Source organism: Indicator indicator, chromosome 11 (assembly GCF_027791375.1).
Source record: "Indicator indicator isolate 239-I01 chromosome 11, UM_Iind_1.1, whole genome shotgun sequence".
Lineage (NCBI taxonomy): Eukaryota > Metazoa > Chordata > Aves > Piciformes > Indicatoridae > Indicator > Indicator indicator.
This window is the reverse complement of record NC_072020.1, coordinates 31,604,686-31,748,864: the sequence shown is the minus strand read 5'-3', so window position 1 is coordinate 31,748,864 and position 144,179 is coordinate 31,604,686. Positions and strand designations below refer to the sequence as shown.

The 144,179-nt window shown below is 44.8% G+C and overlaps 2 protein-coding genes across 2 annotated transcripts; one reads left to right on the top strand and one right to left on the bottom strand.

Annotated features, from left to right (window-relative positions):
• Positions 1–73,200: 73,200 nt before the first annotated feature.
• SGO1 (shugoshin 1) lies at positions 73,201–78,641 on the top strand. The gene is made up of 8 exons (XM_054384843.1): positions 73,201–73,336; positions 73,420–73,613; positions 73,972–74,076; positions 74,547–74,611; positions 74,775–74,911; positions 76,107–76,964; positions 77,614–77,785; positions 78,500–78,641. Exons 1-8 carry the CDS (start codon positions 73,201–73,203, stop codon positions 78,639–78,641), a joined length of 1,809 nt encoding a protein of 602 aa, XP_054240818.1.
• A 3,573-nt stretch (positions 78,642–82,214) lies between these two features.
• KAT2B (lysine acetyltransferase 2B) lies at positions 82,215–140,995 on the bottom strand. The gene is made up of 18 exons (XM_054385187.1): positions 140,780–140,995; positions 128,979–129,105; positions 121,146–121,291; positions 119,528–119,617; positions 118,181–118,362; positions 113,716–113,907; positions 111,176–111,282; positions 108,524–108,649; positions 104,108–104,244; positions 102,465–102,673; positions 100,496–100,622; positions 92,847–92,957; positions 90,459–90,602; positions 87,729–87,843; positions 86,459–86,495; positions 86,049–86,112; positions 85,871–85,955; positions 82,215–83,055 (listed from the first exon to the last, which is right to left on the bottom strand). The coding sequence occupies exons 1-18, from the start codon at positions 140,993–140,995 to the stop codon at positions 82,862–82,864; spliced, it is 2,409 nt and encodes an 802-aa protein (XP_054241162.1). The 3' UTR covers positions 82,215–82,861.
• Positions 140,996–144,179: the final 3,184 nt, after the last annotated feature.

Here is a 144,179-nt window from a genome sequence, read left to right as displayed (position 1 = left end):
AGCAGAGGTGTTTTCCAGGTCAAGATCCAGCCAGGGAACACCCACTCCTCCCGCTCGGACTGACTTTTGCTCGAAGGCAGTTCAGAGTGGGAAGATTCTTATGTCATCCATAATTCACTTCAGACTTAGCTCACCTCAACTGAAGGCAGCACAAGAGGCCACGATGCAGTCAGAACAGGGGACTAAGAATCCTGCAGCTTCCAGTCTCCCTTAGTGACACATACAAATATTTTTTTAACATTTCTGGAAAGCTCAAGTCTTGCATTTCTTTCTAAAACACACATCTGCAGATTTGACAGCCTGGAATGATTTGTCTGGGCAACCTGAAATCCAGGAAGCTAAGCACGATGCACTTGGCCACACCAGAGGTCCAGCTGGCCCAGTAAATTGTGTCCAGCTGACTAGCAGCAACGTCAAGGGAGAAGGATAAGAACAGTCCTCCAGATTGCTCCCTCAGCCTCCAGTGCTTTGTAGGTCAGGGACCTCAAAAACCAAAGGCAGCAGAACTGTGTATAAGGAGAACTATTTTTTGGGTTTTTTTACTCCCAGGAATGTGGTCATTTACTTCAGGGACCCATATTAGTTTTCAGTTTATGCAACACCCTGTGGCAAGGAGTTCCACTATTTTATCCTCTGTTTTCCTTTGTGACACTCACAGTTTCATACATCTGTATCTTCTCCATTAGCAGTCATCACTTTGTTTCAGACTGAAGTCTTCCCTTTTCATATTTTCATCATTTTCAAGGTTGAAGGCAGGGTTAAGGAAAAATAAGATCAAAACAAAAAAAACCCAAACCCCAAACAAAACCATAAAATTTAAAAATAAAATAAAATAAAAATAAAATATAAAATTAAATTAAATTAAAATAAAATAAAAATAATAAAATAAAGATAAAATAAAATAGAAATAATAAAATACAATAAAAAATAAAATAAAATAATAAAATAAAAACACAAAACAAAACTTTCCAAGGGAACTGTGGTTTAAGCATAGCAGTGCTAAATAACTATAAATTGCAGGCATTGGTTTCTTCCTTGAGCAAATTAGTCATGAGAATTAAACATCTTTATTACAAAGAGGTTCCCTTGGTCCTGGAAGTTAAATTAAAAATATTAGAAAAGAAAGAGGGCACTTAATGACAAATACTTGGTTAAAGGCAGGGCTAAAGGAAAAAAAAAAAAAAAAAAGAAAAGAAAACCAAACAAAAGAAAACCCAAAACAAAATAAAAAAAAACCAAAAACCTTTCCAAGGGAACTGTGGTTTAAGAATAGCAGTGTTAAATGACTATAGATTACAGGCATTGGTTTCTTCTGTGAGCAAATTAGTCATGAGAATTAAACATCTTTATTACAAAGAGGTTCCCCTGGTCCTGGAAGTTAAATTTAAAAATATTAGAAAAAAATATTAGAAATATTCTAATATTAGAAATATTAGAAGTTAAATTTAAAAGATTAGAAAAGACAGAAGGCAGTTAATGACTGGGGGCAGGTTTGAGGTAACCTGCCTTTTAAGCAGTCAGTTTGTTCTCAGCCTGCTATTACAAGGTTTTGTGCTTCAATAGGAGCAATAAATAGGCTTTATCGGGGGCACTTGTCATCCCCTGCTCTCACATCAGACAAATTATGTCCTCAGGGAAGTATTATTCTTCTATCATCACTTTAGGCATTAACAATTTCATTTTCTTCAGGATCAGATGTTAAAGCTAGCTCCACTATGCATGCAGTCCTCCAGTGCATCATGCCCTGCAGAAATGCTGGTCCTCGCCTTTAGCAGTGCCGTGATGAAGATGGCAGGGATGGATAATCCCTGCTTGGGTGGCCCATACAGCAGGATGTCTAGATGAGGGGGAGCACCACCAACTCCTGCTGAAGCCAGTCAGGTGCTGTCACAGATATCCTTAAGGACAGTGGGAGAAACACCCCTTGGAGATGGTGAGGATGCTCAAAAAGAGCAGTACTAGCGCCAGTTTCGCTGAGTGCTGTAAGGTCCAAGCTTTTCTTCTGACTCTAGCCATATATGAGCACTCTGCCTGCTCCTTGGGGAAGAACTGTATGTCCAGTGATTAGGAAAAGCAAACCTAATGGCACATATGTAGGCTATGTGCATCTCTGTATTAAGTTTGTACTATGGCATAGTGAAAAAAAATCACAAAAATGTAACCTCACACTCACCTTGGAAAGCATTGGGACAAGTTGAGACTGCAGAAAGCCTCTCTCACTGTAGCCTTTGCTCTCTTGCTGATAGAAGCCTTCAAATGATAGACTGGAGATGCATAGAACTTTCTTTTCAATAACTCGGGTGACTAATTTAGTAATGAGAATAACACACAGTCAGGCCCACTTAACTGAATTTTCTCTATTTATTCTACATCTTCTGGTAGATATCACTTTCATCTTGTTCTGTGCTATTAAAGTACCTTCACCATTGCCCTCCAGGCAAGCAGAAGGTATAAAACTATACAAGTTTGGTTGTGGGTGGGGTTTTTTTGGAGAAGGCAGCACTATGTAACAAAAAAACTCTTGCATATTAATATTGTCAGACTGAAGCAGGGACAGGCTTGTCCGATATTTGGACAGGAATATTACTAGGTAAAATTTACTACCAAGCATCTAACCTATCTCTGTCTCTATCTCTATCATCTCTATCTCTATCTCTATCTCTATCTCTATCTCTATCACTATCTCTCTATCATCTCTCTGTCTTTGTCTCTATCTCTATCTCTGGTCAGTGGTGTTCCCCAGGGATCAGTACTGGCTCCAGTTTTCTTTAATATCTTTATCAATGACCTGGCTGAGGGTATTGAGAGTACCCTCAGCAAGTTCCTGATGATACAAAACTGGGGGGGAAGGAGGGGTGCTGACACCTGTCAGGCTGTGCTGTCATCTAATGAGAGCTGGGTGTAGGCAAACCTCATGGAGTTCAATAAGGACAAGTGCAGGGTCCTGCATCTGGGGAGGAATAACAGCAGGCACCAGGACAGGTTAGGGCTGCCCTGCTGGAAAGCAGCTCCACAGAGAAAGACCTTGGAGTGCTGGTGGACAGCAAGTTCTCCATGGGACAGCAATGTGCCCTTGTGGCCAAGAGAGCCAATGGGATCCTGGGGTGCAGGCAAGAAAAGTGTGACCAGCAGGGCTAAGGAGGTTCTTCTCCCCCTCTACTCTGCCTTGCTGAGACCACAGCTGCAATCCTGTGTCCAGTCTGGGGCTCCCCAGTTCAAGAGAGACAGAGATGTGCTGGAGAGAGTCCAAGGGAGAGCCAGGAGGATGCTTAGGGGACTTGAGCATCTCCCCTGTGAAGAGAGACTGAGAGTCCTGGGGCAGTTTAGCCTGGAGAAGAGAGAACTGAGAGGAGATCTGATCAATGTCTATCAATATCTGAAGGGTGGGTGTCACATGGAGGGTGACAAGCTCTCTTTGGTGATGCACAATAATAAGCCAAAGAACAACAGGTACAAGCTGGAACATAGAAGATTTCAGCTCAACTTGAGGAGAAACTTCTTTACAGTGAGGGTGACAGAGGCTGCCCAGAGAGGTTGTGGAGTCTCCTTCTCTGGACACATTCCAAACTCACCTGGATGCATTCCTGTGTGGACTACCCTGGGTGATCCTGTTCTGGCAAGAAGGTTGGACTTCATCTCTGGAGGTCCCTTCCAACCCCTAATGTTCTATGATTCTGTGATTCTGTGATCTCTAGGTACCAGTTGTGGGTAGCATGAATGGTTAAGTCCGTGGCTCTGTTCACCCCGAGCCGGCACAATAACCTGCTGTGCTGTCAGAGGGGTCACCCTATGGAAGCAGCAGAAAACCAAAGCCCTGATCACTAGGTGATCTTGACATTTTATCACAGCTCTTTTCGTCAAGATACTGTTCTCCCAAAGTCCAGCCAAGCTAGACTTTTTTTTTTTTCCTCCTGTACAACTTAGCTCCACTTCTCCTTTGTCTGGAAAGAAACAGCATCTTGCTAAGTGCCTTTCTTCATGGGCTGTGCCACAGTGCTTGACTGGAAGCTGTCCCTCAGCGATCCTGAGGGTTTTGAGGGGGACTTTTTTAACCATTCCTTCAGTGAAGTTATTCCCACAGATAGTTTATATGGCTCTGTGAGATCCTAAGGGATGAAAGGTGCTATATAAATGCAAATTGTTGCTGTTGTTATGCATGAACCATAGGCAGGATTTAAACTAGACCGACTATGAAAAATGTCATTTCTCCTGACCTTTCTGGATGAGAACTGCTGTGGTTAGAAAGATCTCTAAATTGTTTGGGCATTAAGACAAACTCCAAATACTCTGGAAGGTAAAAGCAAAATTCAAAGTGAGCAGGTAAGCTCAAGGAATGCATCAAAATAAAATAGAAAAAAATACAATAAAATAAAAATAAAAAAATAATAAAATAAAATAGAATAAAATAAAATAAAATAAAATTTAAAAACAAAACAATAAAATAAAATAGAATAAAATAAAATTAAATTAAAAATAACCTAGTAAAATAAGATAAAATAAGATAAAATAAAAAATAAAACAATAAAATAGGAAAAAATACAAAATAAAATAGGATAAAATAAAATAGAATAAAATAAGATAAAATAAAAAATAGAATGAAATAAAATAAAATAAATTATGATAAAATAAAATAAATTATGATAAAATAAAATAAAAATAAAATAAAATAAGAAAAAAACAAAATAAAAAATAAAATAGGATAAAATGAATAATGAAATAAAATAGGGCAAAATAAAATATAAAAGAAAATAACAAAATAAGATAAAATAAAATATAAAACAAAATAAAATAAAAATAAAATAAATAAAATCAGAAAAATAAAATATAAAATAAGATCAAATATAAAAAATAATAAAATACAATAAAATAAAATAAAATAAAATTTTAAAATAAAATTATAAAATAAAATAGGATAAAACAAATAATAAAATAAAATGAGACTAAATACACTATAAAATAAAATAATAAAATAGAGTAATAAAATAAGATAAAAGTAAGATAAAATAAAATATAAAATAAAATAAAGTAAAACAAGTACAATAAAATAAAGCAAAATACAATAAAATAATAAAATAAAATAAATAAAAATAAAATATAAAATAAAATAAAGTAAAATAAAGTACAATAAACTAAAACAAAATAAACTAAAATAATAAAATAAAATACAGTTAAAAAATAAAATAAAAATAAATTAAATTAAATTAAACTAAATTCAATTCAATTCAATTCAATTCAATTCAATACAAACAACAACAAGCACCTCCCTGACTTAAGGCAGCATTGATAAGACACCAGGCTCTAGGCCAAGGAATTTGGGCTCATATTTTGACCCTCTACTAAACTCTAGGACAACTGTGAAGAAATCTGTTCACTCTTCTGTGTTCCCAGCTCTCCTCCTCACTCCCCCATCTGCTTTGCCTATCCATATGGTATGTGTCTATCTACACTGCAAATTGCCTCTAGCTCAGTGTTTGCACAGAGCTTACCCAAAACACATCCTCGAAGTTTCTAAGTCAATGAAGGCAGCGAAGTAGCTGCAACCCTGTGGAGTGACAAGGCAAATGTATGCAAATTGGGGGTCGCTAGGGGGAGAGGAAAAGTGAAGAGTGGAGTCATGGCCCTTCAGCCTACCAGCTTCTTCCTCCCAAATTAATATTCAGATGCTAAACAGTGCTATTTTAAGAAACATCAACTAGCTCAGTGTTAATTAGCTGGGGCACAGTGTTGCATTGATACAGCTGCATTGCCTCAGGTGTAAGCTACATGGTGCAAAACCAGCCTGGGAATCACACCATGACTGCACAGGGCTTTGAGAAATTACCCTCACTACTCACTAGGAAATAAAAAGACAGAGAACAAAGAAACCAGGGAAGAAGCTCAATATCTGTCTTCATTTGTTGTCTTGCAAGGGTTGTCTGTTCAGCCAGATTCACAGCCTTTAATATGTCCTCTCCACTGGGTGCTTATTATCCAGACAAACATGGCATAGGCTGTGGCTCTGACTGCCCTTGGAGGAATTTGAATATAGTCATCAAGGGATGAGTGCAGGGTCCTGAACCTGGGATGGAAGAATAAACTGCAGCAATGCAGACTGGGAGGTGATCTGCTGGAGAGCAGCCCTATGGAGAAGGACCTGGGAGTGCTGGTGGACAACAAGTTCTGCATGGGACAGCAATGTGCCCTGGTGGCCAAGAAGGCCAATGGGATCCTGGGATGCATTGAGAGGAGTGTGTCCAGCAGATCCAGGGAGGTTCTCCTCCCTCTCTACTCTGCACTGCTGAGACCTCACCTGGAATATTGCATTTCCGGAGGGACAGGGATCTGCTGGAGAGAGTGCAATCGAGGGCTACAAGGATGCTGAAGGGACTGGAGCACTGCCCTGTGAGGAGAGACTGAGAGCCCTGAGGGTGTTTAGTCTGCAGAAGAGAAGGCTGAGAGGGGATTTCATCAATGTTTCTAAATATCTGAGGGCTGTGGGTCAAGAGGGAGGGGACAGGCTCTGCTCAGTTGCACCCTGGGATAGGACAAGGGGCAAGGGGTGGAAACTCCAGCACAGGAGGTTCCACCTCAACATGAGGAGCAACTTCTTCACTGTGGGAGGGTCCCAGAGCACTGGAACAGGCTGCCCAGAGAGGTTGTGGAGTCTCCTTCTCTGGAGACTTTTCAGCCCCATCTGGATGCATTCCTGTGTGAACAGTGCTAAATTCTCCGGTCCTGCTCTGGCAGGGGGTTTGGACTTGATGATTTCCAGAGGTCCCTTCCAACCCTAACAACATCCTGTGATCCTGAGACACTACAGTAATTGCATCATACCATTACCTGGTCTCTCAGCCTGTCCAGTCTTCTAACAGAAATCACAGCTTTAGCCAGGCATGATAGATGTAAAGTGATGGCAGTCATAGCTGGTAACAAAAGGAACTTAGATGTCTCTTACACAGTTTCACAACCAGAAGTACTTTTCTCCTGTATTAGTGCCCAGGGTACTAACAAGTATTTTTTTGTAGACATTTTCTTTTTAAACAAGATGATGTCTGAGCAGTTAATGCCAGGAGTTAAGAAGGACTTTTACCTTTTTTTTTTTTTTATATGGGAAGTTGCAAACCTTCTAAACAAAAACCCCATAGGGGCCAGCCTCATCCCAATCTAATTTCATGGGGAGTTACACACACTATTGTAGAAGTCAGCAAAATTAACCACCAAGCAGCCACTGGTTCCCTTTTGTCCAGAGTAAGGACAGAGTTCCTATTCAACCTAACAGCCTATTCCCACGGCATCAATTCAAACTTTTCTCGACAGCTCTTCCACACGAAACTATGAAGTGTGAAATTAATCTTGGAAGGCCTGTAGATACTAGTCACTCTACACTGGCCATGAATTCCTCTCAGTCACAGATCTGCTGTTTGGCATTGGCACAAAGTCTCTCTCAGTGTCCTAGGCTTGCACATGTTGTGATCCTGTGCTGCACCCAGTTTAAAACTAGGCTGAGATTTTTGGGTGGTTGCTTATTGTTTGTTTTTTTTTTCTTCCCCTTCTTACAATTTTATGCAGTCCATAAGTGCTACCTCACATGCAGCAGTGATTACACTCTGAGGAACTGTAAGAACTGTCTGCCAGCCTGCTTCTAGCATGAAACATTGTCTTGTAAAAAAGATTTTCTCTGAAAACTGAGAGCCATCAAGAAAAACACAGCGAGAACGTGCACAACGTTTTAACCAGAAACTACATCTTTGTGGAGAGAAACACAGAAAAGATGCTTCCAGATTCCAGCCCTGCAGGCATTCACCTACACTGTCAGTCTTCCAGTGAGGATGGAAAGGAAAGGAATGGAAAGGGACAGAAAGGAAAGGAAGGAAGGAAGAAAGAAAGGAAGAAGGAAAGGAAGAAGGGAAGGAAGAAGGGGAGGAAGAAGGGGAGGAAGAAGGGAAGGAAGAAGGGAAGGAAGAAGGAAAGGGAAGGGAAGGGAAGGGAAGGGAAGGGAGGGAAGGGAAGGGAAGGGAAGGGAAGGGAAGGGAAGGGAAGGGAAGGGAAGGGAAGGGAAGGGAAGGGAAGGGAAGGGAAGGGAAGGGAAGGGAAGGGAAGGGAAGGGAAGGGAAGGGAAGGGAAGGGAAGGGAAGGGAAGGGAAGGGAAGGGAAGGGAAGGGAAGGGAAGGGAAGGGAAGGGAAGGGAAGGAGAAAGAGAGAGAAAAAAGAAAAAGAAAAGAAGACCTTGAGCCCCAGATGCTATCTGTCAAACTGGATCCACCTGACTTAAAAAGACAATATCCTTCAATCCATGCTATAAAGGTCATGGGAACATATGCTGCAAATGCAAGCAATTACTCAACGTCTGAAATGAGTGAGAAATGTGCTGGCATTTTCCTGCAGCTGATTATCTTTCTCTTTTTTAACTCATGGCTAGTGAACAGTCAGTGCAAGCTGATAAATCCGATTGCCTGAGCACTATTTATTTTCCTGAGCTGCTGTAGCTGACAAACAGCTGTCTGCAATGTGGGATTCAGAGGAAAGCTGATTCTGTGACAGAATGTAAATTGCTTGCATTTCCCTCCCCTTTCCTGAAATAACCTTTTCACTGCCACCCCGTTCACCATCCCACAAACTCTTTTAGCAAAATGCTGAAGATGTTGCAGGCCAGAACACTCCATCTTTGTGCTCCAGTGCTGGGCAGATTTGTCATCTCTTTGCAAAGTTGTGAGCCATTCACGTGTTAAGAGAAAAATAGCTCTTCCTTTCCCCTCCTTAAATATCATACTTTACAAGTTACTCAATACATCAGGTTGTGCAAATGTTATGTTATTGCCCTGAAAAGATTTATGTGCCTGTGGCAAGAAGTGTAAAAATCATCCATTTCTTCATTTTATTGCCCTGGCTGTGAAATCCCAGCTGAAAGATGCTGGCTATTACCGTAGTGTGCAAAGCCATCTATGACTGATACACCCCAGCTTGCTAAAGATTGATTGCAGATATTCAACTGCATGACCTGAGGACTCGCCTCACATCCTTTATTTAGGTCATGTAATACATGGAGTCACAGCTGGGTTTGCTGAACCACCACAATACTTAACAGTGGTTGACTATGGTGAGTTGAAATTACCCCCAAAATAAAATTGCTAGGCCAGCTCAGTTGGAAAGCAAACAAAGTTCTACTTACAAATATCTAGACTAACATTTAGAAAAATGAAATGCAATGAATATGTACAAAATCTGCAATATTTACATGTGTTTACAATTTATAAACAACACAAGGACCTCCCTGGACAAAATCAAGGGGTAACCAACAGCTTCCCTCTCTCCCCCTGTCAGACAAGGGGAAAAAAAAAAAAAGCAGAGAGTAGCTTGTTAGTACTTAGCCACAACAAACAAATGCAGCCAGGGTCAGCAAGCCAGCAGAAGCAACCAGCTGGTATCTGCTAGAGTGAAGAAGCTGAAAAGAGCAGAAGTTAGTTTATACAACTAACTTTATGTTGGTTTTCAGATCAGTGGGATTATTTAGATCTTATCATTATGTTTCTTTTGCATCCTGTGGTAATTTATTTCCATTCTACCACTTTCTAGTCAATCAGTGGAAAAAATTTCCTAGGCATCAGCCTAAAACTGCCAGGTTGACCTATTAAAAAGAAATCCCTGTGCAGAGGAATTAGGGAATAATAATAATAATAATAATAATAATAATAATAATAATAATAATAATAATAATAATAATAATAATAATAATAATAATAATAATAAAAGGTAAGTAAATGCTTGGTGAAAAATGTTACATCCAAGAGGTAAGAGGCACAAGAAATGAAGGAGATGCAAAGAAGAGAGGCAAATTTCAAAGTCAACTATATGAAACGGATAAGGATGTCGATGTCAGCCAACAGCTGCCAGCCCAAATCAAGGAGGCAGTGGTGTCTGCATTCCCAAAACCTTCTCCCTCTGCCAAGATTTGGGTTATTTTGAGCCAGAGATGAAAAGTCCTGCTAGAATGTACAATTTGGATTTCACAGCCAAAACACTTCTGAGTCCTAACTGACACCACTCTGGGCCACATCTCTCTCTAATTTGTACTTGCCCACATCCCTCTCTAATTTGTACTTATCCACATCTCTCTCTAATTTTGCCTTTAAGCATGGGGAGCCAGCCTACACTGTGCTTATTGCTAAATAAACTTAGGGATGGCAGCACAGTTACTAAAATGTCTTATTTTACTGATTTTGAGAAATCTCTCTCGCCATTCTTTTAGGAGCTGAGTCCTTAGCAGGCAGAAGAAGTATTAGAGTGAGAGCCAAGTTTTCTAAGTACTCCCTGCAGTCAGTTGGTATCTGCTGCAGGATTACTCAAAATAGTTCAAGTGCCACATTCCAGCCCTACTGTTACAGATCTTTTCACCTCCCACTAAATTTTTGATCCAATACTATGTAGCCATATTGCAGCACAAAGATCTTACTATCTAGAAAGCATTCCAGAAGTGAATTTCACTTTAAAAGAGATTCTTTTAGTTCTGTCATTTCTCGTGACCCTTCTCTGGACACCTTCCAGCACCTTCAGATCCCTCCTGTAATAGAGGCTCCAGAACTGGATGCAGTACTCCAGGTGGGGTCTCAGCAGAGTGGAGCAGAGGGGGAGAATCACCTCCCTGGCCCTGCTGGCCACACTTCTCTTGCTGCAGCCCAGGCTCTGCTTGGCTCTCTGGGCTGCAAGTGCTCACTGCTGGCTCATGTTGAGCTTCTCATCCACCAGCACCCCCAAATCCTTTTCTTCAGGGCTGCTCTCCAGCCAGTCCCTACCCAGCTTGTATTGATGCCTGGGATTGCCTCGATCCATCTGCAGGACCCTGCACTTGGTCTTGTTGAACCTCATGAGGTTGGCTTGTGCTCAGCTCTGCAGCCTGTCCAGGTCCCTCTGGATGGATCCCTTCCCTCCAGCTGTCTGCTGCACCACACAGCTTGGTGTCATCAGCAAACTTGCTGAGGGTGCACTCAATGACACTGCCCATGGCACCACCAACGATGTTGAACAAGCTTGGTCCCAGGAGTGATCCCTGAGGGACTCCACTTGTCACTAGTGTCTGCTTGGCCATGGACCCACTGACAGCCAATCTTTGGGTGCAGCTGTCAAGCCAGCCTAGTTTGGGTTTTAAGTCACAGTTTCTTTCCCTGCGTTTCAACAGAAAAGGTAGCAGTTTTGACCAGTGTCTGACTTGCCATTTTATGTCACTCATGTCAGTCACACTGTATTTCCTAACACAAAGTGACACAGGCAGCTCTAAGCGAGAGTCACCTGTCATGCTGGTGTGTCTGCAAGAACAGTTTATATCAATTAGAATTTGCTTAAATTCAGAGATGGAGGTAAGGTTGCCTTACAGTGAACTTTTCCTTGTTGTTCTGGAGAGTAGATACTATACTGGAGCACATTCTGTTCACCTGAGGTTTTACTCCCTGCCATAGGAAAGGAATTTTTTCCTATAAAGAGCTAAGGGAATACTGACTTTTCTCTCCACTTAATAGTTTTGGGTTTAGTGAACATCACAATCATTAATATTATGCTCTGTTAAAGTTAAATGAAAATATTCCATATGTTAAAACAAAGTATCAAAAAGCCAACAGCTGAGATGGGGCTGGAGCAGCACCAGTATAAATTGTCCTTCCAGTGCCTAAGAGATACGTACAGACAATCTGGAGGTGCTTTCTTTCTCCAGAAGGGAGGCACAGTGATAGAGCAAGAAGCAACATGCAGAACCTGGGGAATTCCATTGAAGTTCTTCACTGTGAGAACAATTAAACATTCCCCAGAGAAGTGGTGGGATCTCCCTTGCTGGAAATATTCAAGGCTTAGCTTGACAGGGCTTTGGTTAATCTAGTTCAATGCTTTCCACTGGCCCATGGAACAGAACACATCCAGAGGGCCTTGCTAACCTAAGGCTTTCCATCATTCAAGGGTGTTAAACATCTTTTGGGGAAAAAAATATTAAAAAAATAAATCACTGTGCTGTTTCTTGTTCAAACATAGCACAGCAATGTAGACTAGCATGTTTCAGACACCTTTAAACATGAAGTTGAAGCCTCAAAGTCACACTGTTGTTGTGATCTAAGGCAAAAACTGTCACTCACTAATTCACAGAATCACAGAATTATTGAGGTTGGAAAAGACCTCTGAGATCATCCAGTCTATCCTGTGACCTAACACCACCACATCAGCTAAACCATGCTACCAAGTGCCACATCCAATCTTTGCTTAAAGACCTCCAGTGATGGTGACTCCACCACCTCCCTGGGCAGTCCATCCCAGTGCCTGATCAGCCTTGCTGTGAGGAAGAGCTTCCTAACATCCAACCTAACCCTCCCCTGGCACAGCTTCAGGCCATGCCCTCTTGTCCTGTCACAAGTTGCCTGGGAGCAGAGCCTGACCCCCACCTGACTACAACTTCCTTTTAGGTCCCCTCTAAGTCTTTTTCAAGCTGAACACTCTGAGCTCCCTCAGCCTCTCCTCATCAGACCTTCCCTGCAGCTCCCTCCCCATTCCCATCACACAATGCTGGCCAAATGTGCATAGCTATGATGAGCACAGTAACTAAATGCTTTGCAAATCCTCCAAACCACTCAATGCACTTGGCAAGAGTACAACCATTTTTACACAACTATCTTGCACACAAACCCTTATCCTTACTTACAAACAAACAAAAAAAGTGTATCCCAATGGACTATTTAGAAACAAAGCAGAGGAAATAATGAGATATCAAAGATTCTGTTTAATTAATCAAACCTTTCCTGGTGCTTTCTGATCCACTCACTGACATTGAACTAAAAGCCCAAATATTTTCTGTTTAATTGTAAAGCCACATCATAGGAAGCTTAAAATATTTCCCTGCAATAAATAAATTAATAACTAAAATCAGGTACATCCTCTGAAATTATTGATAGAAAACTGCTCAAGGTTTTCTGGAAAGAAGGAAACTCCACAACCTCTCTGGGCAGCCTGTTCCAGTGCTCTGGGACCCTCACAATGAAGAAGTTCCTCCTCATGTTGAGGTGGAACCTCCTGTGCTGGAGTTTATATCCATTGCCCCTTGTCCTATCCCAGGGTGCAAGTGAGCACAGCCTGTCCCCTCCCTCTTGACCCCTAGCCCCCAGATAGTTAGAAACATTTATTAAATCCCCTCTCAGTCTTCTCTTCTGCAGACTAAACAGCCCCAGGGCTCTCAGCCTCTCTACATAGGACAGAGATCCAGTCCCTTCAGCATCCTTGTAGCCCTCCCTTGGACTCTCTCCAGCAGATCCCTGTCCCTCTTGAACCGGGGAGCTCAGAACTGGATGCAATCTTCCAGGTGAGGCCTCACTAGGGCAGAGTAGAGGGGGAGGAGAACCTCCCTGGCTCTGCTGGACACACTCCTCTGAATGCACCCCAGGACCCCATTGGCCTTCTTGGCCACCAGGGCACATTGCTGTCCCATGCAGAACTTGTTGTCCACCAGCACTCCCAGGTCCTTCTCCTTGGGGCTGCTCTCCAGCAGATCCCCTCCCAGCCTGTCCTGCTGCAGTTTATTCTTCCTTCCCAGGTGCAGGACTCTGCACTTATCCTTGCTAAACCTCATTAGGTTCCCCTTTGCCCAGGTCTCCACTCTGTCCAAGTCTTGCTGAAGGTGAATTTCATTTCCTTTGCATTCTTCTAGGTTTCTCACCCTAATTCTTACCTATCTTTATTCAACAGACTGTCATTATTCAATTATTATTTTCTCTCTCTGTCTTCTTTTTTTCTTTTGTTTTTTTATCCCAATTTTCTCATGGCCATGTTAATGTTTTTAGGACACTTCTGAGAAAGCCTGAAACCACAGCAAGATTTCTGTAAGGAAACTTTGCTATAGCAGTTAAGATTGGGGAGAGGAGGGTTGCAGGGTTTTGGTTTTCATCTGTGTCTCTCAGGAAATAACTAAGAACCCCATTGATGGTGCTGGATTAGTCCTTGCCTGTTTCCCTCATCCTCATTTTTTCCTCTGGACAGTGGCACTATCAAATTAACAGCTTGAATAACTGTGCTGTTCAATTTATTAGCATGTCTAATTTATTAAGCATTTTGCTACCAATGTGTATAAATAGAGCAATTCAAGTGTTCAAGATGGATGTAAAGGCAATTGCAATTACTTCTTGACATTACAGAAGGAAAAGCAGAGCTGTTTGAGTATCAGGGGTCACATTATCCTTTCTATAAGATGAACAGCCACACAGGGTTCAGAATCTAAAGAACAGCTGAGATTTAAGAACATGACAGTAAATGTCTTCAATAGGCTTGCATGGAAGATCTTAGCACTTTTAGCATCAGGATTCATGGGTAAAACTGCAAACTGTTGTGCTTAGAGATACATAAAATTAGGAGAAGAAAGAAGGCTCAAGGTTGGGGAACCCATAAAAAGTAGAAAAAAGGTCAAGCAGAGATTTTGCAGAGTGATGGCAAAGAGTTCTCAGCCTGTTCTTCTGTCCAGAGATCAGCTGTACTGGCATGGAAATCCAGAGAAAGATAGTGCTGAGCCTGCAAGCCAGCCTGCAGCTTCTGTTTTGATATGGACAGATCCCAAACTGTGCAAGATCAGATCAAGTCCAGACCTTTGTCATATTAGATAGATGCTTACAAAAGTCCTGCCGTGAAACGGTCTCCAAGCTGGTGCAGTCTGGGTTTGATGGATGAACCATTCAGTGGGTAAAGAACTGGCTTGGTGGCCACACCCAAAGAGTGGCTCTCAATGGCTCCATGGCCAAGTGGAGGCCAGTGACAAGTGGAGTCCCTTAGGGATCAGTACTGAGACCAGGGTTGTTCAACATCTTTGTTGGTGACATGGACAGAGGCATTGAGGCAATCTCAGGATGTTCACTGTCAACACCAAGCTGTGTGGTGCAGCAGACAGCTGGAGGAAAAGGATCCATCCAGAGGGACCTGGACAGGGTGCAGAGGTAGGCACAAGCCAACCTCATGAGGTTCAACAAGACCAAGTGCAGGGTCCTGCAGATGGGTCAGGGCAATCACAGGCACTGATATAGGCTGGGTAGGGACTGGCTGGAGAGCAGCCCTGAAGAAAAGGACTTGGGGGTGCTGGTGGATGAGAAGCTCAACATGAGCCAGCAGTGAGCACTTGCAGCCCAGAAAGTCAATCACAACCTGGGCTGCCTCGAGAGAAGTGTGGCCAGCAGGGCAAGGGAGGTGATTCTCCCCCTCTGCTCCACTCTGCTGAGACCCCACCTGGAGCACTGCATCCAGTTTTGGAGCTCTTATTACAGGAAGGATCTGAAGGTGCTGGAAGGTGTCCAGAGAAGGGCCACAAGGATGAGCAGAGGGCTGGAGGTGCTCTGCTATGGAGACAGACTGAGAGAGTTGGGGCTGTTCAGTCTGAAGAAGAGAAGGCTTATTGTGGACTTCCAGTATCTGAAGAAGCTACAAGAAAGCTGGGAAGGGACTTTTTAGGGTGTCAAAGAGTGATAGGACTGGGGGGAATGGAATAAAACTAGAAATGGGTAGATTCAGATTGGATACGAGAAAGAAGTTCTTCCCCATGAGGGTGGTGAGACACTGGCACAGGTTGCCCAGGGAGGTGGTGGAAGCCTCATGCCTGGAGGTTTTTGCAGCCAGGCTGGATGTAGCTGTGAGCAACCTGCTGTAGCGTGAGGTGTCCCTGCCCATGGCAGGTGGGTTGCAATTGGATGATCCTTGAGGTCCCTTCCAACCCTGACAATTCTATGATTATCAAGTCTACGATAGCTATAATCCAGACTCCCATGGCTTCATCCCAACCGCAACACAAAAATACCATGGCTTGCTTTAAACAGTGTAAAGACCCAAGATGTACATCCACAGAGATTACTGCATGTGGCTGGTAAGTGCAGTGACCTTTAAATTTTACTCAGATGTGGCAGACTGAGCTCCCCACCCTTTGAAGCCCCCACTGGAATTATGGTCACATGTCACCTGACAAAGGCATTTGCCCTGCTCAGTCCGAGGCATCACATTGAATCAGTGGATAGTGTATGCTTCCAACCAGTCAGTCGGAACAGACAAGCTCCTGCAAAGGGATAAATATTCAAGGTGAGGCTCAGCAAGGCCCTGGGCAGCCTGATCTAGTTGGGGATGTCCCTGCTGACTGTGGGGAGGTTGGACTGGATGAGCTTTGGAGGTCCCTTCCAGCCTGGACTATTCTATGATTCTCTACAGGATGTAATACGGAGGGAGAGGTGGTGCCCAAGTGAACCTCATGAGGTTCAACAAGAGCAAGGGCAGGGTTCTGCAACTGGCCCAGAACAATCCTCACTGGCAATACAGAGTGGGGGAGGAGGTGGTAGAAAGCAGCCCTGAGGAAAAGGACTTGGGGGTGCTGCTGGATGAGAAGCTGGACAGGAGCAGGCAGTGTGAGCTTGCAGCACAGAAGGCAAATCCCAGCCTGGGCTGCATCCAAAGCAGCATTGCCAGCAGAGCCAGAGAGGTGATTCTGCCACTTTGCTCTGCTCTGGGGAGACCTCACCTGTAGTACTGTGTACAGCTCTGGAGCCCTCAATAGAGGAAGGACATGGAGCTGATGGAGAGGGTCCAGAGGAGGGCCATGAGAATGCTCAGGGGGTTGGAGCAGCTCTGCTGTGAGGCCAGGCTGAGGGAGCTGGGGGTGTTCAGCCTGGAGAAGAGGAGGCTCTGGGGAGACCTAATAGCAGCCTGGCAGTACCTGAAGGGGGCTCCAGGAAGGCTGGAGAGAGACTGTTTGCAAAGGCCTGCAGGGACAGGACAAGAGGAAATGGCTTCAAACTAGAGCAGAGCAGATTGAGATTGGATGTGAGGAACAAGTTCTTTACTATGGGGGTGGTGGAAGAGGTTTCCCAGGGAGGTGGTTGAGGCTCCTTCTCTGGAGATATTCTATGATTTATGAGTCTAGTCTGCAACATCCAAAATGAACTCAGAAGTTGAATTACCCTTTGGTACAATCCTGTGGTCACTCCTTCTCCAGATGTAGAGAGTGCAGAGGAAGAGGAGGAGGTACCAGTGCTGGCTACCATCCTCCAGCAGCAGCAACGGCTTCCAGCCCTGTGTCTATCAGCTCTAGACTTGTTTCAATTCATCATAGGGTCATTTAGGACTCTGCTTTATGCCCTTAGCCTCTTAGCAGTGACAGGCAGAGTACAGAACTTTTCACAACCCCAAAATATGTGTCATTAAAATAAACCTAGCATTACTAGAATAGCAGAGGAGGAAAATGAGCTCTTACTGTTTAATCAGCCCACTTAATAGTTTGGATTTGGTTTATTATTCTAATTTTACTGGTGAGACTTAAGCAGTTTAGTGCAGCTCTTTGAAAGGCTACTTTTTGGGTTTGCTGCTGCCTTTCATGTTGGATACAGCAGCAAGCACTTGCTTCTACAGCTTGCCTCAGGTCCTGACACATTACTTCAGCAGGCTAGTGAATTCATCCAAAAGAGGTCTTACTGAGCTGAAAGCACAGGCTGCAGTGTTTGCAGGATCAAAGTTGAAGGTCTGCTGCCATCTCAGTGTACTGACAGGCTGTCAGCCATCATCTGTCATAGAGGATGAGAGTGGGACAGCTGGGATGAAAGATGCCAGAATGAAATCATAAATTAAGCCTAAGCAAACTGGAGGGAAGCATCTAACTTCAGGCATCCTTCTTTGAATGTTCCCCTGATCTGGTGGGGAGTTTGAGTTGTAATAAAAGGGTGATGGAGCAGAGTTTATGAGTGGTATGGTTTGGAGCTGTCACTTTAGCCTAGATCTTAATTGTAAATCAAATTAGGGATTGGACACAGAATAATAATAATAACTGATAAATCATCCCATTCGTTTGCTGGATAGCTTATACTGGGTTGCACAGAACTTCTCTTCCCTTTTTCCTTCTCTCTCTCTGAAGCTTTCTTCCTTGCATGGCTGCTCTTATCTTCCTTCTGACTTGCTGGCTGAACTGATTTATGTTGTGTCTCTGAAGGTACTAGGGAAGGGAGGTGAGGAGGAGGCTGCTGGCAGTCCCTCTGGGCTGCCCAGGAGCTCTCCGGATTTAGCCTGGAGAAGAGGAGGCTCAGGGGAGACCTCATTGCTGTCTACAACTACCTGAAGGGAGGTTGTAGCCAGGTGGGGGTTGGTCTCTTCTCCCAGGCAACCAGCAGCAGAACAAGAGGACACAGTCTCAAGCTGCACCAGGGGAAGTTTAGGCTTGAGGTGAGGAGAAAGTTCTTCCCAGAAAGAGTAATTGGCCATTAGGATGTGCTGCCCAGGGAGGTGGTGGAGTCACTGCCCCTGGGGGTGTTCAAGAAAAGCTTGGATGTGGCACCTGGAGCCAGGGTTTAGTTGTCAGGAGGTGTTAGGTAATAGGTTGGACTTGATGATCTCTGAGGTCTTTTCCAACCTGGGTGATTCTCTGATTCTGTAGATCTGTACAAAGGGGATCCTTCTATTACTGATAAGTTGTAAATATAGGTACATTTATTTTTTATATGCCATATCACCTCATATAATTTCATATTTAGCTCACTTTTTCAAAATATAGCTTCATTTTGCTTCCAAAACTTTTCTGAGCTAGTCTGGTGATTTATTCTGGAGGTAACTCTCCATTCTGGGGGTGAATCTCCAACTGTTGGGGGGGGGAGGAGAAGGAGGCACAAATCCTAACCCTGCAACAATGAGGCTATGACACAGAGCACCTCACTTGGGCCCAACTCTGTACTGAAGTCTGCAAAGCTGTGAACCCCCATGGCATGGAAGTGCAAAACAACACCAACATGATATCATGTCTCTGGCCATGCTCTGCTTTTTGATAGAGGTAGCAACACAAAGATACAGATCAGCTGAACACCAGAACTTAAAGCATGATCACATACAATTCACTTACCAGAGCTCAGCCAACTGAAGGTACTGCAAGGCAGGGAGATTAACTCCTACCCTGCATTCTCCTAACCTCTCAGTCATGCTGACAGACAGACATGCAAACCTGTTAAGCTGACTTAAGCTGAGATTTTAAAAAGTCATTGATGACACCAAAATATTTTGAACAAAACCTCAGACTTGCCTTTTTATCCCAGTTTCTTTTTCCTGCCCTTAAAATGTGTCTTTTGCTTCACATACAAGAAATGCAATGAAAACAGTTAACACCGTGGTGTCAAGATTAATTTGTGAGCTGCTTGGGAAAAATCAGAATCTGTCCAGCCCATTAGTGAAATGAAAATTGTACAGGCATAATTCCAGCACTTCTGAATAATTGAATCTAGATTTGCTCATTACAGTACCCTTCAGGGGACTACAATGCAAGATCTGTGACAACAGCAGCTTTAAAAGGGACAAAGTTGTATATCCTGACAGATATTCCCAGAATTTTTTCATGCTAAACTGCATTTTGCTTACAAATATTAAGTATGCAGTCTTTATATCTCTGTGGTGGGTTGAAAATTCCACCCCCCACCCCCTCACCCCCCATTAACTTTTGCAGACTAGCACAGGGGAAGCAAATGGAAGCTGTATTTAGAGGCAAAATTGCAAACTACAACAGAATGCAAGGAATATGTACAAAATATGGAATATTCACAATATTTATAGGGATTTACAATTAACAAAACAGCACAAGGACCTGTCCCTGACCAAAAGACCAGGGAAGAAGCTGTAATGGCTTCTCTCCCTGCCTCCCCCTCACCCCCCTGTACAAAGGGAAGAGAGAGAAGCAGAGAAGGTTAATACCAGACAAAACAATGCAGCCAAGGTCAGCAAAGCCTGTTAGCATCTCCCCAGTGAACAAGCAAGAAGAGAAGAGAGGAAATTGCTTTGGGAACCAAATTTTGTGGGAGCTATCCCTCCACTGGGATTGTTTAGAATAATCATTATTTCCTTTTTACACCCAATAGTGATCAATTTACATTTTTACTACTTTCTGCTCAAGATCTGTGAAAAATTTTCAAGACATAGTCTGAAATGGTCACAATCTCCTGACAGAGGAACTCATTAGTTTTATCTTGTGTGACATGTAAGCTGGAGAAAGTGACCAATATGAATGCACATATAAGTGGTTTGACAGCTGAGGTGGAAGGCTCCTCAGTGCCATCCTTAGGTACAAGATCCTGAAATAGCAATGGCTGGACAACAAAATATATCAGTTACTCACCTATGCCTACCAAGTATTAATCACACTTTGCTACTAGAATATTGATTCCTCCTCTACCTGAGCCTACCTTCACTTCCTGCCTAATTCTATGGTTTGTCTTCTATACTAAAATGATATTTATGTCAGAAAAAAACGAGGTGATCCCTGTTTTCTAGGCCTGAATGCTTGACACAGGCTTTTAAAATCTTGTTGTCATGTTCTATCTCTCATCTTACTTAAGCTGTCTCTAAAGAAACTGGCACTAAATTGACTGGAAAAAAAAAATTTCCAGGTAGAAATATTTGGATTGCAGTATCACACCTTAGCCAAATGTCTGCTTATCTTAATCCCTCTCTGTCTTGATTTCTTCCATACTTTTGCTCCAGGAGGAAATTTGGCCTCTTTGAAAGGGATAGTGTGGTGGGTTGAAATTACCCCCCAACTAATTTGGAGAAGTACTCCCAAAATAAAATTGCCAGACCAGCTCAGTTTGGGATGGAAGCAAATGAAGCTCTAGTTACAAGCAAACTAAACTCTAGAAATAGGAAATGCAATGAATATGTAGAAAATACACAATAGATGTACAATAGAGATACATTTATAATTTATAAACAACACAGAAACTCCTCAGACCCCCCTGGATGGATCCAGGGGCACCGTTCAGCTCCTTCCCCACTCCCTCCCTCCTTCCCATTACCTCACACAGTAGGCAAAACAGAGACCCCTGGCAAGGCCACAGGAGAGAGAGAATTGCAAGCTGAAGAGAGTGAAGAAAAGAGAACAAGAGTTGTTTCTGCCTCTACTCTATATTCCCATTTGCAATCCACTGAATTCTATAGACCTTAGCATGATTTTCCTTTTACATCCAATGATAATTAATTTTACTTTCAGTCTTTGCAGTCAGGGACTAGGCTGAAGTTCCCCTTTCAAACTGTAACAGACAGTAACATTTGCTTTAATGTGGGAAGTGGGTAGTGGAGAAAGAACACAACTGATCTCATATCTCCTATATCCTGTCCTGCTTTTCTAGTCCATCATTAAGATGGAAAGAGAGATCTGAGGTGTGGCTCTGGCTATGTTTTCTGTGGACAGCTAAAGCAGACCTGTGAAAAATGTCCGAACAAGCAAAAAAAAAGAAAAGCTCTCTCTTTGTAAGCAAGCAATGCCAGATGTGCAGGTAAACTCAGAGGCATGCAAGATTCCCCAACCAGAAAGCTTCCTGAGCTTCTGCACTTTGAAACTCTTACATAACAGAAATGACAAAGCAATCCAAACATGAACAGTTTTTACTGGTTGTGGCTTCCCATTATTTATAGGTTCATGTACCTTTGGGGAAATGCCATCCCCAAATTAAACTTTATTTTAGTCTCCAGAATTAGGCAAGTCCTGTGACTCAGTGGAGGGGAAAAAAAAAAAAAAAAAGAAGAATGTTAGACATGCAGACTTCTAAATGGAGTGGGCAGTTTAGCCTAATAGAATTCATTAGAGACTGAGTCATGATTGTGAAACTAAGTTTACTTAGGACAATAACCTTCAAGTGAAATTAAGTATGACAGCCAGCCTGTTCTCACTTCACAAGAATTCAGGCAGCCTCCAGACTTTCTTCACTGTAGTAAGCCCTTCGAGTTCCTGCCTGGCAGGGGTTAGGCTGCATCCTCTATTTTCATATATATGAACTTTACCACATATGATACCTCAAAAAAAAAAAAAAAAGGCACATGAAACTGATATTTGGCTGCCTCAAGTGCTTTGTCTGTATAGCATCATTGTCAAGACACTAAAAATTGATTCCCAGTCTAGCTATGGAGTAAAATTAGAAAGGGACTGCATACAAAAATAACGTGAGTAAGTGGAAACAGCTGAAATAACTCCCTCTGCACACAGCAAATAAAGTCCAATGAGAAATTATTAAGCCAAAATGTTAAATGTCAGATGAAGGCCTAAGGCTAAAGCTAAATATTGAGAGTACTATTTCAGGTATGAGAAGATGTGACAGGATATCATCCAAAGGGACCTGGACAAGCTGGAGAGGTGGTGCCCAGGTGAACCTCATGAGGTTCAACAAGAGCAAGGGCAGGATTCTGCAACTGGCCCAGAACAATCCTCACTATCCACACAGACTGGGGGAGGAGGTGGTAGAAAGCAGCCCTGGGGAAAAGGACTTGGGGGTGCTGCTGGATGAGAAGCTGGACAGGAGCAGGCAGTGTGAGCTTGCAGCACAGAAGGCAAATCCCAGCCTGGGCTGCATCCAAAGCAGCATTGCCAGCAGAGCCAGAGAGGTGATTCTGCCACTTTGCTCTGCTCTGCTGAGACCTCACCTGGAGTGCTGTGTACAGCTCTGGAGCCCTCAATAGAGGAAGGACATGGAGCTGATGGAGAGGGTCCAGAGGAGGCCATGAGAACGATCAGGGGGATGGAGCAGCTCTGCTATGAGGCCAGGCTGAGGGAGCTGGGGGTGTTCAGCCTGGAGAAGAGGAGGCTCTGGGGAGACCTAATAGCAGCCTGGCAGTACCTGAAGGGGGCTCCAGGAAGGCTGGAGAGAGACTGTTTGCAAAGGCCTGCAGGGACAGGACGAGGGACAATGGCTTCAAACTAGAGCAGAGCAGATTGAGATTGGATGTGGCGAACAAATTCTTCACTGTGAGGGTGGTGGAACACTGGAAGAGGTTTCCCAGAGAGGTGGTTGAGGCTCCTTCCCTGGAGATGTTCAAGGTGAGGCTGGAGGAGGCTCTGGGCAGCCTGATCTAGTTGGGGATGTCCCTGCTGAGTGCAGGGAGGTTGGACTGGAGGAGCTTTGGAGGTCCCTTCCAGCCTGGACCATTCTATGGTGCTATGATATCATTTTTGATCACATATTGACTGTTGCTGAAATTAAAACGAACAGACAAACAAACAAAAACAACTCTTAAAGAATCAGTTCATTATTTGTCAACAGTTTCTCAGGTTGACAGGAGATAGTTTCTGAGGGTATGGGTTGAGCTGTCACTTCTGATGAGTTGTGCACAATACAGTAGGGACCCTTTTTCAGTTCTGACTTTGAAAGTACTGCAAGCAGAAGGTACCTTTAATGGCAGTAAATTTCCAACAATTTGGGTTCTGTTATGGGGTCACAGCTTCAAACTTTGATAGCAATTGCAGAATGGCAAGGACTTGCTGTTCCTCCTTTCTTGGTTGTGTGGTTGTGCAGGGTGCAGTATTCATCTACACTCAGGTGGCTCTGGATTTGATTTTGTCCCTAATATGCATAATTAACAATTAATAGTGATGATTCACAATTCATTTAAGCATACAGCAGTCCTCTGTTTTCCACAGTGGCAGTTGTCTTCCAACTCAGTTGAGAGCCTCCCTAAATCTATCCCTTAATAAGCTTGCTTAATTTTATTTTTGTATTCCATAGCCCTTGCTAACAGCAAACTAATTTCTGTGCCTCTGATGAAAATGTGCTGATGGAACTCATATTTCACTTCATTGACTGTAATGAGCTATTTCATCAAACTGTCCATGTGGCACTGTTATAGAGAAAATGATAAATTTACTAATTTCACTGGAAAATATATTAAAAAAAAAAGGAAAATAAAAGAGCCATGAAGTGAGTTACATTAGACTTCCACCAAATGATATGTCAGGGTCTACATGAAATAAAAGCACTGACTACTGCTACACTTAATGGAGCATAAACATTAAGTACATGTTGATTAATCCCTAGGTTGGCTGAAACTCTGCAGAAGAAAAGCCTGGCCCACAATGCATCTTTTCCCCTGTAAATGTTTGGAGGCTTCACATACTCATCACAGGCTGGGGACAGAGTGGATGGAGAGCAGCCAGGCAGAGAGGGACCTGGGGGTACTGGTTGACAGCAGTTGAACATGAGCCAGCAGTGTGCCCAGGTGGCCAAGAAGGCCAATGGCATCCTGGCCTGCATCAGGAATAGTGTGGTCAACAGGACTAAGGATGGAATTCTGCTCCTGTATTAGGCACTGGTGAGGTCTCACCTTGAGTAATGTCTGCAGTTCTGGGCCACTGATTTCAGGAAGGATCTTGAGGTGCTGGAGCTGGTCCAGAAGACAGTGACCAGACTGGGGAAAGGACTGGAAGGAAGGTTTGATGAGGAGAGGCTGAGGGAGCTCAGAGTATTCAGCCTGGAGAAGACTCAGAGGGTACCTTATCACTCTCTACAGCTACATCAAAGGAAGTTGTAGTCAGGTGGGAGTCAGACTCTGCTCCCAGGCAACTTGTGACAGGACAAGAGGACATGGCCTGAAGCTGTTCCAGGGGAGGTTTACGTTGGATATTAGGAGGCACCTTCTCACAGCAAGGCTGATCAGGCACTGGGATGGACTGCCCGGGGAGGTGGTGGAGTCACCATCACTGGAGGTGTTTAAGAAAATCTTGGATGTGGCACTTGGTAGCATGGCTTAGCTGATGTGGTGGTGTTAGGTCACAGGATGGACTGGATGATCTCAGAGGTCTTTTCCAGCCTGATTCTGTGATCACATGTGGTACTGCTGCTAATAGAAATGAGAGTTCCATTCACATAGTTCCTCCCTATCTGAGACACGTGGATTTGGATGAATTCAGCCCTTGTGGCAAAGAAATGATCCCAGCAAAGATCCTTTTTCTAAAGATTTCTCTATTTGCCTAGTTTTAAAAGGAGGTATCTGCAGCAACGCCGTTGTCCAGGGTGGAACAGTGCTTGGGAAGGGCAGCAGGGAGTACAAAATTAGGCAGTTCATCTCATGTTAATGTGAAGCCTGAAAATAGAGACAGTATCACATGGCTTGCCTGACTTGTTTCAGTCAGATGTCCTCCACCTGTTATCACAGTTATGATCCATGTGTTTGATCACTCCAGCACAGACCAGCATCATCCCATCCCACCCGGATGGGATCCACCCAAGGGTGCTTAAGGAGCTGGCAGATGTGCTCCCCATTATTTGTCAACAGTCCTGGCTAAGCAGGGAGGTCCCAGCTGCCTGGGGACTACCAAAGGTGACACCCAGTTACAAACAGGGCTGCAAGGATGATGCAGGGAACTACAGCCTGTCAGTCTGTCCTGCCAGGGAAGGTTATGGAGCTGGGCATCCTGAGTGCCATCACATGGCACATACAAGACAGCTAGGGCAGCAGGCCCAGTCAGCATGGGTTTAGGAAAGGCAGGTCCTGCCTGATTAATCTGATGTCCTTCTACAAGGTGAGAATCCAAGGGAGAGCCAGGAGGATGCTTAGGGGACTTGAGTATCTCCCCTGTGAAGAGAGACTGAGAGCCCTGGGGCTGTTTAGTGTGGAGAAGAGAAGACTGAGAGTGGATCTGATCAATGTCTATCAATAGCTGAGGGGTGGGTATCAAGTGCAGGGAGTCAAGCTCTTTTTGGTGGTGCACAGCAATAAACCAAGGAACAACAGGTACAAGCTGGAACAGAGAAGACTTCACCTCAGCATGAGGAGAAACTTCTTTCCAGTGAGGGTGACAGAGCACTGGAGCAGGCTGCCCAGGAGGGTTGTGGAGTCTCCTTCTCTGGAGACTTTCCAACCCCACCTGGCTGCATTCCTGTGCAGACTCCCCTGGGTGATGCTGCTCTGGCAGGGGGGTTGGACCTGATGATCTCTTGAGGTCCCTTCCAACCTCTGATATACTCTGATAGTGTGGTACTGTGACCTGCCTAGTGGATGAGGGAAGTGCTGTGGATATTGTCTATCTGGAATTTAGTAAAGCCTTTGACACTGTCTCCTGCAGCATTCTCCTTCAGAAACTCACAGCACAAGGCTGTGCTCCCTGCGTTGGATTACAAACTGGCTGGTTGGCCAGGCCCAGAGAGTGGTGGTGAATGGAGTTAAGTCTGGCTGGCTCTCAGTTACTAGCGCTGTCCCCCAGGGTTCAGCACTGGGGACTGTTCTCTTTCTATGATTTAGTTTCTTGGTTAGGGGAGGACCACACGGTACCCCAGTGAGGTTATACCAACAGATCCAAGTAGGGAAGAAGGTGGTAAAGCAGCTCTCCCTAAGAGGAAGCATTTATCAGCTTGGACATACTTCTACCCTCATATATCTAAACATGTAGTCAGGAAGAGCCTACGCTCCACCAGTGCAAAGTAGAGAGCAAGCTCACCTCTGATGGTAGCTGACCAAGAAGGTGGTAGCTTATGGTGCTACCAAACTGAATTTCATCCTAACTGGTTATAAGTGGTTATATATGTGTACAGAGATATAGATATAGATGAGAGAGAGAGAGAGAGAGATGATAGAGATAGAGATGATAGACATATAGATATAGATGATAGAGATAGAGATGATATAGATGATAGAGAGAGACAGAGATAGAGATAGAGATAGAGATGACAGAGATAGAGATAGAGATAGAGATAGAGATAGAGATAGAGATAGAGATAGAGATAGAGATAGAGATAGAGATAGAGATAGAGATAGAGATAGAGATAGATACACAAACTTGTCCACTTTTGGGCCCCTCAGTTTAAGAAAGATGTTGAATTGCTTGAACCTGTCCAGAGAAGGGCAGTGGGGAGGGGTCTGGAGCACAGCCCTGTGAGGAGAGGCTGAGGGAGCTGGGAGTGTTTAGCCTGGAGAAGAGGAGGCTCAGGGCAGACCTCATTGCTGTCTACAACTCCCTGAAGGGAGGTTGTAGCCAGGTGGGGGTTAGTCTCTTCTCCCAGGCAACCAGTGACAGAAGGAGAGGACACAGTCTCAAGTAAAGCATCAGGGGAGGTCTGGACCGGATGTCAGGAAGAAATTCTTGCCAGAAAGAGAGATTGGTCATTGGAATGTGCTGCCCAGGGAGGTGGTGGAGTCACCATCCCTGGAAGTGTTTAAAATAAGCCTGGATGAGGCACTTAACGCCATGGTTTAGTTGATTAGATGGTTTTGGGTGATAGGTTTTGAAGATTTTGAAGGTCTTTTCCAACCTGCTTAGTTCTGTGATTCTGTTAGACCTAGACTGTTCCCCTGGGGAAGTGCCATTTAACCTCCCACTCTGGCTCCAGCTTTATTTAGCCCTTGAATTGCCATCACATTTAGACATACAAATGATCAGGGCCTTGTTATGTTAACCTACCAAGTCCTTAGGAACATAACCTCCATAGATCCTCTAGAAGTAAAAGCTTTGCTTTAAAAGTAGGCAAACATTGGGGAATGGAAGCTGCTCTATTTTTACAAGAGCAAGTGTGACACTCTCTAATTAAGATATATAATTATATAAGTCCTGAGCACATTAAGTGCCATCAGAGTCTTCCTCAGAGATTTCTGTGTAATAGGCCAATTAGGAGTCCCTAGATCCCTATCCTGGAATTTGAAAACTGTGAGAAGATCCCAGAAAGATCAATTTTGGTGCTATTAGTAAAACAGACCACATGCTCATCTTCATGCCCAACCATCAGTAACCACAAGGCTGATGATGCTTGTACAATAGCTGTCTTAGGAGAAAAGTTCAGTTTCATCAGGTCTTCCATAAAGCATAATTAGATTAATTAAACTGCCCCTGGTAAATCTTCAGTCTCCAGGCTACCACTGTATTGTTAATTTATACATCTTTGTTCCAGTCTCATTTTAGTCTTTTTTTTCTGATAGATGGATTGATGTAGCAACCACCTATAAATATGAATATAGTCCTGGCATAATTAAGGGGAGACAAAAAATACCCCACCAGTTTCCTCTGTCAGCTCAGGCCCAAAGATCTGAGTCTAGAGGCTGTTACTAAAAACTGCTGTAGAGGTTTTTTTTTTTTCCTAGTGGAGCCACAGCCCAAATAACAATAAAGAAAGTGGAAACAGCTGAAAGATCATAACCCTCAATACTAAATATTTGATCAAGTTATCAAAATAGATAATGATGTCTTCAAGGAAGCAGGAGCAAAAGCCATGTAATAAAAAAGACTTGTAAAAGAGTTTTCAGGACCTAACTCTGTAAGCAGGGTAACCAAGTACTGGAGACAGCAGTAGTGGAGACAGCAGACTAGCCAAGCCTTTCCTCTTTCCCAGTCTCCTTACACACATTCCCAATCATACCCAACCTCAGGGTGACATGGGCATCACCCAGCTGTATTACTACAAACCCACTTATTTCTCACACTCTCAGACTTTATTCTGTCCACAGTCCATCAAGCATCATCCATGGGCATTATCACAATGGTTCTAATTCACAGGCTCACAGGATGTTAGGGGTTGGAAGGGACCTTAGGAGATCATGGAGTCCAATCCCCCTGCCAGAGCAGGACCAGAGAATCCAGCACAGGTCACACAGGAATGCATCCAGATGGGCCTGGAAAGACCCCAGAGAAGGAGGCTCCACAACCTCTCTGGGCAGCCTGTTCCAGTGCTCTGGGACCCTCCCAGTGAAGAAGTTCCTCCTCCTGTTTAGGTGGAACCTCCTGTGCTGGAGTTTCTATCCATTGCCCCTTGTCCTATCCCTGAGTGCAACTGAGCAGAGCCTGTCCCCTCCCTCTTGACCCCCAGCCCTCAGATATTCAGAAGCATTTATTAAATCCCCTCTCAGTCTTCTCCTCTCCAGACTAAACAGCCTCAGAGATCTCAGCCTCTCCTCACAGGGCAGTGCTCCAGTCCCTTCATCATCCTTGTAGCCCTCCCTTGGACTCTCTCCAGTAGATCCCTGTCCCTCCTGAACTGGAGAGCCCCAAACTGGATGCAATATTCCAGGTGAGGTCTCACCAGGGCAGAGTAGAGAGAAAGGGGAGCCTCCTTCAATCTGCTGCACACACTCCTCTGAATGCACCCCAGGACCCCATCGGCCTTCTTGGCCACCAGGGCACATTGCTGTCCCATGCAGAACTTGTTCTCCACCAGCACTCCCAGGTCCTTCTCCTTGGGGCTGCTCTCCAGCAGATCCCCTCCCAGCCTGTCCTGCTGCAGTTTATTCTTCCTTCCCAGATGCAGGACTCTGCACTTATCCTTGTTGAGCCTCATTATGTTCCTCTCTGCCCAGCTCTCAGTCTCTCCAAGTCTTGCTGAATGGCTGCACAGCCTTCAGGTTCCTCCGCCAAGCCTCCCAGTTTATGTTCTGTTTTTCAGAGCAGCAAGGACAGTGACCCCAGAATCACTTTGTGGAGCAACAGATTGCTACTGCAAGTGAATACTGATCAAAGAAAAGCTCACATGAAAGAACAAGCTCCCCAGCTTGTCAATCAGCTATCTAAACCATATGTTTACCATAATTAAAAGAGAATAAAATGCCTGAAATTGGAGAAGTATATAGAGACACTGGGAAGAGCAGAATTATTACCAAGTCTTATGATGAAAACTACATGAGGATGCTGAATTGCAAACCTCCTCTCAGTGCAGCAGAAACAGCCATTCCTTGATGCAAGTGCCCTAATATAGAAATAATGAATAAATACAGAGTGTATCCAGGAAGAAGTGACCAGCCCCACCAGAACTGTGTTTAAGAATCACCTGAATTATCTTGTTTCATAGAATCGTAGAATCACAGAACAGTCCAGGCCAGAAGGGACCTCCAAAGCTCATCCAGTCTGACCTCCCCACAGTCAGCAGGGACATCCCCAACTAGATCAGGCTGCCCAGAGCCTCCTCCAGCCTCACCTTGAACATCTCCAGGGAAGGAGCCTCAACCACCTCCCTGGGCAACCTGTGCCAGTGTTCCACCACCCTCAGAGTAAAGAATTTTATCCTCACATCCAATCTCAATCTGCTCTGCTCTAGTTTGAAGCCATTGTCCCTCGTCCTGTCCCTGCAGGCCTTTGCAAACAGTCTCTCTCCAGCCTTCCTGGAGCCTCCTTCAGGTACTGCCAGGCTGCTATTAGGTCTCCCCAGAGCCTCCTCTTCTCCAGGCTGAACACCCCCAGCTCCCTCAGCCTGGCCTCAGAGCAGAGCTGCTCCAACTCCCTGAGCATTCTCATGGCCCTCCTCTGGACCTGCTCCATCAGCTCCACATCAATTAGATCACAATTTACTCAACACAGAAATGATTTCAAGTTACAGGAGGTCATAAAGCAGATGGGTTTTATGAGGTGATCAATTCTACAAAGAAGATCTGCCCATTTCTCAAAGCATGTGACTCATCTGGAATTTCAAATTTCATTTTCAGTTTCTCACAGGATGCCAAAATACTCAGGGCCAGCAGCCTTGAGACTAAAACATGCTCATGCACTGATTCAGTTGCACTCTTCCTTTGAGTTGGCACAAACCATACACTGGGTAGTTTGGACAAATTTTGCAAGCCTAACCAATCAGGCTGTTTCATTAGCTCCAAAGAAACTCTTGTTAACATGGCAATCCCTGTGGCAGGATAATTTATTTCAGTCCTGGTAAGCACAGTCAAGCTCAAAGAGTCATTGCAGTGCTTGGCAGCAGGCTACAACTTGCATGTTTAATAGCTGCATGGAAAAGATGAACAAATCAGGCTTTAAGAATGCTCCCAAAATGGCCAGGTTTTCCCTCAGAACACAGACAGAAACACTTCAGCACTCTCTTGGACATATTAACCACTCTAACAGCTTCTAGGGCTTATATATATATATATATATATATATTTATATTTATATATAAATAAAAATTACAACATTTAATAACAGCACCATTCCTTTGCAGTTGCTATCTTGCAAACACAACCATGAGAACACAGGAGTGAATTAGATTCAGGTGACACCTTGTTGGAACAGAAAGCAATTTCTTACAGGCTCACAGGATGTTAGGGGTTGGAAGGGACCTCAGGAGATCATTGAGTCCAGGCCCACTGCCAGATCAGGACCAGAGAATCCAGCACAGGTCACACAGGAATGCATCCAGATGGGCCCTGAAAGTCTCCAGAGAAGGAGACTCCACAACCTCTCTGGGAAGCCTGTTCCAGTGTTCTGTGCAGAAGTTCCTCCTATGCTGTAGCTTATATCCATTGTCTCTTGTCCTATCCCAGGATGCAACTGAGCAGAGCCTGTCCCTCCCTCTTGATATTTAGAAGCATTTATTAAATCCCCTCTCAGTCTTCTCTTCTCCAGACTAAACAGCCCCAGGGCTCTCAGCCTCTCCTCACAGGGCAGTGCTCCAGTCCCTTCAGTATCCTCACAGCCCTCTCTTGGACTCTCTCCAGCAGATCCCTGTCCCTCTTGAACTGGGGAGCCCTGAACTGGATTCAATATTCCAGGTGAGGTCTCACTAGGGCAGAGTAGAGGAGGAGGAGAACCTCCCTGGCTCTGCTGGACACACTCCTCTGAATGCACCCCAGGACCCCATTGGCCTTCTTGGCCACCAGGGCACATTGCTGTCCCATGCAGAACTTGTTGTCCACCAGCACTCCCAGGTCCTTCTCCCTGGGGCTGCTCTCCAGCAGATCCCCTCCCAGCCTGTCCTGCTGCAGTTTATTCTTCCTTCCCAGGTGCAGGACTCTGCACTTATCCTTGCTAAACCTCCTTAGGTTCCTCTTTGCCCAGCTCTATCTTTCTTTGGTGACAGACACTTCACAACCTGCCTCATCTGAAGTGCATTAATGAGGCACTAAAATGCTTTAAGGAATAAAGCAGGTGTTAAAATTTCTTTGCTACCTTGCATTTCTTTCAGGGTAACTCCTTAAAAAGTTTCAGGTCTTCTTGATGGTTTGTTACATAAGGAATTTTCTCGTTCTTCACTTTCAGAGTCCCTTTACCTTTGATTAGTAACATTAATTCAAGAAGTTTCACTTCTCAGGTAAGAAAAATACATCATTTCATACACTTCAGCATATTTATGGTGGAAAGAAAAAGATAGGATATAGAAGAACAATCCATAACCCCACAAGAACAATTTACTTCATCTATATTGATCATTTCTTACTCTCTTCTAATTTTTCTGCCCTGTAACTTCTCCTGAAGAAGACAGTAAAGAACCAAGCACAACTATAAATACTTACCAGCTAGAGAAAGGAAGAAGCGGTAATGAATAGCAAGCAACAGAAATCGACTGAGTTACAGCTGGTTGCCTTCCCTACACTTACAGAAGGACTACCAAAAAAATGGGAGTTTTACTGGACTAGATCATTAAAGTCTAGATGCTTAGACTCACAGGTAGAACAGGTTCTGCACCTGGGCAGGAACAATCCTCACTGTCAATACAGACTGGGGGAGGAGGTGAGAGAAAGCAGCCCTGAGGAAAAGGACTTGGGGGTGCTGGTGGATGAGAAGCTGGACAGGAGCAGGCAGTGTGAGCTTGCAGCACCAGAAGGCAAATCCCAGCCTGGGCTGCATCCAAAGCAGCATTGCCAGCAGAGCCAGAGAGGTGATTCTGCCACTTTGCTCTGCTCTGGGGAGACCTCACCTGGAGTGCTGTGTACAGCTCTGGAGCCCTCAATAGAGGAAGGACATGGAGCTGATGGAGAGGGTCCAGAGGAGGGCCATGAGAATGATCAGGGGGTTGGAGCAGCTCTGCTCTGAGGCCAGGCTGAGGGAGCTGGGGGTGTTCAGCCTGGAGAAGAGGAGGCTCTGGGGAGACCTAATAGCAGCCTGGCAGTACCTGAAGGGGGCTCCAGGAAGGCTGGAGAGAGACTGTTTGCAAAGGCCTGCAGGGACAGGACGAGGGACAATGGCTGCAAACTAGAGCAGAGCAGATTTGGATTGGATGTGAGGAAGAAGTTCTTTACTGTGAGGGTGGTGGAACACTGAAAGAGGTTTCCCAGGGAGGTGGTTGAGGCTCCTTCCCTGGAGATGTTCAAGGTGAGGCTGGAGGAGGCCCTGGGCAGCCTGATCTAGTTGGGGATGTCCCTGCTGAGTGCAGGGAGGTCAGACTGGATGAGCTTTGGAGGTCCCTTCCAGCCTGGACCATTCTGTGATTCTATGATTCTATGACATGATTTATTTCCTTTTAGAGCACTGCAAGGCACCTGCAGAGTTTTGTTTACCCCATAGTTGTAAGCATTCTGCTCCAAAACCTACTTGTAACAGTAGTTAGAAGCATTCTTAAAGTCTAAATCTGCTTTTCCCTGTGGTCAGATTTTACTCCTTTGCCTTTACATCAATGTTAGCACTTTCCAGTATTTTCCCCTTTTGTATTTGTTTTCCTCTGTTGTGTATCTGGAGCCAGAAGCTTTCTCCACCTCTTGTTTGTTTTACCAAACTAAAACATCAGGTTCACTGTCATACAGAATTCATCATCTTGGCAAGAGCTGGCCACAAATAACTGCATCAAGATGGTATTAAAGCTGAGACAACGAAGCCTGCCAAGAAACATCTCTCTTTATCCCAGGAATTCAGCTGACCCACCCATGCTGGCTAAGACAGGCTCTGATCATCAGCAAAGCAGGTAGTTAACCAGAGCTGTGAAAAAGCATCATCCTCTACTACTCTGTTTAAAGAGGTATCTGGAAAACCAAACTGACTACTTTTCTGAGGGAATGTGGGCCCAAGCCAACCTCATGAGGTTCAACAAGACCAATTGCAAGGTCCTGCAGCTGTGTTAAGGCAATCCCAGGCACTGATATAGGCTGGGCAGGGACTGGCTGGAAAGCAGCCCTGAAGAAAAGGACTTGGGGGTGCTGGTGGAGGAGAAGCTCAACAGGAGCCAGCAGTGAGCACTTGCAGCCCAGAGAGCCAAGCAGAGCCTGGGCTGCAGCAAGAGAAGTGTGGCCAGCAGGGCCAGGGAGGGGATTCTCCCCCTCTGCTCCACTCTGCTCAGACCACACCTGGAGTACTGCATCCAGTTCTGGAGCCTTTATTACGAGAAGGATGTGGAGGTGTTGGAATGTGTCCAGAGAAGGACCACGAAGATGATCAGAGGGCTGAAGCCCCTCTGCTATGGAGACAGTTAGGGCTGTTCAGTCTGGAGAAGAGAAGGCTCCAAGGAGACCTTCTTGTGGCCTTCCTGTATCTGAAGGGAGCTACAAGAAAGCTGGGGAGGGACTTTTGAGGGTGTCAGGGAGTGATAGGACTGGGGGGAATGGCATAAAGCTGTAAGTGGGGAGATTCAGGCTGGATGTGAGGAAGAAGTTCTTCCCCATGAGAGTGGTGAGAGCCTGGAATGGGTTGTCCAGGGAGGTGGTTGAGGCCCCATCCCTGGAAGTGTTTAAGGCCAGGCTGGATGAGGCTCTGGCCATCCTGATGTAGTGTGAGGTGTCCCTGGGCATGGCAGGGGGGTTGGAACTGGATGATCCTTGAGGTCCCTTCCAACCCTAACAATTCTATGATTCTATAACTAGGTGGGTAACAACTTAAATTTGCATGCCTGATCCTCTGCCTTCCCCTCCTGTCGTTGGCATTACTGCAGCAAAAGCAATGAAGCCTTATGCTCAGCTTTCAAGTGAGAGAATGAATTTCAGTCTACAATGATGAGAAAGCTTGAGCTAGCTCTGCCCCTGCCTTTGGGATCAGGATCACTCTGCACACTGCTCTCAGTGGACCACTTTCCTTCTGTAGCACACACTTCCCACACAGCATGCCAAAACCCCAACTTGGCTAACTGATCCATTGGGAGAACTACCATATCTCTATGAAACTAGATGAAGGACAGACATTGCACCCAGAGAAGCCAAAATACTTCATAAAATTTGAGGTACTGGGTATTGGTCTGTGTAATGAGAAATTAAACTCCTAAGGTTTTACTGAGGGATGAGAGGTAATGGCTTCAGATTAGAAGTTAGATTTAGATGAGACATCAGGAAGAAATTCTTCACCATGAGGGCAGCAAGCCACTAGAACAGGTTGCCCAGAGAAGTTGAGGAGACTCCAATCCTGTAAATGTTCTAAGCCAAGTTGGATGTGGCTCTGAGCAACCTGGTATAGTAGGATATGTCCCTTCCCAAGGCAGGAGAGCTGGAACTAGAAGCCCATTCCAACCGAAGCCATTCTGTGATTCTAATTGAAAGGAGGATTCTAATTTGAAAGGAGGTTGTAGCCAGGTGGGGGTTGGTTTCTTCTCCCAGGCAACCAGCACCAGAACAAGAGGACACAGTCTCAAGCTGCACCAGGGAAAGTTTATGCTCAAGGTGAGGAGAAAGTCCTTCCCAGAAAGAGTAATTGGCCATTGGAATGTGCTGCCCAGGGAGGTGGTGGAGTCACTGTCCCTGGAAGTGTTCAAAAAAAGCTTGGATGTGGCACTTGAAGCCATGGGTTAGTTGTCAGGAGGTGTTAGGTAAGAGGTTGGACCTGATGATCTCTGAGGTCTTTTCCAGTCTGGTTGGTTCTGTGATTCTGTGTAATTACTTTTACTGGCTATAAATTTCTGTTTGTAAACCTACTAAATGTTGAGTCAAACAGCAAAAGAGGATGTGAGCAGTGGATAGTTTTCCATCATTGTTACTTTTTTTTTGTTGTTTTTGTTTGGTAAGGATTATCAGAGTGTTTTTGCCCCCATCATAACTGTTGCTTTTGAGGAGAGAGTCATATAATGATCCCTGGAACCATGACATAGATCCTTTTGTTAGGCTATGTATTACCATTTGCATTTGTCCTTCCTAGGCAATTACAGCTCCTCAAGCATAAAAAGTATTTGTCAGTCTACTCATTTTCCACTGGAATCCTCTATTGTTGCTCACTTGAGTGTGCAACCCAAGCTTCTTTGGAGTCCAGCTGGTAGAGGCTGTCATTAAAGAGGAATTCCAACCGCTGTCCAGCCCTTCACTTTGCCAGTGGCTCCTAACTCCATCATGCAGAATATATCAAGCCAAGAAATGTCTGTGACTGTTCTTAGGCCAGTGCTGAATTATTTTGGAAAGCTTGAGTGAAATCAATTCAGTCACTCAAATTAAGCCAGCATGAGAAAATAAACTGTGCCTTCGACGTACGCCCTGATTGAAATTTTCAGGCATGGAAATCTTCAACAATGGCTAATCCTCCACATGTCAGCCCAGGTTGTTTTATAAATCCTCACAGAGGAAGGGAAAATTCTTCACGGCTCATGAAAAACGATTCAGTAATTGCAAACTTATGAGCATTTAAGTCCCACATTTGTTTAAACTCTTCCCGAAGCAAGAGAGGAGTTAATGCTGCTGGGCTTTAGAGATGATCAATTAGCAGGAGTGCCCCTGGGTGAAGTCTGTTTTCACACACTATTCAAGAGTGGCTGTATCACATTTTTAAGTGGTTTTTCTTTAAAAAAAAAAAATACAATAAATAAAACTGACACAACACTAATGAGTAAAGGCCTATGATTCCAAGATAGCCTCAGAATTATGTTCTCCCTTCAGTATCATCTACCCTCTTCACCACATGCAGCACTTGAACTCCCTCCCCTGCGCTTTGCCACTCCTGATGTGCTTTTCTCTTGTCACTTAGGCTCTTGTCTTTCATTCCTCTGTTACTTACACTGTTATTTTTCACACAATATAAAGAAAGAAGACAGTGGCCAAAACAAAATTCTGTTGCTGATCCTGAATCAGGGATGGGGATAGCCTCAGTCTTACAGGGAAGGGAGGAAGAAGGACTGTGGAGTCGCCAGGACTGTATTGCCTGGGGTGCATTCAGAGGAGTGTGTCCAGCAGATCCAGAGTGGTTCTCCTCCCCCTCTACTCTGCCCTAGTGAGACCTCACCTGGAATATTGCATCCAGGGTTGGGCTCCCCAGTTCCGGAGGGACAGGGATCTGCTGGAGAGAGTCCAAGGGAGGGCTATGAGGATGATGAAGGAACTGGAGCACTGCCCTGTGAGGAGAGGCTGAGAGCCCTGGGGCTGTTTAGTCTGGAGAAGAGAAGACTGAGAGGGGATTTAATAAATGTTTCTAAATATCTGAGGGCTGGGGGTCAAGAGGGAGGGGACAGGCTCTGCTCAGTTGCACTCTGGGATAGGACAAGGGGCAATGGATAGAAACTCCAGCACAGGAGGTTCCACTTCAACAGGAGGAGGAACTTCTTCCCTGTGAGGGTCCCAGAGCACTAGAAAAGGCTGCCCAGAGAGGTTGTGGAGTCTCCTTCTCTGGAGCCTTTCCAGCCCCATCTGGATGCATTCCTGTGTGACCTGTGCTGGATTCTATGGTTCTGCTGTGGCTGGGGGGTTGGACTCAATGATCTCCTGAGTTTCCTTCCAACCCCTAACAACCTGTGAGCCTGCGGCCTACAAGTCAGGGTACACTGAGCTTGTAAGTCACTGATTATGGAGAAAAGGAGAGGAAGCTTTGAGCCTTCGGACCTCTTCCCAGTAAATTGTTATTTGCTCATTCAAGCAGGGGCTAAAAGCTCCTTGGAACTCCATGGAATCAAATGGAAGGAGACAAATCCTACTTTAAAAGCTTTGATCTTTGAAGATAATTGAGGGCAAATGAAATTAAGATATCTTGAAAGTATATCATTAAATGCATGACAGTCCCTGTCCTCTTGGATATGTTTTATCTGAGGGCTGGGGAGGTAAAGTCAGGAGTCATGGCAAGCATAGGTCAAAACCACCAAAGAAATATAGGGAAAAAAAAGGAAGTACAGTAAAAATACTTAGCTGAAACAACTGAAAACATCTATGAGAAGATTAAAAGACCTACAATCCTTTAAGGAATTGCTACTACCTAAAATGCAAATCAGTGAAGTGTGTTGAGCTAAAGACTATTTTTCTCTCCTAATTTCCTAACTGATCTCCTTGTTGAAAGCTTGGTCTATCAGAACAAAAAGGAGAAAAATGGCATAAAAATGATAGAACAATCTCACAATTTAGACTCTTGTACTGTCACTGGACTTGTTTTTCATATCATCACAAGCCAGCTGCAGTTTTACATTAGAAGGGTAAAGCATTTGTGTAGTAGTAGCCAACAGTGTTCTCACTAGGAGTGCCTCATGTTCTTACCATTATTTGAAACACTTTATTTGCCACAGCAGCAAAGGTCAAAGACTTGTAGAAGTAAATTAATTGTAGCAGTGTTTGTCCTGCTTGAAAACACTTAGAGCTACTCTTGAGACCTGATGCTCAATGTCACTAACCTACTCCAGGAAGGTAATGTTTTTTTGCCAGAGAAATAATCTTGTAGCTTTTAAAGAGGAAGACTTAAAAAAAAAAAAAAAGAAACAACCACAAAAAAACCACAGAACAACAACCAATCAACCAAGCACAACAACAGAACTCCATCTCATTCTACAATCGTGCTTTAGAACAAGTAATATAACTTAAATAACTGTTACATCAGCATCACTGGATCAGTCTTTCCAGTGGTGCATTATTCCCTACCTTCATCTGTATTTCCTTTGTTTGCTGGAGTTCCATGTGTTCAACTGTGCTAAATATTCAAGTGGTTCACAGCTCCACGTTTACATTGCATGCAACCCTCAGTGACCTTTCCATAGAGGTCTGTTTGCAGATCTGTTGAATCTGATTCCAGCAGAAGATGTCTCCCCTGTTTTGCAGATGGTTTCCTTATGGGTGTTTTAGCAGCTCAGAAGCTGTAGACCCTACTTGGTTATGACTGCTGCTATTCCCCACTCCCTCCTCCCCAGATTTCGGGGACACTGGGTGATGAATGAAGGCAGGAACCCTGTTGCTGTATATAGCAAAGAGATTCCAGAATATAGAGAGCAGAGAATCTCAGAAATCCTCCCAGAAGTCCTTTATTGTTGTGCTGTAGAATCCTTTGCATTACAGAGCCTCAGAGTCCCACTTACAGAAGTCCCAGAAGCCCCTAACAGATGAATCAGCCAACAGAAGTCCTGAGCATGTCCCTAGCCGCATCCCTACACCAAAGCTCTACCCAGAAGTAGCTAACTAACAGAAGCAGAAGTCCCTAGCAGCCCTAACCCCCCCAGGCTGTTCCTACCCTAAGTGCCTAACCCCAGTAACTCTTGCTCAGAGTGGCTGTTTCTATCCTCTTTGTTACCAATCCCTTAACCAGCACAACCCAACCACATCTCTAAACTCAAATCTTTTCCCAGTGGGAGGTGCCAGCATGTCAAGGAGGTGGCTTCTGCAGCATGTTCCAATCCAAGGGTGCCAAGGTGAGGCTGTTGTTCTTGGCACCCATGGGATGTGATTGTTTTGCTCTAGGCAGCCTGCTAAGGAATTGGTCAGCTAAGGAATCCTGCACTCTGCTCATGTCCAGCAGCTGCCCTCACAACAGTGACTGCAACAGCTGCCTGTCCCTGTGGTCAGGGCAGCCTTGTCCCTTACTTGTGCTTTTCCAGGCTTTCACCTGAGGCTGCTCTTACAGTGGTTGTGGTCTGGCATCAGAACAGGCTGCCCAGGTAGGAGGTGGAGTCACTGTCCCTAGAGGTGTTCAAAAAACATGAGGGCCTGGCACTTTGGGACATGGTTTAATGGCCAGGGTGGTCTTAGTTTGATGGTTGGACTTGATGACTTTAGAGGTCTTTTCTAGCCAAAACAATTCTATTCTATGCTTTTGAAGCAATTCCAGTAACAGTTGAGCCTGGTTGTGATTTGAGTCTGTTTGCTACAGAGCTGAGATCTTATTGTTAGTCAATCATGAAATGGTTCTCAATGAGCAACTGCTCCCTGCCTCGGGCTATGTTTCAGACAATTTAATACCAGATGCAGTATTAGGTGCTTCTGATATTATAGTTTTATTCCTTCCCTGAAAGTTCCTCACATCAATAAAAGTTAATAAGCTCTAATTCTTTTTTCTTTAAGATTTTGCTATTTTTGTGTAATTTCGAAGTGCTGTGAAAATCAATACCAAAAGAAATTTTCATCTCAATGCTGTCAACAGATGCCAGTAATGGTGAATTGTTCTCCCTCTAGCAGAGCAGACATTACTGGACAGAAGATCCATCTGCTGTGTGGGAAGCTATGGGCAGGACACATGAAGAACAGTTTTTCTGTGTGACTTGGTTTAGCAGGGATTCTCTGATTTGCACAGTGTTTTCCACCAATGCACAGCAGCTGCCTCTTTTCAATTTAAGTGTTTTTGTTCTGGTCCTCTTCTTCTCTAAGCAATTGCTTAGTAGCTAGTACGCTCAAGAGTGTGGCAGAGAGCAGGACCCAATTTTCCTTCACCTCAGGGGATTAAAACTTACTTTGCAGGAAATGTAATCACTTAGCTGTAAATTAAGGAGGAAAGAGATGCTCTGCACTCTTCTTAGGGGGACTGCACCACTGCACAGCCAAGAGAACAAAGATTCCTTGAGAGGCAATGCTTCAGAAAGAGGATGTTGCTAAGAGTTAGAGCTCCTAACTTAATTTGCTCAGTCAGTGAGACAGATTGCCACTTCTCATACTGAGAACAGATCCACCTTTTCCAACTCTCCTCATACTTCTGACATAGACAGTGGGAACCAGTCACCATCAGCAAGTGTGCAGATGACACCAAGCTGTGTGGTGCTGCCCATACTCCAGAGGGACAGGAAGGAAATCCAGAAGGATCTGGACAAGCTGCAGAGTGGGCCCAGGTGAACCTCATGAGTTCAACATGAGAAAGTGCAGGGTTCTGCACCTGGGCCAGAACAATCCTCACTGTCAATACAGAGTGGGGAAGGAGGTGACAGAAAGCAGCCCTGAGGAAAAGGACTTGGGGGTGCTGATGGATGAGAAGCTGGACAGGAGCAGGCAATGTGAGCTTGCAGCACAGAAGGCAAATCCCAGCCTGGGCTGCATCCAAAGCAGCATTGCCAGCAGAGCCAGAGAGGTGATTCTGCCACTTTGCTCTGCTCTGGGGAGACCTCACCTGGAGTGCTGTGTACAGCTCTGGAGCCCTCAATAGAGGAAGGACATGGAGCTGATGGAGAGGGTCCAGAGGAGGCCATGAGAATGATCAGGGGGTTGGAGCAGCTCTGCTCTGAGGCCAGGCTGAGGGAGCTGGGGGTGTTCAGCCTGGAGAAGAGGATGCTCTGGGCAGAACTAATAGCAGCCTGGCAGTACCTGAAGGGGGCTCCAGGGAGGCTGGAGAGAGACTGTTTGCAAAGGCCTGCAGGGACAGGACAAGAGGAAATGGCTTCAAACTAGAGCAGAGCAGATTGAGATTGGATGTTAGGAAGAAGTTCTTTACTGTGAGGGTGATGGAACACTGGAAGAGGTTGTCCAGGGAGGTGGTTGAGGCTCATCAGTCTGGATCAGGATTTTAATCTGTGGAGCTGTAAACACTGGGTGAATATCTAGAACCTCAGACAACAGAAGCATATGGTGAAATGTCTTTTCACAAGAGTAAAGGTGAAAATAGAAGACAGAGGCAGGGCCCTGAATACCCTCAATTGCATAACAGTTCAAGAGTAACAGGGATCTACTGGAGAGAGTCCAATGGAGGGCTTTGAGGATGATGAAGGGACTGGAGCACTGCCTGATGAGGAGAGGCTGAGAGCCTTGGGGCTGTTTAGTCTGGAGAAGATTGAGAAGGGATTTAATAACTGTTTCTAAATATCTGAGGGCTGAAGGTCAAGAGGGAGGGGACAGGCTCTGTAATAGGACAAGGGGCAGTGGATAGAAACTCCAGCACAGGAGGTTCCACCTCAACACAAGGAGGAACTTCTTCACTGTGAAGTTCACAGAGCACTGGAACAGGCTGCCCAGAGATGCTGTGGAGCCTCCTTTGAAAGTCTCTCTGGAGACTTTCCAGCCCTGTCTGGATGCATTCCTGTGTGACCTGTGCTAGATCCTATGGTCCTGCTCTGGCAGGGGGGTTGGATGCAATGATCTCCTGAGGTCCCTTCCAACCCCTAACATCCTGTGAGCCTGTGAACATTTTCAGTTGATTCAACCCTTACCTGTTGTAACTGCAATTCAGTGCCAGATCTATGAAGCAGTGCTGCCATCTTACAAACACCTGTGTATGCTGTGGTAGTTTTAGGCTATGCCTAGAAATTTTCCACAGATCTTGAACAGAAAGTGGCATAATGTAAATAAATTACCATTGGATGTAAAAGGGAGAGTAATGATAAGGTCTAAATGATCCCCTTGGCCTGGTGTCTTACATAAAGTAACTCTTTTCAGCTTCCTTTGCTCCAGCTGATACTAGCTGGTAGCTTTTGCTTGGCTGTTGCTGACCTTGGCTGTGGTCTTTGTTGTGTTTAAGTACTAACAGCAACTCTCTGCTCTTCTCTTTCTCTTTTATCTTGTACAGGGGGATAAGGGAGCAGGGAGGAGGAAGCTGTTAGTAACCCCCTGGTTTTGTCCAGGGGGGTTCTTGTGTTGTTTATAAATTGTAAATGCATGTAAACATTGTCTATTTTTAAGCATATTAATTGCATTCCATATTTCTTGATTGTAGTGTGCTTGTAAATAGAGCTTCATCTGCTTTGAGCTGAGTTTGCCTGGCAATCTGAAGCTGGGGGGCAATTTCAACCCACCACAGTATGCCCTGAGAATACAGCAGACACTGTGCACCCACATACTTTATCTTTAGCAAACAACTTCCCTTTAACCATGAAACTTCCTTGTGATTCTGGTGAACTTGCTTAGTTGCAAATGCAGTGCCAGGTATTTTCATCCTGTGCAAGACTATGCTTCCATGAGCAATTATTTTCTAATTAAAATCATTAATGTTTATGCCCTAGGGAAACATTCAGTTATTTGTTGGCATCTGGGTTTTCCCTGTCTCCTGATTCTCTAATTTATGCTTTTGTTGAGCAGTTTTGAATAGCCACAAGTGATTTCACTGCCCCCCCAAATCAGTGCCACCCTGTAGCCTAGGGCGCTGCTTTCAGTGCTTCTCTTTGGAGTTGAGTTGAATAAAAATGAGTAATATATCTATTAAAGTTTCATAACTGGAGCTGCAGCCAGATTTTATGAAGTTTTCCCTTACACCAGAGGGTGTTTGTGGTAGTTTTAGGCTGATGAGTAGAAAATTTTCCACAGATCTTGAGCAAAATGTGGTAGAATGTAAATAAATAATCAGTGGCTGTAAAAGGGAAAATAATAAGGTCTAAATAATCCCATTGGGCTGATAACTAACATAAAGTTAGTTGTGTAAACTAACTCTTTCTCAGCTCTTCACTCTAGCAGGTGCTAGCTGGGTGCTTCTGATGGCTTGCTGACCTTGGCTGCATTCTTTGTTGTGGCTAAGTACTAACAAGCTACTCTCTGCTCCTCTCTTTTACCTTGTATAGAGTAGGAAAAGGGAGCAGGGAGAGGGAAGCTATTGGTAGCCCCCTGGTTTTGTCCAAGGGGGTTCTTGTATTGTTTATAAATTATAAATACATGTAAATTTTGTACATATTCATTGCATTTCATGTTTCTAGATTGTAACTGTGCTGTAAATAGAGCTTCATTTGCCTCCATCTGAGCTAGTCTGCTCATTTTAGGTTGGGGGGTAAAATTCAACCCACCACAATGTTCAAAGTTTTCATGTAATGAACCCTGCCTTAATCAGAGTTCAGAACTCTCTGTGCCCTTCAAATAGAAGCTGGTATTTAGGAGTGCCTGGAAGAATACACAGGTGGCTTCAAAACCTACAGCATCAATGCTCTACAAAAAATTATTTTGGAGATAGGAAGAGCATGCAGCAAAATATCAGTGAGATAAAGATTTTAAGATAAAGATTTTCCTTTTATTTGCCAATTTTGCAGCCCACCTTTTCCTCACTAAATGAAAAACATGCCACTGAGTGCTAAGATGTTCACTTCAGAGTTCTGCTAGGACTTGATCCATACACATCAAAGGTAGTATAAAGGATCCCACTGATTTAAGTAAACACTGGAGCCAACTTCTATATCTCTCTTTGAGCTAGTAAATTAAGGCTATGGAGCAAAAGAAGGAAAGGTGCCTTCAGCATCAAAGGGTCTCTCTAACAGCTTCTCAGGCTCCCAGCTTAGAATTTTTCCTATTTGGAACCAAGAACATTTGGGTGCAAAGTAAAACAGCTGGCAAAAGAGCACATGATTTCATCTCAAGCAGTCTCACACATTTACTGCAAAGGGTGTGGGAAGTGATCTGTGCTATCATTGCTGTCAGCCTGAGGGAGGATCATTGCTGATGGCCTGTAGCAAGCAAAATATTTTCCCAGGTGTGTTTACGCAAGTCCATCACTAAAAATGTTCCCCTCCACTGCAAAGAACAAAGCTATGTGTGGAGGGCTGAAAATTTCCTCCCCAACATTAACTTTGCCAGAGCAGCTCAGTTGGAAGCAAATGGAAGCTGTACTTACAAGCAAAGCTACAGTCTACAATGGAATGCAATGAATATGTACAAAATAGACAATATTTACAGGGATTTACAATCAACAAACAGCACAAGGACCCCCTGGCCAAAGACCAGGGGAGCTGCAACAGATTCTGCCTTCCCTGCTTCCTCCTCTACCCCCCTGTACACAAGGGACAAGAGACAGAGGCAGGGAAGTTAACACCACTCAAAACAATGCAGCCAAGGTCAAGCAGAAGCAAGTTAGTCTCTCCCAGGGTGAAGAAGCCAGAAGAGAGAAGATTGTTTTGGAAACCAAACCTCATGGTAGATATCTCTCCAATGGGATTGTTTAGAATTATCTTTATTTTCCTTTTTACACCCAGTAGTGATTTATTTATATTTTACAGCTTTCTGTTCGAGATTTGTGAAAAAAAAAAAAAATTAAAGGCATAGCCTAAAACTACCACCCTGTGAAAGAAGAACCTTGTCATCTAATGCCCATCCAGGCTTCAAATGTTTTTCACTCCATGTTGGTGGGAAAACAGAACTCCTTGAAGGTTTTGACAAAGAGAAAGCCTGCTTTCCCTGGCATTCCCAGATCAGAGTTCTATGTGCTATATAAAGCAGTCTGAACAAGGGATGTAAAGCTAAGCTTTTATCTGGCATAACATGAACACTAGGCTGTCTTGGGGTCGTTTTTATTTTTTATCATTGGAGCTGTTACATATATATGCTGTCTATTTTATTGCAGCCAGGCTCTCCTCCCCCTCTACTCTGCCCTTGTCAGGCTGCATCTGGAGTATTGTGTCCAGTTCTGGGTCCCTCAGTTCAAGAAGGACCTCAGGGAACTGATTGAAAAAGTCCAGCATAGATGGACTGATTGAAAGAGCCACAAAAATGATGAAGGGAGTGGAACATCTTCCTTCTGAGGAGAGCCTGAGGGAGCTGAGGGCTCTGGAGCTTGGAGAGGAGGAGCCTGAGAGGTGACCTCATTGCTGTTGCTAAAGATGTGCAGGGTGAGTGCCCAGAGGCTGGAGCCAGGCTCTGCTGGGTGATGCCCAATGACAGCACAAGGGGCAGTGGTGGAAGCTGAGGCACAGGAAGTTCCATGAAAAGAGAAGGAAGAATTTTTTCCCTGTGAGGGTGACAGAACACTGGAAGAGGCTGCCCATGGGGCATTGTGGAGATATTCAAAACCCACCTGGATGTGTTCATGTGTAGGTGCTCCTGCTCTGGCAGGGGAGTTGGACTGGATGAGCTTTTGAGGTCCCTTCCAGCCCCTGGCATTCTGTGATTCTGTGACTTAATCTCAGTAGTTTATGAACATGATTGTTGTGTGTTGGGACTACATTAATTTGCCCTTTGGGACCACATTTGCTTTACTTTCTTCAGCACAGGGTCAAGGTAGCTTTCCCAAACAAAGATAAATGTACTTCATTTTGACAAATAGTCATTTTATGTAATGTAATCTCAGTGAAATACTCCCAACCAGTGCAAATAAACACTTCTTTTGGAAGAGGTTCTAAATAGCAATCAGCATGGCCAGCATGACCTTGCCTGAAACCTGTTTGGAGCAGTTTTAGCTACCATGACAAGAAAGCAAGAATGCAGCCTGACATGGCCTGTATTTTCTACAGACTTTTTGAGCTAAAATGCTTTTTAATAAGGCCCTGATGTTCATATATTCATGGAATACCATAGAATAACAGGTTGGAAGGGACCTCAAGGATCATCTGGACAAGGTGGACCAGCACCCTGTCAGGCTGAATCTTAAAACTGCCCGGTGCTGGGGAATCCACCACTCCTCTGGGGAAATTGTTCCAATGGTTGATTGTTCTCTTTGTATATGTAAATAGTGCAGTCTCAGGCTCAGAGCAGCACTTAATTGTGTCATTCACATGAAGTGAGTGGGACTCAAGCACGTATTGTTACATACATGTGCTCCTAAGTACAGATTAAACAATCATTGTTCCTTAGGAATGATTCTATATTGGCATAGAATTAAGAAATGCAAGCAGATGTTCTGTGGTGCCTTAGACTCAGTGGCATAAATAACTTTATTTGCAATGCTTTTAAGGCTGTACACAGAAATAGCCTTCTTTCTACATGCTGTTCCATTCACCATCCTAGGAAAAGAAAAGCAAAAAGTTAAAATATTTCTTTCTATATAATTTCAAACTAGGAACATGCCAGGCAATTCTGAACAGCTCAGTTGCTTGTAGTACAAGAGACACCAGGACAGGTTAGGGCTGCCCTGCTGGAAAGCAGCTCCATGGAGAGAGACCTTGAAGTGCTGGTGGACAGCAAGTTCTGCATGGGACAGCAATGTGCCCTTGTGGCCAAGAGAGCCAATGGCATCCTGGAAGGCATCAAGAAAAGTGTGGCCAGCAGGGCTAGGGAGGTTCTTCTCCCCCTCTACTCTGCCCTGCTGAGACCACAGCTGCAATCCTGTGTCCACTTTGGGGCTCTCAAGCTGAAGAGAGACAGAGACCTGCTGGAGAGAGTCCAAGGGAGAGCCATGAGGATGCTTAGGGGACTTGAGCATCTCCCCTGTGAAGAGAGACTGAGAGCCCTGGGGCTGTTTAGTCTGGAGAAGAGAAGACTGAGAGGGGATCTGATCAATGTCTATCAATATCTGAGGGGTGGGTGTCAAGGGGAGGGGGCCAGGCTCTTTTCAGTGGTGTGCAATAATAAGCCAAGGAACAACAGGTACAAGCTGGAACACAGAAGATTTCAGCTCAACATGAGGAGAAACTTCTTTACAGTGAGGCTGATGGAGCCCTGGAGCAGGCTGTCCAGAGAGGTTGTGGAGTCTCCTTCTCTGGACACATTCAAATCCCACCTGGCTGCATTCCTGTGCAGACTCCCCTGGGTGATCCTGCTCTGGCAGGGGCTTTGGACCCAATGATCTCTGGAGCTCCCTTCCAACCTCTGATGTGCTGTGATACTGTGGTACTTGGCAGAAGTGCTTGTCAACATTTAAGCAGGCAAAACTTTCCCATTTTTGGTTCCTTCAGCATACCTTGTTCAGTGTGCATGTCAGGACACAGAGTAAGTTTAAACATTACCCTGAGAAAATTTAATTATCTGATACTTTCATCACCTGTCTCCAGCCTACACCATGCTGTCCAAGCTATTAAATGCAAATCTGGAATACAACTAGAGAAGAAAATGGACTTATTTGATTAATGTGTGTGTACAAGTGTGGGCTCTCTTGTGAACTATTCAAGTGTTGAGTTTAATTGAGCTACAGCTGGTGCTGACTTTGTCTTCAGAGAGCAGGGATTTGCTGACTGATTGACTCTCTCTCTCTCCTTTTTAACTTGAAGATCCCTTCAGTAAGAAGGGAAATTTCCTGATGTTACAAAACCACAGGGGGAAAGATTGAACAGAAACAAAAGCACATAAAGTCAAGTGGTTTACACAAAAGGAAGGAAACCAAACTAGGCATAGCAGTTAGAAAAGCCATGAAAGCATGGATTTTATTTGTGTCTCTCTAAATAAACCCTTGTAGGCGGAGAAGAGGTAGGATTCCAATGACAATAGAAATCTCCTTTGGAGAAGTGGAATAAATCAAATTAATTAATTTTTACAACTCTTCACCTGAGAACTTCTCTCCCTTCTTGTCAGCATTAGATACTGTTGGAATGGTACCACTGTTCAAATGGAATCACTGTTCAAATGGAATCACTGCTCAGATGCTATCACTGTTCCAATGGAATAACTGTTCAAATGCAATCACTGTTCAGATGGAATCACTGCTCAAATGGAATTACTGTTCAGATGGATTCACTGTTCAGATGGTATCACTGTTCAAAGGGTATCAGTGTTCAGATGGAATCACTGTTCAGATGGTATCACTGTTCAGATGGAATCACTGTTCAGATGGAATCACTGTTCAGATGGTATCACTGTTCAGATGGAATCACTGTTCAGATGGAATCATTGTTCAATGGTATCACTGTTCAGATGGTATCACTGTTCAGATGGAATCACTGTTTAGATGGTATCACTGTTCAGATGGAATCACTGTTCAAATGCTATCACTGTTCAGATGGAATCACTGTTCAGATGGAATCACTGCTCAGATGGAATCACTGTTCAAATGGAATCACTGTTCAGATGGAATCACTGTTCAATGGTATCACTGTTCAGATGGAATCACTGTTCAGATGGAATCACTGTTCAGATGGAATCACTGTTCAGATGGTATCACTGTTCAAAGGGTATCACTGTTCAGATGGAATCACTGTTCAGATGGAATCACTGCTCAGATGGAATCACTGTTCAAATGGAATCACTGTTCAGATGGAATCACTGTTCAATGGTATCACTGTTCAGATGGTATCACTGTTCAGATGGAATCACTGTTCAGATGGAATCATTGTTCAATGGTATCACTGTTCAGATGGTATCACTGTTCAGATGGAATCACTGTTCAGATGGAATCATTGTTCAATGGTATCACTGTTCAGATGGAATCACTGTTTAGATGATATCACTGTTCAGATGCAATCACTGTTCAAATGGTATCACTGTTCAGATGGAATCACTGTTCAGATGGAATCACTGTTCAATGGTATCACTGTTCAGATGCAATCACTGTTCAAATGGTATCACTGTTCAGATGGTATCACTGTTCAGATGGAATCACTGTTCAGATGGAATCACTGTTCAGATGGTATCACTGTTCAGATGGAATCACTGTTCAGATGGAATCACTGTTCAATGGTATCACTGTTCAGATGGAATCACTGTTCAGATGGAATCACTGTTCAGATGGAATCACTGTTCAGATGGTATCACTGTTCAAAGGGTATCACTGTTCAGATGGAATCACTGTTCAGATGGAATCACTGTTCAATGGTATCACTGTTCAGATGGAATCACTGTTCAGATGGAATCACTGTTCAGATGGTATCACTGTTCAAAGGGTATCACTGTTCAGATGGAATCACTGTTCAGATGGAATCACTGTTCAATGGTATCACTGTTCAGATGGAATCACTGTTCAGATGGAATCACTGTTCAAGGGTATCACTGTTCGGATGGAATCACTGTTCAGATGGAATCACTGTTCAGATGGAATCACTGTTTAGATGGAATCACTGTTCAGATGGAATCACTGTTCAGATGGAATCACTGTTCAGATGGAATCACTGTTCAAATGGAATCACTGTTCAGATGGAATCACTGTTCAGATGGTATCACTGTTCAGATGGAATCACTGTTCAGATGGAATCATTGTTCAATGGTATCACTGTTCAGATGGTATCACTGTTCAGATGGAATCACTGTTTAGATGGTATCACTGTTCAGATGGAATCACTGTTCAAATGCTATCACTGTTCAGATGGAATCACTGTTCAGATGGAATCACTGCTCAGATGGAATCACTGTTCAAATGGAATCACTGTTCAGATGGAATCACTGTTCAATGGTATCACTGTTCAGATGGAATCACTGTTCAGATGGAATCACTGTTCAGATGGAATCACTGTTCAGATGGTATCACTGTTCAAAGGGTATCACTGTTCAGATGGAATCACTGTTCAGATGGAATCACTGCTCAGATGGAATCACTGTTCAAATGGAATCACTGTTCAGATGGAATCACTGTTCAATGGTATCACTGTTCAGATGGTATCACTGTTCAGATGGAATCACTGTTCAGATGGAATCATTGTTCAATGGTATCACTGTTCAGATGGTATCACTGTTCAGATGGAATCACTGTTCAGATGGAATCATTGTTCAATGGTATCACTGTTCAGATGGAATCACTGTTTAGATGATATCACTGTTCAGATGCAATCACTGTTCAAATGGTATCACTGTTCAGATGGAATCACTGTTCAGATGGAATCACTGTTCAATGGTATCACTGTTCAGATGCAATCACTGTTCAAATGGTATCACTGTTCAGATGGTATCACTGTTCAGATGGAATCACTGTTCAGATGGAATCACTGTTCAGATGGTATCACTGTTCAGATGGAATCACTGTTCAGATGGAATCACTGTTCAATGGTATCACTGTTCAGATGGAATCACTGTTCAGATGGAATCACTGTTCAGATGGAATCACTGTTCAGATGGTATCACTGTTCAAAGGGTATCACTGTTCAGATGGAATCACTGTTCAGATGGAATCACTGTTCAATGGTATCACTGTTCAGATGGAATCACTGTTCAGATGGAATCACTGTTCAGATGGTATCACTGTTCAAAGGGTATCACTGTTCAGATGGAATCACTGTTCAGATGGAATCACTGTTCAATGGTATCACTGTTCAGATGGAATCACTGTTCAGATGGAATCACTGTTCAAAGGGTATCACTGTTCGGATGGAATCACTGTTCAGATGGAATCACTGTTCAGATGGAATCACTGTTTAGATGGAATCACTGTTCAGATGGAATCACTGTTCAATGGTATCACTGTTCAGATGGAATCACTGTTCAAAGGCTATCACTGTTCAGATGGAATTACTGTTCAGATGGAATCACTGTTCAATGGTATCACTGTTCAGATGGAATCACTGTTCAGATGGAATCACTGTTCAGATGGAATCACTGTTCAAATGGAATCACTGTTCAGATGGAATCACTGTTCAGATGGAATCACTGTTCAATGGTATCACTGTTCAGATGGAATCATTGTTCAGATGGAATCACTGTTTATATTGTATCACTGTTCAGATGGTATCACTGTTCAAATGGAATCACTGTTCAGATGGAATCACTGTTCAAATGGTATCACTGTTCAGATGGAATCACTGTTCAGATGGAATCACTGTTCAGATGGTATCACTGTTCTAATGATATCACTGTTCAGATGGAATCACTGTTGCTATGGAATCACTGTTCAGATGGAATCACTGTTGCTATGGAATCACTGTTTAAATGGAATCACTGTTCAGATGGTATCACTGTTCAGATGGAATCACTGTTCAGATGGTATCACTGTTCCAATGGTTTCACACAGGGAAAACAAAAAAAAAAAGTAAAAATAAAACAACAATTAAAGAAGAAGCTAAAATTGTGTCTTTCTTCTCCCACAAGTCAAATATCATCTGCCTGACCTTCTGTATGTGGGAAAGTCACTTCTGCATTTCAAGTATTTTCTCCTGATTGGCCTTTCCCCTTTTTCCTCAGAAATTTCCTTGCTGGCTTTCCATAAACTGGGATCTGTTATTTCTAGGCAGGTATAAATTTTCTCTTGCAAGAGAACAATATTGTAGTTTTCAGTTCTGCCTGAGGTGCATCTCGTCACTGCCCACAGGTGGAAATGACAACGCTCTGGACATATGGTTTGTTTTCAGAATGCAGGTCTTCCCTGGGAAGGAATGGCTTCTGGTGGTAGTTTGAGGATGATGCCTAGGAAAATTTTCCACAGATTGAGTAGAAAAGCAGGAGAGTGTAAATAAATTACCATTGGATGGAAAAGAAAAAAAAATTATAATGTGTCTATAATCCCACTGTCGTGAAGGCATCACATGCCCAGAATTATGCCCCCAGATACCAGCTAACTTGTCCCAACATGTTCTGGGAAGTCCCCCTTCCACCCTCCTTTCAGGAGGGGAAGACAAAAGGCTCAGATGCCAGCCTGTCTCCTAAGGGGCAAACAACTGCAGGCACCCATCTCAATGGGATGCCTATCTGTCCATCTAAGGGTATAATTCTAGCTTCACCTTTCTATAGGTGGAAGCAGGTTGTTGGTGAGTGTGCCCATTGGCCAGCTCCAGCCTCGAGAATCTATAAGTATTGCTCCATTTGGTGCCATGTTGCTCTCTCCTTTTGCTTTCACCCATCATGCAACTCACGATTGAGTAAGCTATAAGCCTTCCACAGGCAAGCACACTTGGAAGCCTCTGTGAACATGGAAGCCAGCCCACGGAGTGTGCATCGAAGACCAGCAAAGGATGACCCCATCGCCGAAGGTGCCGTTAGACCCAGTCCAAAGGGACTGAGGGAAGCCCCCAAAGAGGGTAAGATGTAACCCAAAGGGGGAAGGACTAGCCCAAGCCTGGCAGTCCAGAAATGCTGCAAGCTAATTAAGCAGCCAAATAAGCAGAAACACATCTTGCTTGGCCCCTGCAGACCGCGGGAGTGAAAGGAGCCACCCCCTGTAGCTGCTCCGCAGCCCGTATCAGGGCGAAACACCCGGGATTTTCCCCGAGGGAAAAGAGACAGCAAAGATTAGCCTCTCCATTGAAGTCAAGGCAATGACTGTACCATTATAATTTAAATGGAAGCAGTCGCCCAGAGAAGCGGCAGTCAGCTCACAACTCGAGCCGAGCCGAGGGGGGGAAGCATTGCGTCACCGCACCCCCCACCAGAGACCTGCCTACGGGAAAACCGCCCTCGATCGTAGGGCCGAGCACCGAAAAGACCTGGCCCTCCTGAGCCGTCCTCCGGTCAGGGAGCCAGTCCCCCCCACGCAGACCACGGGAGGACAAAGAAGCGAACTGCCCTTCCCGCAGACCGTGGGAGGAGAAAGCCAACCTTGCCACCCCCCAGAGCCGGGAGGGAGAAAGAAAGCGCCGCCCGAACGGGGCCAGATACCCAGCGAGCCCGCGTGATCCGGCAATTTGTCTCGCTGCGTGTATCTTTCATGTGTATAACATTTAGTAACGTTCTATTCAAAGTGCCCGCGCACAGCCGTGTGATATTTCCACCTTAACCTGCCTCGTGACAATGTTATAAATATCCCTATACATAGCTCGCAGCCACAAGCGCCTTGTCGAGTCTCCATCTAGTGGACAAGCGGCGGAACTGCACCCTTTTGTTCCTTTAATTAGAAATTGACTGTAAATATTATAATTGGGTATAATTGTAAATACTAAATCAGTTATGGTCTATATTATTACAACCGTGCATCCGAATCAATATATATAAAGTAATTAATCGAATATTATTAATAATAATAAACAATAATTGCACAACTCATATTTTCATAATTCATAATTAATAATCACCATCCTCCATCCCTATTTCCCCTCGCCACGACACCCACTGGGCTCATAACTAACATAAATTTAATTGTGTAAACTTAGTCTCTTTTTGGCTGCTTCTTGGTTTTGCTTGGCTGTTGCTGACCTTGTTTGCGTTCTTAGAATCATAGAATTGTTAGGGTTGGAAGGGACCTCAAGGATCATCCAGTTCCAACACTTCTACCATGGGCAGGGACACCTCACACTACATCAGCTTGCTCACAGCCACATCCAGCCTGGCTGCAAAAACCTCCAGGGATGAGGCTTCCACCACCTCCCTGGGCAACCTGTGCCAGTGTCTCACCACCCTCATGGGGAAGAACTTCTTCCTAACATCCAATCTGAATCTCCCCATTTCTAGTTTTGCTCCATTCTCCCCAGTCCTATCACTCTCTGACACCCTAAAAAGTCCCTCAACAGCTTTCTTGTAACCCCTTTCATATGCTGGAAGGCCACAAGAAGGTCTGCTTGGAGCCTTCTCCAGACTGAACAGCCCCAACTCTCTCAGTCTGTCTTCATAGGAGAGGGGCTCCAGCCCTCTGCTCATCCTCATGGCCTTTCTCTGGACACCTTCCAGCACCTCCAGATCCTTCTTGTAACAGAGGCTCCAGAACTGGAAGCAGTACTCCAGGTGGGGTCTCACCAGAGTGGAGTAGAGGGGGAGAATCACCTCCTTGTTGTGGCTAAGTACTAACAAGCTGCTCTCTGTTTTTCTCCTTTTTCTTTTTCCCTTGGCCAGGATGGGTGAAGCTGTTATAACCCCCTGGTTTTGTCCAGGGGAGTTCTTGTGCTGTTTATAAATTGTAAATACATGTAAATATTGCATATTTTGTACATATTCACTGCATTCCATATTTCCAGATTGTAGTTTTGCTTCTAAATAGAGCTTCCTTTGCTTTCCAACTGAGCTGGTCTGGCAAATTTTATTTTGGGGGTATTTTCTCCAAATTAGCTGGTGGGGGTAATTTTCAACCCACCACAGTTCTACACAGAAATAATTGAGGAATGTAATGAGTTATGAAAATCTTTGTAGTTCTGAATAATGTCACAGGATCACAGGATTTTAGGGGTTGGAAGGGACCTCCAGTGATCATTGAGTCCAACCCCTGGTGTGTCCCCAGTATGATTTTGTTTGTCTAATTCAGGAAGCTGCAACACCAGAATTTCCTGTTCTTCCTTACTTTTTCATACCAATTAGAAGAAGACTCTCTGCCAAGTTCACCAGTACCTCCAGGGCTTCCAAATCTCTGCTGGCATCTGACTCAGTAGGTCATGGAAGGAGATGCACTTCTAAATATACATGAGAGAGCTGTGAGTGCAGACATACAATGTGAGGGACTTTGATGCCATTAGTCACCTGGTGAGGCTGGGAGCACAACCTCTCTGTGCTCCATCACATCCCCATTTCTTTCCTAGCCTTCAAGTAGCAAGGCTCCTGTGCTGGCAGGGGAGGTTCTGCCAGTTCAGCAAAGATGGAGCAGAAACTTCCACAGTACCAAACTTACTTTGTCCTCCTTTGTTTCAAGCAGAAAGGAGGGTGGTGAGACAACATGGTTCTGATGTTTTGCCTTGGTAGAGAGAAGGTTTATGGGATTGTGCTTGTCTGCACCCATTTTTGGCCTTTCAGTCTGAATTCTGAGGGATATATTTACTGGGAAATTTGTCTTTTAATCTGTTTTTTAAAGCACAGAGCCCTCTAGCTGGCTAATCTGAGGATCCACTCCCTCAGCATTGTGGCTTCTCTCCTATTCTACAGTCCCACTTGCCAAATATATCTGTCAACACCTAGCTGATGAGGCCAACCAGATTCTCCTGGCACATGTGGCCACCAAGCAGGAAAGAGCCATGTGCTCAGTATATCAGGAAATAAAATAAGAGGCTGGAGCTCAAATGAAAGTCTGTTCCCAGTAAATGAGATCTGAGAAGACTGTCCTCAAAGTGTAAGACTTTAATCATGTTAGTCAGACCAGCTCCTCAAAGGTATCTGTCCTTACCCGTTTTGAAAGAATCCAGTGCAAAGAAACCAAAAATAATGAGAAGAAAGAAGCAAAACAAAACAAACTGAAATGAAATGCCAGAAAATGAAGTTCAACAAGGGCAAGCAGTTTGCACCTGGGAAAGGACAACCCCAGGGATCAGTATCAGGTCAGACTGACCTGTTGGAGAGCAGTGAAGGGGAAAAGGACCTGGGGGTGCTGGTGGATGGGAGGTTGACCATGAGCCAGCAATGCGCTCTGGTGGCCAAGAAGGACAATGTCATTCTGGAATGGATTAGAAGGGTTGTGGTCAGTAGGTCAGAGAGGTTCTCCTCCCCCTCTACTCTGCCATGGGGAGGCTGCATCTGGAACAATGTGTCCAGTTCTGGGCCCCTCAGTTCAGGAAGGACCTCAGGGAACTGATTGAAAGAGTCCAGCACAGAGCCACAAAAATGCTGAAGGCAGTGGAACATCTTCCTTCTGAGGAGAGCCTGAGGGAGCTGAGGGCTCTGGAGCTTGGAGAGGAGGAGCCTGAGAGGTGACCTCATTGCTGTTGCTAAATATGTGCAGGGGGAGTGCCCAGAGGCTGGAGCCAGGCTCTGCTGGGTGATGCCCAAGGACAGGACAAGGGGCAGTGGTGGAAGTTGAGGCATAGGAAGTTCCATGTGAACATGAGGAAAAAGAATTCCCTGTGAGGGTGGCAGAATCCTGGAACAGGCTGCCCATGGGGTTGTGGAGTCTTCCTGCTGGCAGGGGGGTTGGACTGGATGATCTTTCGAGGTCCCTTCCAGCCCCTAACAATCTGTGATTCTGTGTGCTTCTGTGATACTACACACACACTCCCAGTAGTAACCTCTGGTTACTATGATGATTGCAGAGAGAGCCCTAAATTTGCATAGTTCCTTGTTACAGTATGCAGTGCAGAATAGGAATGAGTAGGTTCTTCTGCTGTTGACACTTCTTTAAATAGTGTCCTCTTATAAAAGAAATAAATTGTGAGCAAAAAATCTTGAGAATTCTCTATACTCTGCAGAGTATAAAGAAGTCATTCACAGATTGGCATCCTCTCCTTATTTGCCTCTAAAATTGCTCTGTTCTCTACACCAGAAATAGATCAGGTGCTCTTTTGGATTTTTGCAAACATTTAAAAGATAGATATAAAAATGTCATAGATTTAAATATTAGCAGGAATAACAACAACAACAACAAATACAATGTGTAAACTGTGAAGAAGTTGAGCATTAATAACTTAAATGTCTTTAAATTGTACCAAGAGTGGCAGCTGTCACTTAATCCTCACAGGTTTACTTGTGCAGTACCTACACTGCATCCCCATTTTGTTCCAGAAAAAGGATATAGCCTTCGCTTCAGCCAGCAAGCTCTTGACTTCTCCTGTGCTAGAGTAATTAATAGCACAGCTAGAAACTTTCTAATTCCTCTAAGGATTTCTTGAAATCCCACAGGTGTGTTTTATTATCTTTCTTCAAGGTACTATTTATAAATCCTGCCTCTGAGACCTTTTTTTATGCCAGCCATTTGTGCAGCCCGTTCAATTTGTGGAGTAATCTGGCTCCCCCAAGTGATGATTGCTGTGATTGCTCGCCTGCACTTGGACCTAAGATAACATAAAGGGGTACTAAACATTAAACTGATTTGGTAAGCTTAGGATTTGGTTTAAGAGCTTTGGGTTTCAGTAACTCCTGCACTTTAAGTGTATTATTTTGTCATAGTGTAGATGGTACATGAAAACACTGAAGTGCTGTAAAGAACTTCTTTGCCCCAACTCTCCCGGATGATGCTGAAATACTGCTTTACAAAAGTACCCCTAATAAGTACCCATAATATTAGTACCTCCAGCAATAACACCTATGAGATTAATTGTAGTAGTGTAAGAGAGGGCCAGTGGAATCCTGGGGACCATTAAGAGGAGTGTGTCCAGCAGATCCAAGGAGGTTTTCCTCTCCCTTTACTCTGCCCTGCTGAGACCTCACCTGGAATATTGCATCCAGTTTTGAGCTCCCCAGTGCAAGAGGGACAGGGATCTGCTGGAGAGAGTCCAAGGGAGGGCTATGAGGATGATGAAGGGACTGGAGCACTGCCCGATGAGGAGAGGCTGAGAGCCCTGGGACTGTTTAGTCTGGAGAAGAGAAGACTGAGAGGGGATTTAATAAGTATTTATCAATATCTGAGGGCTGGGGGTCAAGAGGGAGGGGACAGGCTCTGCTCACTTGCACCCTGGGATAGGACAAGGGACAATGGATAGAAACTCCAGCACAGGAGGTTCCACCTCAACATGAGGAGGAACTTCTTCACTGGGAGGGTCCCAGAGCACTGGAACAGGCTGCCCAGAGAGGTTGTGGAGTCTCCTCCTCTGGAGACCTTCCAGACCCATTCCTGTATGACCTGCACCAGATTCTATGGTCCTGGTCTGGCAGGGGGGTTGGACTCGATGATGTCCTTGGGTCCCTTCCAACCCCTAACGTCCTGTGAGCCTGTGAAGCAGGAGAGCAAGTACTTCCCTCAAAGTAATTCCACAGCTTCCAGAAGCTGTGCACCTAGATAACGAGAAGAAGTCTGCTGGGAATGTGTGTGAACAAACTCACCATGCAGTTTTTAATGCAAGGTTTGAAAGAATATGCTTTGGAAGGCTCAAAACAACATGGATGGAAATCACCAGCATAATGAAGCCTATTTTATTATCTTTTCTGCAATACTATTTTTGAAAGGCAGCATCCTCTGACAGAAAAGTTTTGTAAAGCTTTCCCAAGAGAGGAGGCTGAAGGCCAGGGACATACCATGCCAAGCCATACAGTGAAAACTGGGAGTGCTTTAGATGCTGCCTGTGTCAGCTTTGTGAACTTACTCCAAAGATCTTGGGCTTAGCTTTTGCAAGGTCACAGGGACATGAAAAAGTCGATCTGATGAAACTTGAAACTACCGTGATGCAGCTGACAGTTGACAGTTCAGTGGTGCCCAGTGGTAGGCCATGGAACAACAGGTACAAGCCAGAACACAGAAGGTTCCATCCACATCAAGAGGAGGAGACACTTCTTTACTATGAGGGTGATGGCGCATTGAGCAGGATGCCCAGAGAGGTTGTGGAGTCTCCTCTGGAGACTTCCAAATCCCACCTGGACAGGTTCCTGTGCAGCCTGCTCTAGGTGATGCTGCTTTGGTGGGGAGTTGGACTCAATGATCTCTGGAGGTCCCTTCCAACCCCTAACATTCTATGATTATGTGATATTTTTTAACTGTCATTTTTAGCTGTAAATTTTGCCATTTCCTTTATCACCACCTGTTCTGTCATCTCAAGTTGCCTTAAGTTTTCTCTCTATTAAAAAACAGCAGAACTGCACTTTTTTATTTAAATTAAGTGTGGATTCTTTTAAGTTTAGAGGGTTGTTTGTTTTTTTTTTTTTGGTCTTTTGGGGGACTTCATTATAAGATGAAAGTTTGAGGCATTTCCACATCAAAGCTCTACTCTGATTTGCATCTTGTCACAGGAGGGAACAGACAACCTTGCAGACCAATAGAAGCTGTCTGTGTCCTAGATCCTGGTGTTCTTCTGAGGAAGGGCAGGGAGCTGTGAAAAAAAATAACAGGGAAAATCACATTTGGGTCTGAACTGTTGCCATTTGGAACACATTTTGAGGTGCTTCTTAAAGCCAGATTTTTGCCTAGATTCTTTGGCATCTTTTGTTAATCTGTCACTGAAAAGAAGAAAGGAGAGGAGAGGAGAGGAGAGGAGAGGAGAGGAGAGGAGAGGAGAGGAGAGGAGAGGAGAGGAGAGGAGAGGAGAGGAGAGGAGAGGAGAGGAGAGGAGAGGAGAGGAGAGGAGAGGAGAGGAGAGGAGAGGAGAGGAGAGGAGAGGAGAGGAGAGGAGAGGAGAGGAGAGGAGAGGAGAGGAGAGGAGAGGAGAGGAGAGGAGAGGAGAGGAGAGGAGAGGAGAGGAGAGGAGAGGAGAGGAGAGGAGAGGAGAGGAGAGGAGAGGAGAGGAGAGGAGAGGAGAGGAGAGGAGAGGAGAGGAGAGGGGAGGGGAGGGGAGGGGAGGGGAGGGGAGAGGAGAGGAGAGGAGAGGAGAGGAGAGGAGAGGAGAGGAGAGGAGGGGAGGGGAGGGGAGGGGATTACTTTTACCTTGCTAAAGATCAGGAGGGAAATAAAGCTAAAGCTTTGCTTTTTGCCCCCAGGTTTAGACCAGGATTCTCTCCTTTGCATTCTGAAACTTTATTCATTTCGTGTTGTAGACTCTGTATGATTTATGGACTTAATTATCAATCAAAGGGAAAAGCAATCTTTGAAATCTGAAACAATTTGTGTGAGTACCAGAGTCTCTGATACAACAAACACTAGCAACACCAAATTAGACTGACCCCTAACAACACACCCACTCTAGGTTTATAAACTTATTTACCCCAAACTTTAAACAGACTGTCCAGCAAAGAGCAATTAGGTCAGGGAGAAGAAAAGAAGAGAATAGGGAAGTAGGATTCAATACAAACAAAGATACTGAAGCATAGATCCTGATAAAATTTGGGCTGAAGGTTGCATAGAAGGAAAGAAATATGTTCAGTTGAAATGCTGGGGTAGGAAGCTTGCAATTTTGCACTCAGGACGTACTTTGGGGCAAGATTTCATGAGCATAAATAAATAAATACATACATACATAAATAAATGCATAAATAAAAGCCAGAATTCCCATGAGGCAACAGAGAGGTTAAAATAAGTCAGTACCAAGACAGACACATCCGAATATCATCTTTAGCAAAAGCATTACAGGAAATGCAGACTGTCTCGCTGTTTCCACACTAGTAAATACTTTCTGGTAGACAGCAGAAGTAGACAGATTAAGGTGTGATTGTTCAGCCTACAGACAGTAAGATATTATCTGTAGGAATGAAACTAGGAAAGCCAGAAATAAGTAGTTTTATCGAAATGTATGTAACAGGAGCCTAGACAGACACTCCTGTGAGAGGCTGCACCTACTCTTTCCAAAACAAAAATGGTAGAATCATAGAATGGTCCAGGCTGGAAGGGACTTCCAAAGCTCATCCAGTCTGACCTCCCTGCAGTCAGCAGGGACATCCCCAACTAGATCAGACTGCCCAGAGCCTCCTCCAGCCTCACCTTGAACATCTCCAGGGAAGGAGCCTCAACCACCTCCCTGGGAAACCTCTTCCAGTGTTCCACCACCCTCATGGTAGAGAACTTCCTCCTAACATCCAATCTCAATCTGCTCTGCTCTAGTTTGAAGCCATTGTCCCTCGTCCTGTCCCTGCAGGCCTTTGCAAACAGTCTCTCTCCAGCCTTCCTGGAGCCCCCTTCAGGTACTGCCAGGCTGCTATTAGGTCTCCCCAGAGCCTCCTCTTCTCCAGGCTGAACACCCCCAGCTCCCTCAGCCTGGCCTCAGAGCAGAGCTGCTCCAACCCCCTGAGCATTCTCATGGCCTCCTCTGGACCCTCTCCATCAGCTCCATGTCCTTCCTCTATTGAGGGCTCCAGAGCTGTACACAGCACTCCAGGTGAGGTCTCCTCAGAGCAGAGCAAAGTGTCAGAATCACCTCTCTGGCTCTGCTGGCAATGCTGCTTTGGATGCAGCCCAGGATGTGTATGAAGGTGACTGAATGTCAAGTAGCCTCAGTGCTTGCAATTTCATTTTCTCTGAATCATAGACAGAGAAATCTCACTCATTCCAGCAACTCTGTTTAGACTTATGCTTATTTCTTGGCAAACAATTACTTCAATCTAATTTATCTCCTAAAACTTACATAAAATTGCTTTGTACTAAAGCACTTGAAAACTTTTCTATCAGATCTTTTACCAACCTGTTTATATCAGAAATTATTGGCTTAAATTCAGTCAAAATCTTTGGAAACATATTGATTAAAGCAAAATTTATAATGTAATAGTTTGATTACCTTTATTTTTTTTCCCCAGCAATATTCAAGCATTTCACAATGATTTTATCATGGCAAATGGTCAATTTCTATTGATTTAAATATTGTGTAATATAGAAGGAGATTTAGTTACAGAATATCATTTTTCAAATGTTTTTAAAATTTAAAACACTTGAATCACACTAAATAAATCAGTGGTGACAAGTCCAGCTGGAGAGCTGTAACTAATGCAGTCCCCAAGGAGCAGTGCTAGGTCCAGTCCTGTTCAGCAGCTTAAAATCATAGAATCACCCAGGTTGGAAGAGACCTCCAAGATCATCCAGTCCAACCTATCACCCAGCCCCAGCCAATCAACCAGACCATGGCACTAAGTGCCTCATCCAGGCTTCTCTTGAACATCTCCAGGGATGGTGACTCCACCACCTCTCTGGGCAGCACATTCCAATGGCAAATCTCTCTTTCTGGGAAGAATTTCTTCCTCACATCCAGCCTGAAACTTCCCCTGGCACAGCTTGAGACTGTGTCCTCTTGTTCTGCCACTGGTTACCTGGGAGAAGAGACCAACCCCCTCCTGGCTACAACCTCCCTTCAGGTAGTTGTAGACAGCAATGAGGTCACCTTCACCTGAGGTCATTTTCATCAATGACATTGATGAGGGGACAGACAGACAGACAGAGTCTGCTCAGCAAGTTTGCTGAGGATACCAAACTGGGAGGCTTGGCTGAGACACCTGAAGGCTGTGCAGCCATTCAGAGTCTTGGGCAGACTGAGAGCTGGGCAGAGAGGAACCTAAGGAGGGTCAACAAGGATGAGTGCAGAGTCCTGCACCTGGAAAGAAAGAATAAACTGCAGCAGGACAGGTTGGGAGGGGATCTGCTGGAGAGCAGCCCCAAGGAGAAGGACCTGGGAGTGCTGGTGGACAACAAGTTCTGCACGGGACAGCAATGTGCCTTGGTGGCCAAGAAGGCCAATGGGGTCCTGGGGTGCATTCAGAGGAGTGTGTCCAGCAGAGCCAGGGAGGTTCTCCTCTCCGTTTACTCTGCCCTGGTGAGACCTCAACTGGAATACTGCATCCAGTTCTGGGCTTCCCAGTTCAGGAGGGACAGGGATCTGCTGGAGAGAGTGCAACAGAGGGCTACAAGGAGGATTGAGGGACTGGAGCACTGCCCTATGAGGAGAGGCTGAGAGCCCTGGGGCTGTTTATTCTGGAAGAGGCTCCCCAGAGGAGTCTCCTTCTCTTTCAAGACCCATTCCTGTTTGTCCTGCTCTAGATTCTATGGTCCTGCTCTGGCAGAGGGGTTGGACTCAAAGATCTCCAATGGTCCCTTCCAGCCCCTAACATCCTGTGATCCTGTGAACCATAGAACATCTATTGATGTCTTTTTCAACATACTGCTTTGTTTTTCTCCTTTCTTAACACAATATCTTGTTTTTACCATGCATACTATATGTATATAAATACAAAATACCAGTATTGGTATCTTTTTATTCAGATTTCTCCAATAAAATTGAGGAAAGGATGGAAAACCAGATGAAATTGTAGGAAGGAAGAGCTACTGGACACTGTAATACAGTTGCACAGTAAGATAACAATGATAAAAGGTAACAAGATATAGAGAAGCAGAAGTGGAGAAAAGTGTAAAGATAACAGAGATTGGAAAATTCTGCCAGCAGTCTGCTTTTCTATCAGTCAAATTCTTGTCATGTTTGGAACTGACATCAGCAGCAGTTCAATTGCCTTTCCATATCTCCTTACCACTGCCATGCCACTTACAGCTTTCACTGGTGACAGATTTGCTTCAGCTGTTCAAATAAACATCAGGATTTAGTGGCAGGCTAAGTGACAGAAACAAAACAACCTCCACCTTTAGAAGCCATTTTAATGTCAAATGTTATAAATGTCATTTTGGCCATGCAGTTAGTACTTTTGTTGACCCTCATGAGTCTTTCAAGTCCTTCACTTCTCTGCAAAGAAGCAGCATCCTTGCAGGGTGTGCTGGAGCACAGCCCTGTGAGGAGAGGCTGAGGGAGCTGGGGGTGTTTAGCTGTCTACAACTACCTGAAGGGAGGCTGTAGCCAGGTGGGGGTTGGTCTCTTCTCCCAGGCAACCAGCAGCAGAACAAGAGGACACAGTCTCAAGCTGTGCCAGGGGAGGTACAGGCTGGGTGTTAGGAGGAAGTTCTTCACAGAGAGAGAGATTTGCCATTGGAATGTGCTGCCCAGGGAGGTGGTGGAGTCACCATCCCTGGAGATGTTCAAGAGAAGCCTGGATGAGGCACTTAGTGCCATGGTCTGGTTGATTGGCTAGGGCTGGGTGGTAGGTTGGACTGGATGATCTTGGAGGTCTCTTGCAACCTGGGTGATTCTGTGATTCTGTGAGATACACTATCAACAGAGGCACTGACTGACAGTTGGGATGTATAGCACTGACCACTTTTTTTTTTTTTTTTTTTTTTTTTGCCTGTTTTCTGTCTGGTAATACCCACAGCACTTCCCGCAGTGTGATTAAGTGATAAACTAATCCCACTTATTTTAATATGGGCAGCAGCACACCTAGGGCAGAACCAAATGGACTACTGGGTAATGATGTTTGCTTCTTAATCTATACTTGGTTATAAATTGTACCCTGTTGCTCTCTGTGGTGGACTGAAGTCATTGAAAGTGCTTGCACAGGACCTGTTATGAGAGAAAAAAGTGACAATCCATATCTATGTCTTCCACTTATGAACAATGATTAGCTCTTTGAAAGTCATTCACCCATGACCCAAACCTCTGAGAGCTCACTGCAGCATTACAGCCACAGCAGGAAGGAAAATTGCTTTTCCACACCTCATAAAAGTCCTTCTGAAGTTAATACCCTCATCTAGAAGCAGAGCTGGTTGTGTGCTCTAGCCAATGTCCATGCAGGATGCTGCTACTAGCTTCACTGTGTTCTATCACAGAATCACAGAATCAACCAGTCCTGGGGGTGCTAATGGCCAAGCAGCTGAAGAGGAGCCAGCAGTGTGCCCAGGTGGCCAAGAAAGCCAAAGGCATCCTGGCTGGGATCAGCAATGCTGTGTCCAGCAGGAGCAGGGAGGGGATTGTCCCCTGGCACTCAGCTCTGGGGAGGCCACACCTGGAGTGTTGTGTCCAGTTTTGGGCAGCTGAATGCAAGAGAGATGTGGAGGTGCTGGAGCCAGGGCAGAGGAGGGCAAGGAAGCTGTGAAGGGCCTGGAGAAGAAATCTGATGAAGAGCAACTGAAGGAGCTGGGGCTGGTTAGTTTGGAAAAGAGAAGGCTGAGGGGAGACCTCATTGCTGTCTAAACTACCTGAAAGGAGGTTGTGGAGAGGCTGCTGCTGGTCTCTTCTCCCAGGTAATTAGTGATAGAACAAGAGGGAATGGCCTCAAGCTGTGACTGGGTAGGTTTAGACTGGACATTAGGAAATATTTTTTCCTGGCAAGAGTGGTGAGGGATTGGAATGTGCTGCCAGGGAGGTGGTGGAGTCCCCAAGCCTGGATGTGTTTAAAGGTGATTTGGATGTGGTTCTTGGGGCTATGGTTTAGGGGTGACCCTTGTAGAGCAGGGTTTTCAGTTGGACTTGGTGATCCTGAGGCTCTTTTCCAACCTGAATGTTTCTGTGATTTTGTGATATTTCAGGATCTCTATCAAAGCAAGATACAGAGATGGAAACTACAACATATGCAATGCAGTGCACACTGTGAGGACAAGGTAAGTGCACAGAATATATTATTGTGTGTAGTACCAAATGAATTCATCCTGCTAAATGTTCTTTGTTAGAGGACATGCTTTGGAAGAGGCTCTTGCACACTACTAGTATTTCCTTCCTTTAGCTGGAGAGGGAGACTTGTTAGTGGCAGACAGGTTTGTCATGTTTTCTGTTACCTTTGGAGCTGGGGAAGGTCATTTACAGTCCTGTTGAGACTGCTGAGACAGTTTTGTTGTCATTCCTCGTGACTTGCACACTCATGCTATCTTGCAGTGCTTTTCTCCTTGACCACGAGATGGCTCATTTATGACCTACCTTCAAACTGCTCAGTTCTAATCAGTTTTGAGTAGGACACATGGAGCTGTCATCAGCTTGGAAGTGTCAGATCAGGAGTCTAGTATGTGGTATATGGGAGCTGAGGGGACTGTAAGATGCTGATGCTCCCACTGCTTCCTTGAAAACACAAAAGCAGCAAACTTTTTTTTTTAGAAGCTGGCACAGACATCTGAGAAAAAAGGTCTTGTAATAACTTGATGAAATTTGGCTGAGAATCCTGTGGTAATAATAAACTGAAAATATTTTGACAATGAGACAACAGATATTTGTCCTTCAGCAAGATTAAAAAGAATTGTGAGCATCATCTGTCTGTCATTATCTTTTTTTGGTATGTTCATGTTCTCTATTTCTTTGACATTTCAGAAAGATTTATCAAATTAGACCCAGAAGTAGAAGGAGTTCAGTTTGCCTCCCTCTAATTGCCTCAGCACTGTTTACCTTCCCAAAATGTTGCACAAGCTCTCTGCTGACACTGGATGCCACTGCAAACAGGGCTCACATCCTCACATTCTGCCTTCACACTGTTGTCTCAAGAGGAATCTCTTCTTATCTGCAAGACCACAAACTCCATGCTGATAGCCAGCAGATGCTGGCACTCACTGGGACAAGTCTTTGTGGACCTTCTCCTGGACAGGACTCTCAAAAGGTGACTGACACAGCAGTTTCCCAAGGTGTTTTCACAGCATTACCACAAGCCCTGTGACAATAGCAGCTGATGACCAGCCAAGGTCACAAGTTCTGCTCTCAGGAACGTTACTGTGAGACCAGAGCTGGCACCTGTGGGAGCGGTGCTGACACCAGTCAGATGTGTTCAGCTGAACAGGACAGTGTGGCTGCCTGTGGGACTGCAAGAGGTATAAACCCCAAGAGGCACCAGGGGGAGTTCATCAATCAAGCAGCGAGGCCTCATCTGCTCCAACATCTCAGCCTTTGCTGCTGGAAGCTTCCCCACCGTGGATCAACACCTTCAGGGATCAGCGAAACATCAGCCTGATCCACAGTGGTATTTATCTTTTTCCTTTGCTACCCCTTGCTTATTTCTTCCTCCTTTTCTATATTTCTAACTTTTTCTCCTGCATAGTAAGCAAAATAAATTCAAGTGGTTTTTCCCAAGTCAGCTACTCAGTTCCTTCTTGGTTTCGTTTGGGGGATCCGTAAAAGAACCATCCCTGCTGCAATACAGCAGACTGAGACTATAAGATGCTAAAGTTCAGACCACTTAGTGTTATTAGTAGTGCATTCTCTACTCTAAGTTATCCCTAACCATGTTCTAATTACAATTTTTTCATTATTTCTCAAAAATACTTTCTTCTACTTACAACTAAAACCACATATGTAGGAAGAAAACAACCATGAGGTTAAGCTCATGGGACAGCATGTTTCATTAAGCTAGAGTTAATAACCTATACATCAGCACACCCACATTAATTGGATCAGTGTCTTTTTGTGTGCATATATATATTCTAAAAGCTTTTCAATTAGTAATCATTTAAATAAAAATAAGGAGGTGAAAGATTAATAAGTGTCTTGATCCATTCAGGTCTAGAGAGGTGATTCTCCCCCTCTACTCCACTCTGGTGAGACCCCACCTGAAGTAATGTGTCCTGTTCTGGAGCCTCTATTACAAGAAGGATCTGGAGGTGCTGGAAGGTGTCCAGAGAAGGGCCATGAGGATGAGCAGAGGGCTGGAGCTGCTCTGCTATGGAGACAGACTGAGAGAGTTGGGGCTGTTCAGTCTGGAGAAGAGAAGGTTCCCAGGAGACCTTCTTGTGGCCTTCCAGTATCTGAAGGGGGCTACAAGAAAGCTGGGGAGGGACTTTTGAGGGTGTCAGGGAGTGATAGGACTGGGGGGAATGGAGCAAAACTAGGAATGGGGAGATTCAGATTGGATGTTAGGAAGAAATTCTTCCCCATGAGGGTGGTGAGACACTGGAACAGGTTGCCCAGGGAGGTGGTGGAAGTCCCAACCCTGGAAGCTTTTAAGGCCAGGCTGGATGTGGCAAAAGCAACCTGATGTAGTGTGAGGTGTCCCTGCCTATGGCAGGGGGGTTGGAACTGGATGATCCTTGAGGTCCCTTCCAACTGTAAGAATTCTATGATTCTATGAGAGAGATCCAAGAGAGAAATATATATGCAATGTTTATTATGTGAGCCAGATACAGCTACCCCTTCCACTATAGGTATAATTTATTATAGATACTGTGATGTTGTTAGGGTTTGAAGGGGGAACTTCAGCCTAGATCCTGACTGCAAAGACTGAAAGTAAAATAAATTACCATTGGAGGAAAAGAAAAATAATGCTAAGGTTTATAGAATTCATTGCTAATGGGATATAGAGCAGAGGCAGAAACAGTTCTTGCTCTGTTTTCTTCTTCTGTTTCTTCTGCTTCCAGCTTCTCTCCTTGTGGCCTTGCCAGGGGATCTCTCTTTTGACTACTGTGGGGTAACAGGAAGGGAGGGTGGAGGTGCCTGGGGGAGAAAGTGAACAGGTCCCATGGATCCATCCAGGGGTGTCTGAGGAGTTTCTGTGTTGTTTATAAATTGTAAATATCTCTCTATTGTACATCTACTGCATATTTTGTACATGTTCAGAGCATTTCATATTTCTAGAGTTTAGTTTGCTTGTAAATAGAGCTTCATTTGTTTCCATTCCAAACTGAGCTGGTCTGGTGATTTTATTTTTTGGGGTGGGGTAGTTTCTCCAAATTAGTTGGGTGGCAATTTCAACCCACCACAGATGTATATACTCATCTCAGTTGCCACAAAATCTTTTCTTTCAGTGCCAGGGAAAGTCCGGAGTCCTGGAAGTTGACTTAATCCCATGGCACCATTACAACAACGTAAGTGCCAATCTGAAAATCTTGAAACTCCATGGATATAATGAGAGAAGGAGGAGTCATGAGTCAATAAAGTGTCTATCAACATTTTCCATTGAGGATGTGTCTTAATTTCATTACAGTCAGTTGACTGGAGCCCTGCCTTTCTCCAACACACAGCACCCACAGAGAATGCAGTCAAACGCAGCCTTCTCCCCCTGAAATTTTGTACCCCCAAATCTCACACTAACCTCTGTCTTACATTAGTGAAGTGAGACTTATACCTGTTTCTGGGTTTACAGGTAGTTTTAAGCAAGTACACACTTTTTTGTTTGGTTGGTTTTGTTTGTTTTGTTTTTCTAAACCTTTAAAGTTTGTTTAACTGTTGAATAGAATATTTACTAACAAAACTCTATTTTTTTGTCCTTATAGTGTTTGTATGAATATATGGCTTTCCACTATTACCCTTTTTTTTTCCTGATGAATAAATAGTTTAGAGACACACTAGTAGAACAGTGGCATAAAGACACAAAGGCAAAGTATGTTTTCTTATCTGCATTGTGGTATTATCTAACAAAATGGAATGAAACTCGTTTGTGGATACAAGATTGCATCTTAGTGTAGGTTTTCTTAATCATAGAATTGTTAGGGTTGGACTTGTCATAGTCTGAGAGGTGAATATTAGCCATGTAATAATATGTGCAGAAACCCTGGATCCTGATGTTGGAGAGCGCCACCAGCATCTCACTCTAATATAAATTCTTTCTGCAGGCACTGTGACATCAGTGGAGAGGGTATTGGTTTATATGGGCAAACCTATTATTAGAACTGGTCTCTTTTACCTTTCTCTTTAAACACAACTACTTTATATGTACACATTAAATACAAGTATTTATTTGGGGTTTTCTAGCAGTAGGTACTGTACAATCCTTACTGGCTCCTAAAGCCACTGGTAAAACACAACCTTGAGTCCTGTGTCCAGTTCTGGGCTCCTCAATTTAAGAAGGACACTGAGATACTTGAACATGTCCAGAGAAGGGCAACAAGGCTGGGGAGGGGTCTGGAGCACAGCCCTGTGAGGAGAGGCTGAGGGAGCTGGGGGTGTTTAGCCTGGAGAAGAGGAGGCTCAGGGGAGACCTCATTGCTGTCTACAACTACCTGAAGGGAGGTTGTAGCCAGGTGGGGGTTGGTCTCTTCTCCCAGGCAACCAGCAGCAGAACAAGAGGACACAGTCTCAGGCTGCATCAAGGGACGTTAAAGCTCGAGGTAAGGAGAAAGTTTTTCCTAGAAAGAGTAATTGGCCACTGGAATGTGCTGCCCAGGGAGGTGGTGGAGTCGCTGTCCCTGAAGGTGTTAAAAAAAAGCTTGGCTGTGGCACGTGGAGCAATGCTTTAGTTGTCAGGAGGCGTTAGGTATTAGGTAATAGGTTGGACTTGATGATCCCTTTCTGCCAGCAGCTTTCCAGCCACACTGCCCCAAGCCCAGAGCATTGCTTGGGGTTGTTGTGCCCCAAGTGCAGGACCTGGCACTTGGCCTTATTGAGGCTCCTCCTGTTAACGTTGGCCATGGATCCAATCTACCCAAGTCCCTCTGCAGAGCCTCCCTGCCCTGGTGCAGATCAACACTGACACCTGACTTGCTGTCATCTGTGAGCTGACTGCTGACACACTCTGTGTCTTCATTAATGCCATCAATAAAGATGTTAAACAGAAGTGGTCCCAACACTAAACCCTGAGGAACACCACTTGTGACTGGCTGCCAGCTGGATTTAACTCCATTGACCACCACTCTTTGGGCCTGTTCATCCAGCCAGTGCTTTATCCAGCAGAGCATTGCTCATCCAAGCCACGAGCAGCCCTATATGAGTCATACCTGCTAGGCTAACCTGCCTGAGCTACTCTTATGGTTAAAACCATATGGTATAAACATCATCACTGCAACTGCCTGACAGCTGAAAAGATGAGTGGGGTATTAGAGTTGGATATCTGGGAGTTATTCAGCTGCCTGCATCAATAAAATCTTGCAATTAGTCACCACATCATGGCTGTTCCTCTGTCCTCTACAGGTAGTCACAAAAGACAAGTGAAAAAGTAGATACATTGAGTCTAATCATCTGTTTCATAAAGCCACACAAATTTATCCTCTTATTGAAACCAAGAGGAGTTTTAAAAACATTTTTCCAGCAAGGACTGGATTACAAATACCTCTCATAAGGGCCCTCTAAAAAAACTTTAAATTACATTATTTTTGAAAACTTTCCTATTGGTAGCAATAAAAGTAACTAATGAACATTCTGTAGGATATTTCATGTATAATTGCTTGCTTAGATGGGAAAAAACCATAAGGCACCAACCCTACGGTCCTAGCCCTTAACCCTAATCCAAACCATAATACCTAATCTAAACCTAATCCTAACTCCTAAACATAACCATAAAATTAACCCTAACCTCTAACCCTGACCCTAACCATAAACCTTAACTCCTACCCCTAAACTATAACCCCTAAAACTAACCCTAACCATAAGGCCTTTCACATAGGCTACTATCAGGATGTATTGGAGATCAGCATGCAACACCACACTCAGACTTGAACTCTGATAAGAAGTATCTAGAATGCTCCCAGAATCACAGCTCAAATTTCTGTAATTTGCTGTAATTATTATTATTTTAATACTCCAATTCCAATCACAGTAGCAGCTGTTTTGCCATGAGTATACCTGGTAGAAATTAATAATCTAGAGCACCCCTGGCATCAATCTTCAGAAGAAAATGCGAAATTGCCCACAGCAAAGACTCAGTCATGCTACAAAAATTCACTACCAAGAATTTCACTCTAGGAATGAATAAAACAACACAGAGGGTGTAACCTGCAAATGATAGACATACAACTGTCCTGAGATCAGAGTAACAGAGAAATGAGCACACCTTGGTAACAGTGAAAACGTGACTACTGGGATACAGAAACTCAACACTGTACACTTGCAGCCCAGAGAGCCAACCAGATCCAGGGCTGCAACAAGAGAAGTGTGACTAGCAGGGCAAGGAAGGTGATTCTCCTCCTCTGCTCCACTCTGTTGAGACCCCACCTGGAGTACTGTGTCCAGTTCTGGAGCCTCTATTACAAGAAGGATCTGGAGGTGCTGGAAGGTGTCCAGAGAAGGGCCACCAGGATGAGCAGAGGGCTGGAGCTGCTCTGCTATGAGGACAGACTGACAGAGTTGGGGTTGTTCAGTCTGGAGAAGAGAAGGCTCCCAGGAGACCTTCTTGTGGCCTTCCAGTATCTGAAGGGGGCTACAAGAAAGCTGGGGAGGGACTTTTGATGGTGTCAGAGAGTGATAGGACTGGGGGTGGGAATGGTGCAAAACTAGAAATGGATAGATTCAAATTGCATGTTAGGAAGAAATTCTTCCCCATGAGGGTAGTGAGACACTGGCACAGGTTGCCCAGAGAGGTGGTGGAAGCCTCATCCCTGGAGGTTTTTGCAGCCAGGCTGGACGTGGCTGTGAGCAACCTGATGTAGTGTGAGGTGTCCCTGGCCATGGCAGGGGGGGTTGGAACTGGATGATCCTTGTGGTGCCTTCCAACCCTGACAGTTCTGTGATTCTGTGAAGTAGAATATCCAAACCTAATAATTTTTGTCTCCCAATTTTGCTGCTTGGCTCTCTTTTGCTCTTGTCTTTCCACTATGACAGGTGAGGTGGGGCAGGTGAAAGCATAGCGGCTGCGCCGAGGGTCTGGCCGGGGGCACCCCGAGTCCGACGACAGCGAGTCAACGAATGGCAGCCGACTGCAGAGGGCAGAACACTCCGAACCCCTGACCGGGGCTGCACCTCACGGAGCCCGCGGCCCGCCCCCGACGCCTCAGCGTAGTGACGCTGCGCGGGCGGTGGAGCCTCCGCCACGGCCCCGAGCGCAGGCGCAAGGTGCTGCTGAGCGCGGCGGCCATGCTGTTACGCCACAGCGCCGCCGCCAATGGGAGGGCGAGGCGCAGGGTTTTGAACGCGGGGAGGAGCGGCACTAACTGCCCCGTCGCGCTTGTGGAGGTCCTGCTGCCCGTGGTACTGAGCGCGCCCGGGGGACGCTGCCCGTAGGCCAGCCGGGGCCGCACGGCGGGCGGCAGGAGAGAGCTGACGGTAGCTGCTGGGCTCTGGGGAGTGCGGGATTGCCGCGGTCTGCGGCTCGGGCAGCGGCGGCAGTGCGTGGCGAGTGACGGGCGGTGTTTACTGCCTTCAGAGGAGGTAGGACTGAGCGATGGGTGGGTGGCATGGAGGCCTTCAGTGTTCGGGAAGCCGACGGCCCGCTTCGGACACACGTACGGGGTGCAGGGAAATCTTATAGATATATTTAAATAGCGAAAGGGACCTACAGGAAGGCTGCTTAGGGAGGATTGTCGTAATAGAATGAGGAACAATGGTTTCAGACTGGAAGAGGGTAGATTTAACCTGGACGTTAGGCGGAAGCTCTTCACGGTGAGGATGGTAAGCTATTGGAACAGGTTGCCCAGGGAGACAATTTTATACAGAAACTCTGGTGTCTCGTATATATCCCTCATCCCTGAAGAAACTGAGGATCAGACTTGATGTGGCCCTGGGCAGCCTGATCTAGTTGGAGGTGTCCCTGCTCCCTACACACGGGGGTTGGCCAAGATGACCTTTGAGGGTCCCTTTCAACCTGATGCAGACTGTGAATCCGTGAATTGTGCAGCGCTTCTTACCCCCCTCCCCTGACCTGCAGGAGCGATCTGAGTGTTCAGAGGCCTCAGCCTGGTCTGTGCTGCGGTCACTGCACGTTGCAGCTCCGATGATTGGTTGTACTGACAGCAGCCACACTGCAGAAATCGGCTTGAAAATAACCATAAGCAGCCTGTCTTTTCAAGAAAGATCTTGAGTTGTTTGAACGTGGCCAGAGAAGAGCAACAAAGCTGGTGAGGAAGTCTGGAGCACAAGCCCTATGAGGAGAGGCTGAGGGAGCTGGAGAAAAGGAGGCTCAGGGGAGACCCCATTGCTGTCTACAACTACCTGAAGGGAGGTTGTAGCCAGGTGGGGGTTGGTCTCTTCTCCCAGGCAACCAGCACCAGAACAAGAGGACACAGTCTCAAGCTGTGCAGGGGGAAGTTTAGGCTTGATTTTAGAAAGAAGCTCTTCACAGAAAGAGAGATTGGCCATTGGAATGTGCTGCCCAGGGAGGTGGTGGGGTCAACATCCTGGAGGTGTTTAAGAAAAGACTGGGTGAGGCACTTGGTGCCATGGTCTGGTTGATTAGTTAGGCTTGGGTGATCAGTTGGACTTGATCTCTGAGGTCTCTTCCAGCCTGGTTGATTCTGTGATTCATAGTTGTGTGTCTCTTCTCTGTATGTGTATGCAACTTAAAATGCAATCAGCTTTACTCTTGCTTCTCTATTCCATTCTTTTTGGCATTGGGAAGCATTATGTGCCATCAGCTTAATGACTTCTTCACCTTTTATATTTCCAAAGGTAGAAGATGGCTGAACACTTGAAAAAGCGTTTCAAAGACAGTCTGAGTGATATAAAAGAACGAATGAAAGAGAAAAGAAATCAGAAATGGTCACGGTTGGGTAAAATTAGCCAGATGTCCACTATGAAGTCCAAAATACCAAGTAAGATGCTTACATATCTTAATAGCTTTCTGAACCTTTTATGTTTTTCAAACCAAGATGAAATACTTACTGCTCTATTGCAGCCAACAGCTCCAAGAAAATGAAGAGTATCCAAGCAAATAACAGAGCTCTAGCTCTGGCTTTGCAAGAAGAAAAGCTCAAACTGAAGGATGCCCAGGCTATTATCCTTCATTTAAAGAAAGACTATCAAGTTCTGAAGGTTCAGATGTTTGATTTGCAACGAAATCTTAAGCTCAAGCAAGCACAGGGACTTGAGGTATTTTTTTTAATAGCCTTAATATTTTGTGAAGCTGAGCATCAGAATCTGTACCAATGTAGTTATATTTATGGTCTTAAATGTTTCTTAAAAACTCAGATCAGTATCAGTCAAAAAAGCATGGATTTTTTTCATAGTTTCACCTATTCTGGTAATTAATTTATTTTTTCCCATGGCTATTCTTTCCTCTTTAATTGAAATCTGTCTTCTGTGAATTTTTTTTTTTTTTGTCAGAGTTGAACAAACCTGATATGGGTATCTTCATGATTTAGTCATCTCTTAACACTGATAAGAAGTTACTACTGTTGATACTAGAGCATGGCAGTAAAAGTATAATTTTTGTTCTTTTGTCCCTTAGAATCAGCTGTCAGCCTTGAATGAAATAATTTCAAAAGTTTCGCAGAACTTACTGGACTCAATTTATCTCCTTGGCCCAGCAAAGGATTTGTGTTCCATAGGTGTAGTAAGTATCTTTTTCTCTTGAGCAGTAGGATTTGTTATTTTTTTTTTCCTCCTTGCACCTTCCAGCACAGGTGCATGGTTTTGAGGTCTGAGTTTTAGTTTGGAGGTACAAGTAGTCCCACAGTTTCCAGTCTGACATGAGGCTGTGAGAGTGTGTAGTGGATTATTAGTGGGACTGAGGCTCTGCTATGAGGTGGTAAGGGCACCCTGATTTTCTGTGGTTGTGTCTTGTTCGCTTTTCTATCCTCATAGTTCCCCTCTCCACTAGTTGTTGGGCTGGTGATGAATGTGCTGACTTGTAGGAACTGAGTATGTGAGATCCCACAAGCACTTTGTGTTTGCCAACCAGAAAGAAAAAGAGTCAAGGGCTGTATTGCATAACTTGAGTAACTTGGTGGTTGTGTACAATGTGTGTATTGGTGTGAACTTGTTGCAGCTGTCTAGTCACAGCAAGATTTGTTTTGTTGGCAGAATCAGAGAATATGTTCATCCCTTCCTGAAAAAAGTTCCAGCGTTGCAGGACAAATACATTCAGTGTAAGTATTTTTTAATACTTACATTTGAAAATTCTGTTTGCATTAAGTTTTTAATTTTCTGACTGGAAAAAGGGGGAAAAAATCCAATGTGATGAAGTAGTTCATTGTCATAAAATACATTGCTCTGCAGTAAATATTGTTTAAAATTTGTTATTTTCTCTAGAGATTCTCTACAGTATGCTGATGGAGGTGGTCAAGTCCTTCAACATGGGATGGAGACTGATAGTGATAGAAATGAGCTGGCTCAGTCTCTGGCAGGGTTCTGTGAGGAATCAGACAATGCCATTTGCTTAATCACAGGTAACTAAGTCAAAGTGTTCTTTTCTGCTTGGCTCTGAGTCAGAGGGGAAAAAAGATGTTAGTATGTGTTTAAAAGGTAACTACTGGTTTTGAAGTAACTGTCAAGTAATTTTTCACTTATCATAAAGGTTAAATACTACATTGGCAACTGGTAAACTTTTTGAATGAAGATGCCTAGCAAAATGGGAGAGGAATTTGAAAATGCTTCATCTTCTATATACTACAGTGTAATCTCATTATCTATTAAAGAGCAAAGTCGTCTTTAGTAATGCGTTATCCTTTATGAAGTCAATAATTTTTAACAAAGCAAAATACTGAGAAAAATAAATGACATGTTGATAACCTCTCCAAAGAAAACAGTTTAGAGGAAAATCTTAAAACAGTTAAGCATTACCACATTGTGTCTGGAAAATGTGTTAAATGGATCTCACCCTTAAAAATCTGTAGAGAAAATCCTAAGCCACCAGTGTGCACTTGCAGCCCAGAAAGCCAACCAGATCCAGGGCTGCATCAAGTGAAGCATAGGCAGCAGGGTGAAGGAGGTCATTCTCCCCCTCTACTCCACTCTGGTGAGACCCCACCTGGAGTACTGCATCCAGTTCTGGAGCCTCTATTATAAGAAGGATCTGGAGGTGCTGGAAGGTGTCCAGTGAAGGACCACCAGGATGATCAGAGGGCTGCAGCTCCTCTGCTATGGGGACAGACTGAGAGAGTTGGGGCTGTTCAGTCTGGATAAGAGAAGGCTCCCAGGAGACCTTCTTGTGGCCTTCCAGAATCTGAAAGGGGCTCCAAGAAAGCTGGGGAGGGACTTTTGAGGGTGTCAGGGAGTGATAGGACTGGGGGGGATGGAGCAAAACTAGAAGTGGGTAGATTCAGATTGGATGTTAGGAAGAAATTCTTCCCCATGAGAGTGGTGAGACACCGGAACAGGTTTCTGAGGGAGGTGGTGGAAGCCCCAACCCTGGAGGCTTTTAAGGCCAGGCTGGATGTGGCTCTGAGCAATGTGATGTAGTATGATGTGTCCCTGCCCATGGCGGTGGGGGTGGAACTAGGTGATCCTGGAGGTGCCTTCCAACCCTGACAATTCTATGATTCCAAGAAAAGTCTTAATTTTTTTACAGATTCAGAATTTGCACAAAACCTTAACAGGTTGTTACTATTCAGCTTTAACATGATTTTTCTTGTCTTCACTTATAATGGCGACCATCTGATTTTCCTCTGTACCACTCAGAGTCAGAGCTGGAGAACATTTCTTCCAGTGGAGAGGATGGGTTCAGTAACGTGTTACCGAAAAGTGTGTCCACCAGGCGTCACTTCCCAAAGATGAGAAATCATTATGAACTCCTCACTGGTGTCTTGGCCCTTTCAGAAGCACCAGATTCAACAGAAGAGCCTTCTAAACACAATGAAATTAGACTTGAGGAAAAGCTAGAGAAGTGCAGTGTGGAAAACATAAACTCGGGTATTTCTCTGTTGAATGAACACAAGGTAGGCTCAGAGCTGGTTTTGAGGCGAAGACGTTCTGAAACTCCACAGCTCAACTTAAAAAGCAATTCAGGTCTTAAACAACGCGAGTGTAAAAGCAGAGAAGACTCTCAGATAAGGAAAGACAAGCCTCAGGAGGAAAGACTGGAGCAGCCTAAAAATACTTCCAGACAAAGACCCAAGAAAAGACAGAGTAAAGAGACTTCTAAAGAAAAGTCAGGTTCCTTGGGAGGCTCCAGTGACGCTTACGACTTCCATTTTGAAGAGTGTGTCCATGTTACACCTTTCCGACAAAATAAAGGCAAGGACACAGATACTGCTGTGGAAGACAGAGGAGACTTGGCTGAACCTAACACCAGTGAGGCAAGTGATATTGAAGAAGATTCAGATGATAGCCTATATGAGCCTTACAGGAGTAAATCAAAGAAGAGGAAAAGTTCAGTGGGCAAGAAAGATGCATCACCAATCCACCCAAGGCCGAGGTCTAAAAGGTGTTTGGCACAGCGTGAGATGAAACTCAATAATGAGAAAGAAACTGACAGCAGCAACTCAAGTGACAAGGATATTAGTAAGTGTAGAAAGTGCTCTGGAATTGGTTTGGTTTTTCTCCCTTGAGAGATAACACTGTTTAGTCTTTTTTTAATACATATATTTATATATATATATATATGTATATGTGTGTATGTATATGTATATATCTTTATATATGTATATATCTTTTATATATATATATATATATATATATATATATAAATACAAACAGAATAATGTTACCAAAATCACTAGATTTCTTTTCCTGCCTGCTTTTTTCCTCAGCAGAAATTGGAATGAAAGACAAGGTTTAAGAAATTAGTCAACAATTAAATAATACTGCATTTTAGATGTGTTTAGTGATGTATTAAAGCTGGGAAAAAAAGAGGAGAAGAGTATAAATGGAGAGAAGTAAAATAACAAATTGGACTGCCTGGTACTGCTTAGTGTTAATTTTTCCTGAATATGTTTTTGTTTTGGTTTTTGGGTTTTTTTGGTTTTTTTATGTATTCTTAAGTGAAAAGATTTAATTTTTCCTGATTTTTTTGATTCTTTTATATATTCTTAAGTGGAAAGATGAAGGTAATAGTTATAGCTGAGAGGAACTTTAGTCTATTACGTTCATTGACGTTCTCTTTTAAGCTGGCCTGCCTGAATTTTCGTAAGTGTGCCAAATTTCTTCCCAGGGCAGCCTCCTGAGCCTTCTCGTGGTCATCTTTGTGATGTTACCAATACCACTTCGTTGCTCCCTGGCACTGGGAGTGCAACTCCTGCGCCGGAAGGTGAAGGACTACGATCTCCAAAACGCAAGCGAAGCTGTACTCTTACTGTGAACTATAAAGAGCCAAGTATTGCAGGGTAGGTGTCCTACTTTCCAGTCTGATTATAAAGGTCATAATATTTTATCACATGGAGGATTTGAGGGAATTATTGTGGTAGTTTTAGGCACAGATCTCGAACAGAAAGTGATAGAATGTAAATAAATTGCCATTGGATGTAAAAAGGAGATAAGGTCTTAATAATCCCATTGGGCTGATAACTAACATCAAGTTAGTTTTGTAAACAAACTCTCTCTTTTTGACTTGCTCTGGCATATACTAGCTGGTGCTTCTGATAGCTTGCTGACCTTGGCTGTGTTCCTTTGTTGTGGCTAAGTACTAACAAGCTACTCTTTGCTTTTCTTTCCCTTGTCCAGTGTACAGAGTGGGGAGGGGGGAAGCTGTTGGTAACCCCCTTGTTTTGTCCAGGGGGGTTCTTGTGTTGCTTGTAAATTGTAGATATATGTAACTGTTGTATATTTTCTACGTATTCATTGCATTCCATATTTCTAGACTGTAGTTTCCTTGTAAATAGAGCTTCATTTGCTTCCATCTGAGCTAGTTTGGCAATTTTATGTTGGGGGGTAATTTCAACCCACCATAATTATTTAAATATTGGAAGGAAGCTCTTAAAACATTCAGCATTAGTTAATACAAGAGAGTTCATGTGAAATTTAACTTGCTAGCTGTTAAGTCATGTTTTAAGTGACTTGTTTTGTTTTTCTTCTGGTGTGTTGTTTTTTTTTTTTAACAGGAAACTCAGGAGAGGAGATCCATTTACAGATACAAATTTCCTGAGTTCTCCAATTTTCAAGCAGAAAAAAGATGCAAAACGCTCTTCTCTGAGGAAAGGATCCTTGTCAAAATACAACGAGAAGTTCGTCGGCTGTCGCTGACCCCTAGTCACGATCCCCAAACCATTAGCCAGGATCTCTCACACAGATATGCAATTATTTCTGAGCCTGGTATTTAGGATTAATCAAGGTAAGGGGCTTTGGTTCCTTAATGTGGTGACTCCTTTTAAATGACACCAAATATGCAAGACTGAATGGAATTACCTTGGTTACAAAAGCCAACTCTTCTGAGCGTAGGCATCCCTGCATCACATTTTTCATACTACTTTTTTTTTCGGGGGGGTTTTATGTTTGTTTGTTTTTTAATAATGTTTATAGAGATCTTGTTTAGGTAATGGTTGTAGTTTCACATTGAAGCTTGTAATAAATGTAGTAACGTTTAGAAGCAGCTTGGAGTTGCTCAGTGTTATTTTTTTGCACCATTTCCATGTTTGCTTCAAGGGTGGTCAGCAAGTCCCTGTACTCCTTCCCTGTCATATGTGGCATAAGCAGTGCTTAGAAGCAAGACTGCCAGATGTCATTTGATCATGTAGCTGGAGCTCTCAAGAACAGTAATTTGGGATTGGTTGGTACTGCCATGAATGTGATCACCTTAAATTTCCTTTGTTCCTGTCTGGTTATCTGTGAAGCCTGGTGAGCAGTGCTCTGCTTCGGTGGAGTGTTACATAAACTACTATTATGGAATTTCATAATTTTACTCCTGCTTGACCAAGTGCCTTTTACCAGAGGAAGATCTGCCACATTGAACCGTTACCCATTTGGTTACCACAACAGGCAGGCAACATGTTGGAAGGAAACTGTTACAAATTGTCCAGTGCGATTACTAGGTTGCAAAGTATTCAAAAACTAGCTTTTCTTTGCTTGAGAAAACACCTAAGTACTCCTAAGTATCAAAGGACAAATGAATACAGAGAGGAAAGCCATGTTCAAGTAATGGGCAAGGACAAAAACACAGGTTGCAAGATTGCCTGCCTCACCTGTCCCACTTCAACAGGTATAAGATCTCCCTTTCAGTAATAGGTATTGGTAATTAGTGTTTTACTGGGTAACTTCTTACAGAATCACAGAATCTATAAGGTTGGAAAAGACCTCAAGGATCATCAAAGCCCAACCTGTCACCCAAGACCTCATGACTACTGAACCATGGCACCAAGTGCCACATCTAATCCCCTCTTGAACACCTCTAGGGATGGTGACTTCACCACCTCCCTGGGCAGCACATTTCAAGGGCTAACAACTCTCTTTGTGAAGAACTTTCTCCTCATCTCGAGTGTAAACCTCCCCTGGCACAGCTTGAGACTGTGTCCTCTTGTTCTGGTGCTGGTTGCCTGGGAGAAGAGACCAACCCCCTCCTGGCTACAACCTCCCTTCAGGTTGTTGTAGACAGCAATTACAGTAATAATAAAAGCTGTAGCTGCTGTGTGTTTGAAAATACTTGTTCACAACACAGCCTTTGGATGTTGGAACTGGAAATTTAACCTTCTATTTGTATCCTAAAATCATAGCTCCTGGGCATTGCCATTTCATTCTAAAACTTTAGTACTGCAGGACCTTAAGCAGAATGATTTAACTTCAGAGGCTCTTTCCTCTGAGCAAGCATCTCTAACAGATAGTAATACACAATAAACATATAGAGCAGTCCAAGGCACAGTGTGGTGGGTCTGAGTTTGGTCTTTTTTGAGAAGGTAAATTTGAAGAGTTGCTGCAGAGGGAGGAGGCTTGAGTCTAGCTCACCTATTCTCCTACTCCCAATTGATATTCCTAGAAGTGTCCAGAAAAAGAGCTAAGCTTCTTTTGATGACTGCTATTTGCAGATCTCTGAAGAGTTCACCTTTACGTAATCTGGCATAGGAATAAGTCCTAGAGCATGAAGAGATTTTCTTTTTTCCACATCTACTAGATTGTCTGTCAGGTATTAGACAAGTGCAGTAAAAAACAATTGTACCGTGAGTATCATCATGGTGATGATAGTAAGTTGCAAGCTCAGCACAGACTACAGTTTACTCCTGTGGATATCATGTCCTATGAAGAAAAGATTCCAGTAGAGAAAAATGAGAAGCCAGTATGAGCGTGCTTTGAGACAAAAAAATCAAAACATTTGAACAGCCAAGACCAAGAATTGTTTGACAGGTGGAGGAAAGAGGAGTAACAGCACTGTGTAGCTCAGTAAGGAGCTGGGAATACCACTTGGAGAGGTCACAGCTTTCCATCCTGAATGCTAAGCTTATTCCCAGTGAACTCGGGGTTTTTTTGCATGTTTTCCAGTGTACCACAACTGCACTTGTAGAGTCACTGTGTTCATTTGTGAAATTGCATCTGTGCACATAGTTGGTAGTTCAAGAGCTAATAAAAAAAGAGAGACCAAACTTTAGGAGGTTTTTGTACATATATAATTTAAAACTATTCTGTACCAGTACAATATATTAATTTTACAAATGTAAAGTTCATCAGCTGTTAAAGCATTTGCAAAACCACATATCCTACCGTAACTTTATTGCACAGTATCTATGAAAATATTAATTCTTAAATTAGAAAACAAATGTTCCAATATAGAAGAGACAAATCTGATTGAAAGACAATAAGAAAATCTACTCTGAAAAAAATAACAAAATTTCACAGGATACCAAGCTTAACAGGCACATCTGGAGGCCTAATCTACAAAAACAGGATTATAGCAACCAGTACTGGCTATTTGGAGGAAAAAAATACTCACTGTACCTTTTTGCTATAGATCCAAATGGGGGTCAGACTAATCTCATACAAAACACTATGGCAGATCTAGTGTTAACATTTTCAATACCTTATGTACCAGGTGGTTCCTGACTTCTACTTGCTGAACTGATTTTTGAGTTAACATTGCAGAGGCATTTTGCAGGAATATATTCTTTCTCACAGCACAGGATTGGGTTGTTTGTTGGTTTGGTTTGGTTTTTTTCAGTCCTATACCTATGGAATTTTACCAGTGTAACATCTGTAAATATAAAACACCAAGAATGAAAGTTAAATCTGGTTTTCATAAAAGCAATTAGAATTTAAAGTTACAAACTGTAATTAGAAAATGTCAAGTAACAACTTTTTGGCCTGTACTGATCTCCAGTAGGAAGTTAGGTGTACCTCTTAAATGTAGTGTAAGCAGCAAAATGTTATATATGTGTGTGTGTATATATAAGTGCTTAATTTGAAGATAAACTAACAGGAGTTGTAAAGTGTTAATATGTTTCCTGGGTCTAAATAGTCACAGTTAATAAGCATTTACAATAAAGCTTGGTAGAAAATCCAGTTTACCACAGAGCCAAGTAGAGAAGCTAGAAGCTGTCATATGTCCTTTGTGTATGATAGTCTTACCTCTGCTGAATAAAGAATTCATCAGTGAAGAGTAGTAAATAGGCTGAACTATGAAGTGCATCAAAACCTTAACTCTACTAAGCCAATTGAAATTGTCTAGAATATGCAAATCAGATTCTCTGAAGTTATTTTGGGTACTTATGTCCTGCATAAGCCAAGTCACTATGACATTACACACCTAGCCAGACAGTTCTCTCTTTTTCTGTTGCTTTTTTTTTCCTTTTTCTTTCTTTCTTTTCTTTTTTTTTTCTTCTTTTTTTTCCCTCTCCCTTTTTCTTAAATAGTGGTTATGAGATTAGAATTTGCAGGTAAAATATTTATCAAACCCCAAAATGAATAGAAAAACTTGCATCTATCAAAGATTACAGACAGTCCTGTTTCAGAACTGGCTGTTCTTTCACAGCTTCTCAACCAGCTGAGTGTTTCTTTTTTTTTTTCTTTAAAAATAATATCTTATAAAAAGATTCTACAAAGAAATGACTGTTTCTGAACACCCTCCCCACCCTTTGTTTTCCCTTGCTATTTTCTTGTTTACTGGAAAAAAAATAAAGATAATAAAACTTTATCAAATAGGTACTGCATTAGGTAAGATATAACATCTGTTGTCTGGGAATTTCCTTCCTATTCCCAAACGTGCAATTTCCCACAGGGGGAGGTTTCTGAGGCTGTAGCTGATAAACTCACTGTGAACATGTGGTAGTGGGCACACCAAGGAAAATTGTTCTGTAATTAAATAACGTTATAAAGCATTTTAATAAAATAATTTTTGTAACTTCAGTTATAATACAGGCTTGCAAAACTAAAAAGGGTCTTTAAAAGTGCTAAGTACTCAACAGAAGTTTCTTGAAACCTTCGAAGTCCCACGACTCTGCCCATCACCGAGGCACGCTATTTGGTTGTACAAAAAAAAGACAGTGTCACTTGTCAATTAATCCAGCTTCTTTAATTTTTGTGTAGAAGAATTTCTCCAGTATATTGGCACATTTGTAGTATTCACTCTCAGGGGGGTTGTACTCTCTGCAATTTGTAAAGACTCGCTGCAAGTCTGCCATGAATAGTTTCTTAGACACGTAGTACCTATTCTTGAGTCGCTCACTCATTGTTTTGAGATCTGTACAGAAGAGAAATAGATGAACAGCGTTTGACTCTTGCATCTTTTTGTATCCAATAGCCCTTTAGACTGATTTGCCATTTAACCTGACCTGGCAAAGCTAGGCTTTGGAATTCCTAATTGCCTGCAGCTAAGAGGAGAGGCTGAGAGCCCTTGGGCTATTTAGTCTGGAAAAGAGAAGACTTGAGAGGGGCTTTAATAAATGTTTATCAATATCTGAGGGCTGGGGGTCAAGAGGGGAGGGGACAGGCTCTGCTCAGTTGCACCCTGGGATAGGACAAGGGGCAATGGATAGAAACTCCAGCACAGGAGGTTCCACCTCAACATGAGGAGGAACTTCTTCACTGGGAGGGTCCCAGAGCACTGGAACAGGCTCCCTAAGAAAGGCTGTGGAATCTCCTTCCCTGGAGACTTTCCAGACCCATCTGGATGTGTTCCTAGGCAACCTGCTCTAGATTCTCTGGTCCTGCTCTGGCAGGGGCTTTGGATTTGATGATCTCCAGAGGTCCCTTCCAACCCCTAACATCCTGTGATCTAAAGTGCAGTCTCTTTTTCAGCTTCAACAGCAATTGAGCCCCTGAAACTACAACATTTCACTGTAAGAATGATTTTGTGTAGAGCTTATTTTTTCTTATTTAAAAGATCAAAGCAGCATTGTTTTGCATTCTCCTCTTTCCCTGAGTTTTCAGTGGGTATTAGGTGTCCTTAACTCTCCTCTGACTGCTCTGTGAGGCAAAGCTGTTAGCCTTGCTGGAGGAGGCATTAGGAGTGTATAAGCAAAGAATTCAAATGCCACGAAACATGTGTGTGTTAACCTAAAATCCTCACTTCTGGGTGAACACAGCAGAGAAGAGACATGTCTATACTACAACCACTATGTGCAGCTTTGAAAAAAAAAAAAAAAGAGGTTAGATTTGTTCCACATTCTGTATATTCTAATTCCAGCTTCAAAGTTTCTAGCTATATCATTATGTATCCCTTTTTAAGACTCAGGCCAGACCAGATCTCTCTTGCTTTCAACACAGTATGCAAAAACGTTTACTTCCCAAACCTTCTTTAAGAAATGTTTCTCTTTACACTAGAATCAGCCATCCATAAAATGTGTAACTCATCACCTCAGTGTTCTCCACACAGATGCTTTCCCAGTAATTCCTAGCTAGGCATTTAAAAGCTCTGTCCACGTTACAAGCATCCCAGGAGTGAATATAGGAATAGAAGTAGTGGGAGGGGTGCTGGATGGCCTTGGCTTTTCTCACCTCAGATGCTCTAACAACTATTTTTTTAGCAATGCCTGAGCCTTCAACAGCACCTTTGTGAAACTGTACCAAAAACAGCTGAAATGAAGACTTATTGCCAACAAGCATTGCAAGGAAAGCAAAGACCAAAGACCTCCAATGCAAAGGAATTAAAACCTCAAAACTTACAATTTAAAAATACAGTTGTGGTTATTTTTGGTTTGAACTTTTTTGGTTGTTTTTGTTTATATGTTTGGGTTTTGGGGTTTGTTTGGGTTTATTTGAAAGGATATTTGACTTTGGTAAAATAGAGGAAAACCCTGTAAAATTGTCAAGAGGGGACTATTCAAACAATCATTTGCTATCAAATACCTCTTTCCAATGATATATAACTTGTCATTCACCAGTGCTGCACTTGAAAAAGCAAGGTCTCATTCAGCTCCAGTTAAAGCTTACTCACCTCCAATTAGATACGAAATATAGGTGCCTACATCTCAACTAGATATCCATATATTTATGAAGGCTGTTCAGGTCACCCTAAAGCATACATTGATTATCTGGTCAGTTAACCTGTTCTCTTCTAACTACAGAGGATGTTTGCCTCTATCTGTCACTCAGCCATACAGCTTTTATATTGCAGGTGAAAAGGAACAAAAAACCCAAACATTATTTCTTGAAAATAATCAGCTGAACAGACCACTTAAAACAGGGGGGAAATTGTTCATATATGAGAACTGGCCTTAGGAAGTAGTCAGATTGCTCAAATATTGCACAATCTACATGCAACTGTGAAGACACTGCGACAAGGCAAGAAAAAAGACAATATTGTTTCTTTTTAATTGAAATTATGTCTGAGCAATATTTATACAGCATCAGCATTGCAGAAGTTGATCACTAATCAGAACAGTTTAGGTTATGCTGGGTTCCTTAGCTGAAAAAAAGCCAAACCAAAACTAAACCAAAGACCTCAGCCTAATCCTAGTAAGAGCTGCTGCCTCCTATCCAATGTAACACATCTGAACAAGGACAGACAACAGTGCTACATTAATAGTTGGACTCAATGAGCTTAAAGGTCTTTTCCAACCTAAATGACTCTATAATTCTATGATCAAAAGTGGGCAGAAAGGTTTTCTCTATGTAATTTATAAAGCTTAAATCTGTTCAAAGCAATTCAAATGCTTAGGTGTTCCTGAAAGTCTGTCGTGAGAGTTTTTTAATACACCAGTAGGCTCTGCAATGATGAGTTACCACACACAAGAACATATTTGTACACCTTGCATAAACTAGCTCAGTCCCAGAGGTTTGTAGATGACTGCACCATTTAAGACTCTGCCCTAGGGCTCCCTAGGGCCTGCTAAGATTTCACATGTGTACACTACAGATGCTTCACCAAGGTCACAAAGCGGTCATAAATTTCAAACGACTGCCTCCTACTCTTGGCACTTCAGAGTTGCAAGCCACTCAGCTGCAAGTAATAGATATCTTTTAACATAAAAACAATCAGATTGCAATTTATCTGCTATGTCTCCAGCTATAAAGATTTTTAAACTCTATACTTAAAAAATGTTTAATGGCATTACCCATGGGAAACCTTATAACTTCATAATATCCAGGAGCTTCTGTTCTCTTCACAGGTTCCATGAAGGGCCAAGCGCTTTGATGGCTCTTTGGTAAAGAAAAAAGGTATCTAATATGGAAACTCCATATTGGAAATAATTTTAAAATCTTTACAGAAGGTAAACAAGAACTGGCACTCACCTTCACCTGCTGCAGGATGGTTTTTAATGTGCTGTAAAGTTGATCTGGATCCTTGGGCTCCTTACTTGAAAAGAAAATGTGAATACAAAAGTATTAGCTTGAATCCCTTGTCTTCATTCCTATAATATGAATAACCTAAAAGCAACTTCAAAGTTTCAAGTATTTTGTGGAAGAAATAAAATTATTAAATAAGAATTAAAAAAAACCCAAACAAACCAAAACAACAACAACCAAAAAAACCCCACACAAAACAAATCCACCCCCTGAAAACACATCAAACAAACAAACAAAAAGCCCAAATTCACTTAATCTGCAAGGGATGAATTCTCTTTTCCAGTGGATGGAAGAAAATACCAGAGGACATTGTTTAAAGGCTTTTCTCAAAGCCCTCTCTCAACTCCAGCACTTACCCTCTTTCTTTTCCACTTGGTTTCCAGCCAGTCTCTCCTGTGCATCAACAAACAACACAAGAGATTACACGGGAGCTACAGTAGGTCAAAACATTAACTGAGTTATTGCAGCTCTAAAAAGATAAGCCATTTCAACACTGCTGCAGTGAAATGGGTTTGTTCTAATAGAAGTTACTCCAAATAAATTTCACAACCATTCAGGCTACAGCCCCTTTCAGTTTCCCACACACCTCTTCCTCCAGACTGCTGAAAAGATTCTAAATACTCCTCAATGAAACACACATTTTTTTCAATAATTCAATATATATTTTACAACACCCTAGACAAAGAATAATGATGTCAAAGCTATGCAGTTTTATTCCCTAGGGACAGGGAATACCTTTGCAAAAAAAGCAGAGTTAAAAAAAAATCCTCTAAAAGATGATACTTAAATGTTTTAATTCTGTTTTGTCCTGGAAGTCCATATTTAGGCACAGAACTCATCCTTGTACAGGAGTGCAGTGCATAACAGTGGAAAACTGCTGACTAGACTGTGACACAAAGCATTTACACATAGAAATAAAATTATATGCATGCACATAAAAGAGGATCAGCCTGGGATGCCTTCAGGAAGTCTCAAAGAGAACAATTATAATAGAAACACAGGAGTCTTCATAGAAGTTCAATCAGCAGGCCAAAGCAATCACATCAGAGTTCACAGGATGTTAGGGGTTGGAAGGGACCTCCAGAGATCAAGTCCAAACCCCCTGCCAGAGCAGGACCATAGAATCCAGCACAGGTTGCACAGGAAGGCATCCAGATGGGGCTGGAAAGTCTCCAGAGAAGGAGACTCCACAACCTCTCTGGGGAGCCTGTTCCAGTGCTCTGGGACCCTCACAGTGAAGAAGTTCCTCCTCATGTTGAGGTGGAACCTCCTGTGCTGGAGTTTCTATCCATTGCCCCTTGTCCTATCCCAGGGTGCAGCTGAGCAGAGCCTGTCCCCTCCCTCTGATCCCCAGCCCTCAGATATTGATAGACATTGATCAGATCCCATCTCAGTCTTCCCCTCTCCTAGACTAAACAGCCCCAGGGCTCTCAGCCTCTCCTCATAGGGCAGTGCTCCAATCCCTTCATCATCCTTGTAGCCCTCCCTTGGACTCTCTCCAGCAGATCCCTCTCCCTCCTGAACTGGGAACATTTTAATAAGAAGGACTGCATTAGTGTTTTCTAGTCTTGGGCTTTTGTTGGGCTTTTCTGCTTCTGCTCTAGACTGAAAGAAGTTGATACATACTAATTCCAGGAATGCTTTCTATAGGAATCTGCCGTACTCCATCTTTGAAGCAAGAAAGGCCAGGATAAACTTTTCGTATCTGAGCTTGTTTCCTTTCTATGAGCTTTTTAATGATCTGTAAAATAAAGTAGTAGAGAAAACAAACAATAATTGAGTTGCTCAGAAGTAACCCAGAGGATAAATGCTACGAGCAGAAACACTCTTGCTTCATAATCTCATGGTCCTTATAGATCCCCCGAAACTGGTAGCATGGGTGAGCTACCTGGATGAACACTGATTCTGCTGATGAGGCTAACAAAGCCTCTCAGGTGCCTATTTAGGCACAAATCTGGAATAAAAGGCATCACTCCTTGCTGTATTGATCACAGGCTGCACATATCCTGGGAAGGAGGCTGAAGCAGGGAAGGATATTTTCTAGAAGCAGGTTTGGGAACTGGCTGTAATTTTAGCAGCTGGTGCTTGTGAAGGGCTGGTCAGAAATTTGAAGACACATAATGAATGCACATATTTGCTCATATTCCAAAAGCTTTGAAAAACCTGTTCACTTCCAAGCCCCCAGAGTAGGAGTCACTTAGACAGCAGTCAGAGATACTCTGGTCAGAATGATACCACCACTCTTTGGAACCAAAATTCTGCTTTTCTTGTGAATGCATTGGAAGGCTTTCCCAGTTCTGGGGTACATTCTGTTCTGCTTTGCAATCTCCTTACTTCCATTCTAAGCAATTTGCTTTGGTGCCCCTTGATACACACTTAGATGCTAACCTGAGCTTTGTGTGTTCTGCACGTCACCTTCAAAATGCCTCACTTCATAACGGGGAGTAAACAAACAGGCAGCCATTTAGACCAGCCCAGGTTGAGAGATTATTTTCTTTGGAAATAATAAAGATGGACATATTTCTAGTTCCAAGGACCTTCACTCCTTCACCCACAGTATTTTGTTTCAAAGAAGAGGGAAAGAAAAGGAAAAAAAAAATCAAACCAAACAGGCAATCCTAAAATGCACTTCCAAAGATGTATACATGTATTCATAGAGAAGATATGACAGCATAGATCAGTGTATAATAACAGCTTCTTTTCTGCTATCTCCAAGTGGAGTGCCTCCAAGTGCTCTGGAACAGTATGGCCATCCCACCAAAAGAGTGAACAATCCCAAATAACATATGCTAATAAAGGAGCCCCCAGAGCCAAAAGCTTTCAAATTCCCTTCAATTTGTGGAGATTACTGCATTTAAGCATGCCTGAGATGTAACAGGCTCCATGAGGACACATCCACTATCCACCAGCCCTGACATCATCCCATCCCTGAGGGGAAGGTGACACATGCAGCAGTAGATTGTGATCTGAAAAGCAACCCAAGCAAGCAGAAATGAAAGGGGGAAAACAATGTGATCAATATTGTACGAAGACATGAAAATTTCCTCAATGAGTGAAGTTAAACCTTGTTTACTAAATATATAGCACTCAGGTACTGTCTTTCTGCAAGCGTGAGCCAAAGAGTTCTAGTGGAAGGAAAATGACTGTTCCATGAATCCTAGAATCAGTCAGGGTTAGAAGGGACCACAAGGATCAGCCAGTTCCAACCCCCCTGCCATGCCCAGGGACACCTCACACTACATCAGGCTGGCCAGAGCCTCATCCAGCCTGGCCTTAAACACCTCCAGGGATGGGGCCTCAACCACCTCCCTGCACAACCCATTCCAGGCTCTCATCACTCTCATGGGGAAGAACTTCTTCCTCACATCCAGTCTGAATCTCCCCACTTCCAGCTTTATTCCATTCCCCCCAGTCCTGTCACTCCCTGATAGCCTAAAAAGTCCCTCCCCAGCTTTCTTGTAGCTCCCTTCAGATCCTGGAAGGCCACAAGAAGGTCACCTTGGAGCCTTCTCTTCTCCAAACTGAACCACCCCAACTCTCTCAGTCTCTCCTCATGAGAGAGGAGCTCCAGCCCTCTGATCATCCTGGTGGCCCTTCTCTGGACACCTTCCAGCATGTCCATATCCCTCTTGTAATAGAGGCTCCAGAACTGGATGCAGTACTCCAGGTGGGGTCTCACCAGAGTGGAGTGGAGGGGGCGAATCACCTCCCTCAAAGATGTGAGTGAAGATACATCTTAACAAAATGAAAAGTCAGGAGATTTGACCAACCTTGAACAATTTATCCTTGTCATTTGTATTGCTTAAAAAACCCAAGAAGGGATTTAAACACAACCAGAATAATTTGATTAGTTTCTGAATAAACCTCTTTTTTTTTATATGGAATATTACTATGGATCATGTAAAGAATACTTCGCAGAAACTCCAAAGAGGGAAATCCTCACATTTAAGACAAACCTTTCTTTCAAGTAAAACACAGGGCATGCAGTTCAAACACTCCATTCAAAAGTCACTCTAATAATCACTATGGTCACTGAGGGGGTGGAAAAAAAAGGAAAAAAAGGGTTGACAAAGCTGCAGAACAAATCAGACTCACAAGATTTTGCTTAGTTATCATTTGTGACAGCACTTAGCTATGAAATATTCCTCAAAGTATTTTTCAGCATGTCTGTTACTGTAATGTCAGCGAGGTAAAATTTAATGCTTCAACTGCAAAATTCAACTGCCCTGAGACTTGAATCAAAAACATTATTCTAACCAAAGAAAACAAAACAGAAAACCAGAAAAGCTAACCTGGCTCAAACTGAATTGTTTCTAAACATCTGACTAGATTACAGTGTTTCATCTCAGACTTTACCTCTTTTTGCTTTTTAATGATGACAGAAAATTCCGTGTAGGGGATTTTTGGATTTAATTCACATCCCATTAAGGTGGCACCCTCATAATCCTTGATGTAGCCAACGTATTTTGCTTTTGGAACTTTAATATCTTTGGAGAAACCCTGGAGGAGAAAGAGCTCAGATTGTTATGATCCTGTTTCCATTTTATTTTTAAGTGAAAGGCTTTGATTTAGAACTAAATTCATCCTAATGTTAAAATACAACGGAAAAAAGTTATAGATTATTTTATATTGAAGTGAAAGGCTTTGATGTAGAACCAAATTCATCCTAATGTTCAAATATTGACAAGACAACAGAAAAAAAGGTACAGACCATTTTATAATGAAGTGAAACGCTTTGATTTAGAACTAAATTCATCCTAATGTTCAAATATAAACAACACAACAGAAAAAAAGGTACAGACCATTTTATATTGAAGTGAAAGGCTTTGATTTAGAATTAAATTCATCCTAATGTTCAAATATAGACAACATAACAGAAAAAAAGTTAGACCATTTTATATTTAGGTGAAAGGTTTTGATTTAGAACCAAATTCATCCTAATATTCAAATATAGACAACACAACAGAAAAAAGGTACAGACCATTTATATTGAAGTGAAAGGCTTTGATTTAGAACCAAATTCATGCTAATGTTCAAATATAGACAACACAACAGAAAAAAAGGTACAGACCATTTTATACTGAAATGAAAGGCTTTGATTTAGAACCAAATTCATGTTACTGTTAAAATATAAACACAACAGAAAAAAAGTTAGACCATTTTATATTGAAGTGAAAGGCTATGATTTAGATCCAAATTCATCCTAACAGAAAAAAAGTTACAGACCATTTTATACTGAAGTGAAAGGCTTTGATTTAGAACTAAATTCATCCTAATGTTCAAATACAGACAATACAGCAGAAAAAAGTTAGACCATTTTATACTGAAGTGAAAGGCTTTGATTTAGAAGCAAATCCATCCTAATGTTCAAATATAGACAACACAACAGAAAAAGTTACAGACCATGGTTCATAGAGTTGCAAACACCTTTTCATGGGAGTCACTTGACACAAGGATAGTTAATTTATTTCATATATAGGAAAAGAAGGGAGAGGGCAGAGATAATCAGATGGGAGAAAATACTTCTACTGTGGACAAATTTCCTGAATTTTTCCCCAAATTTGCTATTTCAATATTAAAGGATGATAGTCCTGCAAGTGTTAGTCAAGGAAAGTTATTGTTGAAGTTGAGATGGCAGTAATTTTACAGACAAAAAAAAAATGTTTTGTGCTGTGGTTTTTTTTTTTTAATGTTTGTATTTGAAGCAGGTAAATGAGATAACAAATTCTCTTAGGAGTTCCAAAGTTATACTCCAGTCTTCCTAAAGTTAATTGAAAAACAAACCCACCAAAGAATTAACCGAGACAATAAAAAGCAGTCATTGTTGGACTCTTTGGCTGCAATTTTATTCTTCTGTTGCAGTGATATCTATGAAACCTCAGTAAAAATCAGGAACCCACACAGGACTTCTGCCTCGCTTACAAAGAGACAGCACCTTCAAACTAAGGAAGGGACATTTCACACATGAGGCAGGTCTGTCTGCACATGAATGAATGAAGCAGCAGCCAACCCATATTCTACTGGGTTGGAGACTTGATAAATTGCTGGCTATGCTGTATACCTCTATTCAAATCACCCCATCCAAGTAAAATGCACTGTAAGCCAGTATCTTTACACAAGGGCACACTTTGCAGTGACCACAGCTGCAATCCTGTGTCCAGTTTTGGGTTCCTCAGTTCAAGAGAGACAGAGACCTGCTGCAGAGAATTCAATGGAGAGCCACGAGGATGCTTAGGGGACTTGATCATCTCCCCTGTGAAGAGAGACTGAGAGCCCTGGGGCTGTTTAGTGTGGAGAAGAGAAGGCTGAGAGGGGATCTGATCAATGTCTATCAATAGCTGAGGGGTGGGTGTCAAGTGGAGGGGGCCAGGCTCTTTTGGGTGGGTTCAAACTAGAACAGAGAAGATTTCACCTCAACATGAGGAGAAACTTCTTTACAGGGAGGGTGACAGAGCCCTGGAGCAGGCTGCCCAGGGGGGTTGTGGAGTCTCCTCTGGAGACTTTCAAACCCCACCTGGCTGCATTCCTGTGCAGACTACCCTAAGTGATGCTGCTCTGGCAGGGGGGTTGCACCTGATGATCTCTTGAGGTCCCTTCCAACCTCTGATATACTCTGATAGTGTGAAATAGACACACAAAATTGCACTATGCATTTGATCCAACTCCCTCATCACGTCTGGTTGTTTAGTTCATCACTGCCACATGTTAACCTCTGGCACCAAGTAATTTCTTCCCCTGACTTACTTGTTTCTTGAAGTACCCGATAGCATATTCATCTGCATACGTGAGGAAGTTGAGAATGTTGTGTTTGATGTGGTACTCCTTCAGGTGGTTCATTAGGTGAGTCCCATATCCCTGGGTGAAACATGGAGGGAGGGGGAAAAAAAGCTGTTACAAAGCCTTTGGGGACTGCACAAATTACAAAACTGTGGGTTGAGGGTTATCCCAGACTGTTCTTCAAAAGGTAGTATTTCCTCTAGATCCCATGTAGGAGATTTTCTCAGGGCTAACTGGTTGAGGCATACTCAAGAGCAAACTCTTTTCAGCCTTGTATCTTTGGGATATCTTTGTGACCCAACAGGGCACAGAAGATATCACAGCTTCCAGCATCTGATTCACTTTTAATCCAAAAGAGAACAAAACCTAGACTCTCTCCAGAGGTAAGGTGTAGCTTTAAAGAAACTGACTTTGTTTGAAGAGCAGCCAGATACAATTTTACTCCCAAAGGAAGTAAAATAAAGAGGCTCTCACTGAATTGTAGAGAAACACAGAATTGTATTCAAAAATAGGAAAATACAGAACACATGAATCCTTAACACCTAATACATATATAAAAAAACTCCCAAAAACCTTCCCCCAACCAGGCTAAACCACAAACCCATGCTCCTCTTCTCATACCACCACCATTGTCTCCCTTCCATTAGGCCAAAACAGGCTGAAATTGCACAGGGTTTGAAAATTATTCATGCCTCTGAAGGCCACCAACAGGTCTCCTCCCCCATGTCACCAGATAAGGACACCCCCCAGAGAGCCAAAAGGAGGGAGAAAAGAGAGTGAGTTGGCCTTGCTGACAGCTTACAAAGAGACAGCAGAACTGTGGGACTGGATCACAACATTACAATTCTCCTGGCTCCACCTCCTGGACCATCTAGCCCCAATGGGATCCTGGGGTGCATTGAGAGGAGTGTGTCCAGCAGATCCAGGGAGGTTCTCCTACCCCTCCACTCTGCCCTGATGAGACCACACCTGGAATACTGCATCCAGTTCTGGGCTCCCCAGTTCAAGAGGGACAGGGATCTACTGGAGAGAGTCCAATGGAGGGCTACAAGGATGCTGAAGGGATTGGAGCACTGCCTGATGAGGAGAGGCTGAGAGCCCTGGGGCTGTTTAGTGGGGAGAGGAGGAGAGTGATAGAGGATTTAATAAATGTTTTTCTATATATGAGGGCTGAGCATCAAGAGGGAGGGCACAGGCTCTGCTCACTTGCACCCTGGGATAGGACAAGGGGCAATGGATAGAAACTCCAGCACAGGAGGTTCCACCTCAACATGAGGAGGAACTTCTTCACTGTGAGGGTCACAGAGCACTGGAACAGGCTGCCCAGAGAGGTTGTGGAGTCTCCTTCTCTGGAGACTTTCCAGCCCCATCTGGATGCATTCCTGTGTGACCTGTGGTGGATTCTATGGTCCTGCTCTGGCAGGGGGGTTGGACTCCATGATCTCTGGAGGTCCCTTCCCACCCCTAACATCCTGTGATCCTGTGAGCCCCACAAAGTACATTGTCCTGGAAGCTGTAATTCAAGCTGCACACATATTTCTTTTTCTTTTAAAGTTATATATAAATTATTAATAGTCACATATTTCACCAACAACAAAACTTGTATATAGTAAAAATAATTAGCCTTATCACTCGAAAATTGCAAAGCAGCAGTAATACCAAAATTACTACTTCTAGAGGAACCAATTCTGAGACAAGATCTCTGTTTTATCATATTCTCTGTACCTGCAGCAGAAACAGCCTCTGCCTCAAAGGATTTATAATCTGAATTTCTCATAGGGCATAAAAGGAAATATTGAAGCAGTTATTACCATAAGAAGGAAAAAATGATTGAGTTCATAATCAAATATCTATGCCTTCCAACTGCACACAGGAATAATTTCCATTTTCATTCAAGCTCACAGTAAACAAAAGGTTCACATTTCCAAGTAAGCTATGGTCTTCCCTTTCTGCTGTGAGATGAAGAAATGTAAAACAGACAGGAAAGCCCATGACACTGTGTGATGGTTTTAAGACTGTCTTTTTATTTCTTCTTCACAAAGTTCGAGCAGAGAAAGTGAAAGAATGCAAATAAATCACTACTGGGTGTAAGAAAGCAAAATAATGATTGTTTTAAACACTTCCATTGGAGAGAGAGAAATGTTTAAGAATCTCTACTCAAAACAAGGTTGGGAGTTGGGCAGTTCTCAGCTTGCTCAGCTTCTGTCTGCTGCTTCTTCTCTCTCCTGGCTGAAGATAACACACTGGCCTTGACAAGCTAAGTCTAACAGCCTCTCTGCTTCTTGACTCTCTGCCTTCTGCCAGGGGGGTCTGGGGGGAGTCCTTCTGGCTGGGGGGAAGGCCCCTTGGGGGAAGCCAGGGAGCTTGGTTGTGCTCTTCTGTTGATTGTACGTATTTGTAAATGTTGTGACTAGTGTCTATTTGTACAGATTCAATGCATCTCATCATAGATTGTAGTTTTGCTTGTAAATACAGCTTCATTTGCTTCCAGACTGAGCTAGCCTGGTCCTTGTCAGTGCAGGAGGGGGATTTCAGCTCTCACACTGTTACACTGTGTGTTGTTCCTGCATATGTTCCAACTGTAACGTCACAGAGGCTAACAGGACACTTATGGAAACATACATGAAATGATTTTGGCTACTGTGTTCTTGAAAACTGGGGGGGTGGGGGGAGAAATATTATTTATGTATATTATCCAGGAAAATAAATTAGAAAATGCATAATTCTGATTTTGTTCACAATTTAAAAGCTCCAAATGTGGAAATAGGCAGGTAAAAGCAGATGTGGCAAGTACTGAAACTCAACACAAAAATGCTAATAGTGACACATTTCCTTCAAAATGCTACTAATCTAAGTACAAACTCTGTGAATTAGTCCTTCCTTTCCAACTAGTGTGGGCAGCATTTTGACAGGCAGTGATAGGACTGGGGGGAATGGAGCAAAACTAGAAATGGGGAGATTCAGATTGGATGTTAGGAAGAAATTCTTCCCCATGAGGGTGGTGAGACACTGGAACAGGTTGCCCAGGGAGGTGGTGGAAGCCTCATCCCTGGAGGTTTTTGCATCCAGGCTGGATGTGGCTGTGAGCAACCTGATGTAGTGTGAGGTGTCCCTGCCCATGGCAGGGGGGTTAGAACTGGATGAGCCAGTCCCTTCCAACCCTAACAATTCTATGATGCAGACCCCATATTTGGAATTTAGACCTCCTATGTCTACAAGAAACTACTTCTGAGTCTCAGAAAGTTCTTAAAGCCATATGTTCACTTCTTAGAGTGGCACGCATCATGCCTGGCATCAAATGCAAAGAAGTGGTTTGACAACTGATGGCCTGTTAATTGGCACAGCATTATCTAAGAACTCAGATGTGCTCAAGATGATGAGGGCCGTTCTACTTGCAAATATGAGTTGTCAATTTTTTGGAAGAGGATGAAAACTCTGTGTGAAAAATGTTAATTAAAAAAATTGGTTCCCTTAAACACAAGCAAGAAGTTTATGAGCTACTCAAGCTCCTCCTTTCATGAGCACCTGAAACACTGCAGTTCTAAAGCATTTGAAAAAAGTGTCAACTTTATCTCAAAGAAATTCCAGCAGGTATGATGGCAATAGCTAAAACATTTTCTGCTGGCCTATATGTTTTAAAACCTTCACAGAATTTATTCATTCCTATATACAGGTCTGGAGCCCTCAATATGGGAAGGGATGGAGCTGATGGAGAGGGTCCAGAGGAGGGCCATGAGAATGATCAGGGGGTTGGAGCAGCTCTGCTATGAGGACAGGCTGAGGGAGCTGGGGGTGTTCAGCCTGGAGAAGAGGAGGCTCTGGGCAGACCTAAGAGCAGCCTGGCAGTACCTGAAGGGGGCTCCAGGAAGGCTGGAGAGAGACTGTTTGCAAAGGCCTGCAGGGACAGGACGAGGGACAATGGCTTCAAAGTAGAGCAGAGCAGATTGAGATTGGATGTCAGGAAGAAGTTCTTTACTGTGAGGGTGGTGGAACACTGGAAGAGGTTGGCCAGGGAGGTGGTTTAGGCTTCCTCCCTGGAGATGTTCAAGGTGAGGCTGGAGGAGGCCCTGGGCAGCCTGATCTAGTTGGGGATGTCCCTGCTGAGTGCGGGGAGGTCAGACTGGATGAGCTTTGGAGGTCCCTTCCAGCCTGGACCATTCTATGATTCTCAGAAACAATTCTCAAAGTCAAAATTCTGAAAGGAAAATGAGCCACATACAGTAAAGTTTAAAATAGTTATTTTTTAACACGAGCTCAATCTCTCTCAAAAACAATCCAACTTTTTAATGTCACATACAAATGAAAACAGTACTCGTATTTCTTACTCCAGCCTTAAATTGAATTAAAACACGGATTTGTTTTGCCCAAGAGGAGGCAGTTCATCCATTATGAACCCTGAATTTTTCTCAGTTGCCTGCTGGTAGAGGTCACCTTACCCAGAGAAGGCCAGAAGTCAGCAGTGTGCCCAAGTGGCCAAGAAGGCCAATGGCATCCTGGCCTGCATCAGGAATAGTGTGGCCAGCAGGAGCAGGGAAGTCATTCTGCCCTGTGCTCAGCACTGGTTAGACCACACCTTGAGTACTGTGTCCAGTTCTGCACCCCTCAATTTAAGAAGGACATGGAGATACAGGAATGTGTCCAGAGAAGGGCAGCAAGGCTGGGCAGAGATCTGGAGCACAGGCCTGGAGCACAGCCCTGTGAGGAGAGGCTGAGGGAGCTGGGGGTGTTTAGCCTGGAGAAGAGGAGGCTCAGGGGAGACCTCATTGCTCTCTACAACTCCCTGAAGGGAGGTTGTAGCCAGGAGGGGGTTGGTCTCTTCTCCCAGGCAACCAGCACCAGAACAAGAGGACACAGTCTCAAGCTGTGCCAGGGAAGTTTGGGCTCCAGGTGAGGAGAAAGCTCTTCACAGAGAGAGTTGTTAGCCCTTGGAATGTGCTGCCCAGGGAGGTGGTGGAGTCACCATCCTTGGATGTGTTCAAGAGGGGATTGGATGTGGCACTTGGTGCCATGGTTTAATGGTCATGAGGTCTTGGGTGACAGGTTGGGCTTTGATGATCCTTGAGGTCTTTTCCAACCTTATTGATTCTGTGATTCTGTGACCTTCACATGCAGCGAGACACCCAGAGGACCACAGCACACTCTGGGTGCTGTGTGTGCACATGCAAGCTAGGCAAGCTCTCTGAGAGGTTGGATTTATTTGCTCTCCTACATTCTTAGACTGTTCCTAGAGAACTGTAACACTCCTTTGGCAGCTTGTGTCACACAGTTGGGTGTTTCAGTAGAATGAAAACACCTTTTATAAATTATCCAAGCTAAGAACAGATATACCCAAAACATGTTCTATTATCATAATTGTAGCTGCTAAAAAATCCTGGGGTGGATTAGAAGGGCTGTGGTCAGTAGGTTGCAAGAGGTTCTCCGCGTCCTCTACTCTGCCCTGGTGAGGCTGCATCTGGAGTATTGTGTCCAGTTCTGGGCCCCCCAGTTCAGGAAGGACCTCAGGGAACTGTTTGAAAGAGTCCAATGCAGAGCCACAGAGATACTGAAGGCAGTGGAACATCTTCCTTATGAGGAGAGGCTGAGGGAGCTGAGGGCTCTGGAGCTTGGAGAGGAGGAGCCTGAGAGGTGACCTCATTGCTGTTGCTAAAGATGTGCAGGGGGAGTGCCCAGAGGCTGGAGCCAGGCTCTGCTGGGTGATGCCCAATGACAGCAGAAGGGGCAGTGGTGGAAGTTGAGGCATAGGAAGTTCCATGGAAACAGGAGGAAGAATTTTTTCCCTGTGAGAGTGACAGAAGACTAGAACATGCTGCCCAGGGGGTTGTTGAGTCTCCCTCTCTGGAGATATTCAAGACCAAGAGGTACCTTTAGAGGTACCTTCCAGTCCCTAACATTCTGTGATTTGATACTTTTATGACAGGCCATTGCTTTCTAACACAAGGGCCAAATAGAAACAAATATAACTTAAGTATTAAAAATTGTAACAGGCTTTCAATCCTGCTGTTTGCCCTTCCACATTCAGAGCTCTTCCCTTTGAAGTAGGGTGTGCAATTTCTGCACATTCAACTGCTACAAACAAAATTAATTCACATCTTGGCTCTAGGTTCAACCTAAAAAAATACAACAACAAAACTACAGCACCATCTAAAGGCAAAGTCCTGAATTAAATGGACTGCAGATCCAGGGAAAGAAGCAGGAAACTCTTGTGTTCATAGTGCTATACATTCTTTCAACAAACCACCTAATTCTCACCACTCAGAGAATGTTTTCACAGAATCACAGAATGTTAGGGACTGGAAGGGAACCCAAAAGCTCATCCAGTCCAACCCCCCTGCCAGAGCAGGATCACCTACAGCAGATCACACAGGAACACATCCAGGTGGGTCAAGAATATCTGCACAGAGGGAGACTCCACAACCCCTCTGGGCAGCCTGTTCCAGTGTTCTGTCACCCTCACAGGGAAATAATTCTTCCTCCTGTTTCCATAGAACTTCTATGCTTCAGATTCCACCACTGCCCCTTGTGCTGTCATTGGGCATCACCCAGCAGAGCCTGGCTCCAGCCTCTGGGCACTCCCCCTGCACATCTTTAGCAACAGCAATGAGGTCACCTCTCAGGCTCCTCCTCTCCAAGCTGCAGAGCCCTCAGCTCTCTCAGGCTCTCCACATAAGGAAGATGTTCCACTCCCCTCATCATTTTTGTGGCTCTGTGGGTGTGAGTGTTATTTTCGAAAAGCAAGAGGCCAAAAGAGAAACACAGACTGCCCAGCAGAGAGACATCAGACAGAAAGACAGAGAGACTGCCTGTACCTTGTTTTGAGTATTGAGTCTTAAACATTTCTCTCTCTCCAATGGAAGTGTTTGGAATAATCATTATTTTGCTTTCTTACACCCATTTGTGATTTATTTACCTTCTTCAACCTTTCTGCTCAAACTCTGTGAAGAAAAGTTAAAGGCACAGCCTTAAAACTATCACAGAACTTCATGGAATTAATGTACTGTGATACTGTGATATAATCATAGAATCATAGAATCAAGCAGGTTGGGAAAGACCTCCAAGATCATCCAGGCCAACCTATCACCCAGCCCTATCCAATCAACCAGACCATGGCACTAAGTGCTCATCCAGGCTGCTCTTGAACATCTCCAGGGACAGCAACTCCACCACCTCCCTGGGCAGCACATTCCAATGGGCCATCACCCTCTCTGTCAAGAACTTCCTCCTAACACCCAGCCTGTGCCTCCCCTGGTACAACTTGAGACTGTGTCCCTCTGTTCTGGTGCTGGTTGCCTGGGAGAAGAGACCAACCCCCACCTGGCTACAGCCTCCCTTCAGGTAGTTGTAGAGAGCAATGAGGTCTCCCCTGAGCCTCCTCTTCTCCAGGCTAAACACCCCCAGCTCCCTCAGCCTCCCCTCACAGGGCTGTGCTCCAGACCCCTCCCCAGCTTTGTTGCCCTTCTCTGGACATGTTCCAGTACCTCAACATCTCTCTTGAACTGAGGAGCCAATCTAGTGCAGGTCACACAGGAACACATCCAGACGGGTCCTGAATGTCTCCAGAGAAGGAATGGGACGCAACTAGAGCTAATAAACACTTGTAGAGAACGATTTTTTTTTACCTTGACTTGCTCATTGGAAGTCACAGCACAGAAGACAATCTCGGTGAATCCTTGGGAGGGGAACATGCGGAAGCAGATGCCGCCGATGACACGACCATCTTTTATTAATGCCAGTGTCTTGTGTTTCCTGAGTGGGCAGAAACAACAGTCACTCTGATGCATGCACACAGCACAGACACTGCCAGAACCTTCCTGCTTTTTTTTTTTTTTCAGAAACTTGATGCACTTCTTTCCATGATGCTAATGCAACTCTATAGGCTTCTGTTCTCTGCTTGTGTCTACAGAACAGTTACTCTTTTCATAGAATCATAGAATCAGTCAGGGTTGGAAGGGACCTCAAGGATCATCCAGTTCCAACTCCCCTGCCATGGCCAGGGACACCTCACACTACATCAGGCTGGCCAGAGCCTCATCCAGCCTGGCCTTAAACACCTCCAGGGATGGGGCCTCAACCACCTCCCTGGACAACCCATTCCAGGCTCTCACCACTCTCATGGGGAAGAACTTCTTCCTCATGTCCAGTCTTTGTTCCATTCCCCTCAGTCCTATCACTCCCTGACACCCTAAAAAGTCCCTCCCCAGCTTTCTTGGAGCCCCCTTCAGATACTGGAAGGCCACAAGAAGGTCTTCTTGGAGCCTTCTCTCCTCCAGACTCAACAGCCCCAACTCTTTCAATCTGTCCTCATAGGAGAGGTGCTCCAGCCCTCTGATCATCCTCATGGCCCTTCTCTGGACACCTTCCAGCATGTCCATATCCCTCTTGTAATAGAGGCTCCAGAACTGGATGCAGTACTCCAGGTGGGGTCTCACCAGAGTGGAGCAGAGGGGGAGAATCCCCTCCCTTGCCCTGATGGCCACACTTCTCTTGCTGCAGCCCAGGCTCTGGTTGGCTTTCTGGGCTGCAAGTGCTCACTGCTGGCTCATGTTGAGTTTCTCGTCTACCAGCACCCCCAAGTCCCTCTCCCCAGAGCTGCTCTCCAGCCAGTCACTGCCCAGCCTGGATTTGTGCTTGGGATTGCCTTGACTCAGATGCAGGACCCTGCACTTGTTCTTGTTGAACCTCCTGAGGTTGGCTTGTGCTCACCTCTCCAGCCTGTCCAGGTCCCTCTGGATGGATCCCTTCCCTCCAGCCTGTCTGCTGCACCACACAGCTTGGTGTCATCAGCAAACCTGCTGAGGGTGCACTCAGTGCCACTGTCCATGGCACCAACAAAGATGTTGAACAAGACTGGTCCAAGGACTGATCCCTGAGGGACTCTGCTTGTCACTGGTGTCTGCTTGGCCATGGAGCCATTGACAGCCACTCTTTGGGTGCAGCCATCAAGCCAGTTCTTTATCCATCTAGTGGCTCACCCATCAAACCCACGTTTCATCAGTTTGGAGACCAGGATGTGGTGCATTGTGTTCACCATAAAATTCATCATTCGGGTATCAAGGTCCTGGCCATGTCAACTACTCCTTGATACTAGGGGTAATGCCCAAAGCATAAGAGCCGTATTGCTTGCACTGCATCTATTGCTGACAGTTGTGCCATTGTGCAGTTCTCAGGATGTTTTTACCCTGACTAAATTAGAAATCAATGGAGTTACAGGACAGCAAGTCCTTTCTCAAGGAGTCTTGTCTTCTCACAGGTACTCCATACCTAAGTTAGTGTGGTAGGAATTTTGTGGAAAGATACTGGTCAAAAGGAAGCAGACTCTACAAGAAACATACTGGTGGAAAAGTGGACACTTTTGAGAACCTCCCTTCATGCTAGAGCAGCTGAGGCACAATTCAGTCAGAGCACTAGGGTAGACAGAGAACCACATGCAACCTGTGAATGCTGCTCCAGTCAATGGGTCTCTTTGAAGTGCTTGCAGCCTAGAGTAGCACTCAAAGCAAGGCAGGACACTTGCACTGATAAAGAGAAGAGAACATTCTTGGTTAAGGAGTGATGTCTCCTGCCAAATCCCTCTCCAGCTGTACTCACGGATCAAAGACCAGACGTGTGATGTACTCCTTTGGCATTCGAGGCAGCTGGTGGGAGAACACGTTCTGCAAACCAACCAGCCACATCATGATCTTCTTATTGGGCTTCTGGTTCAAGGAGTTGCCCACTACATGGAATTCGATCACCCCCCTGCGCTCCTCCAGCCTTGCCGCCTCGTCCCGGGCCGAGTGTGCCGAAAGGAAGTTGGTCTGTGCCTCATAAAAGAGGAACAAAATCACATTTTGGAGATTTCACATCCTCTGATGGAAAAGCCTTAAGGAATAAACAAATGAAACCCACTCTTTTTTTGAAACCATCTTTTACAAAAGTAGAGCTCACAATGATTACCTTTTACATAGCAGAAGCGATGCCGTCCAGTAAGCTGGCTGTAAGCCTACACTACAGCGTACAGGGGTTATTCAAACTTCCTTTGGTAAAGAGTAGGTAACAACAGTGGAAGTTATGGCTCAGCAAGCTCCAACACCTCTCAGGGGAAGGCAGTCATCCAGTTGAAGCTTATGCCACTATGTCTCCATATTTTCTTAATGCTAGGCAGCTTAGACAAATGCAGTGGATTAGCCTATGCATGCCACAGATCACACATATTAATGGTGCTGTAGGTAAGGTCAGACTTTTTCATTTCAGCAGCACTATGTCACTACCAGAAGAGCCTTAAAAGAACATTTGAATTCCTATTGATTTTGCTGTTACATATAGAATCATAGAATCAGTCAGGGTTGGAAGGGATCACAACGATCATCTAGTTCCAACCCCCCCTGCCATGGGGGCAATTGCATCCATATCTTTGAATGGAGATAAAATGAATACAGACAATTTATTTCACTTTTATTCCTGCCCCCCAGAAGGCCATTTTACAATGCCAAAACATCCCTACATGCACATACTGTTTACTTTTCAAAGCAAAGTTTGGCTGCTGGCTTTCTAGTCACTGCCAGCCCCAACAGCCAGGCTGGCACAGCATCTGCAATACACAGAGCCATCAGTCACAGCATACAGTTTGAGTAAGACGTGTAGGTGGTTCCAAATCTTCAGCAGTCTCTAGCTAAACCCTGGCAAATGAGCTGCTGGCAAAACATAACCTGGCAAGGGGAACAGAAGGAAGAAAAGCCAGCAATAAAAAAAAAAAAAAAAAGGAAAAACTAAAATGTGCAATTGCATATATGGCACAAATCTGCAATTCTGTTTGGTTTTCTCTTTCAGCAGAAGGAAAATAAAAGAGCAGCGGTAGATGGTGATGCAAATCACTCTTTAGATCATCCATTTTGCACTAGACACAGGTTTTAAATTCCCATCTTTCATTCTGATGTGGAATTTGCACCCTGTTTACCTTGTCTCATGAGCTACATCTGGGGTTCACAATAAAATGCACACTCTGCAAGTGTTCTGTAACAGAAATATCTCAAAAAAACCTAAAACCTGGGATCTACTTTTTTTTCTGTTGCTGGTTTCCAAGTCTCTCTGCAAGCAGTACACAACACATTAAATATAGAACTACACTTCATGTTTGCTCTGAAAGTTTCTGTTTTTCTTATTGACAGCATGACTGATAACTCCTCATACTCTCTGCATGCAGAATTATCAAACCCTGACTATTTTCCACAGCAGGTCTCCATGTTTCTCACCTCTGGCCCAAGCATTGCTGCAGGATCTGTAATTGTGGACATCACTTCATTGATTAACTCGATGGGAATATCTCCTACAACCCTTGGTCTTTTGGAATCCTCCAGAGAGTAGGGTTCATTATTTTTTCTCTTTTCCCCTATGTAATAAAACCAGGACAAATTAGAAACAACCCAATCAGAATTAATCAGAATTAACAGTCAGTGGCTGTTTCAGAACTGGCCTGGCCAGTAGCTGAGAGGTAGATCTTGGTGTACAGATTTCCTGTGGTTTCCCTCTGGTAACGGAAATGCCAGGGGAGCAGAGACACCCACCAGGAGCTGACAGCTCTCTCTTTCAGGCTGAAGAGTCATGGGCATTGCCAGGGCAATGGCAACCAAACCTTTAAAAGAAGCCCTCAGGGAGTGATTATAGCACAATTCCACCATGCTCACTGAGGGAGGTCCATGTGGGAGGCCCTGGCCTGCTCTGTGCTCAGAAGGCCAGGGTGGGTATCAGCCATTGCCCCTGCAGGCAGCCTGAGGCTTGCTGCAGGTACCCAGGCAAGGCCAAGTACCCTTGGGATCCACTAATGAGCTACAAAACCATTAGCTGGCAGGTCAGTGGGGGTAAGCCTGTGTGTGTGGGCTGAGCAAGGCTCAGCTGTGGCAGGGTGCTGAGCTGTGGGCAGTCCTGGGGAGGCAGCCCAGCTCCATGCTGAGCTCAGCCATGGCTATCCCTCCAGGGACCAGAGAAATTGGCTGAAGTTGTCACTGAGTGTGGCACCTCAGCCAGGGCAGGGAGCAGAGGTTTGCAGCTTGTGTAGAAGGGTGCAAGGGAGGGTGCTGAAGCTTGGCCAGCTCAACCAGGGAGATGGATCAGCAGCTGTTTGGGCACCAGCCCAGCCAGCAGCACCCACCCTACCCAACTCTCCAAGCAGAATGGTGAGCACTAGTCAGAGATCAAAGGCTGCATCTCCACTTGGGGAGGTCTGCACCATCCATCCCAGGGATGGTCAATGCATCCACCCAGACGGAGCTGCCAAAGTGAGCTGTGGGCAATGCCTAGGCCTTTCTCCTGGAGCAGGGGTAGGTGCCCAACCTGCCTGCAAAAGGTGTGCCCAGGTAGGGGACCTCCTGCAGTAGGTGGCTGAGCTGCAGGGGGCAGTGAGAAGGCTGCATAGCATCCAGGAGGCAAGAGTTAGATTGCTTGATCCAAGCAGAGGCTGCAGAGAAACCACAGCCCCCAGCCATGCAGTGTAACACTCCCCCACCAACACAGGCAGCAAGGAGGGGAGTCAGCAGTGCAGAGGAGCAGAAGCTTGCAACTGCAGGAATCAGCCAGAGGAAGAGACCTCCCTCAAAGCCTGAGGTGCAGAAGAGCTTCACTGCTCTGCAGACCGAGGAGACAAAACATCTTGCATCAGCTGAGACACTGGAGCTGTGTAAGGCAGCCCAGCCTGCTCCCTGTGCAGCAATCAGTGCAACCAAGAGAAAAGCAACAGGTGGCTGTAGCTGGTGACTCTGAGACATGGGCCTCAGCAGAGGCACACCTCTTGCAGGCATCTTTGCCAACCTGATACACCCTCTAGAGAGGTTTGCTGTTTACCAGGGGCTCACAGCAGGGATGTCACCGAGAGATTACCACACCTTGTACACCCCACGTGTGGGCACCAAGAAAAATCTGAGGACTATCAAGAAGGTCTACAGGGCTCTGAGTGTGCTGGTGAAAGACTCTGGAATGCAGCAAGTCTTGTCATCAGTCCTCCCAGGGAAAAGGAAAGAGATTGAATGGTCAGGCAAATGAGGCTAACCAGCAAATGGCTACAGAGGTGGTGTCACAGCCAGGGCTTTGGCTGCTGAGACCGCAGGAATCATTTTGAGAAACCTGCTCTCCTGGGGGCCATGGGGTCCAAATCTCAGAGCAGGGGAAGAACATCTGCAGACAAAGGTTTGCCAAATTAGTGAAGAGGGCTTTAAACTCAAGTTGCAGGGGTTGAGGATCCTCAGTCAACCACTACCACTTTGAGGTAGTGTCTCCACTTAGACATTGAGCCACGTCTAATCATATTTATCACTGCTGCAGTTCTGTCCTTGCACTGGCATATCAGCATGAAGCAAGCTGAATATAGCTCTCCTTCTCCTGTAACTCTGTAAATTCACAGTTAAAGTATTTTAAATACTTTAAAATATAAAATATATATATTTATAGATAAAATATAAAATATTCTCTATTGTTTCAGCATCCTCTGTAGTGAACCTCTGTGTTGCTTGTCTTGAAAGGTCAGGGCTCAATATACAAACCAGAATGCATACTTCTGGATAACATGAAATCCCACTTGGAGATTCACTGGAATTAAGTATCCATTACAGATTTCTTGCACCCTTTGCGTATTTTGACTTAGAAAAATCCATATGAAATTTCTCAATCAAGACATACTGTGGTAATTATAAACTGCTCTAACTGCAGTCCAACATGGAGATGTATTAGGTGTTAAGGATTCAGGTATTCTGTATTTTCCTGTACATTTTTTGACGAGAATTCTGTATTTCTATCCAATTCAATGAGAGACTCTTTATTTTACTTCTTTGGGGAGTGAAATTATTTGTCTGCTCTTTAAACTAAGCCAAATGGCTTGATGCTTTTGTTCTTCTTCTTCTTGAACAGGTTGCCCAGGGAGGTGGTAGAGGCCTCATCCCTGGAGGTTTTTAAGGTCAGGCTGGATGTGGCTCTGAGCAACCTGATGTAGTGTGAGGTGTCCCTGCCCATGGCAGGGGGATTGGAACTGGATAATCCTTGAGGTGCCTTCCAACCCTGACAATTCTCTGATTCTCTATGTGTAAAATAGTGGCCAGACTGGGATTTAAGCTTCCTGCTTGTTTCAGAAAGGAGAATTTAAAGCTGTGCTGCATTTTCCTTAGGGGATGGTGGGGGGATACACACTCACTGCTAAGTGCTGATTACAAAGGCAACATTCTGCATCCTGGCTCTGACATTTAGCTGATCTTTAGGGACAAAATACAGGAACAAGTCAACCATGGAACCAGAGAAGTGATGTTCCTGCTTGTATGCTCTTCTAATATCTGGCACTTTGTTGCTTGGATAAATCCCAAGATAGCAGCCTGCTCTAACAGTCTTATCACACCTCTACTAGTCCTTGGTGGGCTTTTCTTTCCTGAATGTAACCAGCTAATTTTGCAATTTAACATAGAATCATTTAGGATCCCAACTTAACATAGAATCATTTAGGATCCACCTTAAGTTCCTCTGTAATTAACACCAAGGCTAACAACTCATTTAGCTTTTTCTCCTTACTTTATACATAAGCTTGTCATCACCTCTCTGACCTAGAAACCCTCCACTGGCTCATTCATCCTGAGGTGTTTGGAACAGCATTTATCCAGATAATTTATGCATTTGACAATTCTTTTTCTCCAAAAACCTTTTTTCAGGCTTTAAATTTAACCTGGTTGGTGTGTTTGTGCTTTTCTTCATTGCTCAAAAACGCACAATTTCAGTACCTTGAGCCATTAAAAAAAATTAAAAAATCAATAGCCCCTTCTACTCTTTATTTAAACTAAACCTTATTATGGCTCATGATACATGTACTGCAGGTAAAGTGTTTTTCAAGAGCCTCTGCCACCAGTCTTTCCCCCTTTAATTTAATTTAAACAAAGTTGGGTTTTTTTCCTACCCACAATTATAATTTTGTTTCATAGATTCATAGAATGGTTTTGGTTAGAAGGGACCTTAAAGATCATCTAGTTCCAACACCTTATCATGGGCAGGGACACCTTCCACTAGAGCAGGTTCCTCAAGACCTCATCCAGCCTGGCTTTCAACACCTCCAGGGTGGGGTATTCATGACCTCCCTGGGCAGCCTATTCCAGAGTCTCACCACCCTCCTACTGAAGAACTTCTTCCTCAGATCCAGCCTAACCCTGCTCTCCCTCGGCTTCAAACCATTCCCCCTTGGCCTGTCTCTAGACACCCTCATGAGAAGTCCCTCTGCAGCCTTCCTGTAGGATCCCTTCAGGGATTGGAAGGCAGCTCTAAGGTCCCCCTAGAGTCTTCTCTTCTCCAGGCTGAACATCCCAGCTCCCTCAGCCTGGCCTCACAGCAGAGGTGCTCCAGCCCTTGGATTATCTCAGTGGCCTCCTCTGGACTTTCCTCCTCTGTAGAAATGCACTCAGGCTATTTGAGAGGCAAGATTTTGCCCTTTCCCTGACTGTAATTCTTCATCCTGACTCTTTTCAGCCGTGGCCAATACTTCTGCTAGTTAAACATTACCACAGCAGAGAAAAACTATGTATGTGCATGTCCTTGAGCAAAACACCTCAAGGCTCCTATTGCAGAGTGAAGGCAATGCTCACCATGTACTGCAACTACCCAGAACGTTGACAGAAGAAGCCAAAAAGCAAGTTTCCCCTCTTTATTACCTAGGTTTGGGTCAAGGGCAGAAGAAACTTTGCAAGCAGGACTCATATTCCCACTGCTGGGTTGCTCCAGAGATGAAGGACTTGCACTGTATGAAACAGATCTCACAACAGGAGGTGGATTGATAACTGCAATGGCATAAAAGATAAACAAAACAAGATAATAATCAGGACATGGAACCCATTAAGGTGTTGACTGAAGGGCTGTCACAATGCTGGACTCAATTTCACACCCACCATCTGAGAAGTAATAGCTAATGATGTGCAACAAAGCAGTGCTCCCATATTGCAAGCAGAGTTAAAGCTTTATCTCAAGCTATTTTTCTAAGCTTCTGCCTAAGGAGGGACTGTGTTACTGCTGGCTGGCAGAGACAGCAAATAGCAGGATTTATTATTCTGTAGTGCTGAGCACAAGCTAAGAAAACAAACTTCCTCCACGTATCTGCCAAGCCTGCTGGCATTTAGCTTCATGAACAGGCTTTTTGAAAGAGTCTATTGAAAAGCAAAAATCTCATCATTCAGCCTCAGCCATCCACCTGAACAGCCTTCAGAGGCTTGTTGGACAAATCACACTCCACAAAGGGAGAAGAAGATGTTGCACCAGTTAGGAAGATGAAACTGTTATTTGTAAAGGCTACAAACTAACAAGTCTAACATTGAAAAACCAAACCAAAACTCATCCCAAATCATCTTGTTTTCATTTGTGGCAAGGCTTTAGGCAGGTAGATGGTGGGGGTGGTGTTGAGATGACAGCTCACAGTCTAAACACCTGCAGTCATTCCCTCTGCATGCCTTTCTCCTGCTCTCATCACCACCAACATCCAGTGCTTACAAGGTGTGCATCAAAATGAAGTATCACAGTACATTAGAGGTTGGAAGGGACCTCCAGAGACCATTGAGTCCAACCCCCCTGTACTCAAAGCAGCATCACTTAGGGTAGTCTGCACAGGAATGCATCCAGGTGGGGTTTGAATGTATCCACAGAAGGAGACTCCTCCGGGCAGCCTGCTCCAGGGCTCTCTCACCCTCACTGGAAAGAAGTTTCTCCTCATGTTGAGGTGGAATCTTCTCTGTTCCAGCTTGTACCTCTCGTTCCTTGGCTTATCACTGTGCACCACCAAAAAGAGCCTGGCCCCCTCCACTTGACACCCACCCCTCAGATATTGATAGACATTGATCAGATCCCCTCTCAGCCTTCTCTTCTCCAGACTAAACAGCCCCAGGGCTCTCAGTCTCTCTTCACAGGGGAGATGCTCAAGTCCCCTAAGCATCCTCCTGGCTCTCCCTTGGACTCTCTCCAGCAGGTCTCTGTCTCTCTTGAACTGGGGAGCCCCAAACTGGACACAGGATTGCAGCTGTGGTCTCAGCAGGGCAGAGTAGAGAGGGAGAAGAACTTCCCTAGCCCTGCTGGCCACACTTTTCTTGCTGCACCCCAGGATCCCATTGGCTCTCTTGGCCACAAGGGCACATTGCTGTCCCATGCAGAACTTGCTGTTCACCTGCACTCCAAGGTCTTTCTCTGTGGAGCTGCTTTCCAGCAGGGCAGCCCTAACCCGTCCTGGTAGTTGTTGTTATTCCTCCCCAGATGCAGGACCCTGCACTTGTCCTTATTGAACTCCATGAGGTTTGCCTGCAGCCAGCTCTCAGCCTGTCCAGGCCACGTTGGATGGCAGCACAGCCTGAGGGGGCACTGCAGAACTGCACATGACAGAGTCAACTCTAAGAGCAACCTGTTTTTAGAGCTGCAATGAACTGGTGGCTAAGGCAGAAGTCATTGGCATCACTGGACTCAATGATCTCCAGAGGTCCCTTCCAACCCCTACCATCCTGTGATCCTGTGAATTCACCAGTTCACGGAGCAGACCAGGAATTTCTCACCAAAAAAACAAAAAACAAACAAAGAAAAAAACCACCTTATATTTGTTACAGTGGAATTTCACTACTACCCCAGGAAATTTCCTACCAGCTGAAGTGCTGAGATGCTCGTTTGGTCAGCTGATAAGCAACAACTTTTCAAACTACTGAATCATACAAAATACTGAATCAAATACCTGGAAATTGAAGTCAACCCCTGAGCTGCCTGAATGAATTTTAAATACTTTTGAGCAGGACAGAAGAGGAGAAAGGGAAACTGAGAGTCATCATCAGTGTCTCCCAGCAACTGAAGGGATGGCTTACACCCTAACTGAGAAGAAAATAAAAGCTGCAGAATAGCTTGTGAGGCACATGAATAAGAAACAGGGCATGGAAATCTATAAAAAAAGCCCCAAGATAAACAGAAGGGCATGCAAAGGCAATGGGACATCTGATATGGAAGGTTCCTACTTCTCTACTGCTTGGGAGGTTAAGGACTGGCATGGGTCCTCATGCAGGTGACCCACTGTGGCCATTTACCCCCTGACTATTCTCACTTGTGCCACTTGAATACTCAGATGATTTGCCTCAGCACTCAACCTGCTCCATTAGCACCTCCAGCTAGCTGCATTGCATCATCAAAATGGGAACTTTATATGAGGAAGCAGCAGACACTCAGACATAGTACAGGCTCCTATTTATTAAGCTGCCCATCTAAGTCTTATTGCTTAGAATTCATCACTTGTACAGGTTTATCTTTACACTCAGGCATTCCCTAATCCATCACTGAATGCAAATTACCTGTCTGGATTCCTAGCTGTCCAGTTTGGGAACTAGACACCATGAAATCCTGATCCCAAATGGGAGAATTCGGGCTGTACACTTCTTCTTCCAGCATTGACAGAAACCTAGGCACAAAGCCAGGTGAAAAATTAACTTAAGAGGATCATTTAAAACATGTTCTTTTCCAGAATAAACATTTTCAACCTTTTTTTTGTAACTTCAAAATATTTCCTGATTCAGTAAGAAAATGCTCTCCTCTACTCTTTTTTGAAAAACACAACTGCACACAAAAGGCACAAAAGCTAAAGTAGATATTAACTCTGTGGAGTGCTCTCACCTGTGAAAACTCATCTTTGATTGTAAGCATTATTTATCTGACATGTAAATGCAGGAACAGTTACAAACTACTTTTACAGAGCAAGCCTGTGTACTGATAGGAAAGCTATAAAGTTGAGAGATGCCAAGGTACTTAGACAATTATGACAAATTATGTCTGTTGGGTTCTGTCTCTTACAGACTAATAAAACCCCAGTGTTAGTTATCAACAGTGCTCTTAGGAAGAGACTTCCCTTCCTTTAAGTGTCCTGCTTCAACATTTAATTATAGAATTGTTAGGGTTGGAAGGGACCTCAAGGATCATTCAGACACCTCACACCACAGCAGGTTGCTCAGAGCCACATCCAGCCTGCCCTTAAAAACTTCCAGGGATGAGGCTTCCACCACCTCCCTGGGCAACCTGTGCCAGTGTCTCACCACCCTCATGCTGAAAAACTTCTTCCTAACATCCAATCTGAATCTCCCCATTTCTAGTTTTGCTCCATCCCCCCCAGTCCTATCACTGCCTGACACTCTAAAAACTCCCTCCCCAGTTTTCTTGTAGCTCCCTTCAGATACTGGAGGGCCACAAGAAGGTCTCCTTGGAGCCTTCTCTTCTCCAGACTGAACAACCCCAACTCTCTCAGTCTGTCCTCATAGCAGAGGAGCTGCAGCCCTCTGATCATCCTCGTGGCCTTTCTCTGGGCACCTTCCAACACATCCAGATCTTTCTTGTAATTGCTTGTTAGTGCCTCCAGAGCTGTAGTTTTAATCTTACTTACAGAAACAGCACAACTTTACACTACTCTTGGCTTCCTGGAGCTAACACAACAAATTTCCTCTCACAGGCAAGATAGCTGCTTATCCTATGCTGCACAAAAGGGGTTTTCAGGCCAGAAGTTGGCATGGCACATTTTAACTCTCTAGAGTCATCTATATGTATAGAAACTGTCTATCTGAAACCAAGAGGACTGTTGAGTAAGACTTGAAAAAAAGATAAGGATTTTTCAGGTTCAAGATAAGGATTTTTCAGGTTCAGGCCCCACTCTTTTATTTTCTATGTAGGACATTTACATCTAAGCACAGTCATGTGTGGTGTTCACCTCTAGCTATATAGCTGAGAACAGCTAAAAAGTTTGTAACAGTTACTTGACCCTCTGTGAGGGAGCAGAAGCACAAACTAAGCTTTATCCAAGGCTACATTTACAGGCAACACAGACTCTGTATTCAGCCCCCTTGGTGACTATATCCTAGCTACACACAGACCTACTTAGGATGGAGCACCTGGGGCAGCCAGGAACCCTGCACTGACGCTGGGCACAACCTTTATGCTGTGAGCTGCAGCTCCTCTGCAGGGTTTATTCTGTGTAACACCAGCAGAGTGTACAGTACCTCAAAGATTTAAAAGATTATTCATATTTCCCTCAGATCATCAGCAGACAGTGCTTGTCTGCCTTTTTTTTCACCCAGCAGAATATTAGAAGGAACTGCAAATGAATAGTAACTCTTTTCAAATGACTTATCTATGCTGTACAAGGCCGTGGCAGCACAGGGGCATAAGCACACACCCTTCCTCTGCAAATCTGCCCCTCGTATCAATGGGGTGTTAACTCTCCTTTTTTAATGCCTTTTCTAGGGGGCAGACCACAGAATTAACCACAGATTAACCAGGTTGGAAAAGACCTTCAAGATCATGTAGTCCAACCTAAGATCATGATCTTATTCATAGAATCATAGAATGAATCATGGAATGTGCTGGTTTGGAAGGGACCTTTAAAGGTCATGTATTCCAACCCCCCTGCACTAAGCAGGGACACCCCAACTAGAACAGGTTGCTCAGAGCCCCCTCAAGCCTGACCTTGAGTATCTCCAGGAATGGGGCTTCCACCACCTCCCTGGCAACCTGTTCCACTGTTCCACCACCCTCATAGTAAAGAACTTCTTCCTAATGTCCAATCCAAGTCTACACTTCTGTAGTTGGAAATCACTGCCCCTTGTCCTAGTGATACATGCCCTTGGAAGCAGTCCCTCCCCCCAGTTTTGTAGGCCCCCTTCAGGTCCTGAAGGCCAGAGCCTTCCCTTCTCCAGACTGAACAACCCCAGGTCCTTCAGCCTGTCTTTGTAGGAGAGGTGCTCCACCCTCTGATCACCATTTTAAGCCACAGGTAATTTTTCTTCCACTTCCATGCCCAAGTTGCACACCACTGCTTAACCCTGAATGCAGGCACATTGGGAGCCCTTACTTTGGAAAATGGGTGAGGATTAGTGTCCGTTTCTCTTGAGGAAGCTTGTCCTTTTCTTGCCTGGCCTGCTCCAGCAACTGTCTTCTCATGACAGTAAAAACAGAGCGAAGCAACGTCCTACCAAACACCTGGGTGGTTTCATACCGAGGTAGACTGTCACAGAACTGAGGGACATTGCAATAACAAAGCCACCTGTAAAGGGGGAAAAAAAAGTCAGGTAATTAGGATTGTCTACCACATGTATTAATGCAAGAGAAGCACTACTCACATCATTTATAGTGCAGCTGAGAACTACACAACCGTATAAATCAGTTCCACATCAAACCTGGACAGAGTTAAGCAGCATTTAGACTGCCTAGCTTTTTTAAGAAATGATAGCCAAGGACTTGTATTTTTTTCTTTCTTGTTTGAGACAATAACCACAGATCGCGTAAAATTCAAGTTGATGTCAGGGATTTTCTCCACTGCTTGTTCACTCAGTTTTCCAAGTCTCCCAACTTGCAACTCAAAATACCCTTAGCCTGGTTCACTTTCCCTCTTTAATTCTCTGCATTTCCTCATGTGGACATAAAAGGATCACAGGATGTCAGGGGTTGGAAGGGACCTTCAGAGATCATTGACTCCAACCCTCCTGCCAGAGCAGGACCACAGAATCCAGCACAGGTCACACAGGAATGCATCCAGATGGGGCTGGAAAGTCTCCAGAGAAGGAGACTCCACAACCTCTGGGACCCTCACAATGAAGAAGTTCCTCCTCATGTTGAGGTGGAACCTCCTGGGCTGGAGTTTATCTCCATTGCCCCTTGTCCTATCCCAGGGTGCAACCGAGCAGAGCCTACCCCCTCCCTCTTGACCCCCAGCCCTCAGATGTTTAGAAACATTTATTAAATCCCCTCTCAGTCTTCTCTTCTCCAGACTAAACAGCCCCAGGGCTCTCAGCCTCTCCTCATCAGGCAGTGCTCCAGTCCCTTCAGTATCCTCACAGCCCTCCCTTGGTCTCTCTCCAGCAGATCCCTGTCCCTCTTGAACTGGGGAGCTCAGAACTGGATGCAATGTTCCAGGTGAGGTCTCAGCAGGGCAGAGTAGAGGGGGAGGAGAACCTCCCTGGCTCTGCTGGACACACTCCTCTCAATGCACCCCAGGACCCCATTGGCCTTCTTGCCCCCCAGGGCACATTGCTGTCCCATGCAGAACTTGTTGTCCACCAGCACTCCCAGGTCCTTCTCCTTGGGGCTGCTCTCCAGCAGATCCCCTCCCAGCCTGTCCTGCTGCAGTTTATTCTTCCTTCCCAGGTGCAGGACTCTGCACTTCTCCTTGTTGACCCTCCTTAGGTTCCTCTGTGCCCAGCTCTCAGCCTGTCCAAGTCTCACTGAATGGCTGCACAGCCTTCAGGTGTCTCAGCCAAGCCTCCCAGGAGTGACACTTTAACTAGCTCAGTTCCAATACAACTGGACTACCACTCTGTTTCCCTACCAGCTGGCTTCTTCCCATTACACTCTGACTGGATACTCTTTCATTTACCAATAACTCACTCCATGAGTTTTGAATTTAAAAAGTACCTATGAAACTGTGAGATGTTGTATTAGTCATCTTGGAAAAGGGATCGTGGTACTGAAGAAATAAATCAGGAGTGCATTGACTATGTAGGTTGCAATATCTGCTAAATTTATAAACAAGATTTTGGTATCTGTGTGTAAGTGAACACAATCTGTAGCTTTAGCAGAATCAGATCACAACAATTATGAAAGTTCCAACAAAGAAAACAAAATGTTAAATACTGGGTGCAAACAGACTGTGCTGAATACCACGTTGAGTTTTTTCACCCAAACCCAAAAGTGCAGCCTGTCTCAAAATGCTCTCCAAACTCCTGAGTCCTAATCTTTCAAACACAGGAGTTGCAAAAGAGTTGCAAGACACAGCTGTCCACAGACCTCCACTCCCTGCTGTTGGCTGATAAAGCACACCTCTAAAAACACAAGAATGTGTGTGTGAAACTCAGAGCTTCAGTCAGACCATCAGGATTTCAAATTAAGTTGATGACTGCAAGAATTCACAAGGGCTACCTGATATCTCTATCACAAACAAGCAGAGGTCAAAGACCCCCAGGATATGGCCTTAGGATCCCCTTAATTACCAATAACTGCTCTTTACACCAGATAGGTGTTTGAGGTGACAGGCCACCTGAGAGCATCCTGCTCAGACAGAGGCACAGTGCAGCTGTCTCAACAGCAGACTGTCTTCAGCCGCAATCTCTACTCACTCCAGCATTTGCCATTCTCCTTCGTGGATCTGAGGTTTGTCAGGGGAAACATCATCAGGAAAGTGAGCAGAAGGTGGTGCCCATCCTCAGCCAGGAAAAATATCCCTGAGTGTTCCTGGGAAGACTAAGTGTGCTGACAGGGACCTTGGCTGCCTGTGCTCACCAATGGCACAGTGACTGCTGCCAGCACCAGCAGGAACCCTAACTGCGGTCACTGTGCTAACTGGAAAAGGTATTGCACTGCTCTCACAAGAAATACTGTTACACCTGGAGTACTGTGTCCTGTTCTGGAACCCCTATTATAAGAAGGATCTGGAGGTGCTGGAAGGTGTCCAGAGAAAGGCCACAAGGATGATCAGAGGGCTGGAGCTGCTCTGCTATGAGGACAGACTGACAGAGTTGGGGTTGTTCAGTCTGGAGAAGAGAAGGCTCCCAGGAGACCTTCTTGTGGCCTTCCAGTATCTGAAGGGGGCTACAAGAAAGCTGGGGAGGGACTTTTGAGGGTGTCAGGGAGTGATAGGACTGGGGGGGAATGGAACAAAACTAGAAATGGGGAGATTCAGATTGGATGTTAGGAAGAAGTTTTTCAGCATGAGGGTGGTGAGACACTGGCACAGGTTGCCCAGGGAGGTGGTGGAAGCCTCATCCCTGGAGGTTTTTGCAGCCAGGCTGGATGTGGCTGTGAGCAACCTGATGTAGTGTGAGGTGTCCCTGGCCATGGCAGAGGGTTGGAACTGGATGATCCTTGAGGTCCCTTCCAATCCTAATAATCCTATGATTCTATAAGCTTGTTTTCCAAGATCTTCTTCCAGAGTGACTATGTTATTCCTTTGAATTCTGACAATATATTAGAATAAGAATTTAGCATTTAAAGGTGTCTAATAATAGCTATTCCCCATTTAGCATTCACACACAATTATTTTAGCATTTCAAATCTTTCATAATTTGGTTTCACACTGTGATGCTTTACAATGTTTAACGTTATGTTCTTTCTTATTATTACTTTCTTTTTTTATAGGGTTGAGTAAGAAATTACCCAAGGTTTTAACACATGAAATAAGGATCATACATGAGGTTCATATCTTAAAAGACTGAGAACAACTCTGCAAACACAGAATCACAGGGAATCACCGAATACACAGAATCAGCCAGGTTGGAAGAGACCTCCAAGATCATCAAGTCCAACTGATCAACCAACCCTATCTAATCAACCAGACCATGGCACTAAGTGCCTCATCCAGGCTTTTCTTAAACACTTCCAGGGACTCTGACCCTACCACCTCCCTGGGCAGCACATTCCAATGGCCAATCCCTCCTTCTGTGAAAATCTTTCTAAGATAAAGCCCTGCACAGCTTGAGACTGTGTCCTCTTGCTCTGTTGCTGCTTGCCTGGGAGAAGAGACCAATCCCCACCTGGCTACAACCTCCTTTCATAGAGCATGCCAAAGCAATGTGTGGTAGTTTTAGGCTATGCCTTTAAAATTTTCCACAGATCTTGAACAGAAAGTAGTGAAATGTAAATATATCACTATTGGATGTAAAAAGGAGAATAAAGATAATTCTAAACAATCCATTGGAGAGTTATCACCCATAAGATTTGGTTCCCAAAACAATGTTCTCACTTCTTCTCTCTGGGAGATACTAACTTGCTTCTGCTTGACCTTGACTGCAGTGTTTTGGCTAAGACTAACAAAATATATCTCTGCTTCTTTCTATTGTCCCTTTTGTACAGTGGGGGAAGCGGGAGGCAGGGAGAGAGAAGCTATTAGCTTCCCCTGGTCTCTGGTCTTTGACTGGGGGGGAGGTCCTTGTGCTGGTTATTAAATGTTAATAACTGTAAATATTGCAAATCCTGTAGATTGTCGTTTTGCTTGTAAATACAGCTTCCGTTTTGCTTCCAACTGAGCTGCTCTGGCAAACTTAATGTTGGGGTGGGGTGAATTTTCAACCCACCACCCACTGCTAGATACAGATGTCTGCAACCTCCACTGAGTGTTGTCAGCAACGAAGCACAGCTCTCAAAACGCAAGGACGAGCGTCGAACTCTGCTGGAGTCTCTCTCAAATCCTCAGGTTTTCATGTAATGGTTTTTACGGCTGAAAACTTCACAAGGTGCACCTGTGGCAGGCAGGCACTGGTGCACTCCTGAAGCATGCAGATGGCATGTTTGTGAGCAAGACTTGCAAGAAGCAGGAGCAGCCTTACCTGGTGTAGTTCACTTTATAGGCTGCAATGTCATCATTGGGGGACCTTAGTCTTCGCTGAGAAGGTGTCTCCAGGTGCCAGTAGTTAATGCGGTTCAGAAACATTTTAGCCAGCTCCACTATGGTTTGCCTCTCCTTGGAGGGTAAATGGCTAAATTTGTACTGCACGAAATTATTCACACCCTGAAAACACAGAAAATGCTGTTTCAATTCATTAGCCAAAATTCTTTGCAGGGGTGTCCCCAGACAAGGCTCACTTTGTGTTTATTAACTCTGAACTTGCATTATATGGGAAAGAAAACAAACACCAGAGACAAGGAATTCCTTCCTCTCTTAGCTACTCACAGAATCACAGAATCAGCCGGGTTGGAAGAGACCTCTAAGATCATCAAGTCCAACCTATCACCTAACTCAACCTAACCAACTAGACCATGGCACTAAGTGCCTCAACTAGGCTTTTCTTAAACACCCAGGGACTCTGACCCCACCACCTCCCTGGGCATTGGCACATTCCAATGGCCAATCTCTCTGTCTGGGAAGAACTTCTTTCTAAGACCAAGCCTAAACTTCCCCCTGCACAGCTGGAGACTGTGTCCTCTTGTTCTGTTGCTGTGGAGAGGACACAGTCTCAAGATGCACCAGGGGAGGTTTGGGCTGGATGTTAGGAAGAAATTCTTCCCAGAAAGAGAGATTGGCCATTGGAATGTGCTGCCCAGGGAGGTGGTGGAGTCACCGTCCCTGGAAGTGTTTAAAATAAGCCTGGATGAGGCACTTAGTGCCATGGTTTAGTTGATTAGATGGTGTTGGGTGATAGGTTGGACTTGATGATCTTGGAGGTCTTTTCCAACCTGGCCAATTCTGTGATTCTGTGATTTTCACTGATTTAGAGAAAACAAGTGTAATTTTCATACTGGATTTCCAAAAAAACTTCAACAGCATTTTCCATCACTCGATACAAAGGAAGATTAGAACTGCTGCACACAGAAGCAGTGTTCTATGTTCATTCTCTAAAACCACATAACAGTCACTTTCATTAAAGCATAAGATGAGTGATCAGAGAAGTCCACTACTGTACCAACCTTAAAGGAGAAGCAGCAGCTGAAGTGTCCTACAGTACCCTACTTTGTCCTAAGTAATACACAGAAATAGCTGCAAACTGCCTAAAATGCCATGCTATCATATTTTTAAAACCAGTGTCTATGTTTACAAAAAAGCCCAAATAATAAAAACACTGAAAAACCCCAAACCCATAACACACTGAATCCCCAAACCAACCAACCAAACTCACTCCCCACCAAATGAAAAACAAAACCCCTGCACCAACCAAACCCACATTTTGACTGTTTACCTGTTCAATGCTAGGTTTCTCAAATGGTGGACTTTCCAAAGATCCTTCTACCACAGGTTTTCCCATCTGTAAAATGCACTTCCTCAAAAGCTGTTAAAAATAGACACAATTGTTTGGTTTTAATTAGCAGATTTGCATAGATAGGGTCAGTGGAAGTCCCAAGTGCACAACACACTTCAAGCACACTTCTGGCTGTGTCTCTGCTTTTTTGGTCACATAAACTTACAGCTACTAAACTTCTGTGGCAGTTTTAGGCTGTGCCTAGGGAAATTTTTTACAGATTGAGTAGGAAAGTGGTAGAATGTAAATAAACTACCATTGGAAATAAATTGCCATTGGGTGTAAAAGGGGAAATAATGATAAGGTCTAAATAATGCCATTGGTCTGATAACTGACATAAAGTTAGTTGTGTAAACTCTCTTTTTCAGTTTCCTCACTGTAGCAGCTACTAGCTGATGCTTTTGCTTGGCTGTTGCTGACCTTGGCTGCATTCTTTGTTGTGGCTAAGTCTTTTTCTCTCTCTTTGGGTTGTGGGAGAAGGGAGCAGAGAGGTGGAAGCTGTTGGTAACCCCATGGTTTTGTCCAGGGGGGTTCTTGTATTGTTGGTAAATTGCAAATACATGTTAATATTGTATATTTTGTGCATATTCATTGCATTCCATATTTCTAGATTTTAGTCTGCTTGTAAATAGAGCTTTATTTGCTTTCAACTGAGCTGGTCTGGCAATTTTATGTTGGGGGGTAATTTCAACCCACCACTACCTCACTGCTGTGGTAGTTTTAGGCTATGCCTTTAAAATTTTTCACAGATTTCAAGCAGAAAGCAGAAAAATGTAAATGAATCACTATTGGGTGTAAAAAGTAAAATAATGATTATTCTAAACAATCCCATTTCTCTCCTTCTCACTTCTTCACTGGGGAGATACTAGCAGGCTTTGCTGACCTTGGCTGCATTGCTTTTATTTTGGTTAAGTCTAATATATCTCTGCTTCTCTCTCTTCCCTTGTGTACAGGAGGGTAAGGGGGAGGCAGGGAAAAGAGAAGCTGTTACAGCTCCCCTGGTCTTTGGCCAGGAGGGTCCTAGTGCTGTTTGTTAATTGTAAATGCCTGTAAATATTGTAAATATTGTCTATTTTGTACATATTCATTGCATTCCATTCTGGAGTGTCATTTTGCCTGTAAATACAGCTTCCATTTGCTTCCAGACTGAGCTGGTCTGGCAAAGTTAATGTTGGGGAGGAATTTCCAACCCACCACAACTGTGAATCCACTTTCTTTGAAACATGTGTAAGAGGCTCCTCTGAGCAAATGGAGGCAGCTAAGTTAGCCTTTATGCCAACTGACTTCTCCCTAGGAGGTGAGTGAAGAGGGTAAGGCTTGCAGGTTGCACAGTTTACAGACAGGACTCAAACTTAGCTCCTCAATCACTTGGATGACTTTTGGATTAGACATAGTAAGTACACTACAAGAACTAGAACATCCAGGCCATAGTTAAGAGCATCATACTAGAGAAAAAAAGTCTCACTAGGTGATAAATACATGCACAAGGGGCAGTGAAGATGGCTGTTATGGGAGAGAGTGAAAAACCCTTAGGAGATACTATCCAAGTTCAGCTTACTTTGAACAGGTAGAAATAAACTTGCTTGGTGTCTGCATCTTCTTCTTTGTGTACACAGGTGAACAGATACTCCACATCCAATACAATCCCCAGAAGCCTATTCATTTCTTCTTCAGACACATTCTCCAGGTGAGAAACATGAGCAGCTAGACAAAACAAAAATCCAAACCTGTAAAAAGCTTACTGAAAGGACCAACAGCAGCAGCATTCTCCAGGATATCTCAAATTAACCTGTGATGGTAAAGGCACTGATCCTGTAAGAACCTACTTAAACAGAATGGCTTATCAGAAGTAACTGAAATATGTGTCACATTGCAGCAACTGGTAAAGGAACTGCACTGGGTGGTAATTCTCGAGACAGAGAAATGAGGTCTGGTCAGCATCACAGCATCTGCTAACACTTTAGACAGACCACACAAGTCCTGTCCATAGTAATATGTTACAATATATAAATAACTACATACAGCAAGAGCAAGTGCAAGGTTCTGCACTCAGGGGTCTGCGCTGGGACCTCTGCTGTTTAATATTTGTGTCAATGCTATAGAGAGGGAGATAGAGGGCACCATCAGTGGTGTGCAGACGACACCAAGCTGAGTGGTGTTGTCCATACACCAGAAGGACAGGAGGGCAGCCAGAGGGACCTGGACAAGCTGCAGAGGTGGTGCCCAGGTGAACCTCATGAGTTCAACATGAGAAAGTGCAGGGTTCTGCACCTGGGCTGGAACAATCCTCACTATCAATACAGACTGGGGGAGGAGGTGACAGAAAGCAGCCCTGAGGAAAAGGACTTGAGGGTGCTGCTGGTTGAGAAGCTGGACAGGAGCAGGCAGTGTGAGCTTGCAGCACAGAAGGCAAATCCCAGCCTGGGCTGCATCCAAAGCAGCATTGCCAGCAGAGCCAGAGAGGTGATTCTGACACTTTGCTCTGCTCTGGGGAGACCTCACCTGGAGTGCTGTGTACAGCTCTGGAGCCCTCAATAGAGGAAGGACATGGACCTGATGGAGAGGGTCCAGAGGAGGCCATGAGAATGATCAGGGGGATGGAGCAGCTCTGCTACAATGACAGGCTGAGGGAGCTGGGGGTGTTCAGCCTGGAGAAGAGGAGGCTCTGGGGAGACCTAATAGCAGCCTGGCAGTACCTGAAGGGGGCTCCAGGAAGGCTGCAGAGAGACTGTTTGCAAAGGCCTGCAGGGACAGGACGAGGGACAATGGCTTCAAACTAGAGCAGAGCAGATTGAGATTGGATGTGAGGAACAAGTTCTGCACTATGAGGAACACTGGAAGAGGTTTCTCAGGGCGGTGGCTGAGGCTCCTTCCCTGGAGATCTTCAAGGTGAGGCTGGAGGAGGCCCTGGGCAGCCTGATCTAGTTGGGGATGTCCCTGCTGAGTGTGGGGAGGTCAAACTGGATGAGCTTTGGAGGTCCCTTCCAGCCTGGACCATGATTCTATGATTTTTGTCCAAGAGGTATGCTTTAAGAGAAAGTTTCATGACTAAAGAAAATAAATCCCTATTTGCCATAAACTTCATAATCCAGGTGTTGATGCATGTAGCACCTTATTCTCTGAAGAGTAAAAACCAAACCAGTAAAACCTCAGCACTGTAAACAGGCTTTTTGTTTTAAACTGGATGTTCTTAGCCATGTCCCTTACTTTCATATCAGGTAAGGCCAACCTACACTTTGTGCACCCTGTGTCAACAAAGATTTTTCAGACTGTATGTGCTTCAGAAGTTTCCAAGAAAGCATCTTTCAACATATCACAATTTCCAAGAGCCAAACTCCCTTTTATCTTCTCCAAAGGTAAATACAGTTCTACATCTGCAATACTCAAAAGCTTAAGGTCTGTGTCAGTTAAGCAGGATATCCATTTCAGGATGGTTTGAACTGCCCCCAGGAAGAGAGAAGGGAATTTAAAACAAAAAGGTAGTTTCCAGAAAGAAGATATTTGCATTACAAAAAGCAATGATCTTAGCTGACTTGAGGCCAAGGTATATGGTATGCATGTCCTCCACTCTGAAAAGACAACAAAATATCCTTTAGAAGAACAGGAAAAATATTTAAGTTGTTGGGGTTTTTTTTCCTATATTTGAATAACTTTTATTAATATTTACTTCTCCACTAATGTGATGGTTTTAAGACTGTCTTTTTAATTTTTCTTCACAAAGTGTGAGCAGAGAAAGTGAAAGAATTTAAATAAATCATTATTGGGTGTAAAAAAAGCAAAATAATGATTATTTTAAACACTTCTGTTGGAAAGAGAGAAATGTTTAAGAACCACTACTCAAAACAAGTGTCTCAGTCTCAGCTTGCTGGGCTTTTGTCTCCCTGCTTCTCCTTTTCTGGCTGAAGATAACACACTGACCTTGACAAGCTGAGTCCAACAGCCTCTCTGCTTGGTGACTCTCTGCCTTCTGCCAGGGGGGGATCTGGGGGGAATTCCTTCTGGCTGGGGGGGGTGTCCCTTGGGGAAGAAGCACAGCCCCTCAAGAGGAGGGGGAAGCCAGGGGGCTTGATTGTGTTTATTTTGTTGATTGTACATATTTGTAACTGTTGTGACTAGTGTCTATTTGTACAGATTCATTGCATCTCATCATAGATTGTAGTTTTGCCTGTAAATACAGCTTCATTTGCTTCCAGACTGAGCTAGCCTGGTCATTGTCAGTGTGGGAAGGGGATTTCAGCTCTCACACTCTTACAATTAATAATCTAAGGCTAACATGATTAGGACTGGAAAGGAATCAGATTCATGTTGAAAATTTCTTATAGGGGTAAGAAGTGAAATGACACTTGACTTGGGAAAAAAAAAAAGATGGTTTGGTAAGCTTCATGTGACCCCTGCCAAAATGTTTAAATTCTGTACATTTCTGCAGCTTCAAGTAAAATGAACACCATAGCTCAGAACGTTACAAAGAAGCCAGCAAATGTTTTCACTTAAATGAACATCCTTAATATTGAGGTTTAGCTGAGACACCTGAAGGCTGTGTGGCCATTCAGTGAGACTTGGACAGACTGAGAGCTGGGCACAGAGGAACCTAAGAAGGGTCAACAAGGAGAAGTACAGAGTCCTGCATCTGGGAAGGAAGAATAAACTGCAGCAGTACAGGCTGGGAGGGGATCTGCTGGAGAGCAGCCCCAAGGAGAAGGACCTGGGAGTGCTGGTGGAGAACAAGTTCTGCATGGGACAGCAATGTGCCCTGGTGGCCAAGAAGGCCAATGGAGTCCTGGGGTGCATTGAGAGGAGTGTGTGCAGCAGAGCCAGGGAGGTTCTCCTCCCCCTCTACTCTGCCCTGCTGAGACCTCACCTGGAATATTACATCCAGTTCTGGGCTCCCCAGTTCAGGAGACACAGGGATCTGCTGGAGAGAGTACAACAGAGGGCTACAAGGATGCTGAAGGGATTGGAGCACTGCCCTGTGAGGAGAGGCTGAGAGCCCTGGGGCTGGTTAGTCTGGAGAGGAGAAGACTGAGAGGGGATTTAATAAATGTTTCTAAACATCTGAGGGCTGGGGGTCAAGAGGGAGGGGACAGGCTCTGCTCACTTGCCCTATGGCAGGACAAGGGGCAATGGAGATAAACTGCAGCACAAGGAGGTTCCACCTCAACATGAGGAGGAACTTCTTCACTGTTTGAGTCCCAGAGCACTGGAACAGGCTGCCCAGAGAGGTTGTGGAGTCTTCTTCTCTGGAGATGTTCAAGCCCTGTCTGGATGTTTTCCTGTGTGACCTGCACTGGTCCTGCTCTGGCAGGGGAGTTGGACTCAATGATCTTTGGAGGTCCCTTCCAACCCCTAACATCCTGTGAGCCTGTGATACTATAGTGTCTGAAAACTGAAATGGGGATGGTCATCATGAGCTTCCTTTAAGGACAAATATTTAGAATTCTGGGCAGAATAAAATAATTTATCCCTAAGCTAGATGTGAAGGCTTAATATTCCCAAGCTGTCTGTTCTGATCTTGTGAAAGCAACACTTACCCTCCACCATGAGCACTGCATTACAAATCGACAGCACACTAAAGAAAACATGCACTCAAAAAACAAATGAAAGAAACATGAACATAAGTAGCCATTTCCATGCAGTTTCCACAACAACTGCAAGTTACCTTGACTACTCACTGGCTGTATTTAAATACTTTATTAAAGTAGAGAATTATTACCCTTGCAGTGAATCTAAAAGCAACACAAATGTATTAATACCAAGTAGTTACTACTGGTTACCATTTAATGTTGAGTCACTAATGTTTGTACATCAATCCAACAATCTGTCTTTCCTCAGATGTTCACAGCCCATTCCCAAATTCTTCTGGTGATTAGTAAACCTTTTTTTTTTATTAAAATCAAAGCTTTAGTACACTGTCATCAAATACTGTGCTGCTGTTGACTGGAGTTACAGTCACAGTCACCTTCATTGCCCAACTCCTACAGCATTCCTCAGCTGCAGCTTGCAGAAAAAGTAATTTAAAGGAAAAGAAAGGGGGGAAAATGAGTAAAAGGGGAAAGGGGGGTAAGAAAGAGGGGGGTAAGAAAGAGGGGGGTAAGAAAGAGGGGGGTAAGAAAGAGGGGGGTAAGAAAGAGGGGGTAAGAAAGAGGGGGGGAAGAAAGAGGGGGGGAAGAAAGAGGGGGGAAGAAAGAGGGGGGAAGAAAGAGGGGGGGAAGAAAGAGGGGGGGAAGAAAGAGGGGGGGAAGAAAGAGGGGGGGAAGAAAGAGGGGGGGAAGAAAGAGGGGGGGAAGAAAGAGGGGGGGAAGAAAGAGGGGGGGAAGAAAGAGGGGGGGAAGAAAGAGGGGGGGAAGAAAGAGGGGGGGAAGAAAGAGGGGGGAAGAAAGAGGGGGGAAGAAAGAGGGGGGAAGAAAGAGGGGGGAAGAAAGAGGGGGGGAAGAAAGAGGGGGGAAGAAAGAGGGGGAGAAGAAAGAGGGGGTAAGAAAGAGGGGGTAAGAAAGAGGGGGGAAGAAAGAGGGGGGAAGAAAGAGGGGGGAAGAAAGAGGGGGGAAGAAAGAGGGGGGAAGGAAGAGGGGGGGAAGAAAGAGGGGGGAAGAAAGAGGGGGGAAGAAAGAGGGGGGAAGAAGAGAGGGGGAAAAGAGAGGGGGGAAACGAGAGGGGGGAAACGAGAGGGGGGAAACGAGAGGGGGGAAGAAAGAGGGGGGGAAGAAAGAAAGAGGGGAAAGAGAGGGGGGAAAAGAGAGGGGGGAAAAGAGAGGGGGGAAAAGAGAGGGGGGAAAAGAGAGGGGGGAAAAGAGAGGGGGGAAAAGAGAGGGGGGAAAAGAGAGGGGGGAAAAGAGAGGGGGGAAGGGAGGAAAGGAGAGGAGGAAGGGAGGAAAGGAGAGGAGGAAGGGAAGAAGGGAAGAAGGGAGGAAGGGAAGAAGGGAGGAAGGGAAGAAGGGAAGAAGGGAGGAAGGGAAGAAGGGAAGAAGGGAGGAAGGGAAGAAGGGAGGAAGGGAAGAAGGGAGGAAGGGAGGAAGGGAGGAAGGGAAGAAGGGAGGAAGGGAAGAAGGGAGGAAGGGAAGAAGGGAGGAAGGGAAGAAGGGAGGAAGGGAAGAAGGGAGGAAGGGAAGAAGGGAAGAAGGGAAGAAGGGAGGAAGGGAAGAAGGGAGGAAGGGAAGAAGGGAAGAAGGGAGGAAGGGAGGAAGGGAGGAAGGGAGGAAGGGAGGAAAGGAAAAAAATAAACATAAATTTAAAAAAAAAGTACAGGTTGCTACAGCATTCAGGGGAAAAAAAGCAACCAGAAAGAGCGAGGCCAATGTACTGATCAAAGACCTGATGAATAGCAAGTTCATTATTTCAGCTGTGCAACCTCAATAAGCAAGTACTTGGGTGCATGAAGTAGGAGCAGTGAGAAAATAGAATGATGAGGCAAGTGTGCACTGTCTATTTCAAAATCAGTGTGTACATAAAACCATTAGTAACATATATAAGACAGGCAAAGCAAGGAATACCAAATTAATGCTGCATGAAGGTGCAGAGCAGGACTTGAAGACAGTGGTGGGAAAAAGAGAGAGACTGAATGCATGTATAACTTACTAACAACTTGGACTCGTGGCCAAGAAGGCCAATGGGATCCTGGGGGGTGTTAAGAGGAGTGTGTCCAGCAGATCCAGGGAGGTTCTCCTCCCCCTCTACTCTGCCCTGCTGAGACCTCATCTCGAGAACTGCGTTCAGCTTTGGGCTCCCCAGTTTAAGAGCAATAGGGACCTGCTGGAGAGGGTCCAGCAGAGTGCTACGAGGATGATTAGGGGACTGGAGCACTGCCTGGTGAGGAGAGGCTGAGGGACCTGGGGCTGGTTAGTCTGGAGAAGAGAAGACTGAGAGGGGATTTAATAAATGTCTATAAATATCTGAGGGCTGGGTGTCAGGAGGGAGGGGACAGGCTCTGCTCACTTGCACCCTGGGATAGGACAAGGAGCAATGGATGTAAGCTGCAGCACAGAAGGTTTCACCTCAACACAAGGGGGAAGTTCTTTACTGTAAGGGTCCCAGACCATGGGAACAGGCTGCCCAGAGAGATTGTGGAGTCTCCTTCTCTGGAGACTTTCAAGGCCCATCTGGATGTATTCCTGTGTGACCTGACCTAGATTCTATGGTCCTGCTCTAGCAAGGGGTTGGACTCGATGATCTCCTTGGATCCCTTCCAACCCCTAACATCCTCTGATCCTGTGATTCTGAACACATTCATTAACTAGTTTTCAAAGTGATTTAAGACAAAAATGTTTAGCAACAAGGAAACACACCGTGTAATACAGGAGAAACCAAGCAAATATAAAAAAGAGCCTCTTAGTGCATAATATCTGATCTTAAAGTTGGTGGAGAGTCAATTCTCCCAGTACAAAGTTCAGTCATTGCTACAGTTTTATAGTAGTGACCCAAAATGTGGTGCCATCCCCACTGCCCCAGATGGAAAAAAAAAGAAAAACAATCGTGAAAAACCCAGGAGTGAGCTAACTGTGGAGCTGAGTAATACACAGAATACAAATGTGAGGCAAGTAGGCAGAAATAAGCCCAATGTTTAAGGCCAGGCTGGATGAGGCTCTGGTCAGCCTGCTGTAGTGTGAGGTGTCCCTGCCCATGGCAGGGGGGTTGGAACTGGATGATCCTGTGGTCCCTTCCAACCCTGACTGATTCTAGGATTCTTTGATTCTATGAATACACAGCACCAAATAGATTAATGCACTGAAACCTGCACTGGCTAGAAGACTGAGAGATGTCTCAAGTAAGACCAGTGCCTAGGATTACAGATCTGGAGCCCTCAATAGAGGAAGGACATGGACCTGATGGAGAGGGTCCAGAGGGCCACAAAAACGATCAGGGGGTTGGAGCAGCTCTGCTCTGAGGCCAGGCTGAGGGAGCTGGGGGTGTTCAGCCTGGAGAAGAGGAGGCTCTGGGCAGACCTAATAGCAGCCTGGCAGTACCTGAAGGAGGCTACAGGAAAGTTGGAGAGAGACTGTTTGCAAAGGCCTGCAGGGACAGGACGAGGGACAATGGCTGCAAAGTAGGGAAGAGCAGATTGAGATTGGATGTTAGGAAGAAGTTCTTTACTATGAGGGTGGTGGAACACTGGCACAGGTTTCCCAGGGAGGTGATTGAGGCTCCTTCCCTGGAGATGTTCAAGATGAGGCTGGAGGAGGCCCTGGGCAGCCTGATCTAGTTGGGGATGTCCCTGCTGACTGCAGGGAGGTCGGACTGGATGAGCTTTGGAGGTCCCTTCTGGCCTGCCATATTATTGACATTGATGTTCAATCATAACCCCCATTGCCAGGTCTTGGCATGGTGTCTTGACTGCCAGCTCACAACAGTGGCAATTCCTAGGTGTGGGGCCACAGAATGAAGGAGAAAGGTGAGAGCTTACCCAGCGTGTGGCTGCAGCTGCGGCAGGGCTCAGCCAGGCTGGCAGCCGCCTGCTGTACCTCTGCACGGGGGGGGGTGGGAGGTGGGTTGGGGTTCTTCCAGCCATTGCATTTACAGGATTCCTCGGCCTGAAATCAAAGCAAAGAGGTATGGATCAACGCTGTCAAGCACCAGAACTTGCTAAAACTCTTGTAATTTCAAAAGGAGTAAGAATAAAGATTGTTAATTTCTGATCATCTTTTTGTTTTACATTGATATTCTGGGAAGGATTTTTCAGGGTGTTTTGTTGCTGTTGTTGGTTTGTTTGGTTTTGCTTTTGCTCTACCACATAGTCAGACTTTGTTTTCTATAAACAGTATGAAACAGAATAGTACAACTAACACAGAGATTAACACAGTTCTGGAAAAAAAAAAAACACATAACACAGAAAGCCTTCACTCTAGTGAAAATAGTTTTGACCACTTACTGTTATAACAACAGGTACAGATCCTGCCACCAAGGCAGGTTTAATGACTTAAACACAATCAGGTTACCACAGAATCACAGAATGTCAGTGGCTGGAAGGGACCTCAAAAGCTCATCCAGTCCAACCCTCCTGCCAGAGCAGCATCACCAACAGCAGATCACACAGGAACACATCCAGGCAGGTCTTGAATATCTCCAGAGAGGGAGACTCCACAGCCCCCCTGGGCAGCCTCCTCCGGGGCTCTGTCACCCTCACAGGGAAAAAATTCTTCCTCCTGTTTCCATGGAACTTCCTATGCCTCAACTTCCACTACTGCCTCTTGTGCTGGCATTGGGCATCACCCAGCAGAGCCTGGCTCCAGCCTCTGGGCACTCACCCTGCACATCTTTAGCAACATGAATGAGGTTTCTCAGGTTCCTCCTCTCCAAGCTAAAGAACCTTCAGCTCCCTCAGGCTCTCCTCATAAGGAAGATGTTCCACTCCATCATTTTGAGGCTTTGTGCTGGACTCTCTCTAGTAGTTCCCTGTCCCTCTTGAACTGAATGTTCCAGAACTGGACACAATATTCCAGATGTGGCCTCACCAGGGCAGAGTAGAGGTGGGGAAGAACCTCTCTCCACCTACTCCCCACAGCCCTTCTAATCCACCCCAGGATGCCTTTGGCCTTCTTGGCCACCAGAGCACATTGCTGGCTCATGGTGAGCTTCCCATCCACCAGGACCCCCAGGGCCTTTTCCCCTTCACTGCTCTCCAACAGCTCAGTCCCCAACCTGTACTGCTCCATGAGGTTGTTCTTTCCCAGGTGCAAGACTCTACCCTTGCCCTTGTTGATTTTCAGTTAATTTCTCCCTACCCAACTCTCCAGCCCATGTCTGGCTGAATGGCAGCACAGCCCTCTGGTGTGTCAGCCACTCCTCCCAGCTTTGTATCTAAGAGGTAACTTATTTATCACTGCTTTATCAGCTACACTGGTGACAGGGAATCACCCAACTAAAACCATGCTCATGACAACTGAAGCAGGGTGAACCAAGGCCTGGAATAAGCAAACAGGAACTGCAGCATTGGAGAAACTGTCCAAAGCAAGGCTTGGCCACAAAAACAACAGATGCCAAAGACAGTGACAACACCAACACAACCTGCTGCTTGCCCTGGAAACTTCACTGAGCCTGAACCTCCAGCCACAGACTGCAGCTAAAAGGGGCATCCATGAAGGGAGAGTTTGTGACTTTGGTAATCATGACTCAAATCGTTCAGAAGTTCAAAGCACAGATTCTAGTTATCCAAAAAGTAGCATTATAGGAGGAGATCTTCTTCTGCATATCTCAAAGATCTTAAGTTATTTTGATGGCAATGTACTTAATGCATCATTCATACTCCTATCTGAAGATCAAATTGGATGGGAGGTGCTTCTCTTCCGTGCAGAGATATCTGTGCACTGGGCTGTAACCAGATAGGCATAAATTTGCACTGCCAAGGCCTCAGAGAGGAAAGTATGCAACTGCTGCATCGTATCATGGACATGATGAAGTGCGTCCAGAGGAGGGCCAGGAAAACGATCAGGGAGTTGGATCATGCCTGCTATGAGGACAGACTGAGGGAGCTGGGGGTGTTCAGCCTGGAGAAGAGGAGGCTCTGGGCAGACCTAATAGCAGCCTGGCAGTACCTGAAGGGGCTACAGGAAGGCTGGAGAGAGACTGTTTGCAAAGGCCTGCAGGGACAGGACGAGGGACAATGGCTTCAAACTAGAGCAGAGCAGATTTAGATTGGATGCTAGGAACCAGTTCTTCACTATGAGGATGGTGGAACACTGGCACAGGTTGCCCAGGGAGGAGGTTGAGGATCCTTCCCTGGAGATATTCAAGGTGAAGCTCCACAGGGCTCTGGGTTCCTGCTGACTGCAGGAAGGTCGGACTGGATGACCTTTGGAGGTCCCTTCCAACCCAGACCATTCTATGATTCTGTGATCTATGCCTGAAACAATCTTAGCAGGCAAAATTGCAGTATTAATATACCCAGTGCTAATGTGTCATCTTCCCAAACTGATTCTGAATATATTTAATGCAATCTATTTCAGGAAACCAATTCATTTTCCTTTTATGTTTCCAAGTCCCATCTTACCTAAGGAAGAAGCACCTAGAAGCAGAAAGGATCACAGCTTGACAGTTCCTAAGGCTGACAGCTTTGAGGACTGATGGTAAATTGTTCTTCCAACCTAATTTCAATATTCAGCAACCTGAGCACTGAGAAAACTGCTGCCTGCAGCTTTCTGAACAGCACAGGATGTTTTTACCATCTCTAATTCTTAAGTGTTTATCCAGCTGGGCTCCTGATCCCAGATGCCATGGCCTCTGCCTGTGTCCAGGCCCATCTGGCAGACACAAGAGGTAGCCAAGATCCACCAGGATGACTCAGAAATCCACCTTCAAATGCCCAGCGAAACCATTTCCACATACTTCTCTTGGAAAGGGGACATAGGATCCTCTAGGTCTCCAAATTCCCTGCATGGGTGTAGACTGCCTGCCTCTCCATGCATTTATAATGTGGCATCAGGGAGGTTTCAGTACAAAACAAAGAGAAGATTAAAATATTTTTTTTCCCTAAAGTTTCATAAGATGCTAACTGGATTGATTTATGGTGAATTTTGTGTTTATTTTTCCAACATGTTTTCTATGAGTAACATGGTTGGCAGAGAATTGAATAAGGCTCAGTGTTATTTTCCAGCAGAAACTCTCTCTCAGAGTTTCACAGGCACTGGGCCAGTTTTACTTCTGTTTTGTTATCCAGACCTCCAGGACCTTTTAAAGTTTAATGACTAGAAAGGGAGATCAGTGATTGAGTGACACCAGTGAGCCAAGATTGCCCTGGTGCATGGACTTTGGACCCATGGGAAATGACATTAACCCCCACTTTCGATTAGTGTCTTGAGCTAGACAAAACCAAGGCCAAATAAGCTATGCACATCAGCTTTTGGGGAGAGGCAAAGTTTTTGCAATTAAGACAAGGATAGAGAAATTGTCACAGAAAAAAAAAGAAAAAAAAAAAGAGTCAGAAAATTAGATTATTGCCAAAAAAAAATTCAAGAGAAAATAAAAAAGAAGTTCTCAAAAATACATTGAATATTATTTCAGGGAAGTCGATTTGATCCTTCCCATGCAGATGTTTGTTTTAATTAACTGATTCAATTAATGTAGTTTAAAATAGCCAATGAAGATGCAGCGTTTGTGATCCCCCTGGCCTGCAAAGATGACAGTCATTACTTTGCAGGCTTCAGTAAGGCAGAAGTCACCAACTTTCTCCCCTGGCTTTATCAAACCTCTGCAGGTGTCCCAGAAAGCAAGGCTCTAAGGACTGGATGTACTAGTTAAAATGCTTCTTTTTATTCACCCCCATCCCCCAAAACTATTTTGATCTTTGTTAAGTGTGGTTTTATTCAGAGGTGAAGTCATACTTTATTTTCTAATGAAAAGCAGATGAGTGACATTTGGGGGGGGGGGGGGGGGAATGGAAGAAAGAAAGGAAGAAGCTGAAGATAGTGAAAGAAAAGGACTGAATGAACAAAAACCCTGTGGAGGACTTAAAGCAACTCAGCAATTTAAGCCTCTAAGGAATGCACATTGTGTGCTCACTGCAAAATAGTTTCACTGTCAACATGGACAATGAAAGCTTAGTTTTGGGTTATATTTCTCTTTGGTTAACAAATAGATTCGTGCTGACCCTAGTGTTTTATAGAGAGATTAAAGAGGGGGGGGGAAAGACCCCACACCCTAGTAGTTGTTTGGGAAAGATTTCTGGAATAATTTGAACAATACAAATTAACAGCTGCTTCAAAAAGATCAAGTAAGGAAATACTACTGAGGGCAGAAAAAACCCTTTGCCATTGAATATGCTGATTTTCTTCTGTGGGTGGGTTGATATTTATTTTTGGCTGGTTTAGCTGAGCCGTTGTCACGATCTGTACATCTGTTTGTTTGCATCTTTGCTGTTAATTGTTCTGTGACACTGAAGTTTATGTAGTTACTCACTGTTGATAGTTTTGAAGCCTGATAGTAAACAGAGTGTGGTGAGCTTCTGTGAAATGCTGCTTCCATTTGGAGGAAAAAAATTCTCAGCATGCTTGTGTCTGGTTTGAGGTGGCTTTTTTTTTTTTCCAACATGTTTTGTTGTGGTATGATTTAATGCAATTAATAATAAATATGATATTATGTCAGTAATAAGGCAACAAGGCTGGGGAGGGGTCTGGAGCACAGCCCTTTGAGTAGAGGCTGAGGGAGCTGGGGGTGTTCAGCCTGGAGAAGAGGAGGCTCAGGGCAGACCTCATTGCTCTCCACAACTACCTGAAGAGAGGCTGTAGCCAGGTGGGGGTTGGTCTCTTCTCCCAGGCAACAGTGACAGGAGGACACAGTCTCAAGCTGCACTAGGGGAGGTTTGGGCTGGATGTTAGGAAGAAATTCTTCCAGAAAGAGAGATTGGCCATTGGAATGTGAAATCACTGTCCCTGGAAGTGTTTAAAATAAGCCTGGATGAGGCACTTAGTGCCATGGTTTAGTTGATTAGATGGTGTTGGGTGGTAGGTTGGACTTGATGATCTCGAAGGTCTTTTCCAACCTGGTTAATTCTGTGATTGACAGTGTTGAACATGCATTTCTAGTTTTGCTCCATTCCCCCCAGTTCTGTCATTACCTGACACCCTAAAAAGTCCCTCCCCAGCTTTCTTGTAGCACCCTTCAGATAGTGGAAGGCCACAAGAAGGTCTCCTGGGAGCCTTCCCTTCTCCAGACTGAACAGCCCCAACTCTCTCAGTCTGTCTCCAGCCCTCTGATCAATATCACACAAACCATAACAAACACATTGACAAATTTAAAATCCTTATTTTTCCTGCTCAGATGTCCTGTACCTAGCAACCAGAGACACAGACAGTGCTTGGAAAGCTTCTCAGACATATCAGGAAATCAAGCCAGTCCACTCATCCTCAACAATACAAAATAATTAGTTCAATGCTTAGCTCTGAGGACCTGCTCTGAATTTATTGAGCAATCCAAGAATTTCATTCCCTGTAGTTTCCAGTTTCATTTATATGCAGGTTACCATATAAAGCTTTTCTTAAGAACAGAGACCCAGTTCCACCTTGTAAATTTAATGGTAGATTTCCTACTCAGTTTAAAGGAAGATGCTTCAATTTGACCTGAAAATGATAGTATAAAAGCATTGGATGTCTTACATGTCTCCCATAGACTTCTGCAGAAAATAACTTTAAGTACATATCCAGTTGAGATTCAAGGAGCTGTACTCATACTATCACACTCTCATCTTAATGTGCCCTATAAGGAAAAAAACAAATTGTTTGTGGAAATGGTGGTACACATTCATGTGGAGAATCATAGAATGGTCCAGGCCAGAAGGGACCTCCAAAGCTCCTCCAGTCCAACCTCCCTGCAGTCAGCAGGTACATCCCCAACTAGATCAGGCTGCCCAGGGCCTCCTCCAGCCTCACCTTGAACATCTCCAGGGAAGGAGCCTCAACCACCTCCCTGGGAAACCTGTGCCAGTGTTCCACCACCCTCATAGTGAAGAACTTCTTCCTCACATCCAATCTAAATCTGCTCTGCTCTAGTTTGAAGCCATTGCCCCTTAATAGGAGGAGAAAAACTCCACTGAGGTCATTCTAGATAGAGAAGTGGGAGGAAGTGCTTCTACCAAGGGTCAGCACTAGTCTAGAACCCGGGACTTGGATTTTACATCAACCTCTACCACTCACTCACCTGCAGCAGGTCCTTGGCTAAGTCATCTTATCATAACCCTTTTCAGGATCTGCCCATTTTGTTTGCCTAAAGCACAAGGTCTTTCTTCAAGGACCCATTACTGTCTGCTACTTGTGCAAATGCCTTGGGCTCCTGGATTCTAATTACATTTAAACACCCAGGTGTTACTGCAAGATATATATAATCAGAAATAACTAATTTGACAGCAAAATTAGTGTACTAAAATAGTACACATTTCCACTTGTTTAGAAGAAAAACTCCCCATGGAACTGAAGAGAAAGTTGTATTTTCACATACTGTAAACCAACAGGGGAAAAAAAAAGCTGAGGAGGCTTCCTCCTACATCTTCATTAAATATATTTATGTAAGTCACACAGTGCTGCTTTTATGCACATGTGCTGCAAGCTTGCATGTCTAATGCTGGACAAACCCAGAACGATCTGTGTAGCCATTCATACATCCAGAGATACAGCAAGTGCCAAATACAAAACCCCACACAGCACACAGCACGACTGTGCACTTCCCAGAGTCACAAAAACTGTGCCAGTTCCTAATATTTATCTTCATGTTCAGAAGGCACATTCTTCAAACAACCTCACCAGGACATATGAGAAGGTTGGGGGTTGCTGTTGTTTGGTAGTTTGGGGTTTTTGGGGGGGTTTGGGGTGGTTTGGTTTGTTTGGTTTTCATTGCATTTTGTTTTGTTTGGATTTTGTTTGTTTGGTTTTGTGGTTTGGGGGGTTTTTTTGTGATTTTTTTTTCTGTTGGTGGCATTTTTTCGTGCAGGTTTTTGGTTTGGTTTGGTATTGTTACGGTTGTTTTTTTGGTTTTGCTTGGGTTTTATACACAGAAAACACTGATCTCTCCTTTCTACACCAACCTCTGCTCACAGGGGAAAAAGTCAAATGCTGTGGATCAACAGCTACATCTCTCCTGTCCCCATTACTTATCAGGAAAAAACAATCCTCAGATTTCTCTAACCTGGGCAGCAGCTCCCTAAACCTTGCTCTAGTTCTGCTCAGTGTGTGTGCACAGCAAAGATGTCTTTGCCAGCAGTCTTTCACATGTCCTCTCTGAAGAAAATGGATCACTTAAGAACCAGGAGCTGCCCTCTTGGAGAGCAGCACTTCCCATCCATTTCTGCTGTTGCCAGTGAGACTCGCTCTCTACACAGCCACCATTTCAACGAATCACAGAATTATTGAGGCTGGAAAAGACCTCTGAGATCATCAAGTCCAGCCTACGACCTAACACCACCACATCAGCTAAACCCTGCCACCAAGTGCCACATCCAAGCTTTTCTTAAACACCTCCAGTGATGGCGACTCCACCACCTCCCTACGCAGTCCATCCCAGTGCCTGATCAGCCTTGCTGAAGTTCTTCCTAATATCCAACCTAACCCTCCCCTGGTGCAGCTTCAGGCCATGCCCTCTTGTCCTGTCACAAGTTGCCTGGGAGCAGAGCCTGACCCCCACCTGACACAACTCCTTTTAGGTAGTTGTAGAGAGTGATAAGGTCCCCTCTATGTCTTCTCGTCTCCAGGCTGAACACCCCCAACTCCCTCAGCCTTTCCTCAATTCTTTCCCTGCAGCCTCCTCCCCAGTCTGGTTGCTCTCCTCTGGACCTGCTCCAGCACCTCAAGATCCTTCCTGAAGTGAGGGGCCCAGAGCTGCACACAGTGCTGGAGGTGAGGCCTCACCAGCACCAAGCACAGGGCAGAATTCCATCCCTGCTCCTGCTGGCCACACTATTCCTGATCCAGGCCAGGATGCTCTTGGGCACACTGCTGGCTCCTGTCCAGCTGCTGTCCCCCAGCACTGCCAGGTCCTTCTCTGCCAGGCTGCTCTCCAGCCTCTCACCCCCCAGTCTGTAGAACTGCACAGAGTTGTGTGGCCAAAGCGCAGGCCTCTGCCCTTGGCCTTGATGCATCTCATACCATTGGCCTCAGCCCACTGACCCCTCTTGTATTGCTGCTCTTCATCCCCAGTTGTGTTCCTAACCAATCGCAGAATCACAGGAATCAACCAGGTTGGAAAAGACCTTCGAGATCATCAAGTCCAACCTATCACCCAACACCATCTAATCAACTAAACCATGGCACTGAGTGCCTCATCAAGGCTTATTTTAAACACTTCCAGGGACAGTGACTCCACCACCTCCCTGGGCAGAACATTCCAATGACCAATCTCTCTTTCTGGCAAGAATTTCTTCCTAACACCCAGCCCAAACCTCCCCTGGTGCATCTTGAGACTGTGTCCTATCCTTCTGTCTGGGAGAAGAGACCAGCCCCCACCTGGCTACAGCCTCCCTTCAGGTAGTTGTAGAGAGCAATGAGGTCTGCCCTGAGCCTCCTCTTCTCCAGGCTAATCACCCCCAGCTTCCTCAGCCTCTACTCAAACCCCAGCCTCGTTGCCCTTCTCTGGACACATTCCAGCATCTCAACATCTCTCTTAAACTGAGGAGCACAGAACTGGACAGAGGACTCAAGGTGTGGTCTAACCAGTGCCAAGTACAGGGGCAGAATGACTTCCCTGCTCCTGCTGGGAGGAGGAGATTGACAGTAAGGATGCCCCTACCTATCTTCTGCACTCCAGCTTGTACAGCTCCATGCAGATTTACACAAGATTCAGGTATGAATGAAACTTGAACGAACACAGATACCTCCTGTGGAGACAGTGTGTTTGCCCTCTCTCACTGGTTTTGCAGTCACACACAGAAATGCAAAATAAAAGGAAGTTGCAACTCGAAGACAGAGTTCAAAATTACGCTCTGCACTACTACAGTTTCTTAAAAACCACTAATGCTACAAGCCAAGCAGCATCATTCTGGAGCACCTGTCAGGTGATGAGGGGAAAAAAAAAATTCTTCTACCCTGCGCAGTCCTTCCTCCTTTATCCCCCTTATCCCTTTCCATCCACTGGAGTGCCAATGGGACATGCACCCAGGACTTCTCACAGAAGCAGGCCAGAAAGAATACTCCAGCAGAGCACCAGCAGTAGGGGCTGTCACCACACTACACCCCACCACCAGAGCCCTATGAAAGGGAAAAAAAGGGCTGCAGACAGGCCACAAAATGCTTTCCTCCCCTCCCAAATGGCATTCATCTCCCTTCCAACAAAGCACCTGCAGCAGAGCACATATGGACACCATGAGTCCCTCCAGAAAGCAAGGGGTTTGGGAAGAGATAAAGCTATCCACACTTCACAACACAAATACCTCTGTGGGGCAAAGAATGTCAGGAGAACGCCCTCACAAGGATCATCTGGAGGTACATCAAGGGAAGAAACAAGAACAGTACAGGGGAGAAAAAAAGCAATTCACACACACAAGCACTCCTAACAACCTGTGAATATCTTCATCACCCCACAAACAGCTTCATTTAAAAGCAAGCCTTGGTAACATTAAGATACAGAGGTTGCAAAGGGCAAACAGGCTTCAGACCATGACACCATCACAGTGAGAGCTGCAAGCTTCAAGTAAATCAGCTGCCTTTTTAACTGTGACACGAGTGTAACCTTGCAGTGCCTCATGGATGCATCAAAGCTGCAGTGGAGGTGCCTGCACGTTGGGCAACAGCTAAGAAACTGAACTGAGTGTGGCTTCCTTAATTTGCTCTCACATTGCGCCATGCCTTCAGCCCACAGTTAAAGCTCCTCACACCACCAGGCAAGGCAACAGTCATGCTGTGATGCTTCCTCATGTACACTACCATTTGGGTTGGCCTTTCACTTAGCATTTGCCCTTTTGAAGGTCCAAAGTAGGCAAATGGAGAAAATAAGATGCCTGTTACCCACAAATGCTGGAAGCATTACTGGAGGATTTGACATCGGCACTGCCAGCCCAAACATGTCAGACCCACTGTGCTTGCCAGAATCGTCCTGACAGCAGCAGTGCAGCCAGTGACCCATGCTCAGAGGGCACAGGTCCTGCTCTGCCCCCTACTCTATATGGGCAATCCCAAACGCCAATATAGGCTGGGCAGGGACTGCCTGGGAAGCAGCCCTGAAGAAAAGGACTTGGGGGTGCTGATGGATGAGAAGCTCAACATGAGCCAGCAGTGTGCACCTGCAGCCCAGAAAGCCAACCAGAGCCTGGGCTGCAGCAAGAGAAGTGTGGCCAGCAGGGCAAGGGAGGTGATTCTCCCCCTCTACTCCGCTCTGGTGATACCCCACCTTTAGTAATGTGTCCTGTTCTGGAGCCTCTATTACAAGAAGGATCTGGAGGTGCTGGAAGGTGTCCAGAGAAGGGCCATGGGGATGAGCAGAGGGCTGGAGCTCCTCTGCTATGGAGACAGACTGAGAGAGTTGGGGCTGTTCAGTCTGGAGAAGGCTCCAAGGAGATCTTATTGTGGCCTTCCAGTAACTGACGGGCCTACAAGAAAGCTGGGGAGGGATTTTTTAGAGTGTCAGGCAGTGATAGGATTGGGGGGAATGGAGCAAAACTAGAAATGGGGAGATTCAGATTGGATGTTAGGAAGAAGTTCTTCCCCATGAGGGTGGTGAGACACTGGCACAGGTTGCCCAGGGAGGTGGTGGAAGCCTCATCCCTGGAGGTTTTTGCAGCCAGGCTGGATGTGATTCTGAGCAACCTGATGTAGTGTGAGGTGTCCCTGCCTATGGCGGGGGGGGTGGAACTAGATAATTCTTCCAACCCTGGCAATTCTATGATTCTATGTGCACAAGCACAGACGACAATGCCAGGTGTCACAGGCCTCTGACGGTGGGAGCTTCCACCAAGCTCCATCTCTAACAGATAGGCAAGTCCTACTTCTCCCACCAGGAAGAAAACCGCAAGTGTAGGAGAAGTGTGCAGAGAAACCCAGGACAGCTCTCCTGAATGTGAGAGACGAGTACTGGGCAGGTGCTGCAGAAGACACCCTCGCTGGGGCAGGGTGCAGGTGGAAGGTGGTACCCGCTGCCGGCCCGGGCACCGCCACGGTGCTACGTGACCAGCAGGGATAGAACTTTCACCAAGGCCAGAGGCCGCACCCCTTCGCTTCTCTGCCAAAGCGGCTGCCGAGCGCTGCCAGCTCGGGGCAGCGTTTTTTGCGATGTCAACAGTTTGGGGATGCGAGGCCGCCGTCGCGCCCCTGGCCCACAGGGAAACCCAACCCGTGGTGTGGGAGGGCCCCGCCGCCCCCCACGGTGTCCCCGTTCCGCAGCGGGATATTGAGACGGGGGGCAGCTGCGGCAGCACTATTAAGCGAGCGCTTGCAGCCGGCACCGGGAGGCGCCTCGTCCTCCGCCTCCCACGGAAGGATGGCCGGACGCCGGGGATGGGCACATACAGCGCCGCACAGCTCGAGCAGAAGAAGGGCGGTGCTGGCTCTGCGGTCCCCTCTTCGGCCAATTTGTGGGGGCCTTCTTTTATTTGAGATGGCCGGCCGGAAAAGCTCCGCCGGGAGCATTATCCACCGGCTCCGCCGGTGCGCCGCTTCCGCGGGGAGCGCCAGGCTGCAGCCGGTCCGCCTCCCCCTCCCGGCACGGCCCTTCCCCACCGCCTCCCTTCCGTTCCGTCCCCTCCTCTCCCGTCAATCCCCACCCTCCGTGGGCGGGTGGGCGCCCGCGGCCGGCTACCTTGCAAGCGGAGTAGACGCCGAGCTTCTCCAGCTTCTTGGCCCGCGGCGCTGCACGCAGCTGCGCCTTCTTCCCCGCGGTTCGCGCCGAGCCGGGTCCCCCGGGGCTCTCGGCAGCGCTGCGGGCCGGCCCCCCGGCAGCCACCCCCCCGGCGGCCGGGGAACCCTGCTGTGGCCCGCCGCCGCCCGCCGCCCCGGCGCCGCCAGGCTCCGCCATGCCCGCGGCGCGGCGGCAGCCGCCCGCCTGTCCGGCCGGCGCGGTACGCCCGGCCCTAGACCCTCCCCTTCGCCGCGCCGCCGCCGGCTGCTCCCCGGGGGGGGCGGGAGGAGGGACCCGCCGCTCCGCGGGCGGCTCTTGCCCCGCCGGGCGGCGGAAGGGGGGGGGGGGGAGGCGGCACCCGGCTGTCGCCGCTGCGCACGGCGGGGGGGTAGGGGGGGTGTAGAGGTGGGTGGTGCTGGTGTTGGGGGGTTGCGGCCGCGTCCATGTGCGGTTGCTGCGCGCGGGCGGACGGAGCCCTGCGCGGCCGCTGGAAGGGCGGTGGCACCCGCTGCGTGCAGCAGCTGCTGCCAAGCCAGCTCGGCTTTCCCAGAGGCTGCGGAGACAGCTGCCCTAGAGTGAAGCGACATCGCCGGCTGCGCTGCGCCCGACCCCCGCTGCGCCCGACCCGCGGTGCTACCGCAGCCTGAATTCCCCCTCGTAGTGGCACCACTTTGTTCGACTCAGCCTTCGCATTTCCCCACTACACGCTTTGATGCCGCTTTTAGCGTATCCATATTTTTTTCCCCAGAAGATTTATAATTCAATATATAAATGCTGGTCAGTTTTAAGTGCAGGAGACCTCGATAATTCTTTGCTCAGTTTCTCGTGTCATAGTTTTGAGACTTGCTTTGGTTTTGTTTTGGGTTTTGTGATTCTTTTTTTTTCTTGGGGAACAAGTATTGACAGCAGGTCAGATTATGTTTTAAACGGATTACCTTTTAATTGAAAGCTAAAATTAAGTAAATGATCCTGCCACAAGACTGCACTTTTTATGCACAGAAGCAAGTGCTTTGGTCTTGAGGTGGTTACACTCTGTCAATACACATATGTAAAAACGTGGTTGAGCTGTGAGAAACCACTAATGGCAATTCCATAGCATGGCACCACGGGTTAAAAGATTGAGATTGAGGCTGGGCGTTGGTGTGGGATGGATTCTTTGATGTGTCAACTTGATCAGGAATATAAATTGGGAAGGGAATCCCAGCGTACAAAGAGCTCTCACAAACTCAGGCCCTGGCACCTTGCACGGGGCGAGCAGAGTTTCTGCTCAAATTAGGAGCAGTATTTGGGTGGGAGAGTGAGATAACACATTCCTTGTGTTCTCTCTTTTCCCTCACCTTTTTCAGAATACCGTGGGGATATTCGCAAACCTAAGGTCATATGGTGAATTAGTATATTCATTACATCGGGGGGGGGGGGGGGGGGGGGGTAGGGGGGAGGGAAGAAAAAAAGAATGGAATAAAACGCTGTAGCGTTTCAATGAAAAAGGGGATCTGGGGTTTTTTTGGTTTTTTTTGTTTTCTTTATAGCTGATGTTTTAAAATCGAAGGGGTGTTGGGAGGTGGTCAGGACCTGCCCCTCGGCCTCCGCCGCTTAGAGCTTCTCAGGAGCTGTGACAGCGACCGGTAAGATGGCTGCTGCCGTCGCCGGTGCTTTAAGACCGACTGTTCCCGCGGGGGCGACTGCCTCCGACTGCTCAGCAAATTAAAGGAGACGAAATAAATAAATCAGTCAAGAAATAAATCAAATTTATCTTGTATTTCAGAGTTGTGCTGTTTTGTGGGGGGGTTGTGTCTTTTTTTTTCTTGAAGTGTCTGAATCATGTTTCAAAATAATAAATAGGCACTGTACGGTAACAGCCACCTAAGAACCTCTTTGCTTCTGTTTGTTTGGTTTGGTTGGTTTGTTTTCTTTTCTTTTTACACGGGTTGGGTTTCTACTTTCTGCTTGGACATGAAAATGAAACTGCTATTGCTTAGTTTCACTTTCAGCTTTCTCATGACTCCCACTACTCTTCCTCGACGGTAAATATTACCGAGCAAAAAGAGCATCTGAAAACAACAGTCTGGCTCCTCTCAATGCCCATATCTGAACATAGACTCCTAGTTTTTTCTGGGAGATGCTGTAAACTTTACAACCCCCCCAGTATCTTTTTATATCCTTTATTTCACCAGCTTCTCTTTCAAACAGTAAGCTAATGATACTTAAACCAGCATTAAGTTTGCACACTCACATATAAACGAATTTCAAATTTCAGTTCTGAAGGTATGATTACTATTTTACTTTACACAGTAGCTCTACTGATGTTTATTATTAATTTATTATTCAGTGTGCATATCTGAAGTTGCACAGGTGAGTGTCCACAGGATCACAGCCTAGGCACATGACCTTATTCTTTCATCATATTCTTCAAGGTTCTTAAAAGCCTGAAAAATTTTTGCTTCCATTCAAGTGAGAAAAAAAAAAAAAGAGTTGTTACAAAGTAGATATTAATTCTGTTTAAGTGCTCGACTATTTGTTAACATTTCATGTAAACAAATAAAATTACATTTCATCCTCATAAAGGGTTTCATGGGAAAAACACTGCTGTGTTGCACGGAGGAAGAAACATTATAAAGGCAAAATATACTTTTTCTGCAGTTCCTTCTTGAATCCTCAAGAGCACAGCTGTCTTACAATACTACATCTTTGCCCCCCCCCCCTTTTGCCTCTCTGCTCACTAGATAACCAGAGCAGTAAGCCTCCCAGCCTGTGGCTAGGGATACAGTTACTATAGTAACATGTATACACACAAATTTCACTACATTTGCAGACCTACTGCCTGCTACTGCAGAGGAGAGGCTTAGAATGAAATCACTCAAACTGCAAATAGGTAAGTCTTTCTCTTTTGGTTTGTTTCATTGTTGTTGGTCATCTTCTGTTGGTTGGTTGGTTGGTTGGTTGGTTGGTTGGTTGGTTTTATTTAAAGCCTCATCTAAATCACTGACCTTGTTCTAACTTTTAGCAAGTATAATGTTTCTTAAAAAAAAAAAAAAGAAAAGAAGCCTTGACTTTGTCTTATACTGTTTCAGCAACAGGTAAAATATTACACCCACAATTTTGTCAAGAATAAGGAATTCAAAGATCACTTGCTGGCTAGAAAAACAGACCTAAAGTTTGGTGTGCCTTGACTCACAGTGGCTTCAGTGAATATAATTTGCCTATGACTGGTGTGGCAGTTTTAGACTGATGCCTAGGAAATTTTTCCACAGATTGAGTAGAAAGAGGTAGAATGTAAATAAATTACCATTTGGATGCAAAAGGGAAATGATGATAAGGTCTAAATAATCCCATTGGTCTAATAACTAACATAAAGTTAGTT

What these genes read in the sequence shown, in the direction of transcription:
- KAT2B (XM_054385187.1), bottom strand. Translation starts at nt 140,995, where the DNA reads ATGGCGGAGCCTGGCGGCGCCGGGGCGGCGGGCGGCGGCGGGCCACAG. An exon ending in TATAAAGTGAACTACACCAG is followed by an intron (nt 113,908 to 118,180) that starts GTAAGGCTGCTC and finishes CCCCCTTTACAG; the next exon opens with GTGGCTTTGTTATTGCAATG. An exon ending in TCATTAAAAAGCAAAAAGAG is followed by an intron (nt 87,844 to 90,458) that starts GTAAAGTCTGAG and finishes TTTATTTTACAG; the next exon opens with ATCATTAAAAAGCTCATAGA.
- SGO1 (XM_054384843.1), top strand. Translation starts at nt 73,201, where the DNA reads ATGGCTGAACACTTGAAAAAGCGTTTCAAAGACAGTCTGAGTGATATA. An exon ending in TGCCATTTGCTTAATCACAG is followed by an intron (nt 74,912 to 76,106) that starts GTAACTAAGTCA and finishes GTCTTCACTTAT; the next exon opens with AATGGCGACCATCTGATTTT. An exon ending in CTCAAGTGACAAGGATATTA is followed by an intron (nt 76,965 to 77,613) that starts GTAAGTGTAGAA and finishes ATTTCTTCCCAG; the next exon opens with GGCAGCCTCCTGAGCCTTCT.